Source organism: Thermobia domestica, chromosome 4, assembly GCF_964235325.1.
Source record: "Thermobia domestica chromosome 4, izTheDome1.hap1.1, whole genome shotgun sequence".
Classification (NCBI taxonomy): domain Eukaryota; kingdom Metazoa; phylum Arthropoda; class Insecta; order Zygentoma; family Lepismatidae; genus Thermobia; species Thermobia domestica.
In genome coordinates this window covers 310,322,688-310,466,866 of record NC_137457.1, presented here as the reverse complement: position 1 = coordinate 310,466,866, position 144,179 = coordinate 310,322,688, and the positions used below count along the sequence as shown (strand labels likewise).

Here is a 144,179-nt window from a genome sequence, read left to right as displayed (position 1 = left end):
GAAACATTAGAATTACGTGCTTACAAGGATTCGTGTCGGGTCCCCTCCGAAAAGAAAAGCTGGATATGTGCCTGCACTGAATGATAGACGTATGAGTCAAGGTATAGACGAGCGTGCTAGGCGATCGAGTCCGGAGCATCAGAAACAGACTAAGAGCACAACTTGCAGTTCTTCTTGCCAATTGATGCTGCTTTTTACCTGCTATATGTCGGATAATAATGTGAAATAAACGAAGGTCAAGACCATGGCGTATTGGTGTTTCATGCACCTAAACCTGTAAAATATTTGTGCCGAAAACATCTTTCACTCACTAGCTAAATTTGAGGGTATGATCGCTCATCTTGCCTTATAAAGTATAGTCTTATAAAGAATATATATAGCATAATAAAAACCTTAAGACCAAATTCAATGATTTTCTATAGTTTTAATTTTTAATAACGGGAAACTTGTTTATTTCATCACGATAAATCATGTTTGATACTAAGATGTCTGTTTCTGACTATATATATTTTTCATACTTTATTGGAGACAATTTTTTTTCAAGAAAAGAGGATGATAAAGGAAGCTATACAACACCATAAACTGAAAGCAATCGGTATTACTAATAGTACACTAATTCTAAATAAATACGTCATCAGAGGAAACAAAAAGTTATTTCCTAATTGTATTGTTTCAGTTTTATTAACATAAAAATTATACACTTTCTACAATGTTTTGTAAAGAAAAAAATTGAACAGGACCGGATGGGATTCGATCTGGTGTCAAAACAGTATAAGAATTACTAGTCCGTCACTCCCACTTGCCCACACACATTTTCTTTTGTTGTCTATCTTTTTCTTAAGAAATAAATGCTCATAGCTATAGAGCATGTCACTTCCAAACTTAAGACAACAGTTTTTCTCTTTGTTTATATTTTCCGTATAACATCTTGCTTACAGAAGCTAATTTATATTTGGCAGACAATTTACACCCTAGATTTAAGCCAATAAATGCAATATTTTGCTCCAATTTCCAGTTCCTTGATTCAGCTGTTCTCCTACTAATCTTGTTATTTCCTCTGCAATCGTGCTGTGCTACTCCAAAAATTCCCTCGAAAACATTATTGCCAGTATACACAAAACCGAACATAATTTTGTTTTTTGCATATATTTTTATTATTTTATTATATTTTTTGGAAATATCTCCTTAGATGGATTACTTTCTATTATCTCCACGTACTAATAACTGAATTTTACCAATAAACATATGGAAAATGGAATAATTGCGAAAAATTTTGAGTTACAGTATACGCGCAATATTTTTTGCGCATGGGAGTACATGCTGATGTCGATGGTTCATCAAGGTCATGATCATAATCAGAGTCTTTTGGCCATATCTCTTTCCAGTTGGTAGGGGGCTCGGGAAGTGGAAGTTCATCCCCGTGCGGAATAGGTCTAATTGCGGATTTAACTTTGGGATAACTTATTGTTATTTGCTTTTTTTAGAATGTCCCTTAACTACTGTGAGACAAAAATAACAATCATCCAGATGGTTGGTGGGTTCTCTCCACACCATTGGTACAGCAAATTTCATGAACCTCCGTTTCCCTTTGGCCCATGCAAGTAAAGTGACGTAGCACGACGCACAAATTATGTTGGGTGCCCAAGTTTTGTCCTGATCTCCCACACGACATCCGAAATATATATAATATGCTAGTTTCACCGATGGCGTAATGGATCTACACTGTCCTTTAACTACAAACTGGTCACACACATAACAAAAACTATTTGGTGAGTTAACACACGAACGCCGTCCTCTTGACGCCATTGTACTGATCACAAACTAAACTTCTGGTCTTAGTTGGGTATAATGCCGTTAAGATCAAACATGAAAGCACTCTTAGCAGCAAAGACAACTTTGAAAGTTAAGTAGTGTTAAACCACACGTCAATATAAAAATGTACAAAACTCCCTCACCAGGTGTCAAGAACACAAGGAAGAAAGAAATGCGCGAGGGGAGGGGGGAAACGATACCGTAGTGGAAAATTCAGACTGCATTAGTTCATTGTTGTCAACAATGAGTCTGTATTCCATTCTTTCTTTCTTTTGCATTCTGTTACATTTGATAACAAATATTGATAACCATTTCATGAACAAAACGAAAAAACTTGGAGAATTGTATATATATGTATTAAGATATACATATACTGTACGTTTAAAAAAATATACGTTGGAAGTACATTCTATTTTTATACACGTTTCTAATTTACAGAGAGCAATACAAGTGTGTTGTTGACTATTGTAAATATTCATTTTTATGTCTGTGTTTGTAGTAATAAAGCAAATCGTTTTTACCCCAACTCAGGAGATCTGAAAACATTACTATCAGGTGCAATAAACAGTGCACACAGTATGCATACAAATATATTTATTTCTCTAGAAAGAACAAAGCGATTTTTACGAAACTTTTAGGGTTTATTAAATATAAATCAAGGTATACTTAGGTATAATTTCTATGTTACTATATGTAAGGGGACAGGAGCTAGGGGAATAAAATATCTGAAAAAGGGAAATTTTCGAGGGAATTTCCCGAAAATCCCTCTGTTACGGGAAAACTGTACGTGATGGAGAGAAACCGAGTGCATATTCGAATTCAGCGCAAAACGTTCCTTTAAGATCAGGTGATTTTTCTCATGTAACAAACAAAAAGTTTAAATTTGTTAACTAGTGTAATTTACTTCTATCGTAGTTTTGATATGAGAATGATATGTCTGAAACTAACACAGGTCATTAATACTTTTTTTTTTGCTTTACTCAGATTTAGCAGTTTTACTTAACAGTCAGTCAATTTAGATCTGTGATATCAGAGTTTTAGAGATTTCCTTATTTTTTTCATTTCTAAAAAAGTTTGCAGCTAACACCATTAACGTATCTCTTTCGATATTTCCATATGTAATGGCTTGGTCACTCCCAGTATATTTCAAACAATAAAATATTTACGGTGTCTTACTCTATTAATCCGAGCTACATTTTATATCCAACAACTGTGTGCATTTTCCCTTAAACCTGCAAACTTTCTACTAGGTTAAAACTCAGTATTTTCTATTTTCTTCCTTTCTTGCTAAAACGAAAGTGTTCTTTAGACAACCTGGAATGATGACTCTATACTACATTATGTTGCATAGGGCATTTTATGTAGCATATCATTTGACAGTTGGACACTTTCTTTTTATATTGAAAGCAACAGCGATTAAGTCCTTCTACACTTATATGATAAGTAAACCCATTCTTTTTGATTCGTGGAATTGTGCCAATGCACTAGGTCCAGAGAGTTTTTAATTTAAGATAATAATAATAATAATAATAATAATAATAATAATATTAATAATAATAATAATAATAATAATAATAATAATAATAATAATAATAATAACTAATAATAATAATAATTATTATTATTTTATTATTGACTTAGGTTTTCCTGAATATTAAGCAATATTTCACAAAAAGCTGGTATTTTTAAACAAATGTGTTCGATATCAAGTTTTCATAAAAGTAGTCACTCTCTCCTATAAATAATTTCAGAGGGGCCGCGGTGGCTCAGTGATAAAGCGTTCACCTTTTGTGCATGGGATCCTTGGTTCGACCCCAGCTCGCATCAAGTGGATATTGTGGTGGAGAAACACCATGTGCCTGGGTTTTCTCGGGGTTCTCCCGTTTTCTCCCACTTTTTTCATTCCATCATTTCTCATCATCACCGTGTCCTTTAGCCTAGCCGGTATAACCGTGGGTCGTAAAACTTAAAGATTTGATTTCAAATAATTCCAACCCAAACAGTTGCAGGAAGTATGTCATTTCGAATAAAACAAACCACTCTATAAAATTCTGAGTATTATTATTTTTTATATATACAATTCTAGCGGACCTTATTTCTAAATCGAAGGGTAAGAAGACTAAATTCACTCTCTTATTATTATAAATTAATTTCAATTGAAGCAGTTAAAATAGTTGGGAAAAATTAGAAAGCCATACCCTATATTCTAGTGTGCCACAACCGGATAACGTGGCACACTGGCGTGCCCAGCAAAATGAACAGTGTGACGCAAACTTTTACCTATTATTTACAAGAATATTTGTCGAGTTTATTTTATTTATTATTATGAACGATTTTTCCACGGATCAGCTCTCTGTATACAATTAAACAACCAAGTATCACATTGAAAGAATGAGTGTAATTATTTACTTTAATAGTAATAGAAATGTATATTTTTTTGTATTTTCTACCGGGAATAACTGCATCCGGTCTAGAAAGCTGGGATTAACAACAAAGGAACCCGATGTGCTAAACACACACCACCTACGCACTTCAATACACCAACGAAGGTGCAGACTATTCATGAATTAAAGTCTCTCACCCAATGTATTCTCCTAACATGTCTCCCAGCGATTACAACATTTTTTGGTATCTCAATCACTTCCTAGTAGGATAGGTTTACCTAGAGACCACTGATTAATCTGGTATTGGATGTTTCACTTTCTTACCTTTGGAGTTGACGGTCATCGGTTGAACAATCTCACACGCAAATATCTAATATTAACAACGTTTCTTCTATAATTTCGTAATATGGTATTATTTCTTTGTATTATTTATTAGGTTGGTTAGGCTTGTTTCAACACTTTTCTCTTAGCACCTACTTATTACCTATACCTTAACGTTGGATAAAAATACACTAGCTCTCACCGGGAATCAAATCCAGAACCAATGGACTTGAACCATTTGGCAACAACAAGGAACATTTAAATAGAAGTTTCGATTTTGTTAGGAAAATTGTGATTATGTGTAACATTTAAAAATATATTTAAGAATGGGTACGGATGAAACGCACTGAATTTTCTCGCTCGAATTTCTTAAACTGACTCGTGTTAGGCTGCAGCTATTACTGAAACATTTGTTTGGGAAATGCAAATAAAATAATGTTTTTTTGGAAAACTTTGTTCGAAGCAAGTTATGTCCAAAAGTAAAGTACCCATTGGTCATATTTCTGTTAGAAATAACTTATGCCATATATTAGAATTATTAAGGAAATAATTGTATGTAAACTATGAGCAAAAGCGTCTGAATACTTTCTGAGAAATCGTCAAAAAAGTCATCCCCAAGAATAAAATATCCCTTGTGTATCTTTTCAGGACAAACGAGTTATGCTATTTATGGAATACGAACAAAATTGCCTGAGTCGTTCTCCACAAAATCGTAGGGTAAATCTTACTCCGAAAAGTATTATACCACTTCTAGCTTTTTAGGATGATGGAATTATGCCGTATCGTTAGGTTATTTATGTGACATTTATTTATGAAATATGAACAAAATTAGATCAGGCGCTAATGGGAAAATCGTCGAAGAGTAGGCTAAACTACCCTTCTGAATGTTTACAGGACGAACGAGTTGTGTCATATTGTTAGGTTATTAATGATATATTTATTTATAAAATGTGATTGAGAAAATTCTTCGAAAAAACGCATCCCATACATTAAATTACAACTTACGTATTTTTTCAGAGCAATGATTCAAACTATATTTGTAAAAAAAGTAAGCAAAATCTTTACAGCTATTTTTGAAACAATTTAATTATTTTAAATTTTCATCCTTCAGTAAACTACCCTTATTTTTATGTGTCGGAGAATATAGAATTCGAAACGATAAAGTGTTATAAAAACTTCATGTCTAGACTTAGGTCCAGATACGTCGAACAGTATGGCCTCTATTTGAATGCATGTAAAAGCGTGACGAACCAACAAACGAACAGATGGACAGACATGAAAATCACTTTTTCGATATTTGGGGGCGTGAAACTTGAATTCATTGAAATCTCGAATTCGATTTTTATCACTATTACTACAATTTCTTCTTTCGTCGCTTGAACCTGAAAAAGAATAGAAATACAACGATACGTAAGGTGATAATTTGTAATTCCCAAAATTTAATGAGTTACGTTTAATGTGTTGCCATGCTAGAAAAAAAAAGCTTATGCCTGTTTGTTATATCATTTTAATATCAGTTTTTCACGCTACTATATAATGTAGAAATATGGTATGATTATCGTTCATATTCATTCTATATTTGGAAATATTCGTGTTCCGTATACATAGATCTGTATAATTTAGTTACGTTCAACGAAAGCATTCTTGTACTTGTAGATATGAAAAAAAAGAGAGATAAAGTCAATATGTAACTGTACCAAAATCTGTTTAAAATATTTTTCGTATAAACGCAAATTCTGCGTTAGAGCATTATGTGACGTTTATCTGAATTCGTACACTTTGTGTGGTATATGTTTCTCGTTGATTGTGCTACCACCTGGTGGTACCGAAAGTAAGGGAGTAGAGGAAGAGGAAGAAGAAAACAGAGAGAACTGCTGACTTGTAAACCGAAGTTTGTGTAAGTGTGTGTGTGTGAAGCGTGAATCAGCAAGTTTTGCTGATCATAGTATTATCTCGACGCCAAAATTCTTCTTAATGATTTAAATTACGTTATGTTTTAGAAAAACTAGAACTGTCTTCAAAATTCCAAAAATGATCTGTGAGAATAATAATGCAGATACTAGTGTTTTTCGCAGGTGTTGTGTAAGTCATTATTAAAGTAAATTAGCCCCAAGTAGTACTTTATAACAGAGGGGCGCGCGATCGAGATTAAGAGTGAAACAAAGGACTCGGCGGGTAGTACTTGAGGACAATGGAGACATAGTAAGCGACTAACACAAAAACTGGTCGAAATAATTCTGTTCTTCAACGAAAATCACCACATAATGCTGTCACTGTGTTCGCTTGGAATGACTGTCTGTTAAATTCTCAATATCGGAAGAAAGGACGGTTTTCGTGAGAGGATTCGACGGATATACAGTTTTTCAACTTAAATTGTGATCACACCTATCGACTGGCCATGGCGGACAGAAAATATTGAAGTGAGTAGTAAAAGTATACTTACGAATTCATTACGAGAATGGGGCGATAAATGTATAGAAAAACTTGTTTATCTCAGGTACGTTTGTTCATTTCCAATAAATAGCACTGCTATACGTAATTTTGTCAGTTTTTCTTTCACAGATTGCATGACGTGACGAGAACGTGATTGTTGGATAACTTGTGTTCAATTCATGAAAGTAGGTGATGCTCTCGTCTATTTTCGTAATACGCCTTAGGTCTTCGCCCAGGTGATCCGTCCGAATCTGGACCGTAACGGTGAGGTGTGTCGCGCCTTCCTCGAACGATCGTCGCGGGAATAAACTTTCCGAGCCCACAAATAAAATGGTGCAAAGCTGTATTATTTGAGGGTGAGGAGTAGGGAGTTCTCCGCGGAGGCCGGTTGAGGATGGTGTGCACCACGCAGCACTATGCTGCTTTAACCCGGACACCGTAATAAATACTCTAAAAAGAAAAAAAACAAGCACACACACACACACACACATAAACGATCATTTAACATCAGGTCGATGTAACAAGGGGTAAGACTGGACAGACTGTCAAGGTCGCGTATGTTCTTCCTGACACACAAACCCGAAGTGAGTTGTCTGCTGTTCAAGAACGGGAAGTAACATGCAAGACTATAAACTGAAAACAATAACTGTTTCCAATAGTACACGTATTCTAATACTGAATAAATACGTCGATTAAAGGATATTACCAATAAATTATTTCCTTATTATATTGTTTCGGTTCTTATTAACATCAAAATTATACACTTCCTATAATGTTTTGTAAAAAAAATGGGATGGGATGGGATTCGATGTGGTGTCAAAATAATAAAATAACTACGACTCCGCCACTCTATCCACCTAACCACGGAGGCTACGTTGTGTTGGCTCTTTTTTTAAAGAAATAATCTTCATAACCATGGTGCGTATCGCTTCGAACCTTAAGATAAGAGTTTTTCTGTTTAATTCTATATTTTCGTACGACATTTTAGTTACAGAAGCTAATTTATATTTGGCAGGCAATCTACACACTAGGTTTTAACCAATAAATGCAACATTTTAGTCCACTATCCAGTTCCTTGATCCAACTTCACGATTCCCCTACCGAATTCCCTCCGCAATTGTGATCTGCTACTGAAAAAATCCCTAGAAATCATCGTTGCCAGTATACACAAAACCGAGCATAATTTTGTTTTTTGCTTATATTTTTATTATTTTATTATATTTTTTTGGAAATATCTCCTTAGATGAATTGCTTTCTTTTATCTCCACATACTAATAACTGAATTTTACCCATAAACGCAAGGAAAATGGAATAAATGCGAAAAATCTTGAGTTACAGTATACGCGCAATTTTTTTTGCGCATGGGAGTACATAAAGGATATTAGTGCAATTTGCATAATTCCAAATTTCTGTTATTTTGTTTTATATAAAGATCAATATAATTATGTAATTGCATTGAAAATTAACATGTATTAACAATGTATTTATATGATATTGTTACATATTACAAATTTAAATTTATATATAAAAACAACAATTAATATTATATAAACGAATATGCTAACTAACGGCTGAGGAAGATATAAGATTTGCTGTCATCTGTCTTTTCTAAATGTCTGATGAAGAGGACGTTAGGTCCTTGAAACTGTAACAAAAAAAAAACGTATAGTTAGTAATATAATTCATTTTGTTCTTATCAGAACTGTGTTTTAAATGGTGATGTTATAAGAAAAAAGGCGAGACGGAAATATCTAAAAATATTGAAATATCAAAACATCCAAAACTACGAATATCGGAAATATAAAAAATCGAAAACACTGAATATCGTAAATATCAAATACCGGAAATGTAGATTAATAAAATTTTCGGTATTTATATATCTGATTTAACTATTTTTTCGAAAATATCTGACTCAAAATTCCTGTATCCGATCTATTTATTCGAAAATATCTGATTCGTGGTGTAGCTCCTTCTCTTTTTACGTATCTATGTTATCTACAGATAATCAGAAGACAATAGTACAAGCTCGTTTAGCCGAGTACGAAATTCCTTGAACGGAGTACAGCAAGAAATATTTGATATCATAGAAATAAATTTCTTATTTGAACTGTTTATTAGTCTGAAGTAATTACTGTATATCAAGACATAGATATGATCATACATAAATTCACGTTTGATCTTTTTAGAATACTATGTTCACTCACCTTCTTTGAGATTACGCAGAGTTACATGAAATACTTCTCAGTCTAGAATTACGAGTATCGTCTACAAAAAGCAACATATGATTTTCTTTTACAACTGCTTGCATATTTACCTGTCGTAACTGTCTTTGCTTTGAGAAGAAAAAAAATACAAACATTCACAATAATACCAAGATTACAAGCTTCAAATGTTGAATACTGATAATATTAATCTTCTTTCTTTCTTTCTAGTTAAGATCAACAACGAAATAATTATCAGTACTATATCACTTCACCAAATAAAATAATGACAAAATAAAATGTTGCTAGTTAAAAGAGATTGTAAATGCTTTGTACAGTTCAAATTCTTAAAAACGAGCAGCGAGAATTCTGTTGAGCTACTCCCGAAACATCCCATTTAATAATAAAACTAAAATAACCATATATATGCAAAAATTATCGTTCCTGTACATAAGTATTCAAAAATTATGAAAGAAAAAGAAAGGAATACACTAACATGACTAAACATGACCAATGAATATAATGAAAAGGTAGTTACTAAACTATTCAAACAGTTGGCTAGGAAAAGTTCCCTTTATAGCACTACGACACTCTTTACTTCGTATGTTTTGTTTAATTAGAAAGGACTTCGATATTGCAATCAACAGATAGCTTCATAATTAACTAATATATTAAATGGGAAATACCACAAAGTAGCAACTGTTCCACTATCTCAACTTGACAGTAAATCATGCACTAGCAAACCTGTATGATGCGAAGATAATCTGCATTTAGTCCTCTTATACATAACATGCTTCACTATACTTCATCTGTGCCGGAATTCACCATTGGCAAGTAGTAGATAATATCACTACGAATCTCTGTTCAAGGGATGAAAATTTGTAGTATTCCATGTGTCAAGTTATTCTGGATAATATTCAGTATTACTTTACGTCATTCACCCTTTTCAGCTCCAGGAATTAACTCAAACTGTTCACCAACAATCTCCTTTGTTCATCGAACGTACACTGCAGCTTGTATAAACTGGTTCTGGAATGATCCCATTTGAGAATCAAAATACTTCACTTTATGCAGTACTAGCAATACATTGTACTACAGTAATTCGTACAAATTATAAATGTAACTTTTCTCAATGAGTAATAATATTCTTCCTTTATCCAAGGTATATAATGCACACGTGACCAAGTTGCGAACTATGTCCATGGAATATTTTTATAATACGTCGCAGCAATTTCAACTTTATCATTCTTTCACCACTACTACAACTCAAAAGCAAACTGTATACAACAATTCTATAATGGTCACACACAAAAAACTTTCATAATCAAAATTAAAATTTGTAATTGAACAATGACTTCCTTTTGTATTAATTTTCTTCCCATCAGTACCAGAATAACGTGCGCCAGTTACCCATTACCAAGTAGAAGACAACGAAAGCTAAATAACTAGCACCAACAGAGAATGCTGAAATGTCCTTATTTAAGGATTAATATAAGTATATAAACTTACTGTTGTTTTTGCATCATATTTACCTACGACTAAAAGTTAAATATAAAATGAATGTGACAAGTAAATAAATATATATACATGGAATAACCAAAACAGGGTTACTACAGAGTTCCCGTGTGGTCGAGAAAAAAAGTGAAGAGTCAGCGGAAGTTTTTTTTTATCTTGAATTTTCTAATAGCTCTGCCTTCTTTTCCCTAGAACAATTGAATAGCTTCAAATTAGAGACGTTTTGAGTACCTATTGGCTTACCATCTAATGTACTTAATTGGGCACTGTTTCCAAATATTCTTTCGACAAGATACGGACCAATGTAACAGTCTAAGTATTTACCGATTCGTTTATGCAAAGTAGAACTTTGATAATGAGTTTTTACCATTACCAGATCGTGTTCATGCAGTTCAGATTCCGCTAGAGATTTCTTGATTTTATTCTTTCGTTGATTTTTAGTGACATTCACCTCTACCATCAGATGTTTCTCTTCTGGCGACATCTTAAGTTCTTCAGGCCATGGATACCTAGACTTAAAATTATCAATGGCAGAGAAGTTCAGGAACAACTCAGCTGGAGCGAATCCTGTAGGGATAGATCGCGAATTATTTAACAAAGTTTGAACTTCGTGCAACTTAGTACTCCATTTCGTGTGATCCTTACTACAAAAACATCTAATAAGCTGATTCATTGATTTATGCTGTCCTTCAACTGGATTAGCCTTTGGATTGTAACTGCTAGTAGAAATGTGCTTGATACCCTTCTTGGAGCAAAACTCCTTCCACAGCCTAGAGGTAAATTGACTTCCTTGATCAGTGATGACATGTAAAGGATATGGATAATGATAAAAGTATCTTTTCTCCAATACACCTAAAATTTCATTAGTATTAGCAGTACGTAAAGGGTAAAGACATACATAGCGACTAGATATATCCGAGACTGACAGTACATAGTAATATTTGACACTCCTAGGTAGCTTACCAATTAGGTTAATACTCAACTTTTCGTGTGGCTTCGTTGCTTCTATATGTATGGTTTGCCTGGTGATTAATTTAGATGAAGGTTTAATACGAGCGCAAACAATACAATCATTTATGAACTTAGCAAAGTCCTTTTTCATGCCTTTCCAATAAAATATTTGCCTAGCAAGGGAATAACATTTTATTAGTCCAAAATGAGCTCGATTGTGAATTTTAGATACTATTTCATTCACTAAAGACTGTGGTACTACCAAACGCCACTGGACTTGTTAACTGGTTGATGATTTACTGAAAATCAAACCATTATATATCTGCAAATTCTCGTTTGAATTTACTTTACGTGCTAATGACAAACAATATGGATCTTTAGTTTGTTCTATCTTCCATATTTCATGGTCCAAAAACAACTCACTTTCCTGAAATACAAAATTCACATTGAATTCTTTTGTTTGTCCATTTTTTTTCTGGAGGATACCTTGACAAAGTGTCTGCTACAAAATTGCGCTTTCCGTCAATGTGAACGAATTTCAAATCAAAATGCTGTAATCTAAGAAGTAACTTAGTAGTACGTACATCTAAATTTCTAACAGTAAATGCATGTGTAACGGCTTTGTTATCTGTATGTACTATGGTAGGTCTACCTGTAATAAAGCAAGCAAAATATTCACATAAATAAACAACAGCAAGAAGTTCCAACTGATACATTGACAATGACAATTCGTGTGGTTTAATCCGGCGACTGGCATACGCTATTACTTTCACATCATCTTCGTCATCAGGGATTTAAGCAACATATCCGGCTAAACTCTCGGAATTTGCATCTGTAAATAGATGGAACGGTAATTCAAAATTAGGTTGAGAAAGTGCGGGAGGGGAACTTAACAACCTTCTGAGAATATAGAAAGATTCTAAAGCTTTCTCGGTCATCACAAATTTTGCTTCCTTCTTTGTGAGATCAAACAATGGATTAGCAATTGAAGTAAAGTTATTTATGAACTTTTTCCTCCACACAGCAATACCTAAGATTTTTCTTAAGTGCTTCTTAGTATGTGGTACGGGGAAGTTACGAATTGCTTCATTCAGTTTTGGGTCAACCTTAACATGTTTTCCACTGACAGCATGACCTAGAAATGCAATCTCTTTCATTAGGAATTTACACTTCTTTAGATTTAAGGAAAGATTTGCATTCAAGAGAGTTCTGAAAACTCGCTCTAAATGTTCAAAATGATTATCTAAAGTGTCTGAAAATGTCAATATATCATCAATATATATAATTACAAAGTTTCTAGTGTTCAAACTAAAGAGTTGATACATTATGTCTTGATAAATAGCACAACTAGACTTCAGTCCCATTGGTAAAACACGAAAGGAGAGCTGTCTACCTTCAAACACAAAAGAAGTACACTTATAAGAGTCAGGATGTAATGGCACTGAATAATATGCGTCCTTGGTATCACACGAAGAAAAGTAAGAAGCTCCCGCAACTCGGTTCAACAGGTCATTAATAGGTTCTACCTGAATATGAGGCGCTTCTACTTTCTCATTAAGAGCTCTTAAGTCTAATACAGGGCGTACACCACCATTTGGTTTCTTTACGCAGTGCATAGAGTTTCGGTATGGACTTGGCATCTCTACTATTATGCCCCAATCCAACCACTTCTGGATATGAGCTTCTAATTTTTTTCTCATGCTACATGGCACTGGGTAAATTTTTCCTATTACAGGTTTGTCGTCACTCAACTGGATCTTGTACGGAGAAACATTGAGAAGACGAGGTTTCTCTGAAAACAAAGTTCGATATGTTAATAACAGCTTCAATAGACGTTCTCTGACATCAGGATCCAAGTCTGACCTAGCATTTACAAAGTCATGAATTTCTGTCTCAGAAATTAAATATCTTTCATCAATATCAACTGAAGAGCTATTAATTTGCAAACCTGCAAGGCAAACATTAACCTAAGATAAATTTATTTTTACTTGACAACCATGCTTATCTTCAACTTCTAAAATATTCTCTCTTAAATTTAAAATAGCCTTATATTCCTGAAAGAAAGGCATACCTAAAAGCATGTCAGTTTTTAAATTTTTAATTACATACACAAGCATTTCAAACAATGTTCCATTAATATTTAAATTTAATATCTGCATTCCCTTTACACTATAGTTAGTAGGACCAGCAAAACCTGAAAGTGAAATATTAGTAGCAGGCAAAAGCTTTGCCGAAGGAAATTTATCTTTAATTTTTAACCACACTTCGTAGTTTAACAAATTTATCTCACTTCCTAAATCTATAGTACATTTCAGTTCCATGCCTGCAATGCAACCTCCTATAGTCGGCGACCTATAGGTAACAGAGTTTAAATAGCAGGTATTTGGCAAATCTTCTTCTACCACGAACCTTACTTGTATGGCTACCGGCCTATCAAATTGCTTGCTATTAGATCGAAATTTCAAATTCTCATTAGTGGGATTAACTGAAATAGTTTCCTTAACACCTAAAAGATTATCATCTATACTTGAACTATTCACGAAAACAGACCGACTTACTCCTGTTACTTCACTGCAGCCAATCAGCGGCCTGATTGATGACTGCGTGAGAAGTTTCCCTCATTACTAGCCATTACTGGCGCAGATTTGTAACTTCGACAATGGTTTGTAATATTACCTGAATCGTTTTCAGCATGCACTTCAACCTGATAAATTTCAACCTCTGATCGCGATTGTGCATTCCTCCCCTTAAACCTACCATGATTTGCATCATAACTCGTGCTCTTGGGTTCAGTTGGCTCAGTGTTGTTAGTCTGATTACTAATTTCTTGATTATTTTTCTCTGCATTGGTATTATAATACGGAAGACGATTTTTCTTAAAATACTAATTTTTCTTCTGATTATGGTATTCACAATTACAGTTACATTTTCCTTGCCTAGCAGTACTACTCTGACTGAAAATTTTCTTGTCAGCAACAGTATTAGCATATTTATCTGAATAATTAATCACTTGTTTGTCAATAGTACCATTATTCGTTTCATTATTGTTACCACTCCTATTCTGCTTTCTACTAGAGTCAAATTGTATATTCCTTACATTAAATTTCCTTTTATTATCTCTTTCGTAATTTACTTTATCTGTTTTACCAAAACCGTAACTCAACTCTATTCCCAACTTACTCTTTTCTTCAAGAACATTCGAATCTAATTCCATTTCAGTAATGCACTCTACTAATTTTCCTACTGTACGACAATGTAGTAATCTTAGATATTTAGCATACGAGGATGGAATAACGTCTAAACAAAGATTTACAACTTCTTCCTCGCCCGGGTTTTCTATTAAGTTGGAATATTGGTAATATAACGACCACACAAAGACTGCTATGGATGAATATTCCGTACTGTTGTACCTCAAAGACTGTAATTGCTTCAACTGAGCTCTAATGATTCGAGGATTGGTATACTGCTTGAGAAACAGGATGCGAAAATCTTGGTAGTTTTGTATCTGCAGTTTCACGCTATTAAACCAAGCTAGAGCAGACTCACGAAGCCTCTTTTCAAAAATTATTAGCTTATCTGTTTCATTTATCCTTGCTATTTCAAAATCTTGTTCTATTTCTTTCAAGAACTTTTTGGCACTATAGTTTAGAATTTGACCTGTAAATTCAGGAAAATTAGGTAAATCAGAAAGCTTCAATGCTTTACCAACATTTGTGTGGCTGAAATTGTGATTTTGCCCCAAAGGACTTTCTGTTTCTACCATTTCAAGTGGTCTGATCGAACTTTGGAATTGCGGCTGTCCATTAATTAAATTATTCAAAGAAATAGGTGATGAGTGCTTACATGCAGGCAAAAACTCATTGTGAGCGGCATCATCAAAACTAACAATAGGTTTGCTTGTGCTAGTGAACGTAAGACCTGTATTACTGGTGTTATTGACCGAAAAGTTTGAATTATGAGACAAATTACTGGGAAATGGGAAAGATATTAATTGATTGGAAACCGATGTTCCAGCTATAGTATTAACCACGCTACTAGTAACTACGGAACAACAGCTAACTGTTACCGGTACGGTTCCTAGGTAAGTATTAGCCGAAGAATTGATCAAAATTTCTCTTTTATTAGTTTCCTTAACTACCGAACTCTGTTCCCGAATGCTTTCTACGACTGAACTTAATTCGGAACGTATTGACTCAACTTCACTTACAAGAGAATTCTCTCTACTCTTACACAAGTGAATTTCATTCTCTATCTCCACGAATCGATCATTCAACCCTGACATTCTTTGTTCTACATCAGTCTCTACATTATTTATTTCTTCTCTTAAACTAACATTCACCTCATCAGTTTTATTCTCAAGTGAATCAACTTTTGATATTATTTCACTTAATGTCTGTTTAGTTGTCCCAACAACCTGTTTAACCTGATCCTTAAGTTCAGCACTTTCTTTAGTAACCTTATTAAATCTTTGATTCATATTTTGATTCAAACTATCTAAATTTCCTTGCATAGTATTCTCAAAACTAGCTAATTTCTCTAGGATCAACATTATATTAGTAGTTTCGCTTCCAGTATCTTTAATCACTGAAGGCACTGACGCCTGACGATATTCCTTACACACAAAAACAACAGAAGGTTCGGTTAGCGTAGCATAAGCACTTGCTGCTAACCCTTCACATTTTAAGTGCCTCCAAAATTTACACTTACTACACTCTACAGCTCTACCTGTAGATTTATCACAACATGAGAATTTACTATCTACTAGGTCAACGGTTTCTTCTATGTCTGACATTTCTTTTTTTTTTTTAAGCCAAACTAACAGTTATGCTGAACTAATGAAATATGGATTTTACTCCCAAATAAAATTACTCAAAACAGTGAATAGCTCAACTTTCTCACGCTCACCTTACGGATTTGAGCCGCAATGTACACATTCGATCTCTCTCTTTCTCTTTTTTTTTTACTTCCGATCAATTAATATCATACAAGACAAAATCCTGTTGGCTGGGTCGCCATTAAAATCTGTAGCTCCTTCTCTCTTTACGTATCTATGTTATCTACGCAGTTTTTGATATAACTATTATAATAAAATCAGGTAATCGATTTTACTCCATAAAGCATTGGATGAAGCAAAATATAGCAGCGTAAAGCCGTGCATATACTAGAAGGCAGCATAGGTAACACTACAGAAAGAATAAGGTATCAGCATGTAATAAGCAATCCATGGTGTCTTATGTAATTATCAACGGCACCGATTTCTCTAAGTTTGGGAGGGGGCACTCAGATGCAGACAGCATATATATGAGGATTTTAAGACGAATTGCATTCAAATTATGTAAAATATTGTATATTCAGAAACGCAATGAGGGGGCCTACATGAGCTTTGGGGGGATGCGTCCCAGGATCGGCGTCCTTGGTAATTATCATTTGCTTTCTGTGATGCTTATGAGTGCTATTCATGATTTTTTAAATCTTTATACCTTGTTGTTTAAAATGTACATTATGGATGCTACCTTTTGCTTAATATATAATTGTTACAGGAGTGCAAAAAAATATTCCCATTCTGGGAAACTGTAATTAAATTAGTGTCTGTGCACTAAAAGTTTCTTGCCTTCCCCCTACAAATAAATCACTGTAAGGGGAAAACTCGGGTAAAAGTTGGACAAGTCACTGTTTTGTGAAAATCCTTCTGTTTCTTTGAATAGCACATTGCTTGTATGTCTGCAATTCTTATACAAGTTCATTCTTTGCATTCCCATGTATGTCATACATAGAAAAAAGAAGTATCGCACTAGGAAGCAGGCAATATAATAGATATATTTTAAATGCTTAAAATCCTCTTCGCTGTAAAATTACATTTTGTGACTTGTCCACTTGTTGCCTCGAGCTCTTCCTATGCAGGATGTCTCAAAAGTCCACTGATATAGGATAACTGTTATTTCCATAGTTTTAACAAAATGTAAGGGGAAAAAGAATCAGCAAATATGATGTTTTCAATCAAAAGTGAAGGAATTTTTTAAATCGAATGAGCCGTTTAGGTTGTACAATTTTTATGCACCCAATGTTAAATGAAAATGCAACGTTGCATTCATTAAAAAAATCATTCGCTTTAGATTAAAAGCATCATATTTGTAGGTGGTTTTTCCTCTTTCATTTTGTAGTAACTATCATAAAAACAGTTACCCTATATCAAGGGCTTAGGACCACAATGGCTCAGTGGTAGAGCGTTCGCCTTTGGTACATTTGATCACTGGTTAGATCCCAGCTCGCTTCAAGTGAATTTTGTGGTGGACAAACACCGTGTGTCTGGCTTTCCTAGAGGATCTCCCGTTTCATCCCTCGGTCTTCATTCCACCGTTTCATTCATTTCTCATTATCACTATCACCGTCTCCTTTAGCCTACACGAAATAACGTGGGCGTAAAACTGAAAGATGTAATTTCATTTCTTTTCTCCATTTACTTTTATAATTTATGTATGTATTTGGTTCATTCTTCTATACTTGCACACTGTCAATTGAAGTTTTCATTAGGCTCTTTGGTCCCTAAGTTCTTCACTATGAACGTACTTCATTCGTAATTTCGCTGTCAGTAAGACATTGAATGGAGTGAATTCTGTTTCGAGAAGCAGAAATTGTACCTCGAAGGCTCTTTGCCGACCCCCTACATCTGGGCCGGTATGCATACCGGTGGCCCGACTCCTTGCCATCGACTAATTCCTCATGGGGTTCTTTTCTAATTATCAAACTAAAAGTATAAAGTTAAATTTACTAATAGGATGCTATAAAAGAAAGTAATGAAGAATTTATAATGAAAATTAGAAAAAATACATATATTTATTTTCTTAAGAGTGAATAAACATATAATAAAATATTTTAAAAATATGTTAATATTAATCTTTACAATTTGCAATCAGTAAAGAGAAAAATGAATGTTCTATATATATAGGGAATTAAAATTTGAAATGTAATGCAAAAAAAACTAGCTGTTTCATAGATTATGAGTTGAATGTATATCTTATTGGTTAGGATAAGATATTTCTTGTACTATGTGTAGGAAGGTTTTAAGACATTCAGCAATTAAAGATAAGAGTGATAATATAGTTACTGATGTAAAAAAAAAATTAAATGTTTGAGTTTTACGTCCAACGATTATGCCGGCTAGGCTAAAGGAGACAGTGAAGATGAGAAATAAATGAAATGTTGGAACAAAGTAAGTGGGAGGAAACGTGAAACTCACATTAAAACCACGCACACGGCGTTTGTCCACCACAAAGTTCACATGGCGAGTTACTGATGTAATGGATTAATGTTACTGATGATGATGAACGAGAAACCACTAAAGAATTACAGAGAAAATATTGTCATTAATGCAATAATTAGAAGTGAGTATGTAGAAATGAACAAGATCTATTATTTTTTAGCAGTTAGGTACATGTTTAAAATGAAATAGGTTTAGTAAATGTATTTGCAACTTTAATGAGTTGTACCCATTAAAATCGTGTCAGTTTGAAACTAAAAAATGAAAATGACACACACACACACACACACACACACATAGGCTATATATATATATATATATATATATATATATATATACGCAGAAAAATGTTACTGTACTAGAATTAACAAAAATATGTAAACAGAAAGGAATACAAAGGTATCCGAAATTTTAATACATGTTAATAAAGATAAAGAATTTTGCAGGTGATATAAATATTATATGTTCTATTTTTGCTAAGAATGATTTTGTTTATAATAAATAGGAGATGAGTTTAAATACTGCTGTTAAAAATGATGTAATAAAAATGAAATCAAATGAAATGAAAGTAGAAAATAAGATGATTTATAATAAGGATAGGTTAATTAATTAAAACAGCTCTGCAGAAAAAGAAGTATTAAGGGTTAGCAGTAAAAATCGGAAGTTATTTATTTATTTATTAAGAAAATGTAATATTAAATTATTTAAAGAAAGTCAAGAAATACAAAACATATCTCCATTTGGAGAAGACATGTTTGAAGATCGTAAAGTAAAAACAGAATCACTACCAGTTGTAAAGGGTGTGTGGGGGAGGAGAAATGAAAGGAAACTCCACCTACACACAGACCGTCAGAAGAACTAAAGTGGAGGATGTAGCTCGTAACATAGGTACTGGATTCGGACGGCTGTCCTTTGAAGTAAAAGATCATTGGGAATATTTGAGTAATTTACGAAGAATTTCTATAAAAGGAAGAGAGACAGAGTTTGGGATAGGAATTTCAGTTAGGAAAGGTGTACCTTCATTATTACGTCTGGGCATGCGTTGGTTCCTCACTGGTCTCCTGGTGTCTCGCTCACTCTCTATGGATCAGGTCCTGGACTACTAGCAAGATACTACGGTCATCTGCTATTTCGTAGAAGGAGTCCAAAGCAACTCCAATCGCAGTTCCGAAACTAACTTCGACTCCGAATTGCTACTCCCGGCTCCAAATCTGTACCGCTACTCCCCGAGACGGAAGTAACCGGAGCTATTTAAGGAGAGCCCCCAGGCTCGGCAACTATTCTCGTTGACATCAAAAGCGAGTCCCAGACGTCATAGGAGGTGTGGTTTTAGGTGTTGGGAGGAGTCAGGAAGGTGTCTCTCGTAACTTTGTTACAAGATAGAGAAAGCAATTACAATAAACACATATATCCCTAAAATGCTGATGCAGCAAAAGAACAATCAGTTGGCTGCAGACAGTTCTGAGCGCAAGTTCTTTACACACATATTTCTTGTTAGAAATTATACTCGTAAAATAATAGGTCTCTGTCCTTCTTAGAAATACACTGAAACTCCACTAAACAAATAAAATTAACAGAATCATGTTGCCAACATCATTGCCCGCATAAATCAATAAATCATTAATAGCAGTCTTTGTGAGCCCATGCATAAACACACTGATTCCTTTACACTCCCCCGTCTGGAACTGAACATATATAAAAATCAAGTTTATTTTATATAATCGTTTATTAAATATTTTGCACCACTAAATTGACAACCACTTGTATATATACTTATCACCGAAGAAAACAAAAATAAAATGAAAATAACACAGAAAACAACAAAAAATGTTAATAATTCAATATTTCAGAATAGAAGTTCCAGTCGGGATTCATAATAATTTTGCATAATCCACAATCGTCTTTCATGGGTAATCACATCACAAAAACGGTTCGAAGTCTCGTTTTGAATTTGGAGTACGGCGTGCTTAACAGCCAGAACCACGCCACGTACTATTTTCACTTCATGATTAAGAGCCCTCACTACTTCTCGAGCATGTCAGATTTCAGTGTTCTGGGAGCGGGGAGAAGGGTAGTGTAGGTGTGGCCATTCGCCTGTCAATCGAACTCGTCCTGTAGTGTTTCCACTTTGCATTAAATATCGTTATCGGTACATGTAAATTTCGGTTATAAGTTTTCTTTAAAACTTTTCACTGCTTGAAAACAATCATAGTGAACCTTCCTGACATCCCTACAGACACTGATCTCAGCATAAACGATGAATCCTATACTTCTGGGACAGTTTACTGCAATACTTCCGCGATGCTTGAATGGCAATGAAGTTGTATTGTAGTCGACTTTGAAACTACCCTGTGCTCTGCAACAGCGCTAGAGATATAATAAGCGACATACCACACACACACACACTCACAACGTGTGAAGACAGGTTCCTTTTAGAAACGCGCGCGCAGACTTTTGATACCTGCCGGACAGATAGTAAAATTATTCCCGCACTCCGCAGTCCATTGACACGGTTTAAAGCTGTGGAGGAGACCTTTCAGTTTGTCAAAAAGATGAAGGGACTTCGTAATGAGAATTGTTGTGTTGCGTTTCCTGAAGATTGGTTTTTTAGTCCCCCATTGTAAGAAAGCATATGCCCTATGCAATTTCAGAAACGTATATCACAATACTTCACACGCAAAAAATGCTAATACAGTGGCGTCACTAAAATATTTTGTTTGGGGGGCTGAAGACCTTTTGGGGGGCATACTCCCCAACAACCCCAAAACTCCGTTTAGTATTTTAGAATCACCTTCAATCAAGGACACAATGAAATTCGCTTTTGGGCGAGGAGGGGGAGGGGGAGGATATTGTTGCTGCTCTACGCTTTCATATTTTTGGTATCATAGTCATGTTTATTTGTTTCACTTTTATCGCTACGGAAATGCACATCTTGTACTTCATCGATTCATTCAGATACAATCACGCAAATTTTTCTTTCTTCATTTCCTTCTTTTCTTGATAGTTATTTTTCTTAAAAATACTTCATGAGAAACTTCTTTCTCAGCAATCTTATTTTTATATTCGACTTCTGACCTGCCTGAAATAGTAATACAATAAGGTAAAAATGGGCAATAAGAAATAGCATTAAAATTTCTTAAAAGTTATCCATCTAAAATTTGCCGCATGAGACCTCATCTTGCGGAAACTAAGATGTAAAGGAATGAGAAGTTCAGTTCACATAGTATTTCCAAGTGAGAAATACGATAGAAAAGCATAATTACGTCCAGTGGCGTATTTACGATTTTGTTTCGGAAGGGGCTTTCCTAACTTTCGTGTGGGCGAACTTTGCCTGAAAATTCTGCAAGATATTTCAGTTATTTTATTATAGTAAGTAAGATTTCGGAGGGGGGGCTTAAGCCCGGAAGTCGCCCTAAATACGCCACTGATTACATCATAGTTATAATAGCTATCGCTTTTCTCAGCTAAATCTAACACATCAACAAGCATCTGTAATTGCTAGCCGAAGACTGAACTTCACATTGAGAACTCTATAGAGAACGCGTTACCGTTTGTTGAAGCAAAAAGAAGGCAACCCAATATATCCTGAGTGTACTGAGGACGTGTTAGTATCTTACCTTTGAAATAAATTTCTCAGTATATAAAGTATTTTCAGTGTGAGATTTGGGAGGGGGGCTTGGATGAAATTTCCGGGCTTTAAGCCCCAAATAAGGCCTAGTGACGCCACTGTACATATAGTCGTCTTCTCAAAATCAAAACGTAATTAGGTAAGTAAATATGTATATTTTTAAATAAAGTGCTTACATACTGAACTTGAATACAATAAAAAGTCTCACATCACAGAAACAGACACTTTGTATTGGGTCCATTATTTCCCTTAAATGACTATATAGTAAAAAACAAGATGAAAAGAAAAAGACACAATGCTCAAATTGGTTATATTTACATATTATCCATACACTGAATAACTTACGTTTCGATTCCGTTTCTTTTCCCACTCCCTCTCTCTTTTGCAGGTACCGTAAAACGCGGTTATTTTGCACACGATTTAAGGAATTTTAAAGAAAATCGCATGTAACTTAGAAACGTAATGATTTAGAACACTGTATTTTAAACATATGATAGCTAGATATGTGTGGAAAACATTCGTATAAGTTCATTAGTAAACATTCAGTATGACCATAGTTACTGAAATATAAACTTTGGTGAAAAGTAACCCCATAGTTAGGGTCACCTTGCAGAACATACAAAAAAGTATGTTAACATACGAATATAACGTTTCTGTGCAATGTTTTCCCTTCAGTATTTATAATTTTACTTTTTATACAAAACTGCATACAGTTTACAAATATTGATATTAGAACGAGGGTACTGGTATCGATACTAAGTATGAATTACCAATATTTGTGAAGAAAATTATGTATTTTCTGGTACCGGCACAGGGACTACATTCTAATAAATCAGCATACGGTGTATGTCCCACACAAATGCCAACTCAGGAACAGAAAAAATCCCCGTGAGCTGATTTGCCTGGGTTATTCCTTATACCCAAGAATATCATCCCAACCGTAATTAGTGGAAGATTTACGGAGTTTGAGACTTTCAGGCTGAAGTCCACCCAAATTGCATGATTTTTTTTTTCAAAAAATCTAATGCTAATCATCGAGCCGTTGACAACCATAAACCCGGGCCGAGCAGCTATGAACGTGTTTGGCCGACGCTCTATGAGTTTTAACATTTTTGGCTCAAGCCCGAATACTTGTTCCTCCGGAACTCAAACCCAGAACCTCGTGACCGATGTCCTTGCCTCCTGAAGACTCCTCGACGACCGAGATCGACAGTCAACTAGTTTTAAGTATTTCAATCCAAACCGCCGACCTTTCATGGTTATACACACTGTTATAATAATAATAATAATAATAATAATAATAATAATAATAATAATAATAATAATAATAATAATAATAATAATAATAATAATAATAATAATAATAATAAGTAGTAGTAGTAGTAGTATAATCATCATCAGCAGCATTGATAATTATACTGTCTATGTAGGATATTTGAAGAGGGTACTTGGAACTACACAGGGTTTAGCTGAAACTGGCTCGACTCGATTCGAAACTTGACCCAAATTCGAGTCGAGTTGGAAAAAAATTTTCGAGACGAGTTTTCGAGTCGAGCTCAAAGATATCTGTTTCAAGTTGAGTCGAGTTTCAAAGAAAACTCGCTCGTGCCCATCCCTAAGTATTACAGTCTTCATTGATAAATCAGTGGCCACCCCTAGAAACCTGGAACGGTAAAACGGATGTCAAATCAGGGAGTTTCTGGGGCAAACTTCTAATCTTCATACTTTGTTATTTATTATTATACCCATTATTACAATTTTGGCCTATTATGATTTGAAGCTAATTGAACTTTCATTCTCATTTGTGAAAATTGTATTATATGGAATATGATTACTTATCATCATTAACAGGAGATGGGCAAATATAGTTTTTCAGAGAGAAATGGAAAGTTTCGCCAATAGGGACTGTTGCTGCCCTGATATTTCTGTTTTACTCTAGCAGAATTATAATCGTTGATAATATAAACAAAAAACAAAAAACAAAAAAAAGAAAGAAAGGAAAAGAAATAAATAGCTGCAGGCACGTGTAATGTTAGATGCGTGGTATTCGCAAAAAAAAAAAAGTTTTTAGTATTTGTTGCCAGGGTAACTCTATTATCACTGGCATGGTACCGTAACTACTCATTTAATATTAGCAATGTCCGTTGACTAAATACTAGCCCGGTTTTTGAAATGATGTTCGAGAAGAGAAACCGAAGTCAAATAGCAGTAATAGGTGAGACAATACCAAGACTGTATCTGCAGCACACCAACAAAATGTACCCAAAATTGTAGCCTATTTGTGAGGTCCTAGAAAGGATAATGACTCCAGCTTTCTGAATTTCTCGTAACCTTCTTTAGACCACCTGATTTTCTAGTCAGTAAAGTGTTTTTTCTTTGATTTTCCCTCAGTGATTTCGGTCGCTACTTTGCCACAGAACCGAGAATATTTATAAAACTAGAATGCCCTTCTGATAAGAATTGTGAACAGGGACGTACGCAGGGGGTGGGTCCTGGGGGTCCGGATCCTCCCCGAAATTTCGACTTTTGTATAAATCGTCGGTGAAGGGGCGCAACTTGAAAAATTACGTTTTTGAGTTATGACTACCATTCATATATGACTAACCACCTCTGTTACCTATCAAAATTTCGTGGCTCAATTCCCACTGGTTCCGGAGATAAAGCACCTAGCACTTGGCGTATTTTGAAATTTTCGATATGAAAAAATCTGCGGAGGGGCGTAAGTAAGATAAGCCCGTTCGCCAGTTTTTGTTTCTTCAGTAGCTGCTAAGAAATAAAACCGCGTACGGGCGTAAGCTTATATTGGTAAAGTCTTTGTCGGCAATGCCGCCACAGAAAGAGAAAACATATTTTTCAAGCTTTGTTGAGAATCCGCCAAGGTTTCTTTTGTTTAAAAGTGCGGAAACAATTCAAAGTAACAAGAATATTTACGTAGTGGTTTCCTTCAGTTTTCTGTACTGATGTATGATCGTATTCCGATTTTCTTAACTTAGAATATAGAATAATAGCATTGCGCAGCTGGCTTTTGTTGGAGGAAGTTGTTACCAAGATGGATGTGCTAGTAGAGTGGGATACTGGAGGACTGAATGTTGTAGCAGATAAGAAATTGGTGCGTGTTTCAGGGAAGGAAATTACTGTTGGTTGTCGTGTGAAAATGTATTGGTTACCGGATAGAAAGTGGTATTGTGGAATAGTGAAAGACACAGAGTGTTCCGACGTGTCAATGAGAAAAAATGTAACTGCAACAAGTGGTGACACTGAAAGTGAGAATTCTGAAGATGATGTTCCCCTTATACAATTAATACAAGGAAAGAAAGTAAACGAAAATTTAAGTTTAAATTCCACTGATATTCTACATTGTGATGGGGACGACTCTGACCTTGATCCAACATATAAACCGGAGTGTGAAGTACGAGGTTGTAAAAGGGAAGTGTTCAGTGCATGTCCGTTGTGCAGTATGTTGTTGTGATGGAGACATTTCGACAAACCATTGAATTGTGAAAATCAGCATGAACTCTTTGAACATTCGTGTAATGCGAAGACACAAGTGAGAGAGAAATGCGGAGGTGATGTAAATGTGGACCCAGAGCCAGAAAGTTACGAAATGGAAGGATCTCCTAGAGAAGAGGAGCATTTATTGAGTGAAGAAAGAGGTTGTCGGAAGGGAAAGAGAAGTATTGCCAAGGATTTACGAAGCAAGGGTGAATCGTATGTTAGCCCATACACAAAAAAGTCAGTTCCGGGAAGAAATATGAAACTAAGATGTGATGGAAAATGTGAAAAGTTTGGTAAAGAATGCTTTAAAATCACAGATTCGGAAAGACAAAAAATATTTCAGGACTTTTATGCGAGTGGTGACCTTCAACTTCAGCGAGAATTTATCAACAGATATGTAGATTTTTGACGTTAAGCACAAAACTACGCAAAATGAAGAATCTCGAAGATCAAAAACAAACTACTATATTACTTTTTACCAAAGAAGGAAGAAGAAGTGTCCGTGTGTAAAACCATGGTTTTAAACACAATTTCAGTATCAGAGAAACTGTGCGAACTGCTCTAGCTAAAAGAAGAGACTCAGGTATCATTGAGAAAGAGAAGAGAGGAGAAAGACGTCAGAGCCAACTGGAAAGGGATAAACTAATAGAGAAAATGATAACAGAACACATAAAGAGATTTCCAAAAGGAACTAGTATGCGAACTATTTAAATACCAATCTTTTACCATCCTCCGTTATCGGCGAAACGAGCGCGTCATTAGCACTTAAAGGAGTATCCCTATACCTGAATTTCCTTTTTACAGTTCGGTTCACCGATAATGGAGGATGGTAAAACATGTATATTTAGATAGTTTGCATACTATTTTCTTTGTAATTCCTTAAACCGCTTGGGATCGGTCCTGTAGTTTCTAAGGCAGAGCGTTTCGATATCTAAATTTTCGAATTTTCGCCGACTCATAACTCTCAAAGGAGACGTTTTTCGTCCCATGTTCATTATAACTTTTTCTTTCATTTCATATGAGAAATCAAATCCTAAAGTTTGTCGGTGGAGTTACCTACCACCCTGTATATGCTATGTATGTTAAAGTATTGTAGTAAATAATATTGATCAAAGTGTAATTGCGCTTCATTTCCTTTATATGTAGACCATCGTGATGTCGATTTATCATACTACTGTCGTGAAACTACCTTATGCATGCTGGTATATAATACGGTTAAAAAGTGAAAGTGCGCTAAACTGCGAGTTAAGTCACTCAGATTTGAGGGAGGAAAAAATAGTATTTATATAAGCAAAGATTAGCTATGATATGTATGCTATAGTTTTACGTAAAGACACTTCGGTGTGGTAATTTCCTAAAATATATAGTAAAATCTCTCGAACCATCCCCAGGTGGCTACAAAAGAAGCGGAACACAATTGAAGGAAACCGCGTGTTTCTTTGTTACATGGGAGGGATAATTCAACATGTCCTTCCAGTTGAGGGTGGCCTGCCAGTTGACCTGCTGAAAAAGAAAGCGATGTTACTATTTTCATCCTCTTGCTTACATATTTTTCAGTAGTCTTCGCACAAAGACAGATTTATCTAGCTTTTTCGTTAATTTTGTTTTCATTGCATCCTACTCCTTCCGTCTAATTTAGCTTCAAGGGCATAATTCTGGGGCGTTAAACTGAAATATTTCATTTAATTTGAATTCGTTGTAATGAAGAGAAAAAAGAAATCAATCATTAGTTTTATGATATGTGCTTATATTACTCTTGTATGCAGCATATTTTAATATTATGTAACTTCCATAAGGATAACGCTTGTACGAACCAAACATGTTAGTAGTTCGCCCCTGTCCTCCCCCCCGCAAGGCAGAGGCGCAAAAGCCTGATGAGAAAAAAATACAATCTTTCTTTGCCGCGCCCCTGTCCATACTATTATACTGAGTTTCTTTAGTGATTGTTGTGTTTTATTATTATTATTATTATTATATAATGTATCCATCGATAATAAAGGTTTAACGATGGCAACAACGTATTACTTCGACACCGAACACGTGCCGTTTATGACTTATTTGGAGTGTTATTTATGAAGGCGGTTAGGGTAAATTTTCTGCTTGAGTACAAAGGAAGCCGGTTGGGGAGCAACAGAACGTCTCGACTTTACTTATATATTTTTGTACTACAAAGTTTAAAAGGTAAAAGTGTGCTAGAAGTGATATGCTTTATCTACTGCCCCTTAATCAAAGTAGTGATTGAAATGTAGCCCAAGGTAGTCAGTAAGTATATTCCTTAATCAATCTGAAACGTTTCAGCCACTTTCGTCTGATGCGATCAAAGTAAAAGACAACATTGTTTCAATACAGACAAAATTAGATATTGATTCTTTCCTTTCGAGAGGAATTTTTGAAACAGTTTTACACGCGTCCACTTATTTTTAATGATGAATTTTATAATAAGTTTTATCTCCGAAACTTCATTGATTTACGTAATACTCTATTCTGGGTAAAACATTTACATCAATGCTCCATCGTTAAATTTCGTGTTTGCTTTCTTCTTAGTTAACAGTTTACGTGAAGAATTCTACACTTCCAACTCAAGTGAGTTCCTGAATTAAAGATTTCCTGAATAATTAATATGAAATCTTAATCTTAATGAAAAATGAAATGAAATCTTTGAGGTTTGCGTCCCACGATTATGCCGGTTAAGCTAAAGGGAACAGTGATGATGAGAAATAAATGAAATGGAATGAGAAAAGTGGGAAGAAACGAGAGAACCCCGAGGAAACCCACGCACACTGTATTTGTCCACCACAAAGTTCAATTGGCAGGGACAGGGATCGAACCCGCGACCCCAAGCGCCAGAGGTAAACGCTCTACCACTGAGCCACCGCGACCCCTTTAATTTTAAAGAAATTGGTCCATTACCCTTATTAGATGCGAAATTTTTGTAGGTGCTGAAATAATTATTTAGTTTTTAATTATAAATTTATATATCAATTTTCACATTTCATACTTAAGCTAAGGCTTACAATGGACATTTTGTCGATAATGAAAGAAGATTTCAAGTGTTATAGAATCGATGTGACACCAGTTTCAGGAACAGAATTTTCGAAAACACTGAAACGTGTTTTAATTTAGTTTTACATGACTTTATGTACCGAATATCATACCTTCAACTTATACGAACCATCACATTGGAAACGTTCCAAAAATAAAAGGAATTGGATCTTATAAAATCTACTCTTTGGAATGATATTTTCGAAATCGCAGAAACATCTGTTATCTTAGTTACATATAAGAGTTTACAAACCGATATTTTCATCACCTGCTTAAGGAAAATTCTACATTCAGCATTTTGGACATAAATAAGGAGGAGTTTCAATATCAGAGAAATTGGACCTTCCCACTTCAAGAGCAGAGTTTTCGATATAGTACCTCAGTTTCATGAGTAATGTGAGGAGCTGATACTTATAATATCTAGTCCTTGACCCGACTTCTCATCGAAATGTGCATTTCAGAATTAGTTCTTAATGGTTATGCATGTTTATACTTTAAGAAATCTACCAGAAACTGCATCAAATGTAAATTTATTTATTGCTAGCGTTTATTTTTCTCTTGTAGTGCCGAGGGCTTATGAAAAGAAAAGAGGGAGTCCCACAGCGAATACCTGTCAATTATAAATTAAGTATCAAATAAAGTATCAAATAATAAAAAATAATGTTTAATGTGAAACCCTTAAATTGGCTTTGTCTCCAACAGAAATATTTTTACTAGGATTCAAATGTGGCCATATACGCAGAGAAATTTCTCGCATTGGCCAGTAAGTAATTAAGATTTTCACACGAAATTGTTGTTTCATGTGGAATCTGAACAGCATGTATTCTCACAAAGATTTAAACCCTTGATTTCCATGTCATATGCGAGGAAACTTAGTGTTCGACTAACTATCCACTGAAGTTCTCTTCCGAGATGATATGTCGCCATGAAATAGCCCCTGTCGATTCTGTCTAGAATTTTATTAACAAGCAAAGATTAAAAATGATAAATCAGAGATAGTCCATATCAGATTCCTTGAGTATAAATTTACTTGTAGTCTATGAAATCTGTAACTCCTTCCATTCCGTACCAAGTTTTCGATGCTTTGATTAAGCTATTTAGAAGTAGAAAATGGTTGGATCCTTGATCAGAGATAAGCGATACTTGCAAGGGAGGCTATGTGAAACGTGGTCCTAATGCGTAATGTGGAATCCAAACTACATGAACTCCCGTCGGAATCCCAGCCGTGGCTTCCAAGACAAAGAACAGCACGCTAAGAGTTTAGCCACAAGGGAGTTAACATTTCATTGCATAAATAAATAAAAAATATAATACATTTATACCTGAAAATGGCGAAGATGACGTGGCGAATGTTATAAACAATTTTGTAATAAAGTTTGCAACAGTTTATAGTAAAATAATTTCTAATGGCGTGAGCAGCAGTGAAAGGTAGCAAAAATATTCCTCTTTATATGCTGAAACACAAAGTTCTTGAATAAAAACATAAAGTTTCATCTTGAATTCCTTTCTTGAGAGAATCCGAAATATGTTAAGAACATTAAGCCTTAAGTTTAAGCAACTTACTGAAATTTAACGTTCTGTGATGATAACGTTATCTTCAAAATTAACTAAACTAGCGATAAATCCTGAGAGTGACTCACAGAACTACCACCTGTTTCTCGATTTGTTTATACATCAAGATTGTTACTTTACCCTTTTTTGGCACCTTTTTTGTTTCCTTGTTAGCAAATAGTACGTGGGCACTACATGTGGCAAACTTTATTTGAAGAAGTACGAATTTTTTTTGAACCGCACTATGCATTGCACAAATAAACTAATTTGGGGAAGAGAGGATTGTAAACCTTAATTATTATAAATAGTTTGAATAAGGATCGATTACACTGTTCAACAACGAAAGTGTAAATTGAACAAAATCAGCTAATTCTTATTGATTTGGTGGTGCTGATCACGAATTTGAAAGTTATTTTCGAATATTAGCTTTACTTTTCGTTTTACAAGCATGTCTAATAATAAAGTTTTAAAAATATATGTATTCGCCTCGTTTGGGGTAAAATGTTACACTGATCTGGCAACACTGGAGAAACTATATGAACGCTTGGTTTCATTGTGTTCTTTATCTCAGTAGCAGTGATGCCAATTGAAGGGAAATTTCCCTTGGTGCAGGGAAATTTTGAGTAAATTTTGGTGAAAAGGGAAATTGCTTGTAATCTCTCAATATTGCAGGGAAATTTGAACCTCTCTTCAATCATTTACAGATTGAATGTATTTACGTATCTGATTAATCTCAAAATTCAGTATAAATTCAACATCCTATATGTTCCAAACATAATTTGTTGCACATATTTCACATAAATTCTCACAAGTTATCTTGCTTTGCATTCGTTAATATTTATCAACATTACACATCGATCAACGTATTCAGTTAAATTCGAAACATTACAACAATGCTTATTTAAAATCTTTTATCAAAATTAATCTTTCCATTGTTGAATTAAATGCAATGCAATAAGATGAAATATTTCTCAATTAAATTATCACTCCAACTATTATAACAGTTTGGTTTTCTCAATCAGAAGATGTTTTTCTCAACCAGAAAATTGATTGTGAAGAGAATTAATCGATGTAAAAGTAGAAAATCTGCGTGTCGTGAATATAAATACATGGGCGAATAATGGGTCATTAGTGTATGTGTGTTTTTGTAAGTTTACAAATTTTCTGGTGACTGTGCGCACTGAATTATAAATTCTTAAGAATTCCACATCTCTAAACTTTGTATTGTGCTTACGAACATTCCTCGTGTACAGCCAAAGACAGTAGCAACTAGAGTTTTCTTTGTACTGTTCGTATTCGTTTCAGTAAATATGGGAGTGCTGTTCTTAAGTAAGTACATACCAAATATATACTTTATATTTTCTTTGTATCTTAGGTTACATTAATATTAAAATCTATCCTGATATCTAGGATAAAAATTAAGGTTATACTTAAGGAGCCGCGCTTCCCATTTAGGAAAGCACGAGAAACGCCATACCTTTAGGAATTATTCATTAAGTATCTAGCATGTTAAAAAGTAGGTGACAGAGTGAGTTCTAATTAGTTAATGAGTGATTCGAAATAAAAGATGTGTGTGTATTCCGCTCTCGTTGTGTTTTGAAGTTTGTTTTGCCCTTGTACTTAATGTATGAGTATGTGTGGGGGCAATTGAACGCATATCGCATGTTCCGTGCACGTGAATACTTCTTACTGTTGCACTAGCTACAAAATTGATTGTATTTGATGTACAAGTGGTAATACAACACATAAGAAACCCAGATCACGCTGTATTCTCAGTCCATATTGGAGTGTGAATTCAACATGATCCGGGTTTCTTATGTGTTGTATTACCACTTGTGCATCAAATAGAATCAATTTTGTAGCTAGTGCAACAGTAAGAAGTATCCTCGTGCACCGGAGATGAGAAGTAGCTGTTCTTAAGAATTACCAAAATTATATTTACATAATATTTATTTTATATTTTTATGACTTATTTAGATTGTCCATCCTGACCGAGGTATTTATAGGGTTTTTCCTCAGTCACACCAGGCAAATGCAGAGATTGCACCTTTAACATAGGTCCTCCAAATCCCTTCCCCTTCTCTATCGCGACGTCTTAGATACCTAAACAATAAATCAAGCTCAAATTCTGCGTAAGCTCAAAGGAAGGGTGTCAGGTATCTGCTTGTATGTGGTTATAAGATTGGGGTGAGGGGGTGGAAGCGAAAACTATTAAAAATACGTTTACTAAATACAGTACTTGAACAGTTTGGATGAAGGGAAAATTTGTCCGGGAAAGGGAAATTATGAAGTTTGTGAAGGGAAAACGGATCTGAAGTAATTGGCATCACTGCTCAGTAGTGTTCTGCTATTGTTAGAAAATACAGGTTTAGTGCAGTTATCAGCGTTTTGGGTGTGACGTTTGTGTAGTGCAGGACATAAAAATACAACTACAAATACGCAAAAATACTGGTATTTCGAATGTATATTTTTAAATAGTTGTCGGAACTATTTCGTGTGACATTTTGAGGATTTCAATGAACAAAAATGCCGCGAAATTGTATAAACAGTGCGGATAGCTTCTGCTACGTGTGTGGGGAAGTGACATTTTCCTCACAAAAGCAGACTATAACACCACTAATAAGAAAAGCCTATCAATATTACTTTGGTTGTAAAATTGGAGACCAAGATAAATCTTGGGCACCCCACATTGTTTGTAACACTTGTGCCAGCAATCTAAGAAATTGGATTAATGGGAAGGGGCGCTCAATGCCTTTTGCAGTGCCCATGATTTGGAGGGGGCCAAGCGACCACATCAGAGACTGTTATTTTTGTATGGTTCCTTCCGTCAAGAAGGGAATTTCCACGAAGAAGAAGCGGGCCTTGATCTATCCTAACATTTCTTCTGCAATGCGCCCTGTTCCACATGGAGAAGGACTACCTGTTCCTGACCCACCTAAAGAATACGATCTTTTTTCTGATGATGATCAGAAAGTTGAAGCTCCTGAATCAAGTACTTCGAAGGACTCTACGCTTGTTGTAGAAGAACCTCCATGTGAACCACATAGACTTACTCAAGAGGAACTAAGTGATCTAATCAGAGACTTGAACCTCTCGAAAAGCAAAGCCGAAATTTTACCGTCATGCTTAAAGCAATGGAATTTATTGCAGGAAAAATAAATATTTCAGTGTATCGGAATAGGGAGATGATGTTCACTTCATTTTTTACTATGGAAGACACACTTGTGGCATGTACAGATGTAAATGGTCTCATGAGGGCACTTAAAATTAATTACGAACCTACGGAGTGGAGGCTCTTTATAGATTCGTCCAAGGTGAGTTTAAAGGCAGTCCTTTTACATATTGGAAATGAACTTCCTTCAATTCCTGTAGGTTACGCAGTTCATATGAAGGAATCTTATGAAAACTCAAAACTTTTACTTCAAGCCATTAAATATTACGATTTTCAGTGGCTCATTTGTGGTGACCTTAAAGTAATAGCACTGTTGCTAGGTATGCAGTTAGGGTATACAAAGTATTGTTGCTTTATGTGAATGGGACAGTAGAGATCGTGGATCTCATTACCGCAAAAGTGATTGGAGTACCAGAGAAACTCTTCAGCCGTTCAGCCGGGAGTGAAAAATGTGCAGAATGAACCACTGGTAGATCGTAACCGAATTTTGCTTCCCCCTCTACATATTAAATTAGGTCTTATGAAAAGTTTTGTTAAGAGCATGAACCAAGAGGATGAGGCCTATAAGTACCTGCGAGGACAATTCCTTCGATTAAGTGATGCCAAAGTTAAAGAGGTTGTTTTCATAGGGCCACAGATTAGGCAACTATTCAAAGATCACAAGTTCGACGAAATTCTCCAAGGTGAGGAGAAAGCTGCGTCGGAAAGCTTGAAGAGTGTTTGTTCACAGTTCTTGGGAAGACACCGAGCAACAAATTACAAACAACTGGTAGCGAAGTTGTTATTGTGCTACGAAAATCTTGGTTTTAATATGTCTCTGAAACTTCATTTTCTTCATTCACATCTAGACTTCTTTCCCGAAGATTGTTGAGCAGCAAGTGACGAACATGGTGAGCGTTTCCATCAAGATATTGCAGCCATGGAGAATAGATATGAGGGAAAGTGGAGTTCTAACATATTGGCCGACTACTGTTGGACTATTGCAAGGGATGCTCCAGATGCAACCTACAAAAGGCAAGCCAAGTGAAGAAGCTCAAAATAAAATAAACATAATCCTGTACAAGGGATCACTTGAAACTTTTGTCTACATTGCGGTGTAGTTCTTGCACAAAAAGTTATTTGTACATATTTTTCATGTTTTGATGTTAATACTGATTTTTATTACGGAATTGTTAATGTTTAACTTGACCACGGTTACTTTATTTTCTGTATCGCTGTGTAACTGGTATTTGCGCAATTTTGAAAAAGGAAGTACAAGCGTATAGAAAGCTATAGGTTAGGGTACTTCTTAACTCCCCACCTTATCACATCACAGTGAATTAGATTAAAAAAAGTGAAATGTAGGTTTTTACAAGGATTTTGCTTAAATGTTCTATAAATATTAATACATTTGTATATATACAGCTACTGTTGTACAAGGGCGTTTTTTTCACAACCTGAGCTAAGAAAATTTTTCTTTTATCATTTCCTTTCACATTATGCTTAAATGAATGTAAAAATCGCAATTTCAAAGAATTTACATACTTTCGATCAAAATTTGTTGAACAGTGTTATTTGGGAATAGTTGAAGAAATGGTTATTTGGTAATGGTGGTTAAGTTTTAATAATGATTACTTATTTATTACCATTTTTGATAGTGACCAAATTAAGCGTAAATAAATTTTGATATTTTTATATATTTTTATTTTATTTCAGTTATTTATTAATTTTTTTTAGTTTCCCGGTTAGGAACTGGACGAAATACTTTGGAAGGAATTTTTCTTAAGTAATTTATTTGTACTAAATAACTTTATTATATTTTAGGATTTATGTTAATGAGTCACACACACACACACACACACACACACATATATATATATATATATATATATATATATATATATATATATATATTCTTAACACATTAGTATGTTATAGATATTTAAATTCAAATAATCACCTAAATAGGAACGATACGTTTAATTTAAGAGGTTAATTTCGTTATTTATTTTCAGAAAATTAATTATTGGAATTATTTTAAATAACAGAAACAAAAGCAAGAAGAAAGAAATGAAAATTAAAGAAATATCTCAAGATTTATCATATATGTATTAATGAAGAAACATAAAACTAACGAATGGTACAAGCAAATATTACTACGTAAGCTTATTTGAGTTTAGATTTTTAATTTAATTTATTGAAACGATGATATGGAAATGCAAGATTTACTGCACTAATTGTTTTTAAGTTTTTTTTTTAAATTTTACTAATTGGGGTAAGATGAGGTCACACTTGTTTTTTAAATAATCACTAGAGTGAATACTATATGGGAAGAATGTAGAAAACACCATTACGAACGGTGTGGGCGTCACTAGTAACGTTCATAACGAACTGATATCCAGTTTAAAATATGCTATTTATATTGAAATTCCAGACTAAAACGACAATTTACCACGGTTGTAGACTTTTTAGTTAGAAGCAAGGTGAATTGAAGTTTATAATTCACGTTTATAGGACTTTTATTTAGAGAAACACAACTGGCTACTCACCAAGTCATCATTTTTATATCGTACGATAATTCACAAATTCAGTATGGAATCATAGCTCGATCCTGACACATGTGTTTGAGGCACTAAACAAAACACCTTATTTGGTATATATATAATAGATAACAGTGGCGGCTAGTGTTAGTGTTGCAGCGTTGCGCAACGACCAAAGTATTTCAAGAAAAAAATATTATCATCAATAGTAGTGAAGAACAGAAAAAATACTTTTTAATACTTGCATATATACACTTTAAATAACATATTTTTTACTTTTGTAACTTTGCGTTTCGTTAATCCGTTTTAAAAAGAGAAAAATAATCCGTCACCTAGTCTCTAATTTATATTGTGTTGCAGCGAGCATACAACAACCAGATTCCTTCAGCGCGGCAATTGGAGCGAATATTAAGTCTTCTTTCCCCTATCTCAGAAGTTAAAGGGACTGGTCGTTGCAGTGCTTCTGCAACACAGCACGATTTCCAGTGAACGAGGTTTTTCACGCTAAATACAATTTCTGAATTTTTTCACTAACAATTAACAAATGGAATTTGTTTTTATACATTCATATTTTAAAATTACGGGACCATACTGAAGCAAATCAATATAGTGACAATTAAAAGATGTGATTGCAGAATTACAAAATAAATAACAAATAAAATATCTAGTAGAGGAGACATCAAATGAAAGAAGACCCACATTACAAGTTAATTCTTAGCTTATATTGATAATGAAGGCTTCTTCTAGAGTAATTAGTGAATCAAATATTAATAAGTCTGTATGTAAAATCGCTTTACCCTCTGTGGATAGTATTTTAGTATAAACGTATTTCTTTTATAAAATAAGTATATTCTATACTCTTCATAATTTCCACATAAAACTGTATGATGGGGAACCCCACATTGAATTTGGGACTAGTTAGCAATGCTCAAGGGCCTTGCCACGAGGGGGGTCCACCGGGTCCGGACCTCCCAAAAATTTCGACACTTGACTAACATTTGTAGATTTTCTTAACGAACTATATTTGTTTAACAGAGTAACGATTGATGTAGGCTAAATATTTCAGTTAACGCCTCATCATGTATTCTTTTCTTACAAAAATAATCGTTCTATCATTTTTTCTAAAAATATAGATAACAGTAAGTAAGAATTACTTATCGTCTTTTCGGGTGCAGTATAAGGCAGGTTCCATATTACATAGACGTATTGGACCACCCTCAAATACTTTGAACCCCTCCCAGTTAACATTTCTGGGTGTAGAACTGGCAGTGCTGTTTGTTTTGATGTTCTTTGATTTTTGGATTGTTACATGCTGATCCTTCATCTGGCGGGTTCTGAGGTTACCTTTCCAGAAAACATCAAATTGGTAAGCATTGTTTTGCCTCATGGTGAAGTATATTGTGTTCATCGTGCATTGCGTAACAACTAAGACGAATGATTTGGAATGTAGTTTTTTCTTTTACGCACATGTGTATGTGTTGATGTATGAGTATGTGACATTCGGAATTCATATGCCAGTACCTATATTGTATCAGCTGTTTTGTTTTTTAATTATTAGGTTTAATTTTATTGTGTGTGCTTTAATTCTGTAAATAACCTACAAATTCTGAATGAATTGTATACAATGACATCTGAAAATAACTTACAAAAACATTGACCAGCTTTCAATTGAGGAAAAATTTGCAATTAAGGCTTAGACAAAACAAGCAAAGGGCAATTCAGGAAAGTGTTCGAAGAAAAATCCAGTTTAAATTTACAGGATATCTTATGGCAGTAGTGTTGTTTGCACCAGATACATTTCCTCAATCTATTTTAAAATTTCCTGGATAAACTGTGAATAAAGTGTGTTCAATGTACATGTTTTAATAACACTAATATCTGTTACGAACTCTCTTTAGTCAACGTTGAAGAGGAATTCGGATCACTGTTGTGGACTGAGTTTGCTAGAACGAATCGTTCGCAATAATCTAGAAAAAATATTTAATGAATCTACGAAGCTTCTAAAATTAATATTAACTGTAACCAAAGACGAAGTTTTTTTTTTCACATGAGAAAGAATTGACACTTTCAAGGAATTGAATGTCCCAAGATATGATATCACCATCGGTTATGCTTTCCATCGAAAGAGACCTGACAATAAGCATACCAGAGTTCAACCAGCATGTATTAGACAGATTTGCTCCAATCAAAGAGAGGAGAATGAACTTACTAATTAATTAAGGTGTTTAATCGGATAAAATGTTCTGCATTTTTTTGATAACAGAATTTTATTTAATTTAACATGTCACATAGCATTTGCATCTAAAATTATGCTGATTAGTCAATGAGTCCACTTTATATCTTCTCTCTCTTATCGTTCGTAATGCAAAACCCGAAACCACAATCCACCGGCCGCCACTGATAGAGAATATTTAGTGAATGAACACTCAACTTAGCTGTAATGTGATGTAGTAAGTAAATTTACGATGGACTTTTAAAACTGTTATACATACGTGAATTAACTTTGAATTGCCACAAACAATATTTAATAACATCGACTAAATATATAAACTAGGAGTAATTGATAAACGTTTTTACATTCGCTGGATTATGCGTATTAGAATACGAACATGATACATTGTAGGTGAAGGCATTAGCAGAATTAACTAGTCACTCAACTTACCAACGAAATGACTATTTATGAATAGTACTTAAAATAATTAACTATGTAGGTTACAAACTACGTATTTCGTTTGTCAAGATATAGCACAACACGTTTATTTAAATAATCGTTGGATAACACATAAGAGAAGCAGTAGAAACCATAAAATATTTTCAGCTAACGGATATAAGTACAAAGTACGATATTATTTATTTTATTGCTTAACACTTTAAAACTCTAGCTTAGGTATAACACTAAATTTTATAGAAGTAAGTATAATAAACATTATATAAAAAAAGAATTCTCCACTGTTTCCAAAAGGTTTTGAACTTGCAAGCCTGGGGGTGGTGTTATATAATAAAAACTAGTTATCTCTATTTAAAGAGAAAGAAAGGATTTTATTTATTTATAATCTAGCAAATGAAACTTTTTGTCTGTGGATTTATAATTTGAGTAGGAAAACCAGAAAAGACTTTATTACGTAGGCAGATGACAAGACTTAAAACTCCGCTTGCCGTCGAAAGTCTTACGACAATGTTCAAAAATACCTCAGAGAAAAGGAAAAAAAACTGTCATTTATACCGAATTGACTAAACGTGTTACTAGTTAGTAGAAAAGCTTACAATTATTCATTTAACTAATGCTGTACTGACCCAGACGACCAATAAGCGAATTTTCGAGCCAATTAAGCAAAACGTGCCATTTTCCGATGTATTTTCGTTAATTATTTTTAGAGAGTTTGTTCATTTAAATTAATGTTATAACCATCTCCACAATAGCAGTTTGCAGGGCTTAATATCAATTAAATGCTGCCTTACATTATGAAAAGGCAATGTCGTACATTATAGGAAAACTTAGCTCCATAAACGCATAAAACTATTCAATACACAAATATACTCGTCGACGAATAAATACTCGGAATAATTCTCACTTCAATATCATTACCAGCATCACACATTACAAAGATATATTTATCCTAAGAAACTTAAGTCTTTAACATCAAAGGTATATTGTAAAAGTTTGCCTCATATAGGTTGTAGGTAAAGCATTTAATAAAACGAGCGTCCGGAATCGACTCCCACCACCAATTTCATTATAAAATTTCCAATCGAATTTGGAATATAAAACTTTAAAACAGAAAAGAAATCATACTAAAAATGAATAGAAAATGATTTCCGTTGTGTTTTGGAAAATATTTTATTTTTAGTGAACAACATTTACTGATATATTATAGATACATATTTACATTGTTTTCAGAATATATTCTTCCGTTACTGGAGAAAACATATTCCTTGTTTTATCTGAGAAGTATCCCAAATATTTACCGGAAATATTTTTCAAAAAGTGTTTGGAAAACATTTAATGAAGTACAGGAACCAGTGGCGTATTTAGGGGGCTTCCGGGCTTAAGACCTCCCCCAGAAATTTTATTTACTATATTAAAGTAAAATGAAATACCCTGCACAATTTTCACAATTCCAGGAATAAAGTTAGCAAAGCCCCCCACAACAAATCGTAAATACCTTACTGACAGGAAGTGCATTTTAGAACGTTAGCAGGAAAATAATGTAAGGAAAATTTTCACAAATTGTACTCGAGATATTGTGTTGAACAAGGGTAAAAGTGAGCGGGAACGCGGGAGGACGCCGTACCCCTACCTCGAAAAAATACAATGGACGCCTGTACGCGTCTCCCTAGTTCCTAAAAAAATACAATGGGCAAAGATAGGCAGGGGGAAGGTCGTGGTATCATACCGCTAGCTACCGGCCTCCCACCTTTGTAGATCCATTTTTACCCCTCGTGTTGAATGTAATGTAATATGTTTTGAATGTTGAGAGATAAAATGTGTTCGAAGTAATACTAAAAATGTTTTACATTCATGATAATGAAAAGAGAATATGAAATGTATTTCATATATTTTACAAATATTTTCCAACATGTTATTTGCAATCTTTTCTATTGTTACGAGAAAACATATAAAATATATTTTTAAAAAGTCAATCGTATTAATAATTAAACCTTATGTTCATTCATCAGTATATTATTCCGATTTGTTCAAAGTATTATATGAAGTTCAAGGAGTACGTATATTATATTACTAGCAGATGTTTTAGTGTACTACTTTTTGATGCTTCTAGATCTTTCCCCATTTCATTCGAAACATTCTTTATCAAATCTTTTTTAACAGACATCAACATAAATGATTTCAAATAATCGTGAGGCATGGTATTACTTAACCTATTTTTAATGTATTTCAGTTTTGAGAAACTTCTTTCATATGTTATCTGAGTTACAGGCAAAGTCAGTAGAAATTCGTATGCTAGTAGCAAGCCTGGATAAGCATTACAGTACAATTTACATCTCTGCAAAAAAAAAAAAAAAAAAAAAAAAAAAAAAAAAAAAAAAAAAAAACAGTTGACAATTTTTGCAACGCGTTTTACACTCGCCTTCCTTCTGAAGAAACGTGTTTTCTTGTAATTCTGAATCACTTGTGTCATCGGCACAATCTGTCGTTTCTTGTCGGCGGTACTCGTTCGTCAAAACTGACTTTCAAGAATTCTCACCACCTTGGGAATTCGAAGAGAAGATTTTCATAGAATCCTTGGAAACTTCTTTACTGAACATTTTCATAAGGTAAGTAAGTTTATCAGAAGCTGGAAGTTCTCTTACTTGGTTGAACTTCCTACCGTATTAAATATTGTATTGAGTGCTTGAGTGCAGTTCCTTGGCATCTGATCAGAAAACAGTTTCGTCTTCACACTCATAGGGAAATATTTTTTTCCACCTCCTAAGGCAAATTGTCGAAAGGTCAGTAGACATAAAGAAATCACGTTCTAATTCTTCAAATTTATAATTGGCCAGTTCTGCATTGTTGACAGATTCAAAATCAGGTCTCTGTTCTTTCAGTTGGGACAGACTAGTCTGATCATTGAATACAACTACAGTACACAAGCACCCTGTGTTTGGCGATAGTTTAATAGAAGGGTCGTCACTGAAATATTCTGAGGATCATCTGTGCTGTCAGAATTGTTTTGAACTTGAGAACATTTTTATATATCCTTTTGCTTTATACTTAGCTTCTGGTTTGATATTTGCAGAAGCAATTGGTTACATTGTTATGATCAACTCTATATACAAAGCACTTTCTGGGTTTGAAAAATGGCCAAAATTTTTCTCCAAAGTAGAATGCTTTCTACCATCTTGTTTGCGCAATAACTGTAAGACGACTTTGGTGACATTCGATCTTCCAAATGTCCATTCGCAAATAATATACACGAATAAATATAGCACAGTCATTTAGCAAAATAAACAATGACAGAATCAATACAGCTTTTTGCCAGATCACATATTACAAGATTGAGTATATGATTTTGCACGACACGTGTAACTGATCATAGATGTTTTGAAAAATCCGAATATTGTCCTTGCATGTTACTTGCGCATTCGGTTCAATTTTCAATACACTTCTTAATATCAAGGTTCAACTTCTGCAGAATTTCCAACAGTAAACAGCAAAGATACTAGATATACATTTTACAATGCCAACAATTCTTTCTTTAAGAACGGTTTTAACAACATACCGTATAACAAAAGAGCACTGGCCTGTTGACTAGTATCGAATAGAACAGAAAACATTCCAGCTGAGAGACTTCTTTCGAAGTATCTTCTTTGATAAGTGTGTTGATAGCATCGGAAACATATTCACCATGTTTTTTGAAAATTACGTGACCATCATCCTGCGTACTTCCTCGCACACGACTCAGTTTACTCTTCTCTATGACCTTCTATAAATTACTTTTAAGCGGAAGATAAAATTTGCTCAGCGAAAGAACAATATCCAGAAAGTTTCCGTGATATGTAGCTGTATCTTCCAGTCTATAGGCTGCTTCATTTACTTTTCCTCTGTAAGTGAGCTCTCTTTTACCAATGAGTTTCAGCACTTCGACAACTTGATGCATTATCTGACTGTTCTTCTCAACCTAATACTGCCTCTGTTTTATCTACCCATGAGGAAGTAGTTTCTTAAAACTATTTTCCCGTTTGTTAGAAAGTAAGCATCCACGATGGTCTGATGTATCTTGGAAGACTCATGCTCTCTTACTCTCTGACGTACAGAATCTCTAAGAAACGTGTTTGTTCGATCTGCAGAATAAGCTGTGCACACGCAGTAAAAAACGCATTTTGGGTAGAACAATATGACATCCAAGCTATGTTGGTGAAAAAATGAAATCTTTGAGTTTTACGTCCCACGATTATGCCGGTTAGGCTAAAGAAGACGGTGATGATGAGTAATGAATAAAATGGAGGAATAAAGAAAGTGGGAGGAAACGGCAGAACCCCGAGGAGACCCACGCACAAGGTTTGTCCACCAGAAAGTTCACTTGGCGAAGCAGGGTCTGAACCCGGGACTTCGAAATCGCCATTGCTAGAACTAGAGCTTTTCTGTTCATTTTCTTTGATAGTAACAATCGTAGCTGATGTTTGAAGCACACTAATTTCAAGACTCATGGAAGTGGAATCTTCTTGCTCATTTTCCACTCTGACAGTGGCATAAGTAGCAGGTGAGGTAGGATCGGTAACTTCTACTCAATATTCAGTCTTTTGGCAGTCAGTAGCTGACAGTCTTGCAGATTTGGAGGCACTAAATAGATAGGTATATGATCATTTTGCAGGCATCAGCATCTGCATCTAATAACTTTGCCTTGTTTCCACGACGCCGCATCGAGTTTTACGATTTAGAGCTTGGTCCATTCAGTCCAAAATATTCTTTTATGTATTGCATAACGGGAGGTGATAAGTTGAGTGGGCGCACGGGGCACCGCTCCGGCAGCCTGGTAGGCCTATCCGCCGCTGTTCGTAATATAAGGAATATTTGGGATAATTTTGGAACTGGGGGTTCAAAACAAGGTAAAATCACCATGTTTACAGGAGAAATGAGTTCATGGTACGTAAATGTAGTTACTAACATAACCTAACTTAAAGTAACCTAACCTACCCTAATCTAACCTAAACTAGCCTAAACCATCAAAAACCTAAAATATAAGAAGAAAGTACGAATTATAAGGGAAGAACTCTGGTCTCAAAATTCAGATATCCTAACCTAACCTAACCCAACCCAAACTAACCTATCCTACCTAAACCATCCAAGAATACAGAAAATATAGCAACAAAGCACGAAATTGAAGCAAAATATTCTGGCCCCCAGTTCCAAAAATATGCCAAATATTTTTAAAACGCCTATTAACTTTGTATGGAAATGTTTTTGTTACCTTGTTCTGTAAATTAAAGGAAATATTTTGATACAATATTTTACAATTATTTCCAGATTATTTTATAGAACGTTGAATTAATTCTCTCACGAGAGTATCGTAGTAGCATTGTTACCAATCATTGTACTAATTATAGCAGCATCAAACAAATATATTTGTTAAAAAGTTGAAAATTAAGACATCCTGTATGACATCGCATAAACATCTGTGTGATTGCAAATTAGCATCGCTACATCAACCGTCATTTGTTTATCAAAAGAAAATGTAGATTAAATAATAGAAGCAGGTTTAAATATGCATTTGACGCAAACGGAAGGAGAAGTAAACAAAAGTGGGCAACTTTTATACTCACTAGTAGAGGATTTTAATTTAGAAATAATGAACATAAGACAAATATCAGATAAGAAGACATAATTGAAAAGAGAGATAGCTACTGCTATTGATTATTTTCTTGTTAGTGAAAAAAAGCAGGTAAATTATTTCAGAATTTGATGTTGATGAAGACGGAATTTATAGTTTAGGAAGTGATCATAGATTAGTAAATATGGAGCTATTTGATCAGCAGGACAGGAGAAAATACTCAAAAATAAATAAATAAATAAATAAAATAAAATAAATAATAAAATAAATAAATAAATAAAAGAAATCAAAACAAACCTACTATTAAAAGACTGGAAAAAGAAGAAGATATAAAGAAATATAAAGAGAAGTTAGAAAAAGAATACATAAATAATAAAGCTATGAATCTCTGGTAAAAACATCAATAGTGTTGCAGCTGAAGTCACAAATGCGAAGGAATTCAAGAAAGGTTATAGAGAAAGTAGTAAGTTAAAATTGGACCAAAGATACAGAAATAAAAATTAATACAAGAAAAAAGCCGAACCCATAGATTAATACTAATGAAATTCAAGAAAGGAGAAAGGGAAAGAGGATTTAATTCAAGCATGGAACAAATATATAAATAGCAAGAAAGATGCACACATAGATGAAATGAAAGAAATAAGAAATTTCAATGATGAAATAGCAGAGGAAAAAAATTCAGGAGGGAGGGAAAAGATTTTGGAGATATGTCAGAAAAAACAAAACAAAAAAAAAAAGAAAACGTTCTTAGAAATGAAAAGGGACAAATGCTGAAAGACAGGACGAAAATTGTGGTGTACTTAACAGATTGGGCAATGAAGCAAAATTATGAAGAACGGATAATGAAACCAATAAATTAGGAAAAATAAGTAATAAGAGTGCAGAAGAAAGTCAGGAATTAACATATGATATTGAAAATATGGAAATAGAGGAGGCTAAGAAAAAGCTAAAAAGAAAAGCAACAGGAACATATGAGATGTCAAATAAAATGTTAATAAACCTAGATAATAAATCTTTGGAAAGTTTAAGAATATTGTGAGTAATATACTTGAATCAAGAACCATTCCTCGAAGTTGAAAGCAAACAAAGATTAAGTTAATATATAAAGGAAAAGGAAGAGGTAAACATGACATAAAAATTATTGGGCAAATCTATTACGAGCTGCGTATATAAGTTCTTTGCAATTATTCTAAGAGACAGATTAATGAACTGGCTAGAGAAAAACGAAATATTAGGTAAGTTACAAAATTGATTCAGAACAGATAGAAAACAACATTAGAACACTACTCATCAAAATATGCAGAGAAAGAAAAGATTTCATAGTAGCATTTATTGATATTGAAAAGGCGTATGATACAGTGAAGAGATAGATATTATGGCAAGTAATGGAAAACTTAGGAATATCAAATAAATTAATTATGCTTCTTAATAAAGTATATAAGGATAACAAATACAGATATAAAATGGGAAACATAAAATCAAAATGGATAGACAGTAACAAAGGTTTGAAACAAGGGTGTCCTCTATCACCAGTTCTATTCCTGATATACATACACGAAGTGGAAGAAGCATTATTCAAAACAAACTGAGGATTAGAATTAAGATATCAGGGAAAACAAAAAGGAAGAAAAATCCCTGGCACTCTATTTGCAGACGATGTAGCATTGATGAGTACTAATATTGAAGACATTAAGGAAATGCTAGAAACAGTAGTTAGGAAAAGAAAAGAAATTGGTTTAAAAATAAATGAAGAAGAAAGCAAGATCATGGTTTTTAGTGGAGACATAAAGGATCAAAATATACAAGCAAGGAACATAGTAGTAAGGAGGGCTGGAAAAATAGTAGAATTTTTAGGAATTAAACTTGAAGTAGAATATTTATTTGAACAGGAGAAAAAACTGAAAAATAAACTACAAAAATATACAGCAATTATAAAATATAAAGCAATGTGGTCATACAACAGATATGAGGTGTCAAGAATATTAGGACGCAAGTAGCAGTACCGGCGATAGCACATGGAAATGAAGTGATAACTTTAATGAAAAAAAAAAAAAAAACAGGAGTATTTTACAAGAAGCACAAAGTCAAATAGAAGATTTGCCCTAGGAACAAATAAATTACGTTCAAATGTAATAATAACAGGAGAGAAGAGATTTTATGGTTTTGTAAAAAGAGAAGTTATAAGTAAAATACAATATCTTGGGAGATTAAAATTTATGGAAGAAGCAAGATTAGTTAAAGTTGTGCATGAGGCCACTAAACATACGAGAAAAGGAGAGAACACCAAATTGTTGGAAAGAGTTAGGAAATTAGAAAGAAAATATGGTCAAACTACCCTCTGGCACAGAGAAAATTATAAAAATTGGATAAAAATCACCGAAAAAACAATTAAACAAACAGCGCAGGAAAAGTGGTATGAAGAAGTTGTCAAGGAGAGCAGTTTGAAAGGAATATACACATATAAAAAAGAGTTACGAGAAAACAAATTATATGGACAATGATTTGGGAAGCATTTTACTTTTCAAAGCCAGGTCAGGGAGCCATGAAACAGGAATAAGATTGAAAAAAAATAAAGAAATGAAGGAAAAATGTCAACTACGTTTTAAAGAATCCGAAACACTAGAACACTTATTGTTAAAATGTGAAGAAACCATAAAAATTAAGGAAACATGGATATTAAGCGGTGACATGTAAAAGGAAGAGAATTTGGTTAAATTAGCTTGGAGGCTAGGCTTTAGTGTAGATGGAAAATAACTAAGTGAGAAAGAAATGAAAAAGTACTTCTTGAATTTTGGTGGAAAAAGAAAATGGAAAACGTCAAGTGAAAAAAGAGCAGTACATTATTTATTCCTATTTTTTAATTTTTTTTTGAGGAACCAATATTCTGAAGAGAAAGAAGGAAAATAGCTTGAACCTAAATCTGAAGCGGCATTCCCTGTGCGCTATGTTGAATTTGAGGTAAGCTGCATTTACGTAATAATCATGACGGAGCCGAAAATTTATGTTTATATAATAATAAAGGCATGTGGGAGGCTAAAGTGGGCTAGTTGACCATTAATTTTACGGTTAAGATGAGCGTATGCATGTTTTATCCATGGAGGAATAGGGAAAAGTTCTAGAACACAGGTCTTCCTATATAGATTAGTAGCTAGGTTGGTTCTTTTCTGATCCCTGACTTAACACCATGCGATTTCTAGTTATGCGGAAGATAAACGTGCGCATTTACAGCACGAAGTTTCTGGACATTAACGATCTAAATGACCTATAATGGATGTGATATCATTTATTCCCCGTGAAATGTGTGCAGCTACTTCACATGAAACCGTCATTGGTATTTATGTCTTGGACTTAGTGGTGGACAGGTTATGACGACTTCAGTGAGCTCGCAAGTATTTAGTACCTATAGTAAGTATATTATATCTCTGACATTCTTCCGGTATAGATGTATGTACAGATTAAATATTTTTTTCGTCTCATTCAGTGATATGAATTTGACTAACTTGCATAATTTTAAGATGCAGATTTGAATATATGAAATATTGATACCCAGGCCTGAAAACAACATATCACTTATTAAAATTTAAAACGAAATATTACCAGTATTGTATATACACATCCTAGTATTCAATTACTAATATATGACAAGCTAGAGACACAGAATCACTTGATACACGACGCGCATTACGAAACATGAAATTGGAAGACATCTCATTTCGCACTCTTTTGCAAGTGACCTGTTTCATTTGCGTGTATCAAGCAGTTAGAACAAACTGACGTTTTTCGTAACTCCCCTTCCACGTGTGTGACAAAATATGCATTTCCAATTGTGTTTTTTTAGCATATCTTCTACCACAAACTTTGCATGTTTGATTCTTTTCAGAGTGTGTTAACACGTGCCTTTCCAAAAGAGAGGTTCCAGGAAATCTCTTTTTTCACACTTGGCATGTGTGCGACATTTCATCTGTGTGTGCTGACACGTGGGTTTCCAAGCAATACTTTTGCGTAAACCTCTTATCACACAATTGGCTAGTGTGACGCCCTACACTTGTGTGTGTTAACATGTGCCTGTTCAAGTACTTTTTTTTAGTAAATCCTCTATTACATGCTTGGCATGTGAAAGGTCTGTCACCAGTGTGTATTAATATGTGTGATGTTAATTGTGATTTCCTTGTAAATCCTTTTGAACATACTGCACACTCATGGGGGTATTCACCTGCATGTATCAACATGTGTCTGGCCAAATCAAATTGAAAAATATAACCCTTACCACAATCTCCACATGTGTGAGGTTTTTCAGTACTGTGAATAAACACGTGTCTTGCTAAATATGAACGCAGCCTAAATTTCTGCCCGCAAACATTGCACGTGTAAGGTGTTTCACCTGTATGTATTAGCACGTGTGATGCTAAACGTGATTTCCGTGTAAATCCCTTTGAACAGTCTTTACACTTGTAAGGTTTTTCACCAGTGTGTAATAACATGTGTATTTTCAAATAAGACCGTTCGCTGAATCCCTTTCCACAGACCGTGCAATTATGAGGTTTTTCACCTGTATGTGTTATCGTGTGTCTTGCCAGCTCCCACTTTTTAATAAAACCCTTTCCACAGACTTTGCACGTATTAGATTTTTCACCCATATGTGTTTGAGAGTGTCTTGCCAAATTCGACTTTCTAGTGAATTTCTTTGCACAAAATTGACACTGGTAAGGTAATACCTTTTTAGTGCTCTTGCAAGTATGAGGATTCTCATCTGGAATTGTTTTCTCATCACTGACAACTTCTTTTCGTTTAATGGCGGCTCTGGCTTTTCTGGAAAGAATATGTTTATGAAACGGTGAGGAATTGAGTAAACAAGAAAAAGAAATCAACGCAGATAATAAGGAGCAAGAAAGAAATGGAAAATGCTTCCACGTAAGATACAGCAATAATGGGTAGATACTTGTATTGTATACGATTTTAAATTGCATCATAAATATGAGGAACTGCCAGGTACTCATAAGTAATTCGTCACAAGATGAAGTATGGTACTAATATGCTATTTTCTGAATTCTAGTAGAAATATGGGAGACAAAACTATATTCTATTTTCCAGAATTCCCTTCCTTTTTCTATCTCAAATTTTACATATAAGTACATATACGATACCAGACTTAAGTTAATTCCAAAGTACCATCGTCAGCTAAAAAAAGGAGTTCGTATATATTGTAAATTTCACATTTTTATTACAAACTCGGTTTTCTTCTTATATTTACACTTTCTTTGGGATTTATTAATAAAGCAATGAAATGTTATTTTCAGTTTTTAAATCAAATATAGAAAAATAAGAAAATCATAAGCAAAAAGCTTTTATTGTTATGAAAGTGTAGTATGTTAGATAATTACTTGAATATGCTGGGGGAAATTTGAGGGAAAATGACTCTCCACAGGTATTAGGAAAACTAACAAATACGTAAAATTTAAATTGGAGAAAATTACATATATTTTGGGATGAACATACAATTCGCATATCAACGACACTTCTAATATCCGAAATCAATCAACATTTTTTATTGAAATTACACAAACCGAGAACAATTCCATTAGCAAAATCACAGCGATTTTCGTAAAAGATTCCTCTGTGGTCAAACGTGTTTTTTAGTGCTTTCCAACAACCAGAAATAAAGAGCGGCAGTTTGAGCTTGAGTATAGTAAGTTGTTTTATTTATTTTCTTTGAATATATAGACGTGTATTTTAAAATCATAAATGTCCAATTTAAATGCTTGAAGAAAGAAATATTAGTTGAAGAGTAACGTTTCTAAACTCAGTCACATTTATTCACCAAGTCCATCAAATATATACGGGAAGTTAACATTCTTATAATGAGAACAGGTTCCGATTCCCTGCAGGAGCTCTTGTAGTTTGAATCCATGTTAATCAGTACGTACAGGTCTCATATAGACAGGTTTCTAAAATAGACAAACTGTATATCCACTCAACTTATTAACAAATTTTTGAGTTAAATAGCAATTTGAAAGCACGCTTAAAGGAAAATTTTTCATGTTTTTGATATATGCTCCAATATACAAGTATACATATATATATATAGAGAGAGAGAGAGAGAGAGAGAGACACAGAGAGAGAGAGGAGAGAGAGAATAAACATTGTATTTTTATAAGGCCACGGTGGCTTAGTGATAGAGCGATCAAATCTGAAGCATGGGCCCTTGGTTCGATCCAAGCTTTCACCAAGTGAGCTTTGTAGTAGACAAACACCGTGAGCGTAGGCTTTCTGGGAGTTCTCCCCTTTCCTCCCATTTTGTTTATTCTATCATTTTCATTCATTCTTCATCATCACCGTATCCTTTAGCGTAGCCGACAGAATCGTCGGACGTAAAATTTGTAATTCATGTTTTGCACTTTTATAAAGAGAATTGAACAATCATATTGAAGTTTCTAAAATTGACCATACTTCCTAAAATTGAACTAAATCTTAATTACAGTAATCTGTAATATCTTAGGTTTCTCATTTATTTACAATGATTGTTTATTTGTTTTCTTTGTTTTTGTAAATGTCTATACATTGCATATAATTAGGAAATCAGTTTTGTTACAAAAGGTAATTTATGAACATGAAATGAATAATAATCGTTATATATGAAAGAGAGTTTGCTCCACCAGTCTTGCCATAGAGAGCAGTTGAAACCTTCAATCTCATCATTCTACTTATTTCACTTCAATGTTCATATTCATGTAGTAAATTGGTGCCCGAAATACGCTGATATATGATACGAAAACAACCAAATGGAAGAAGCTCATACAGTAAAGTCATGGACTGCTAAAGACGGGGCTCGTGTTCGAATGGTGCTGCGACAATTTACTATAATTTTTGATGGTACTCGGGATTCAATTGCTAAGTAGCTTATTTTCACTTCTTGTAAAGCATCTGCATCCCTTCTATTCCTCTCAGCATATGCAGTTCCTTGCTCCAACAGTTTATAAAATAGTACTGGTTTTCGTCAACAGCCAGGAAACACTCCTTATTTAGATATATGTTGTTTAACTTAAAGCGAGAATTTCACAAGTATTTACCGAGCGGCAAGATCTAATGTGGTATACTGTTCAACTTGACATCAAACAATTTTAAACGTACCAAACAATATTTCTACGGACCCTGTAAGTGCCTCTACAGACAAGACAAAATCTATCGAAATGGTTTTAACAAAACACACTGTTCAGTGTTTTCTGGCTTAGGAACGGTTTCAATTTATCTTTATTTCGTATCTTTTTCTCCCATGTTTGCTCTCATTAGAAATGAGATTTTTGGCGCAAATAAACAAATTAATTTGTTCCATTGTCAATTTTGCAAATTTCCATGTTTTTAATAAAAATAACACTTTCCAGTAAAGCTAAAGAATCATGTAGATCACAGGAAGATCAACGTGCAAATTCTAGTTTTTAGAATTAAATATCCGTTTCGAGTGCTATATGTGCTTCACAGCGATTAATTTGTAGATGGGAAGAGGAAACTATGTAATAACTTCGTTCTCAGAGTTCCAAGAGTAGTTTCCAACCCTTTATGAACCTAGAAATTCTCATGGGCATTCTCAGGCAATATTGCTTCCAGAAATACAACCACTATCGTTTGCATTTCAAGTAATGTATGAAAAAAAAATAATATTTCAGTATCAAACCTTAACGAACTTTTATATGATATATGTATTCATGAAAATAGTCACTACTTCTTACGTACTCAGTCGCTCTTCTCCCTCTACAAAATTTCCAGTAAAACATCTTCGTCTAGAATAAACCATATACGGTTTCATATTCAAAAACCGGATTTGCTTTCAGATTCAAACTTAAATGTCTCGCACCAAAGACGCGAGAGAAAATGATTTTTTAAAAAATAATCATTGGACATATTTTCTCCTTGACGTGATATTTGTTATAAAATCTCTACTTTCTGTTACTTTACATATTAGAAAAATATACTTTTAAATACCCACTCCCAAAGACCGAATCAAACCAATGACAGAGACAGCGTGAGTTCTTTAATGTGAAATCTTGTATTGATATGATTATATCAGAACACTGCTAATAGGTGAATATTCCTAATAAATGAACCGATTTGCTAAACTGATTATTATTTTTGCAAGTATCCCGATTTTAATACCTACTGGAGAGAAAGTAGGAATTTTGTATTTGGAAACGTAATTTGATTAGGATTTGAACACATTTTATAAAATTCTACAATTATGAATTACACTTGCAACTTTTATTATAAAGCACAACCTTTACATATGCAGTGTTAAAGAGACGCGAACGCGGAGCTAATGGGGTAGAGGCTAAAATCCCTATACAATGTAGGAACCGTTCATGTAAGTTTATCTCGAATATAGACGGTTGGTTTCAGGTTGCTGTTCATCTCGGAAATTCATCCTCACTCTAATAGTGCTAGCGTTCCTCATGGCACCATCCCTATACACTTATTCCTTTGAATGCAGATGAAATATTTATTTGTACCACTACGCAAACACAACCAACAGTTTCATACACCTCTTTTGATCGCAAGATCAATACAGTTATTTCCTAATGAAATTGAATTTATAGATAATAGTAGTACTTTACGCATCAGATAATATACGTGGTATGCATATGTAAATATTCTAAAAAAGAAATAAATAGTTATTACAACTTTTTAGGATTTCGATTTAATTTCATATTAAACAGTATTTTTATGATTGCTCGTATTGTTTTATTAAAAAAAACTATTATGAATTACAATAGCTATTGTTAATCCGAAACAAAATAATAACTATACATATAAAGTAGAAACTTCAATCCTTATTTTGTACGTGTGGTTTCAATTTGATATTAACTTAGAAATCTGTTTCCTCTTTAGGACAGCTAGTATTTCCCACACTATCATCCCCAATATACACGAAAATGGTGGATAAAAGTGACAAGAGATTTGGAAAGCTCAGTTTATCTGATTTTGTTTTTATAACTACTTCACATGTTCAGAATATAACATTATCCTTATATTCAAATAAATTCCTGAGCGGGCACCAAACCGTCGCACACTACGTTATAGTAAAACTTGGTTTTAATAGTTCTATGAAAAATGCTTGAGACATAGTTATGCACTGGCAATACAGTTAGTGATTTATTCGAGAGATACAAAGCACTTTACATCGAACCATTTTTCTTGTTTCCTTTTTTTTTTTTCCTACAATGCATGAAAAATTAAATTAATTTTTCTCGGTGGTATTCCGAAATACTGTTTCAACTGACCGCAAAACAGGAACCTCTTTTTGGTGTGATATGCGATAATGTGTGGTAATTTATTTTCATACTATTACTATTAGCAAAGAGCAGACGATACTATCCTGCGAGAATCAAGCATTTATTTCTTTGTCACATATTACAAAGTATAGGATAATTTGCGACATTAATTACAAAACATTGCCGAAAAGAAGCTTTATGAACATTAAGTTTAATAAACATAATATTCAATTATGTAGGGCCTGGTACTTGTCTTTCTTCTTTAATTTTTGGAGCATGGTCCATTAGTGGTAAAGCTCTTACCTCCGATGCGCAAGAGTCTGTGAGTCTATCCCGGTCAAGTAAGCTTGTGATGGACAATATTGTGTCCGTAGGTTTTCTTGGAGTATTCCTGTTTCTGTCAACTTCCTCTTTCCGCCAATTCTTCCATCATTGTTCTTGCTTAAATCACCATCTCCTTTAGCCCAAAGGAGCAGGGTTCTAGAACATTGGTGCGCATACTATTTGAATCGTGATAGAGAAAGCAATGGATCAAGCTATCAATCCGCCTTCACTTAATGTCCCTCGCTTGGCATTACTATATGAATATTTTAATGAGCTTTAATAGAAAAAAACAACCTACGGACTAACACATCTTCAGACATACGTTCGGAGTATTGTTCTAAAATCTTACCGCTTAATGAGAATGAGCACGGTAGTGGGACGTTAAAATGAAATATTTATTTCTTTATTTATTATAGCTTTTGACTGTAAAATTGTTAATAAAATAAAACATTATCAAGAGCTCGCAATATACGCAACGGTATTGCAAAGAGTTCCTTAATCCTTCTATAAAAAAAATTCATATTAAAAGAAAACCTTCTTTACTGAATTCAGGAATTTTCTTCATACCCTTCAAATCTACTTCCTCTCAAGGGTTACGAAAATAAGAAATTAGTGTAGTAATTTAAGTATCAAACTTATAAGTGAATGTTCGCAAGGTCAAATCTGGAAAGTGAACAATTTTTTTTATAATTCACAGCCTTATTTAAATATTTCATCCATAATAATGCGAGAATAAAATAGTTTTTGACTTCGTAGGAAAGTAAGGACTTCCGTCACTTTAAGAGTGAAGTTGGAGCAAGCGAGCTACTCATGGTAAACGAAGATTGGGTTAATTATAAAGCACGCCATTAGCATATAGTCAAGAATCTGTGTCACTATTATGGTTAGAATATTATTATTGTCACCATGTTATCTATCTATGTTTTTCTGATACGTATAACTATCCTTTCTGAACAAAACTCCATTAGAAATAGGGTCTAGCAACGGTTTCACTGGGTGAACGCTGTATCGAAAGTATATAATTTTCAGCCACTTGACACAGTCAATCGTACTCGGTTTGTTTGTCACTATATCCTTCTCTCTCTGTCGCTGTTTTTACTGCTTACTACCCTTTTGTTTAATTTGTTTCTCCTTATATCCTATCCTCTTTCCAGTTCGTTACAATGCACCACATCATTTACTTTGATATATTCTGTTCGATGAAACACAAATTCCACAATCTCTCATAACATGTCCAAACTACCCAGGAAGCTCTCTTACTTCATCTTTAATAAAGATGTGAGAGTTTTCAACATAGTAAGTTCTATATATATCTATATATATATATATATATATAGATAGATAGATATGATAGTGCTTTCCATAAAGGATGGAATATTTCAGTTGGAGATAGTGAGCTTTTACATGTTAATCATAATAAGTATTTAAGTCAAAATTTAACGTAATGGCATTATAAAAACATCAACTGGATATCAAAGCAGTTCAAGACATTATTATTACTTCAGTCTGTATCATAGATTACAATCATCATGAGAAGAAATCGGATATTCGTACAAGCAAAAGCTTTATTGAGGAAGATTTGACATGAAGAGACAAAATAAACGAATTTAACAATAAAATATATTATTCGCTGTTTTTTCTACATGGGATTACGAAAATATTAAATGTTACAAAAATTAACAGTTTCAAAGACGATGTGAAGAATCGAAATTGGGATCTTCAATTCCTAAATCGTGGGAAAAAAATTGCCAAACTGATAGTAAGTTCAGAGGTTAACGTTGCTGAGTATTGAGACTATATGAGAAGTTGATTTACATTCAAAAGAGAATTCCAGACATTCCGTAATGCGTTCAAAGCTGTTCCGTCGGTAAGTGAGTTCGGAATCTCGTGATTCACAGTCACGACTTTCAACGTAATAAAGGATGGGTACAAGTCAAGTGCAAGATAATTTTCTTGAGTCGAGTTCCGCACCAATCCTGTTTTTGAGGTCGAGTTTGACAAATGGCTCGCTAGTTAAACTCAACTCGTTTTGAGATGATGGCCTGATTGTACTGGAAAGTGAAGGCCGTAAGAAATATACTCAGCAATGTCCACTACTTTTGTGTTGCTCACGAGAGGGGACACTACTCCAGTGCTCACAATTCGTCTCGTTTCGATAACGATATGACAATAGACTTTTATAACAAGGCAGCGTCTAATACCGTGAGTACGAATATTAGTATATAGTGACGTTGTCACCATCAAGGCTGAAACCTGCGAATTCGAATTTTGGGTCCAAACAGAAGACTAATCCTTGTAGTGATATCAATTTTTTCGGCTCAATTCAATCGTGCGAACAGCTCGAGCCGGTTCGGTTGGAAGGTAGATGTAGAGAGATATTTTGTGTGCGCCAACAACGTGGTCTATTTGCATCCGTCTGTTGACGTAACTTAATCATTAAACAAACCAAAAACGAAAGACAATAATAATAAAACTACACTAACATCCACACATGGGTTAGAATTAAATTGCATGCAAATCCTAAAGCTCGCCTAAAAATAGCAGCATTCTATGGAGGAAACAATTTAAAGTATTTCTTCTCAACGAGATTGTTGGAAACTAAAGGCCCAGACTCCTAATTGTGGTTTGATGGCATGCAATTTGCTGTTATGGGCGAGATCCCATTCCGACTGCCATTAGTGTAAAAGAGAGAGGTGAACAACGGGTAAAAGTCGGTGCTAGGGAGCTGCGTCGCGAGTGCACCTTGGAGAGCTGCATCTTTTGCCACACAGTCCGCCTGCTCATCATCAGGAATGTTAACACGGATAGGAATCCAACGAAAGTGGACGACTGAGCCGGCACGAAGTGAAGAATGACATTTTAACAAAATAGATTCAATCAGAGGATGCCTATTATAAACATTACTAAGGCTAGTAAGAGTACTCTTTGTGTCAGACACGATCAGAATACAGGCACTCTTATGAGACATAGCATAGTCTGAGGCTTCAAGAGCCAGTAGTTCATTCTGGAACTGAAGATGGATATACATGAAGGGAGTCGGTAACCATACTGGACAGGGCCAAATACAAACCCACAGACGAAAGTCTTGAAGTATCGAATCATCTATACAAAGCTTTGAGAAAGTGTTCTAAGATAAGAGAGCGAAACTCCTGACGATATGGGTGATCAGTCGTGATAGACTTACTAAACCACACCAACGGAAATGATGTAGGAGGACAATGAAGCTGCAAGAGTGGAACGGGAAGAAACAGATTAGTATCCGCCACAGCATGAGCTAATTCATCTAACAGTTGTAAAGCACGAATCGCAAAAGGCCGGCCGACAAGAGGCCATGTCGTATAGAAACGATAGCGATCACCCGTTTCAAGAAGGAAAGAAGGGTGACCAGGAAGTGCTTTAAGGCATGGTGGAAATGGTGACCAGGAAGGCTTAAAATAACAGAGGATCAAACATCTCCTGCGATGATGAAGAGAAGATTAATCTGCTTCAACATTCAGGCTAGGTATATAGAGGTTGTTCAGTCTACATTTTTCCAATTTCGATTTACCTAAAAATTTAAAAGAATCCTTCGCGCCAGGTCCGTAAGTGCTCCATGTGTCTGGCTTGGTTCCTAACAATAGCCCGACAGCGTAATTTCCACTGTAATAGACTTCTCTAAAGAACTGAGAGGGGATCCTTGTGCTATTCCCTTTGTACAACTTTCCAAAGTCCTTCCACAGTTGTCTCACGCCATTTTCCCAAAGTCCGCTTTAGCAATTCATATCCACAATAGTCCATAGGACTTGCATCTGGAGATTTAACAGTATCATGTTCCTACGAACATGAGGAATGAAAAACAATTAATTAAATACTCACGTGAATTTTGAGATGTTTTATCTCTTAACACACTTTTAAAATTGACCCAAGAACAAAAGCAAGAAACTAATCCAAAAACATAAAACAAGTCCTATGACCAACACGTAAATGGAATTTCCAATAACAATCAAAATATGATATATAAACAATTCCAAGGTGATTATTTTAACGGAAAAAGGAAAACATTTTCCTCTTTATTGAAAACGTGTGTAGAACAGGAACTTTCCAAAAAGCAAAATAATCTCCGCAACAGTATAAAACTAGCATTTCGAATGATAAATCATCATTTTATCATATTTCATCAATAGTGCGATTTGTGAATATCCGATCCACCTCATTTGGTAACTACCGTCTTCCATTGCCTACAGGATGTCTCAGCTGAAGCCGTCGACCATTAAGGGACTCTTCAGCTTGTGAGTATGCTCAGTGCTTATAATAATTACATGACCAATCTATAGTGTAAAAGGGACTGCATAAACGCATGAGAACGCACGAGAGTTATCAAGGACAGACTACTTGATAATGACCCCGACCATTGTACTACTCGATTTAATGTTGTAAATTTGTAAATATCATTTACATTTTCTCTATTGTTCAATTTTAAATAATGGATATATTCATTTAATAAACGCTATATTTCTATAGTTGCTGCTTTGTTTCATGAAAGATGATGTATCTTCTGTAATACTTTATTTCTCACACAATATTACGTGACAAATAACCAACTTTCAGTAACAGTTTAACAGGTACCTCATTAAAAGGTATGACCTGTATACCACTTGCCTCCTCCATCCCCTTGTAGAATACGAGGGACGATCGTGAGGTATGTGATGAGGCCCTGTCCATGTGAATGCGCACCAGATTGGAGTCATTTTCGTACATTGCTGGAATCTCATTTTCGTAGATCGGCCACATGATCTGCTCCTGAAAACACTAAGAATTCATTTTGCAGTTCTTTGTCACCTTCCGAATCTTCAGTTTGTCTCGGTAACAGTAGCCTGTAACGACCACGAACCCTTTTGGGAAGTATTCTATACAGACACGGATCCACCTTCTAAAGCTCTTGGTGCCTTTCTCTTAGTACATGATGTCTAGCGGTTTGGCGCAGTCGGAAATGTAAATCTATGCTTCATCGAGCGTTACGACGTACATCAACCTTTGTTTTGCCAGATGCCGTTCGTTTAGCTTCTGGGCGTTACACTTTCGTTCCTTTTGGTGGGCATCTGTCAGAAGATGGCCGCGAGCTTTCTTGACCTTTTCCAGCGTGAGTTGATGGTGTAGGGTCCGGCTCAGAGTCCCCAAAGACACGTCAAGACGATTAGCTATACACCTTTGTGTTGGCGGATTTTCTTGCACTGCCAGTTTGCAAAGTTTCCTTTGCATTGTGGTCGCCTTGGTGCATTCCCGCTTCCTAGGCAACTTCGTTGGTGATATAAATGGTGGAGCTTCATTGTGCTTGTACTTTTTAATAACACTTTTTATTCCACTTAAACTGATGTTGCAACCATTGTTCTTGCACCGTTTTCTAATGACAGAATCACTAAGTGGGCGTCATAAAGAGCCGCAACATAGCCTTCCCAAAACCGGCTTAGTTTGGGCGACATTTTGGTCACAGAGCGGAAACCCACACACTTGGAAACAAATTTAACACAACATTTACAACCATGGTCCTGTTTTGTGCGTTATTGTCGTCCGCACGGAAAAATAACTCCGTTCCCAGGAAGCCACTAAACAACACTGCAGGACGCCACGAACCAGGTCGGGTGAGTCTATGCTGCCCGGGAGGGGAAGGAACGAAATCGGCCAAACGTTGGCTGAACAACCTCTGTAGGGTTAGTACGGAAAGCTTCTATACACAAGCGAATATCAAGATGGTGGACTATCTAGCTGGAGAACAGATTACCCAGCGAAGGGATTAACCATGTGACCATAATTCATTTTAGAACGCATCAGGTTACTGTAGGAAGAGCTCCCCAAGAACGACGGGAGACGACTCAAAAAATGTTGATCGCTCGCAAACAACTAAATATTAGATCACGCACATATTCACAGCAAGTTAGTTCACGGTAGAATCGTACGCCAAGAAATGGAACACTATTAGTAAACGAAAGGCGTGTTCCACGAAAATAAAAATAAGGATCTAAAACAGGTACGTACCCGACCAAAATGAACACACTTGGTTTTGCTAACAGAGAAACGAAACCCGGTCTACCTTGTCCAGGTGTATAAACAATTCAGCGTAAGTTGGAGCAGTCCTATACATGCACGGTCACCGGAGCGACAATAAATGGTAAGGTCATAAACATAAGGAAGGCCACGAACAGGTGTAGTAATATGAGACATACTTGATGGCCACCGCGAATAAAGGCACAGTCAGGACACTCCCTGAGGGACACCATTTTCTTGGACGAAGCGATCAGAGTGAGTGAGACCAAACGTGTACCCTGAAATATCACTCGCTTAAAGACTGTTGTTAAAAAAAAGGCCATAGAACCGCACAGCACCCAGGAGTGAACCTGTTGCTAAATTCCGAAGAACCAGTAGTGTCATACCCTTTTTCGACATTAAAAATACAGCCACTAAATGCTCTCCATGAAGAAAAGCATCTTGAGCAGCGGGTTCTAGATGGGCAAGATGGCCGGTAGTCTAACGAAATTGACGGAATCCACATTGAAGGTTTGAGAGGAAGAAATTCTGCTTCAAGAAATACACCAACCAAAGATTTACAATCCTTACCCAAAGGAATGGGTAAGGGCAATAAGCTGTTAGCTGGAACTGCAAGTTGATGTTTCATCTGGATTTGATCACCTAAGGATACGAGCTTCTCGCGAAACTACCGAAAACTAAGCAGCAACCCATATATGATTAAATAAAATCAGTAAAGAAGCCAACGCATGCGCAGGTAGATGGCATAACATAGCACTATGAATGCTATCAGAACCTGGAGCAGTATCACTAGTGATGCTTAGCCACAGTCGAATTCTGCAGTAGTAAAACGGGAATTATAAAGTTCCACGTGATAAACGATAAACGTGTACACTCAACTTGTTGTTTATGGTGATTGAAGTCCAAAAGTAGTGAGTAGGGATAGAGACGGAGGCAAACTAACTACCGAATTCATTCGCTTTTTCCGGCTGTGTTGGGACGAGAAATGGAGTCGGCTCAATTGAGCCGATCGTTCGAGCCGACTCGGTTGGGAAGAGCCATCAGCTCGGTTCGAATCGGTGAGCCAGTAACTCGAGCCGCCTCAATTGGGTGAACTATTGGGTCGGCTCAATTCTCAGTTCAGCTCGACAGTGAATAAGCTGTAAGCCGGGCCGGTAGAGCCATTGTCAATCCTAAACCCGGACCCAGCAATTTCGAATGTTTGTCCGGTGCCCTATAAATTTTAAAAATTCTTTCTCTCATGTTCATACAAGATGTAATAATAATAATAATAATAATAATAATAATAATAATAATAATAATAATAATAGAAGTTGTTGTAATAATAGATGATAATTATATTGTTTATGTAAGATACTTGAAAAGAGCATTTCAAACTCCTACACAGGATTTGGCTTAACTTGGCTCGAAACTCTATCTGAATTCCAGTCGAGTTGGAGGAAATTTTTCGACTCCAGATCTCGAGTAGAGACCAAAGATATCTATTTCGAGTCGAATTTTAAAGAAATCTCACAGGAACTTGCTCTTACCCATTCCTGGATGAAATCTTACAAAATGTTACATTAAATTCTCATTAGTGCTAGATCAGTTATTGCATGTTCCGAATTTTATACTAAATTCCATTAACATTGAAGCGAAATAAGTAAAATAATAAGGCTGACTATTTGAACTGTCCACTATTGAAAAGGTTGCAGGGGAAATAATTACACTATTACGCAAAATCTACTTCCAATCCAACCTCGAATTTGAAATACACTTAATTTCCATTTCACACACTTAATTTTTAAAACGTTGTTTTTATAACAACTATACCTTCTTTCTAATTAAACTCAATGTTTACTGGCTAGATAATTTCGTCTTACATAGCAGCTAGTACTCATACTATAAAGTATAAAGCTAGTAAACGATCCCGACGAACTGCCATGCATTTAGTTTTCTCTGCATTTACTTTTAAATCCATGTCCCTACAAGCGTTTAATAAGAACTCTGCATTTCTTTGGTACTCCTATCATCCCCTAATAAACTTACATCACTAGCATACCTCATAACATGGTAAATATCATTCAACTCTAGGCCCTGATTGCTATCTTTGATTTTCCTAATAGCACATTCTAGGACAAATTTGAATAATAATGGTGACAACGCATCTCCTAGTTTTACGCCATTCTTCAAGTAAAACCTCGTGGAACATATTTTCCTAACTAGACTTTACTTTGGGATTCAATTAAACATAACTTAGTTAATCTAATTAGCTTTCAAATTCTGTAAGAATGATGTACAATGGTTCTCTTCTAACCGGGTCGTAAGACTTTCTAAAATTAGTAAATAATTGGTATACCGGGATATTGTATACCCACTTCTTTTCGAGTATTTGTCGAATGGTAAATATTTGGACGATAGTTGATAGATTTCGTCTAAATTTGTACTGATAATCTCCAATAATTTTATTTGCATATGGGGTCCATCTTCCGAAAGTATGAAGCACGGCCGAAAAAGTTAATATTTCATTTGAAATTTTGATAATAATTTACGATGTGTAATGTTACCATGATTAATAAAAACTGAAGAAATTAGAATATATCCTTCAGGTTGGACATCAGTAGAGATTCGGTTATATACGAAACTGATTCAATTTGTGATTAACGGAACCTGAAGGCTCATTGCCTTGGGAATAACACTTCTCTACTGGATATCGTTCTGGAGTAATCCGAGCCATCGTAGATTCCTATCAAACATTTTAATAACATCCTGCTATATAATATTTTCTTACGGTTTTTTAACCTAATCAACCGATCATAAAGATCTTTCTTCAACCAGAATTTTACGATATCCATGCATGCTACAGAAGCAAGCGACATGACTTCTTATTATAAACATTTCGATTACATTATTTGTGTAAAAATGTGATTTGTTCCTATTGCAAAGATACCTATAGTAATGTATATTCTCTTTAGTTCACCTCACGAGCGGTAATAGATTTTGATTTCATAATTCATCAGGCTTCTTTCTTGTCTGTTAGTGTCAAATCCATAAAATACGACATCCTGGACCTGTTGCAATGTTTCGTTATCCAGCGTGATTGAAAGCAACATTGGTGGGGAAATCATTCTTTTCTCAACGTGGTCTTGAAAGTTGAGATTATATCTTATGTATCTTTTCAAGAAGCAGTTACTCCTTCATATTGGATTGCAAGTAATGTTACCAAGTCATACTTTAGAAGATACGACTATAGCTGTGTGATAGGCCTATTCCAATATCTAAATTTATTCAAATGATTACAGCAACAACTATCTTTCACATATATTATTATACATCCACAGTAATTCTCTCCCACAATGTGACGTCGTTGGTATTAAGCTCTAGAATAATACAAACCAGTAAACTCTGGTGACACACACAAGAATAAAAGACCCTTGTACGGGACAAAAGTTAATTGATACAATAATCCATGCACTAAGCAATATATCATTACATATCAAAAAGTACGACAAAAATGGAAATCGAACCGAAACGACCTTGAGCTTGAAAGCCAGGCGGTTAGCTACAGAGTAAATATTTTTAGCTTGGTTTATTAGCTATTTAGCATGGAAATAGAAGCGGACAATGTTTTGCATACGTATGGAAATAAGGAAATAGCAAAGTGTTTAAAAACACATTACCGACACATTTTCTTTACAGAAGGACAACTAGAAATATATGAGTTAAAAAATATTTGTGTTTATGAACAAGTGAAAGAATGTTAGCGGAATGTGTGTCATACGCAACATAATGTCGGAATAGTAACAATGTGTCGTGGTTAAACATAGATCTTTGTCTGAATGACAAACCAAATAACATTTGCTTTAGAACTAGGAAACCAATTAAAATTAGAATAAAGAATTAAAATGGTTGCACTGAATGACAAAGGGTGAAGATATTTGGGTTAACGACTCACATTATTTCTGCCAAATATCCGTTACATTGCTACAATTTTCTAAACTATGACTAAAAGTATCAACCTGGTGGCATGACTTACACGAGTTATTAGTATCAATATCCATGTTAAACAAGCGACTATCGTTTCACGATGTGAGACTAAGATTTTTAAACCAAGCTAATTCAATATTCGAATGTCAAGTAGTAAATACGTAACTACTGGTTAGAATAAAGTAACAAGATCAACGATATAACCTGTTCCTTGTACACAAAATCCATGTCAAAAAACATTATTGGCTATGCCTTATTCTCTTCTATGGATTATAAAACTTGAAAAAGGATCGTTAATATGAAGCATTTCTAATCTGTAGATATTAAGGCAGGAGACAGAACCTGCCTTCGGACGCTCAATTGATGGCAAAAAACTTCCCGAGATCTACTACAGGTTTTCTGTAAGAAAACCACATGCCAGAAGTTCTAACTAACTAACTAACTCTATGGCCTATGGAACCCGGAGGTTCAGTGTCGCGTTCACAAAAGCTCTCCACTGACTTCTATCCTTAGCTAATTGGATCCAGTTTCTACTTTGTATTCCTATCTCTGCGAGATCCATCTTAATATTATCCTCTCATCTGCGCCTAGGTCTTCCTAATGGTCGTTTTCCTATGGGTCTACCAGTCAAGACTTTGAAAACGTTTCTACTTTCTTCCATTCTAGCTACATGACCTGCCCACCTAAGCCTCCTAGACTTGACGACCCTAACAATGTTGGGTAAACCGTATAAACTATGTAGTTCCTCGTTATGAAGCTTCCGCCATTCCCCATTCTCGTTCCTCTTGGGTCCGAATATTCTTCTCAGGATCTTGTTCTCAAATACTTTCAGTCTATGTTCTTCCCTCAGAGTAAGCGACCATGTTTCGCAACCATACAGAACAACAGGCATGATTATCGTTTTATATATTTTAAGCTTCAAATTCCTCGACAGAATTCGCGACGACAAGAGATTTTGAACCGAATAGTAACACGAATTCCCTGCTTTTAGTCGACATTTAATTTCTTCGTGAATATGATTTTCGTCTGTTAATATTGATCCTAAATATTTGAAAGTATCCACTTTATCAAAAGTATTATTTAATAGTTTAACGCCTCCACAATTTGCCGTATTACGGTCCCGACGCACTTCCATGTATTTAGTTTTCTCTGCATTTAGCCAGAAGTTCTAACCAATAGAATAACTTCCGGTTTCGATACAGTGATGCAGGTTGCAATTATATATATATATATATATATATATATATATATATATAAATAAACTAATGTCCCACGTGATATTGTGTGCAAATAACTCTTGACGCTTATGTTTATAAACATCACCAGATCGTTTTAGGAGAGGATTCTACACACGATGTGGATCCACTACGACCTGCAGACGACGGACTTCTGGCTCCTCCCAAGAAGCAGATGACGACAACAGAGCAGCAGCGCAACCGCCGTTTGAGTACCCTATAAGTTTGATGTCCGACAGCGGACTTGTACCAGTTCTCTGGTGTTTTTCTACTGTTTGCTTCGGAACATTAGGAGTAACCTAACCCTAGGCCTCTAGTCTGCTTCGGGATTTTTGGCTTTTTCTTTCTCGTGGCTTAGCCTGCTTCGTGGCTCTGTTGGTAATCCTAACGTCAATCATTATCCTGCTTCGGGGCTTTGTGGTCACCTAACTAGCCCACTGCTTACATGTAGCATTGGGATCCCTATCGCCACTGTGCCTAGCCTGCTTCTGGGCTTTGTGGTGGTCCTGTCTGCGTCCTCACGGTCGAAAACTACGTATTTCTAACCTTACAAACTTAGTGCAATTTTCTTTGTAGTATTTTTGTAAAACACGGTTATAGTAGAATTTTATAATAAAAGCCGGTAGTGGGAGTCGATTCCGGACACACTTTTTATTTAACACTCTACCTACAACCTATACGGGATAGTTTTACATGGTCGAGGCTTTGACCGGCTCAGCTTTGATCTGAATACTCCCTTAGAGGACGATATTTTTATTATTAACCGGAAGTGAACTTTTTTCATAGGTATGTGGTTTTCTAATCTGTGAACTCAGTGACTCAGACGTGACTCTATTTTAGTGTATGCCCAATACAAGATCAGATGAAAACGCTTTTCCAGAGTATAGTGCAAACACCAAACAGAATTCCCGACGTTGTTTTAATATGCCCCACCTTACTAAATACTCTGAAGACGTTACTGAAGACCCTGATAGTTTTTTATGCCATTTGACCACCTTACGCTATGGCATTCTTCGTTAGCTGAGAAAGAGAAGGAACTATTACCTAGGTATTTTCAGGTGTCCCTTGATTTAGTGTTGCAATTAAAAGCACAAAATCAGTTGGACTCACTCAATTATGAACAATTAAAGACCAAAGTAATAGATTTAAGCAGATAAATATTACAAGGATATAAGGCGGAATTTGAAACTTTTCAGATTCAACGAGGACAAAACAAACCAACTGGAGCATATTTTTATATAAAATTAAGAGTTGTTTGACAAGTTGTGCATCAGGCTAACGAGGAACAGAAAATAAATTATTTATATTTAGGTTTGAAGGTTTTTTTTTTTTTTTACAAAAGTTACATTGGAATCATTTACTGCGGCTCAGACATTGCAGTCATACTTACATAATTTGGAGAAGGCACGCGATCTTATGAAGAAGCGTGATTATGTAGAAGTACAACAAGCATCCTATTCACTTGGTGACCAAAATCAAACAGATAGTAGTTAATTTCTTCGGCAGTCGCTACCGCCCTTTCCCACACATCACCAACAACCAACTCATCCGTTATGCAATCAGAGACCTAACTGACATCGCTACCAACAACCTCCTCCAGTATTTCCTGTACCTTCAGCACCACAACTACAGGGTGCCTCCTAAACTCAATTACCTTCAAACCCTCCCTCTCAAGTTAGTACTACGCACCCACCATCCAACCCCCCAGCGCCTAGCGCATCTAACCCTACGAACGCCAATAGTTCATTAGAATTTAGTAAACTTGCTAATCCCATGGCCGAATTCTATCTTTTAGTAACTCAGAATGTTATGAGTAATTCTCAGTTTGGACGGGGCGGCCGTAATAATTACAAGTTACGAAAAATAATGGTAACAATAGCCAGCATAGAAATGGGAAGAAAAGCAATTCTAAATATAATAATAAAAATAATAATATACCCAAACCAAAAACCGTTACAGTTTGCGGTATGTGTTATAAGCAAGGATATTCTTCTAACACGTTATAGAGACAAAAATAGAGAAATGCATAGGGGGCCCCAGGACAATTTTTCTCAAGAACATGTTCTGAGGGCCGTAACACACGAAGTAAATGAACAAGAAGTCGCAAGTACTGACATACATACATTAACATCACTTTACACTGTGGCTCCAATGACTGACCAGAGAGATAACATAAAATTATTAGATCAGGAGCATAAGTAGCTAATTAATGTAATAATTCATAAAGAAAAACATACTGTAATAATTGATACAGGAAGCTCGTTGAGTCTGTGGCCGAAATCTATGATTCCTCCAAACACGCAATTAATTCCTTTTAACACCCAACTTAAAGGAATTGGGAATTCCATCGTAAATTTGCACTATATTGCAGTAATTAAATTTACTTCCGAATTTTAGAACATGGAGAATTCTTACCTTTATTCGGGGATTGGAAACAGCAATTATCGGATTTGGAATTACTCTTCAATAGACTAAGAAAACATCATTTTAGAGCTAGCCCAAGCAAGACCTACCTGTTACAGTCAGAATCAGAGGTACTAAGATTTACAGTTATTGACAAAGTAATCGGAATTTCTCCCAAAATAGTCAATAAAATACGGAATTTTAAGAAGCCAACTCCTAAGCGGGCTTTAATAGGTTTTTCAGACTCTGCTCTTATTTAAGAGCACACATCAAAAATTTTACGGGGAAAGTGGAGCGATTTCAAGTTCTTTCGGAAAAAGATACAAAATTCAAATGGACAACTCAACATGACGAGCTATTTGAGAAACTAAAAACATATATTCAGGCCCCATCCTTATTTCATTTCGATCCATCGTTGGTAATTCGTTTATATTCAGAAACGTCATCACTTTCAGCCGGGGGATTTTTGGCATGTTATAACCACAAAACTAACGAGGAACGTGTTGCTTTCTATTGCAGTAGGCGTTTTACCAAGAGCGAATGGAAGGTCTCAACATGGCGGAAAGAATTATATGCCTTAACATTCGTCCTTAGAAAATCTCGACATTTTCTACAAAATAGAAAATTCAAGTTATTCATTGACGCTACGTGCTGATTTCTTTAAACACTCAGCCCGACAAAGTACGAAAATTTACTCGTTATAAGATATTGTTAGCAAGCTATAATTTTAAAATACTCTACATTAAACGTTTACAACATAAAGCAGACGTACCAATCGGCATTGAGAAATTATTATTTCCCTAATACGAAAGCATATATAGCAAAGAAAATAAGGGCGTGCACTGTCGAAAACTTAAAAAGATACAAAGCAAGTCACCTGGTCATTTATGCCATCATCCACCTTTCCTTATTGCTACTGCATGGCAATATGACTCAATTGGGAATGTGCCGGTCGGACAAGGAACTTTTAAACACATAATGGTAGCAACTGAGATGTCTACTTGTTTCTGTGTGGCAAATGTCGTAGATAACGTTACAGCCAAAGAAATTGAACAATTTTTTATGTATGAAATCATTCTTAAATATGGAGCTTTTTCGTACCTGTATTTAGACACACACCCTGTGCTAACGCAAAAACTACAAAACCTAGCAAGGTTCTACAACTTTGAATTTAAATGTTGTCCACTATACGATCATAAAACATTAAGTGCAGTGGAAAGATTCCACGGAATTATACAGAATGCTATTAATTTTTTTGGGCAGGAAAACCGAAACCAATGGCCCAAGCTTATTCCATATATAACTTTTGTGATGTCCTTTAGCCTATCCGGCATAATTGTGGGACGTAAACCTTAAAGATTTCATTTAAAGATCTTATAACTTTTGCGATTAACACATTCATCCAGGCTGGAACAAATTATTCAAGTTTTTTCTTACTGTACTTTTACGAACCTAAGACCATTTCTGTTATCGCGCTTGCATCAACGTCAACATCATGTATCGATAGGGTACACTTGAACAAGATAGAAGAATAGTGAAGGGCAATTTGGCTGCAAGCTATAAGAAGCAGATGTAATATTATGAGAAAAAGCAGAAACAAATTAGCTTTGAGAACGGAGAGAAAGTACTTGTATTCTATCCGAACCGTCAGAATGTTTTGTCAGAAGTATTCTCCTTTAAATTTGTCGGTCTAGTCACGATACTTGAAAGAATGAATCCTAACCTTTATAGTTTCGAATTTCCTTATTCATATCAACAATCCATACGGAAAATTTCTGTAGACAGAATTAAGGCGTATTATGAAAAGAGGCGAAACACAGCAAGGGGATAATTAGCTATTTTTTAATATACGAGCGAAGAAATGCAAAAAATACTGACGGAAGAACGCAAGAAATATATGCGAAATGATCTGGCATATACAGTCCATTTTTTTAAATATTTTTCTCCTTCCAATTTGCAGCACGAAAAGAACAGGATAGAAAAGAAACCAATACAAATTATTTAACTCAATTGGCTAGGAACATTGTACAGCATAAAACATTCTAATCATTCTCACTTCTTGCTTAGGGAAAAGAAACAATACTCACCATTCGAAAGAAGGAACACGAAGATTAGCATTCAGGTGCACAGTAACTTCTCCTTTCTATACAAACATTTCTTATTCTCTGATTTTACGAAAAGCTGATTCATTATTCTTTTCTGAATGAAAGAATGCTGAGTTTGCATTTCCGTATTTAAAAGGCAAATGATCCATAGAAGGATGGCTAACCTATAATTCATATCCTCGATATTTTTTCTTTCTTCACTGTGGACTACATATTGCCACCGGCACTATACAACATAATACAGGATGTTCCAACAATCATGGTCACTTATTTCATACAGGATCACCACGAATTCAAGTTCATCATTATTATTATCATTTGCATTCCAATATTGGATTATTTTATTTAAATATTTATGTTTAGTGGAAATATTTTAGCACTATATACCTTTTAGAGGGTGATAAAGAAATCACGCCGTTCGCATCGCGAACTTTGCAATATAAATTGTCTTTTTATTCCTGTGCCTTTATATTCCTTTTTAGTATTCGCAACTCATCCTATACCTACTTTATCGCAGTCTTCGCTCGGAACCAAAAACTTCCAAACGACCCCGTCTAGATATACCTCCAGCAATTCCATTCGACTCATTTAATAGTATTCATACACACAACGGACAAACCATTTCACAGGCTTCAACACCTCTCACCGTGAGCCAATATACACATATTAAGAATGCAACGCAAAGCTTAAAACAGCCCTTCCTCGAAGAAAATGAAGTAACATGTAATATGCACCGATCCTGCTTGTGTTTAGGGAATAACAGTTTAATGCTTTCTTCCACTACCTTAATAGTGCTTCGAAAAGGGAACTCTTAAATTCTATCAGTGCTTTCAGTGATTTTTTGTGTCGTCCCTTATTTTTTGCTACCCCCACAAGAAAAATAACCCTTCCGATTATTTTTTAAACAAGCCATGGGTGTAATGGCCCTCGTGATACTGTGTAGAAACAACTCTTCACGCTTATGTTTATAAACATCACGATATCGTTTTACGAGAGGATACTACACAGCTCGTGGGCCCACTACGATCTACAGACGAGGACTTCTGGCTCCACTCACGAAGCAGACGACGACAACGGAGCAGCAGCGCAACCGTTGTCTGGGGACCCTATAAATTTGATGGCCGACAACGAACGTGTACCAGTTCTTTGCTGGCTCTCCTACTGTTTGCTTCGGAGCCTAACCCAAGCCTCTAGTCTGCTTCGCGACTCTTGGCTTTTCCTTTTTCCGTGCTTAGCCTATTTCGGTGCTCTGTGGTCACTTTAACCAACTCACTGCTTGCCACGGAGCATTTGGATCCCTACCGCCACTCTGCCTAGCCTGCTTCGGTGCTTTGTGGTGATCCTGTCTGCGGTCTCAAGGTCAAAGATTATGTATATCTAACATTACAAATTTAGAGAAACTATCTTTGTAGTATTTTTGTAAAATACTGTTATAGTGGAATTTTATAATAAAAGGCGTAGTGAGAGTCGATTCCGGACACTATTTTGTAACGCCCTACCTACAATCCTCAACCTATATCGGAGGGTTTTACAATATATATATATATATATATATATATATATTGTAAAACTGTCCCATATAGGTTGTACGATTGTAGGTAGAGCGTTACAAAATAGTGTCCGGAATTGAGAAGTTGTATCGATTCCGAGTATCATCTGCCGCTATGTTATTTTTGTTCTCAATTAAAAAACGCATTTCGGTATCTTTTACAGTTACTGCACTACAGAAGTAAATATTAAAACTGAGAATGCATATAATATTTCCTCTTTTGGTAGAGTATTGTCGATAGTCATGCTATCTTGTCTTGAGACGCTGAACCGTTTGTACAAAAAGATCCCCTTACTCTTTGTTACTATTTCCTTCTATGTTAATAAACGGTGAAACCGCAAACGTGTAGTTTAACTACTTCTGGCTTGAATAGAGCTCCAATGGGGAAGACAGGAGTTTCTTGCCAATCTGACTCAATTGCAGAAGATCTCATGCTTATACATCTTGCCAATTTCGCACTACGGAAATCAGTACTGAAACCTGAATAGTAAACTACTTCGGGTTTTCGTATAGTCGTCTGAATAGTCACGATATGTTGTTATGAGACGCTGCGTTTGGAGAAAACCCTTCTTTCTATCAACTACCGTGTTTCTTCTGTGGTGATAAACGTTGAAATAAGAAATGTTTTATTCTAGCTTTCAGTTTGAATTGAATTTCAAGGTACAAGAAGGGCATTTTCTTCGGATGCCGAATCGATTGCAAGAAACCGTACATTGATAGTTTTAGCTGTTTTCCTCTAGGAAGATCAGTATTGAAGTAGGACTTAATAAAAAATTTGAACTATTTCCGATTTTGAGAAAGTGTTGTGGATATTTATTATATATTGAATTATGACGCTGAATTGTTTCCAGAAAACTACTTTTCGTTATATGTTACCGTTTTTCTACTATGGCAATAAAAGTTTAGGAATATATTGAAACCGGAAATAATAGTAAATTTGAAACATGTCCGGTTCTAGTAGAATGTTGTGGATCATCAGGATATGATGTATTTAAAGTCTGATTTGTTTGCAGAAACTCGCTCTTTTCTATTTATTACCGTTTCCGTTTCGTAATGACAAATGTTAAAACCGGAAATTGATTACTTCGAAACCTTATGGTTTCAATAGGAGTTAACCGGAGGAGATGGAATCTATTCTTAGGATGTTGAATCAAGTGTAGAAACCGCAACTCGAAATTTCTTACTATCCTTACTCCATGGAAATGAGCATTGAAACCGGCTGTAATAGCATATTCCAACATCTCCTGAATTTGGTAAAATGATATGGGTTGTGATATATTATTTTAGACCCTCAGTCGATTGCTGGAAAATGTCGCAAACTGTTGGTATTTCCGTTCCGGATATGGTGACTACCATCAAAACCCTAAATGGCTAATTTCACTCGCTCTGGTTTGAATTAAGACTAGCGGAAAATGTGCAATCTTTTCTTAGAACACTGAGTTGATTAGGAAAACTGCACCACGCTTTAATCGTTCTTGACTTATAGAAATAAGTATTGAAACCGGAAATAATATATCATTTGAACCGCTTTCTTTTTAGTAAAATGTTGCGAATAGACTCTTTGACAATGAATCGTTTGCTAAAAAAAAAAAAAAAAAAAAAAAACACCATCTTGCTATCTGTTTCCATTCTATTGACATAGAACTTAAAACTGGAAATGGCTAGCTTGAGTCACTTCTGGTTGGAATAAAATTTAAATGCAGAAGATGGAACCTATGGTTTAAATTCTTCATCGACTGCAAAAAAACCGCTTCCTGATATGTTTTGATGTTTTTGTTCTGCAGAATATTCAAACCTGAACTATTAGTAAATTTAAAACATTTCCGGCATCAACAGATTACTGTGGATACTATCGGTATGTTTTTTAGAGACGCTTAACTATCGGCAACAAACCGCTTCTCGCTATGTGATACTGTTTTTATTCTACAGCGATAAACGTTGAAACCGGCATTGAAAGGGGCAGTAATAATATTTGATAAAAACCCGGGTGTAGCAGTGTTGTACATAGTTATGATTTGTTGTCTATAGACACTGAGTCATTTGCAAACAATAGCTTTTCTTAAACTGTTATCGTTTAGTTCTATATGAAGGAAGGTAGAAACAAAAATGACTACTTTGAACAAATTCCGCCTTAGTACACGGTTAACGGAGGAAATGGACTATTTCTTAGGACGCTGAAATAATTATCAGAGACCGCATCTTGAAATCATTTATATACATCCGCTACGGAAATCAGTTTTGAAACAACATAATAGTAAATTTGAACTACTTTGATAGAATATTCTTGATAGTCGTGAATGTTGCCTTAAGACGCTGATTCATTTGCAAAGCACAGCTTCTCACTATAGTATCGTTTCCACTCTATGGCCATAAACGTTGAAATTAGAAATGGAAAATTTGGACCATATGAGGTTTGAATAGAGAGGACGTACAGCCTCTTTGCATGATGTGCTAATTACAAAAAGCAATTTTCGATATTTTTAACCATTTTCTTCTTATATCTGTTGGTAGAAGAACAAAGCCGTTCTACAAGACTTCCGCACTTATGCACAGGTTAGCTTAAGAATCTAGAACATTTTCTTTGGTCTTATGCACATTGTCAACAATAACATACAGAAACTTCTACGTGTAGCTCAAAAATCAACCATGTTATTATGCCAGACTCGAAACGAGTTGCGGTATGCCCGCACAAACGTTACACGCAAAGATTTGCAGGTGTTTTGTTAAAACCAATACACATTTCTTTTAAATCGGAATACTAATCATAGGACATTTCAAACATAGCATATGATACACTATGAGTGGCTGAACACGTGAATTGACAATGTTTACAAGAAAGCTGATGCTTCTAGCACTAGGAGTGGGTAAAATTTATAGGGTGTGGCAAGCACTCGCAGTAACATTCTGCGCTAAAGAAATAACTGCGTATTGCTGTGTAAATAACGTGTTATGTCGTTGTTCTATTTGTTGTGCAAACCTTATCTAGCTACAAATAATCCATAGGAACTAAAAGTGCAAGAAATAAATTATTATTAATAAATTCAACATATAAAAAAATATTCTGAATAAAAGAAAATGTTTAAGCAATCATAACCGGACGTGACTTCACGTAGCATAGTCTAACATATCCGAAAACTGCTAGGAAGCAATTAAAATAACGTATGTAAACAAACAGAAATATGTTTTGAAAGTAACAAAATTTGCTCCTGTCGTAACTCAATCCCATGTACCTTTATATAAGACGCCAACGCGTCAACTATTAGGCCACCGAGTCAACCGTGCCGATATTCTATTTGAGGAGGCCATTATATTTACAGTGCAAAAGCTCGAAATTGGAGCAAAATAAGGTCAGAGCCAGTCAATTAGTTCCCAAAAGAAACTGTATGCTATACACAGCATAATACCCTCAGGACCACTTAATGGTCGAAGGAATAATCCGCACTGTCCAAACAAAGAAGCAAAAGCGTCAAGATACATGACCACACTTAGTCTCCACTAAACCATGATCAATACTTTTGGGTTAACCTACCACAAATGCAAGAAAGCAATTATAATAACAAATATGAACATATATATATTAAAAAAGGTAACACGTCCCAGATTACATTTGAACCCGGATTGTTTCATTCAACAGGCCAACATCTTACTGACTTTTCCACGTCTGAGCTTTCAAATGGTATTTTGGAAGTTTATACTGTACGTGTATTACGTAGCAACTTTACTAGAACTCATTCGCTCATGGACTGCTGGTACAAGCAGCTTCTTCAAAAGCTAGGATTTGTTTCGAACGTTTACGAAATCACTCCTAATCCTCGAATTATCCGAGATATATCTTTAAGAAAGAGTAAGTTCTCAAGTTACTGATCTTGAACTACAGATCAAATGCTTTTCCTGAAACCGGAGAGGATTTCTCACATGCGGTTAAGACCGTAATTAAAACTGAAACTTCAAATGGAACCGAGGGAAAACTTGCTGACAGTTGAGAGAGTAATGACCGATTCAATAAACGGCTGTTATAATCTGTGTAGATAAGTGTACATTGTGTGAGTCTCTCATTCTAAAGGTTGTGGGATCATTCCTTTGCCTGAAGTTCTTTTTAAGGAATTAAGCATTGAAATTTCTGTTCATGTATGCTCCTGAAAGAGACTTATCAGCTAAAAAAGAAAAACCCAAGATAAAGAGAGGGCAAAGAGGGTTAAGACGGACTCTTTTTCCTTAAAAGCGTTAAAATTTCATTTATTCCCATGTCTTCTGCTTTCTTCTTTCCCTCTGTCTTTTTTTCTTCATTCATTTCGCTTTTTCCACGATTTCTCTGTCTGCACGATGCATATTATCATTTTCCTTTTCTTTGTATTAACTCTTGTTTCTTTGAATCAAGATGAATGGAATTTTATATCGTGGTTGTCTAAGAGCTGCTGAACTATTCATTCTTTCTTGCTGCAAATGCAGGAATATTCGGGCATGTCTACGCTGTGATGATGGATGCCCAAGTATCAGGCATACATTGAAATCATTTTAGTGGACGAAAGAGCTATTATTTGTGAAACATTAATCTAAAGAAACTTAAGTCGTTAGCTATATTAAATCAGGTAACTAAAAATTGGATAAGAAACAATAATTAGAAAATGTTGAAGCATAATTGGAAAAATTTCGATGAATAAAGTGCAGTTGGACGCAGGCAAATAGAATGGGATAATTCAACGAAAGTATTTAAGATGAAATAATACTATTACAATAACGAGAGACGTAACAGAATTAAACAAAGGAAGAAACGAAGTTGTTACAGGTCATATCGCCGTCGTTTTGAATGCTATAGGAGATTAAATATAGAATACAATCAAACATGTTACTCCTTGCTAGAACAAACGTCGGAAAAAACGAGAACATTATTGATACTACTGTAGAAATACGCTGAAACTTGAGGCAATCGATATCAGAATCGAAAATATAAAATTAAATACCAAAATATGTCAAGAAGAATAAAACAAAAAGGGGAAAGGTGTCCAACATAACTTTAGCACGAACTATAAAACATTATAGATGAAGACGTGGAAATCCGTTATGAACAAAATAAAATTTCCTGGAAATAATATGTAACACTTAAGTCTCAAATTATTTCCGTGCTACTACTCGTTATAAGATACGTGTGTGATCACATATATGCTCGTGTTTAGTGTGGCAACAAATCAAACGAATAAGAGGACAATACATAACTAAATGTTGTTTTAAAGAACAAACACACAAAAACAACGAATAACATCTTACAAGATATTCCAGTTGATATCCAGCATTATCTTTTTCTTTTAATTCTATTTCACTCGCATTGTATCTTATTAATTTTAAGACAATACGGACCGGAACGAATCGCGAAGGATTCTTACAAACATTATTACTTTAACTGAAGAGAAAGAAAAAAGAAATTAACTCTTTATATTCACTCCGGAATATTTTAGACTTTTCATGTTTGTGATATATATTCCTTTGAACTATTATTTTAAATTCAATAAATAACCTAAAATGAGAATAAAATGGCGGAAAAAAGTCACGAATTTAAGTTTAATACCATGCAAAGCCTAAAATGCATAACCTTAATCTGCTGAGTTTAACTAAGCGAGAAAACGAGATAATAGCATTAAAGAAATATTAGAGAGAAGGAAAACGGCATGAGACAAGTTGACAGAGGTAAGACCGTAAGAAATCGATCAAAAGATAGTTAAAAATGAAATGAAATTTTTGAGTTTTACGTCCCACGATTATGCCGGTTAGGCTAAAGGAGACGGTGATTATGAGAAACGAATGAAATGGTGGAATAAGGAAAGTGGAAGGAAACGGGAGAACCCCGAGAAAACCGACGCACACGGTGCTTGTCCAGCACAAAGATCACTTGGTGGAAGAAGGGTTGGACCTGGGACCCCATGTACCAGAGGTGAACACTCTACCCTGGAGTCACCGCGGCTTATCAAAAGAGAGGTAATTGCAAGTTGTAATCTAAAAAGGAAAGGATTGAGAACCAAAAAAAAAAGTAAATAAAATAAAATAAAAAATAGGTTTAGCATTGTTTCGCGATAGGTTATACTGCGGCGCAAACAAGAGGCTGAAACTCGAACATTTCAAATTCAACAACTGGAACCTTCTTCTTGGCTTGTGGCTAGGGGGAATGTTACACTTTTCTAAGCTCTAGAAAGCTATAAACTGAAATCTGTTACACTTATCTGATAAAAATGGAAAGAGAGAGGAGTAATTCCTGAATCACTTTAATTTTGGCTCATTCTTCACTTAAGGTAAACCAAAATATTATTTAGAGCCTACGATTTTTCCAAAGTATGACATCTTAAATAATATTATGAAATGCACAAATACACAAACTATACGGTGTGAATTTTTATACCAGAATAACCAACATGCAGACATTCGCTGGTACAAATATATATTGTAAAATATACATAAAAACTATAATAATATTTTAATAGCCCACTTAGTAAATATTCTAAATCTTATTTTCTTGCCTGTACGATGCCCAACTACGTAAAAATAAAATAATGTAGGTGGCCACTGTCGCCACTTTTACGTTCGGATTGGGACACAGTGTAGCAAATAACCATTAGAAATAGGAATTCACCATAAAAATAAGTGTAGTATCGGAAGTAAATATGCCAATTCATGACCCTGAACTATTGTAATATCAGGGAGTTACATCTTTTACGTTAGTAATGTGCTATTTTGGAAAGCAAATATTCAAAAAATGAAAGCATATGGAAATGTTGCCTATTACGTTTTTGGTAGCGTACAAAAAAAGAAAGAAAAAAAAGAATGAAAGAGGTAGATATAATAATTGTATAGTACTGTATTACTATACAGTGTCTAGTGCTACTTTCGTCAATATGTTTATTCACCTTCTCTGACGCGGTTATTCCCAAGAGGTGCATCCCCTCGCTTTCCCATGGGAAAACATGCAGTGATCCTGCCCTAACTCGGTTAGAAAGAATTTGTGCTTTTGTGTCTACAAAACACAAATTGGATAGTGTACCTTGGACAGTAGTTCTTACCGTATACGAAGACTGGAAGCCTTCTAGAGTAAGTATATACGGAGGAAGGCCGCCCCTTAAAAATGAATGTTGAAAATATAAAAAGCTAACTTCCTTAGAAAGTAGTAAATCTACAATCAGCTTAAGTATGGATCCTTGCAATAAATCTGCACCCTGTTTTGCATAGTTGTCTCGTGTTCTGTGAATGTTTTTGGAAGCCATCCGGCAAAAATGTGGCTGGGAGCATTGAATACAAATCGTGGATAAAATCGCAAACGTAGGCTCTACATACTTTTTTCCTCCAGAATAACATAGTTCAGTCTTGAAATTTGGAAATTTTCAGATACGCTCCAGATACGTTACCTGTTCTTTTACGGAAGAGAAGAATTGGTAAGGAATGCGTAATCATTCTTAATCGAAATAAGCTACATAAGATTTGTACGTGTGATGTCGATTACTTGAGTTTTAGTGTTCAACTAGTCTATGTGTGCCTGCCACTTGCAAACTATAGGCTACTAATGTACGTTCGGGTTATCTTCCATATCTAACTATTTCTCGCAAAATATTGCATTTTATCTCTAAAATATCCGAATGCATGTAACCATATTGTCAATCTAAACCAATTACTACATAAACAAAATTAACATTACCTTGCTGGCTCAACTGAGTTAAAACTTTCTGGTGTTAATTGTTTGTATTCATTAAAGTACGACGGGTAAACTTGTTCAACCTCTATTTTTCTTAGCGTTTTAATATTGCTTTTAAATGCAGGATCTTCTGCAAATTCGGATTTCACCGTGTCAACGTTTAATTTCACATCGGAAGAATACATAGCTGTATCCTTCCCCATTGTTTGCTCTTCTTCGTTTCTTAGGTTTTCTATATTACTTTTAAATGAAGGTTCTTCTGAAAATCCTGATTTTACTGTATGAATGTTTAACTTGACATCCGTAGAATACATAGCTTCATCCTTTTTCACTGTTTGCTGTCCTTCCGTTGTAGATAACATTAACTCCTTGTTAGTAATCAGTTCGTATGTCCACCCTTTCCCTTCGAGTGGATCCTCTTGAGGAAACCTATACTCGATTTCTTTTTTGCATATCAATTCCAACTTAACAGACGGCTCATCAGCCATTTTGACTTCACATTTTGAACGAGTTTTCAACTGTGCTTGATACTTCCTTTTTATTTTATGCTGCCAGTGTTAATGAAATGACTTATCATAACGTTCATAGAAGCTACATTTTACTTACAATCAAACATATGAGCAGATTTTACACAAATACAGAAAAATTGCTGTTTGGAAACAAGACGTCTATACTCTTTCGTTGGTTATTCTAGTCTTGTCTTCAGTGATGCCAATTCCTTCAGAACCGTTTTCCCTTCACAAGCTTCAGAATTTCCCTTTCCTGGACAAAATTTCCCTTCATCCAAACCGTTCAAGTACTGTATTTAGTAAACGTATTTTTAATCGTTTTCGCTTCCACCCGCTCACTCCAACCTTATAATCACGTACAAGCAGATACCTGACAGCCTTCCTTTGACCTTACGCAGAATTTGAACTTGATTTGTTATTTAGGTATCTATGGCGTCACGATAGAGGAGGAAAGGATATGGAAAGGTGTAGGCCAGGATCAGTGGTGTATTTAGGGGGGGATTCCGGGCTTAAACCCTACCGAATTGTTAATTACTATAGTAAACTATATGAGATATCGTGCAGAATTTTCACATTTTCAGGCAAAGCTTCTCCGAAAGTTAGCAAAGCCCCCCGAAACAAAATTGTAAATACGGCACTGGCCAGGAACTATGCTAAAGGTGCAATCTCTGTATTTGCCTCTTGTGACTGAGGAAAAACCCTATAAATACCTCAGTCAGGACGGACAACCTAAATAAATCATAAAAAATTATAAAATATAAAATAAATATTATGTAAATTTAATTTTTATCCTAGATTTCATGATAGATTTTAATATTAATGTAATCTAAGGTACAAAGAAAACATTAAGTATACATTTGATAGGCCTATGTACTTACTTAAGAACAGCACTCCCATATTTACTGAAACGAATACGAACAGTTACAAAGAAAACTCTAGCTGCTACTGTCTTTGGCTGTACACGAGGAATGTTCGTAAGCACAATACAAAGTTTAGAGATGCGGAATTCTTAAGAATTTATATTTCTGTGCGCACAGTCACCGGAAAATTTGTAAACTTACACAAACATACATAGGCCTACACTAATGACCCAGTATTCGCCCATATATACATATTTACATTCACGACAAGCAGATTTTCTTCTCTTACATCGATTAGTCCTCTTCACAATCATATTTTTGGTTGGGAGAAACATCTGATTGCGAAAACTAAACTGTTATAATAGTTGGAGTGATAATTTAAATGAGAAATATTTCATCTTATTGTATTGCATTTAATTCAACATGAGAAGATTAATTTTGATATAAGATTTTACATAAGCATTGTTGTAATGTTTCGAAATTAACTGAATATGTTGATCGATGTGTAATGTTGATAAATATTAACGAATGCAAAGACAGATAACTTGTGAGAATTTATGTGAAATATGTGCAACGGATTATGTTTGGAACAAATAGGATGTTGAATTTATACTGAATTTTAATGAGATTAATCAGATACGTAAATACATTCAATCTATAAATGATTGGAGATAGGTTCAAATTTCCCTGCAATATTGAGAGATTACAAGCAATTTCCCTTTTTTCCAAAATTTACTCAAAATTTACCTGCGCCAAGGGAAATTTCCCTTCAATTGGCATCACTGTTTGTCTTGTCTTGTCTTGAGTATTATCGGTCAAATAGGTAGGTGCACCAGCATTAATGTGTGTGTGCTACAATTGCAGAATATTCTTAAGTGTACATCACCCAGAGTATTTATGATTCAGGAACAAAATTGAATAAAATACAGGACACAACTGTTAAGAAAGGACAGAATCGGGTAAAAGGTCAAAATCACGAGAAGTTCAAAATCGGAAAGGAAATTCAGACAGTGAAAGAGAGCTGAAAGCCAAGTTGAACAGGGCAAAAACTTGAAGAGACGTGCGAAGTGTAAAATTAAAAATGTCTGATTATAAAAGGAAAAAGGAAGGATGTACGTGTAAATGTAAAAGAAGGTGTAAGTGTAGTGTAGGTGAAAAAGGAAATCCCACTCCTCTCTTCATTACAGTGCACCACAACACATGAGGCATTCGCCGTAACGGACATTGTCGAACTCTGTTCTTTATACACCCTTGTGAACCTGGCCACCCACCTCTCGGTACAAACGATTTCCGCATATCAATAAAAAGTACTTCGTTTGTACCGGTTTGTACCGCAAATATTTTTGTTTGTACTGTACTGCAGTAGGAGAAATTAAGAAAACAAAGTGGGAGGGGAAACTTCACCCAGCCCCCCACATTGTCCTAGGATCGATTTAATTGGCTCATTTGAAAGATTTTCGTTTGTACCGGATTGTACCGTAGTTTGTTTCGTTTGTACCGTTCTGAATTATGAAAAATTAACGAAACAAAATGGGGGCCCAGATCAAACAGGCCACCAAATCACGACTTAATGCACCGGGTACACATGATTTTTGTACGTCACATAAAAGTACTTGGTTAGTACAGGATTCTATCACAAAGAGCTTTATTTTATCCAAAATAGATTATGAAAAATTAAGAAAACAAAATTGGGGGCCTGTTTGAACCTGCCCCCCCCCCACCACGTTGTACAAACGATTTAGTTGACTTATTTGAAAGATTTTCGTCAGTACCGGATTGTACCGTAGTTTGTTTCGTTTGTACCGTTCTGGATTATGAAAAATTAACGAAACAAAATGGGGGCCCAGATCAAACAGGCCCCCAAATCACGACTTAATACACCAGGTACACATGATTTTTGTATGTCACATAAAAGTACTTGGTTAGTACAGGATTGTACCAAAAAGACTTTTATTTTATCCAAAATAGATTATGAAAAATTAAGAAAAAAAATTGGGGGGCTGTGTGAACCTGCCCCCCACCACGTTGTACAAACGATTTAGTTGGCTCATTTGAAAGATTTTCGTTTGTACCGGATTGTACCGTACTTTGTTTCGTTTGTACCGTAGATTATGTTAAATTAACGGAACAAACTGCGGTCCGAATTCAAGCAAACATTCTAATCAAGTTTTAAAAGACAGGATACAAATGACTTTCGAGAAACTTGAATTTGTCATGGCAGGTCAACCTGGCCCGCACATGTTTGTTTTCTTTCAATTCGAATCAAAGCGTCACCAAAAAATTTGTACCAGTATGTATCAATTTATAGCATCAAAGTGAGAATTTGTACCGCCATCAATTTCGAGAAATTTGAATTTTTGATGGCAGGTCAAACTAATCCACAAATCATTTATTATTGTTTCAATTCGAATGAAAGCGGTACCAAAAATTTGTACCCAATATATGCCAATTTGTACCAGCAAAATAAGAATTTGAACTATTACCAGGTTGTAGACGTTTGAATATTTGTTGGTGGGTCAAGCTGCAACGTACTTCATTTTCTTTCTAATTCGAACCAAAAATTTGTACCCAATATATATCAATTTTTACCACCAAAATTAAAATTTCTACTCCCACAAATTCCGAGAAGTATGAATTTTTAATGACGCGTCAGGCTGGGCTGGAGAACTTATTTTCCTTTTCAATTCGAAGCAAAAAACTACCAAAACTTGTATGCAATATGCACCAATCTGTACCACAAAAATTAGAAATTGTACCCCGAATATTTTTTGAGAAAATTGAATTTTGTTGGGAAGTCAATCTGGACAGCACAAGTCATTTTTCGTCTCAATTCCAACTAAACCGATACTAAAATTTGTACCCAATATATACCAATTTGTAGCACCAAAATTAGAATCTGTACTACCACCAATTTCGACAAACATGCATTTTTATTGGCGGACCAAACTGGCCCGCACAACCTTTTTCCTTCGAATTTGAATCGAAACGGCACCAAAAATTTGTAACCAATATGTACTAATTTGTATTACGAAAATTACAATATGATCCCTCATGAATTTCGAGAAATTTTAATTTTTGATGACGAGTCAAACAGGCCCACACAACAAATTTTTCTGTTCAATTCGAATGAAAACAATATCAAAAATTTGTAAGAATTTTTACTCCCACCAATTTCTACAAATTTAAATTTTTGATGTGTCACGCTGGCCCGCATAACTTGTTTTTCTTTTCAATTCCAATCAAAGCGTTACCAAAAATTGTACGCAATTTCTACCATAAAATTTAGATTTGTACTTCCACCAATTTCGAGAATTGTGAATTTTGGATGGCGGATCGAAGTTACCCTCATAACTTATTTTTCTTTACAATTCGAATCAAAACGGGACCATAAATTTGTAGCAGATCTGTACCAATTCTTACCACTAAAATTAGAATTAGCACCCGCATCAATATCTAGATGTTTGAATTTTTGTTGGAGGGTCATGCTGGCTTGGGCAACTTATTTTTTTTTTCAATTTCGAATCAACACGGTATCAAAAAATTGTAGCCAATATTTACGAATTTGCAGTATCAAAATTAGAATATATATCCCCACCAATTTCGAGAAATACGAATTTAAATATGCGGGTTAGATTGATCCGCACAACTTATTTTTCTTTAAAATTCGAATCAAAACTGTACCAAACACCTGTACCCTATATGTACCGATTTGTACCGCCAAACTTAAAATCTGTACCCTCACTATTTTCGAAAAAAATTAAATTTTCACATATAACAGGTGAAGCAGAGCCGAAGAACTCTTTTCCATTCCAATTCAAATCAAAATGGCACCAAATGTTGGTACCCAATATGTACCAATTTGTACGACTAAAATTAGAGTTATACTCCAATTTCGAGAAATTTGAATTTTTGTGGTGGTAAAAGTTCTCCACTGGTTTGTTCATTCTAGTTCGAATCAAAACGGTACCAAAAATTTGTACCCTATATGTAGAAATTTGTATCAACAAAATTAGAATTTCTACCCCCACTAATTTCGAGAAATTAGAATTTTTGATGGCGGGCCAGGTTGATGACAAGCTGGCCCGGACAACACATTTTCATTACAATTAGAATTAAACGGTACCAAATATTTGTACCCAATGTGTACCAATTTGTACCACCAAAATTAGAATTTGTACCTCCACCAATATCGAGAAATTTGAATTTATGTTGGCGGTTCAAGCTGGCCTGCACAACTTGTTTATCTTTCCAATTCGAATCAGTACAGTATCAAAAATTTGTACTCAATATGTACCAATTTGTACCACCAAAATTAAATTCGTATCCCCAGTTATTTCGAGAAATTTTAATTTTTGGTGGCAACATCAAGCTGGCCCCCACAATTTATTTTCTTTCCAATTCGGATCGAAATGGTATCGAAAATATGTACCTAATATGTACCAATTTGTACCACAAAAATTAGAATTTGTGCAACTATGAATTTTGAGAAATTTGAATTCTCAATGCTCGATCCAACTTGACGTCGAAACCTGGCTCGCCCAACACATTTCTTCTATTAATTCGAATTAAAATGTTACCAAAAATTTGTGCCAAATAGATATCAGTTTGCGCCATCTATAAACACCGAAGACAAAATTATTTTAATATTTTTCTACGGTGTACCAAATGTTAGAAAGAATAAAGGAAAGCATTATCACAAAACAAGTTGTTGGGTAGGCGGCAGATTAAATGGATAGCATTGACATTTGTACAACTTGGTTTGGGGAGAGAGAGTCAAACATCTACATATGTTGAGGACTCCAAAATATTTATGAGTGGGTGATTGTTTTCCCCAACCATTTGTGAATATGGACAATATTAATTTTTATTATAGAACTCATTCAGAAGATCAGTTCTGTGAAGTCATCTCTATCTACTCATATCTCCGTTTCGAAAACAGAGTCTAAGTTCTAATTTTGCTTATACAAAATTTTACAAATTCATTTAGCATCAATAATACACTCCAGAGTTAAAATGTTTAATGGAAATAGTAACAAATTCATTTGCGAAGTAGTGATGTCGAATTAAAAAAAAATGCGTTCCTCTGGTTTACCTTGAGATCAAATAGATACACATATTTGAGTAAGCATTTCAAATTTATTGAATTGGTGCAGGTACAATGTAATATTTTTTTGTTACAAATTGTCTAAAAAAATTTGGACAATTTTCATATGGATTCTGAATAAGCCTTTGGCCTGGAAGAGTTGACTTGGTGATAAATTGGCCGTTCGTTGAATAACAATTTCTAATCTTTATTCGTACATAATTTTGCTCATGCAAATCATAAGCAAATTTTCCTTCCGCTTTTATGAATTGCGGGGAAATTTGGTTGCACGTTCTCGTTCGAATCGAATACTATTTTGACTGAATACAAAAAAAAAAAAAAAGGATTGCAATGCCCAGGAAGACTGCAATGAAAATTTAAATTTCTAGAAATTGGTAAGGTTGGAAATTCTAATTTTGAGAGTACAAACTGGTACTTACTTGGCACAAACTTTTGGTAACATTTTAATCCGAATTCGTAAACCAAATGTGTTGCGCGAGCCAAGTTTCGACGTTAATTTGGCTCCAGCATTGAAAATTCAAATTTCTCCAAATCGGTGAGGGTACAAACTCTAATTTTATTGGTAGAAATTGATACATATCGAGTACACATTATTGGTACTGTTTTCATTCGAATTGCAAAGCAAATAAGTTATGCGGGCCAGTTTCACTCGCCACCAAAAATTATAATTTCTCGAAATTAGTGGGGGTACAAATTCTAATTGCGGCGGTACAAATTGGTACATATTTTGTTCAAATTTTGGTGAGGTTTTGATTCGAATTTGAAACAAAAATAAGTTGGCCGGCCAGTTTGACCTGCAATTAAATTCATATTTCTTGAAATTGGTTGCTGTACAAATTCTAGTTTTGGTGATATCAAGTTGTTACATATTGGATACAAGCTTTTGGTACAGTAATGATTCGAATTGGGAAGAAAAAAGTTTTGTGCTCGCCAGCTTGACTTCCTAACAAAAATTCAAATTTCTCGAAATTGGTGAAGGTACAAATTCTTATTTTGGTAGTTCAAATTGGTACATAATGGGTAAAAATTTTTGTAAGGTTTTTGATTTAAATTGGAAAGAAAATGTTTGTGGGTCAATTTGAACCGCCATCAAGAATTCAAGTTCCTCGAAATTGGTGGGACTAGAAATTCTAATTTTTGTTGAAAAAGTTGTACATATTGGGTACAAATTTTTGAACAATTTTGATTAAAAATGGAAAGAAAAATTAGTTGTGTGGGCAAGTTTGACCTGCCAACAAAATTCTGTCTGACCTGACCTGCCACGCTCCACGAAATTTCTTGGAATATTCTAATTTTGGTGTTACAAATTGGTACACATTGGGTACAGAATTCTGGTACCGTTTTGATTTGAAATGGGGAGGAAAAGAGTGCAAGCCTACTTAACTCACCATTAAAAATTCAATTCTCGCGAAGTTGGTGAGGGTGCAAATCAGTTTTGGAGGTACAAATTGGTACGTATTGTTTACAAGGTTTTAGTACCGTTTTCATTCGAATTGAAATAAAATGTGTTGTGTAGGCCAGTTGACGTCATACTGATCCTCCATTACATCCCCATTTTGTCGAAATAGGTAGTGTGTACAAATTCCAATTTTCGTGGTACAAGTGAGCGCATAGTAGGTACAATTTTCTGGTACCATTGAGATTCGAATTTGAAAGAAAAATATGTTGTGCAATCCAGTTTGATCCGCCATCAAAACTTAAAATTTCTCGAAACTTTCTCGAAATTGGTGGAAGTACAAGTTCTAATTTGGTGGTACAAATTGGTAAGTATGGGGTACCAGTTTATGGTGCCATTTTGATTCGAATTGGAAAGAAAAAGAGTTGTGCGGCTCTGCTCCACGCGTTATCAAAAATCAAATCTCTTCCGAAATTGATGAGGGTACAAACTTTAATTGTGAAGTTGAAGTGTCCAAGATTCATATATCAATGATTGACTTTTATATCAAGCTTTTCTATGTTAGTGCTTGACTTTTATATCAAGCTTTTCTATGTTAGTGCTTGACTTTTATATCAAGCTTTTGTAGGTTAGTTCTCTACCTTTATATCAAGCTTTTGGATGTCTATAGGCGCTTGCCTTCGTAGCAAGTAATTTAGCCTGTTTTGCAGCACTTTATATATGGATACATCGCATATTGTTTATTTATGTCCGTTTTACTGTGGAAGATTGCTCTCAAGTGTCCACGACTTACGTTAATATATCCTGAAATCGATATCAAACTTTTATGTGTTTACATGTTGATGGCTTAATGTCAAGCAGGTCGACCGTATAGGTGCTATACTATGAATCACAAATTGAGTATTATGTGCTCGTGTCTTTTTTCACCCTGGAGACGTGTTCTGAACTGTCTACGATTTATTACGAGTCTGTTTAAACGTCATACCAAGCCTTCTATTTCTACAGGTCTGCACACGCAGCCTAGGTAGTGGTATGTTACCTATATTTTTGGGCTTGGTTTTCAATTCCAAAAGTTACGTATTGCTTCAATCTGAGTTGTTTTTCTTTCAGATCTATATCAGAAGAGTATTTGTAATTGCCTAAAGATGGAATATTTCACCGCTATTGAGTAATTTCTAACTATGAACTTTGTAACAAATACGGTAATAGAAAGTATGTACCCATTAATCATGTCTTAGATAAATCCTGTGTACACATAAGAGCGCTTGTACAATATTATTTTACTATCATTCATCTCTTGCTATATATATATATATATATATATATAATTGCTTTTGATGATCTTGATTGTTTACATTTATGCTGTGTTATCTTTTTTTGTTTTGTATTTGTTTATCCACGAATAAGTTTCCAAAGCTAAAATCAGTTATCGTTATATCAGTAGTAAATAGTATATAGGTGAAGTAACTTACCGTATATCTTGTGTGGTACAACAGTTGAATAATTGAATAATGCAGTGAATAATTAGCATATGTATTATTCTTATTTCGGTGAATCCCGATATATTTGTGTCAGTTTTACCCGTAAAAGTGGATGAAACACTTACAAACAAAGTTATCATAGCATTTAATAGTTTCACTTTTATTTGTTTCGTATTGCCATGAGCAATTATATTCTTGCTCGTGTTAAGTATTTGTCTAAAACCAAAAATAATACGCTTCATCATCAGATAATAAGAAGTCAAACAAATGTCATATGTTCAGGTTTTATTCGTATATCTTTGTTCCAGGTTACCTTAGGTTAATTCAAGACATAACCTTGTGCATTCATTAGAGCGTGACGCTGGGTCCAAAAGATGGTTACCTTGCTCTTTATTAAAATGAACTGAAAAGGTTATTTTGGATTAATAGACATTTTTCTTCCCTTGGTTTGTCACAGCTAGCAACAAAGAAAGGAAATACGCAAAACTACTGAAGGCAACTGACGTTGCTTTTAATGTGCAATTTTCGTAGGAAGTTTACTTGATGAAGGTTATACCAAGGTGACCAGAACTTTTACTTTCAAAAACCGGATGCATATGAATCGGCGACGGGGGGTGGGTGGGGTGACTTCTACATTGCATTTTGGGACTCAGCAGTGTTTTCAATTTACAAAATACACAAGTAAGAATGATAACACAGCGTTTCTAACTTAAGTACTACCCAAAAATACTTTTAACTACTTCAACACTCAGAATTACCACTCGATTCCCACTTGAACCACAGAACACTCAATTCTCATTTGAATATTCAGAAGTTCTAGACACTGCTGAACCTTCCCAATGAGTGTTAGTACGGAAGAGTGTAGAATTAACATTGACCATTTATATTTTGAATAATAATTACGGGACACCTGGGTCATGATTGCTTAAAAACGGGACATTTAAGCGTCCCGTTTGAGAATCAGAAAAAAACTGGACAACGGTTGAAAATAAGGGACTGTCCCGGCTAAAACGGGACGCCTGGTCACCTTGGGTTATACATAATCACCATACAGAATACAAAATGCTTAATCACGATTTTGACAACGCATTAATGTGCGGAAATTGGTCAAATAGTTAAGGATCCATGGAAAATTCTAGAATTCATGACATTGAATTCATCCGGCTATGACTGTATACGCTGTCCACGTGTGTACATTTGTGTGTCATGTCATGTATCCTGGGTGTGGTAGGTGGACAACCAGAATGCAAAAGAGCAATAGGTTTCCATATTTAGGGATCTGACGCAAAAGGATGAGCTGATTCTTACAAGCTTGGTTGTGTCCTCGAAAATAATAAAAAAAGGACCTCAAGGTCTCAATCAGAGATTCGAGACTCGGCTTTCATCAACGGAATGTCGGTTGCGAGTTATCAGAAGCGTCGTCGAAGTTTCTCAGAGTTACGAGACTACAAGAAGGTATGTATGAGCAATTATTGCATCATTGATTTCATGAGTAGAGATGTCATGCAGTTCCTTAAAATGTTTTGTCTACCCACAGTAAAACTTTCAAGATTAAGATCTGTTGTCGCATACGTTCATTTTATCATTCATCTCCAGTAAAGTAATTACCTGAAAATACTATCTGTCAGGTCAATTTGTTAAACTATAAAATAAACTATCAATAATTTGCATTGTATGCTACCAGACTAAGCATGTAATAAAACTCAAATATTTTAAGAAGTTTATTTTGTTATTCTCCTAGACTAATCCACTTTTCCCATGAAAATCATGGTGTAATTTAGTTATAATTCTTTTATGACAACCGCTAAGATATATTGTGAGCAGTTCTCTAAATGATGTAGAATTTAACGAGCAAGGTAATGAGAGAGATCTGCCGCATCGTCACAAGAGTAATTGCGAGAAAAGGGTTTCTTCTTACTTCTTCGTATGATTAAGCGAGAGGCGGCCTCGCCTAAGTCTGTTGTTATCCGTTCGCTTCCGTAATAGGTCGAATTCAAAGCTTTTGCTTTTACAGTTTAATTTCTCACCTGAGTTTTCCTGTACTCATCAATATTAACAGGATGGCGATCCTGCTTAATCTCCGTGTTTCCACACTCAGTGGTGCTAGTGTCTTGGAACATTTGGGCAGTACGGGACGCTACAGCCTGTTGTAAACATTCTTCAGTTGAAGTCTTAGTTACTAATTTCATGAAATTTATGTTCGTCACTGATTATCAATTTTATAGATATTATCTTCAAATTATATAGTGAAGCAAAAGCTAAGTCATTACAAGCCCCTTTCATTGGTTTCAAATCATCATGGACGCTGATTTTCTGAAGGATGCCTAAATTATCAGCAAGTCTTTTCTGAATTTCTTTAATGAGTTTTTATATCTTTTATACAAACTTACACTTCTTCCCGAGGATTTTTTCAATTTTTACTGGTAACTTGGAGGTTTGGAGGATCTTTACTGTGTACCCAAGACATAGGGAGGGATCGATATGACCATCAATGATATCTTTTAAAGGGTCAATTCTAGTAGTAGAAGCCAGTTGGAGAACGAATCAAACTTCAGAAAATAGAAATTGATATACAGAATATATCCTAAAGGATTCACTATGAAAATGGCAGGTTTGTTTTTAGAACGGAGAAAGTGGCAGGCTGAAGAAATTGTAGGCGGAAAAATGGTAGGAAGGAAAAACAATATGTAAACACGCAACATACACACGTATGAAAACATTTTCAAATATATTACTCAAACTTACCTCTTGTATTAGTTGAAGAATTTCTAACTTTCTAGACAAATTATTAGTACTAGAACATTCGAGACACAAATTTATTACATTACATGACTTGTCAAAAAATATTCTGGTACTTCTTTAATTTCATTTTCTATTATTCTTGGATCGATGTTTACTGTATACAGGACATTATTTACGTGAAACAACAGAACACAGTATGTTATTATTTTTATAATGCAAATCACGTTGTCAAATTCGCAATACTATATACAGAATGATATATATGCAACAACAGCTGCACTATTATATAATTTTGTATTGCCTAATTTTGTATAATGCAAATCTACAATTACCTTTGTTAGACTTTAGCCGTATAAATTACTCGTATATACAACCACAATAACCATCTTTTATTCTGTCATGTTTAAAATCTCAAATTTTGAGCGACTGTACGCAAGAAGTCTTCAAGTCAATGTAGTCTAAATACAAATTCCTCAGCCTGTTCTGCAAATCAACATATACTCGCTTTGGCTTCTTTTTCGGAACTTGCCCATTTTCATACTGTAGGATCCGTGTATCCACTTCCGCGCAAACATGTGGTAGGCACTCAACCAACTTCCATATTGTTGGATGGTTGTAGCCAGTAAATTGGGAAAACTTAAAATAGTGCCAGTGCAGTAAAAGTTTCTTGCCTTCCCCCTACAAATAAATCACTGTAAGGGGGAAAACTCGGGTAAAAGTTGGACAAGTCACTGTTTTGTGAAAATCAATCTGTTTCTTTGAATAGCATATTGCTTGTATGTCTGCAATTCTTGCACAAATTCATTCTTTGTGTTCCCATGTATGTCATACATAGAAAGAAGAAGTATCGCACTAGGAAGCAGGCAATATAATACATATATTTTAAATGCTTAAAAACCTCTTCGCTGTAAAATTACATTTTGTGACTTGTCCACTTGTTGCCTCGAGCTCTTCCTATACAGGATGTCTCAAAATCCCACTGATATAGGATAACTGTTATTTCCGTAGTTTTAACAAAATGTAAGGGGAAAAAGAATCAACAAATATGATGTTTTCAATCAAAAGTGAAGGATCTTTTTAAATCGAATGAACCGTTTAGGTTTTACACTCTTTAGGCACCCAATGTTAAATGAAAATGCAACGTTGCCATTTACCTGGACCCACAACATAAGTGAATGAAATTACGTTTGAAATGGGGGATGGCCATCGATATGTTAGCGTAAAAGAAAATAACTTCATTCATTTATGTTGTGGGTCCATGTAAATGGCCACGTTGCATTTTCATTTAACGTTGCATTCATTTAAAGGAAATAATTCGCTTTAGATTAAAAACATCATATTTGTAGGTGTTTTTTCCTCTTACATTTTGTAGTAACTCTGATAAAAACAGTTACCCTATATCAAGGGCTTAGGACCACAATTGTTCAGTGGTAGAGCGTTCACCTTTGGTACATTTGATCACTGGTTCGATCCCAGCTCGCTCCAAGTGAATTTTGTGGTGGACAAACACCGTGTGTCTGGCTTTCCTAGAGGATCTTCCGTTTACTCCCTCGGTCTTCATTCCGCCGTTTCATTCATTTCTCATTATCACTATCACCGTCTCCTTTAGCCTACACGAAATAACGTGGGCGTAAAACTGAAAGATGTAATTTCTTACTTTTCTCCATTTACTTTAAGAATTTATGTATGCATTTGGTTCATTCTTCTATACTTGCACACTGTCAGTTGAAGTTTCTATTAGGCTCTTTGGTCCCTAAGTTCTTCACTATGAACGTACTTCATTCGTAATTTCGCTGTCAGTAACACATTGAATGGAGTGAGGGAGACGGCTTTTAAAGGATAGGATTTTACTATTTCCCTGGTATTTTAGTCTTATGCATTCATATGTATGTTTTGATTATTTCCAGTATGCATACTTTTAGCGTTTCTAACTTGAGGCATGCCAATGTATGTAGGTACGTGTGTCTGAGTATGTATTTCTTCGTGCAGGTACTTTCTCTTCCATGTGGTACGTCGATAGGTAACAAATTACGCTGTTCTTTTTACTTGCAGCTGCCACTCTTGCCAGGTTATCGTTCAATTCGACAGCCTCTGACTCAGAGATGACACTCAGGGATATTTTTCATACCCAAACCCAACAGATCAACAGGAGGGAAAGGATGAAGTGGACGGCGAAGAAGGAGCACATGAAAGTAGTGAGGAAACTTCATACGAAATGTCACGGAGAACGGTTTTCATGACATTTCTTCGTAAAAGTGAGTTTTACTTAATGAACATTAAACAAGTCAATTGTTTGCAGAAGTTACACCTGTGATTTCAGTGACAAGGAAACACAGCAACAAACGTTTTTATTTTGGTAGAAATAATATTTTGTTATATGTTCTTTTTTATATTGCTTTCATGTTTTGTATGTTTGATAACGTCTTTAGTTGAAGAAGAGTTCTTACAAACTTCTTACATAGATAGTGAAGTGGAATTATATAAAGTGTGGAAATATAACGTTCACTTTTAGTGATATATATGTGTCCTTCGTAGTGCTGTATGTGAAAAGTAATTGCCTGCACTCACCAAAATAAACCACAAAATATGGTGAACATATCAAAGTTAGCATGCACTTCCTTTCGTGTTTCTTATTTTTCTAGTCTCTTATTGGTGCAAAATGTTAAATTGTATAGTGTTCATGCTTTATCTAGTTCACTCTTTTTCTCTGTTGCTGGGACTGTTCTAAAATCAACGAAGTAATTAAGCACCGTAATTACTTGACGCAATTTTTCAACATTTCCTGCATGAAATTCAATAAAGCAGTGCCCTACAATAAATTTCTAATTTGCATCATTTTACTTTCACGTGCATTGTAACATGTACCTAGTAACTATAATGCATTCAGTAAAGCAGCGCCTTCCGCTTTCATGTGATAGTTTTATATGTTATAAAAAAAGTTTATTTGCATATTGTTAATTTCACGTGTACTCTAACATATGTACTTCAGTAACTATAATATTTTCAATATTTTTTTGTTTAAATTTTCTTTTCCATCTTTTAAATTTCGTAATCGTGTTACAGATAGACAGGGGACAGGAACGTCTTACTACTTGTATTTTTATGTAAATATGTGAATATTTTATTTTGTACATTCGTATTTCATGTTTGCGTTATTTTGCATTGGTATTTTTTCATACTTTTTGCACTAAAAGTAAGAAAGGTTTGCAAAAAAGATGAACTGTATTTTCCTTTCTTTATACTTGTACATTTGATTCTTATTCAAAATTCTTTTCCTTTGCATACAGGAACGCAGAAAGACATTCTCATTCATTTGTATGTACAGTCATGTTCAAAAGTGTAATCATTATCTTATAATCACACATTCAGATCGTGGTGACTTTAATTTAATATGGCACTGTTTCATTTGTACTTTGCAATATTATTCATGGATTTTGCCACACACTTTTGAACACGATTGTACGTATTTATGTGTCTTTTGTCTCATACGCAGCTTTTGTTTCCGTCTTGCCTTTTCTTTGTCAACCCAAAAAGGCTGTAAATAGTAGCCTTCCCGACTCCTAATGTATCCTTGGCAAGTAGTCCATTCAACTTCTTGGCCTCGTTCATCTAATAGGTAGGCCACATGATCTCCCTTCCTCTCTCTCAGAGAAAGAAGGGGAGATCAAGTGGCCTACCTATAAGGTAAACGGGGGCAAGGAGTTGAAAGAACTACTATCGAAGGATATATTTGGAGTCGGGAAGGCTAGTATTTACAGCCTTTTTAGGGTTGGCAAGCAGAAGGGACGACGACGACATGCGGCGACAATACCAGTGAATCGAGAGTGATCCAACGGTTAGTTTCAGCTGTCAGACCGTAGGGACGACGTCGACAAGCGGCGGCAATACCAGTAAATCGAGAGTGATCCAACAGTGGGTTTGAGGTGGCAGACTGTAGGGAGGACGGCGGCAAGCAGCAGTGAAATCAGTGGATCAAGGGTGATCTAACGGTGGTTTTGAGGTCGCAGACGGTAGGGACGACAGCGGCAAGTGGCGGCGAAGTCAGTGAATGGAGGGTAATCCAACTGTAGTTTTAAAGTGGCAGACGGTAGGGAAGACTGCGGCACGCGGTGGCGTCATCATCGGGTATCGGTAGTTTCGACTGTAGTTTTCCAGTTGAGATACCCGTTGGAAGACCGCTGGGAAGGAGCCTTACTTTTTCGATGGCAAAGGGTTGGGGAATCGTTGGGAAAGGGGAGGCCCCGCCGCTAATTGATGCCTTTTTGCCGAGTCGGTTTCGAGAAGCAGAAATTGTACCTCGAAGGCTCTCTGCCGACCCCCTACCTCTGAGCCGGTATGCATACCGGTGGCCCGACTGTTTGCCATCGACTAATTCCTCATGGGGTTCTTTCCTAATTATCAAACTAAAAGTATAAACTTAAATTTACTAATAGGATGTTATAATAGAAAGTAATGAAGAGTTTATAATGAAAATTAGAAAAAAATAGATATATTTAGTTTCTTAAGAGTGAATAAACATATAATTAAATCTTTTAAAAATATGAAATGTTAATATTAAGCGATTTCCAATCAGTAAAGAGAAAAATGAATGTCCGATATATAAGGAATCAAAATTTGATATGTACTGTAGAAAAAACTAGCTGTTTCATAGATTATGAGTTGAATGTATATCTTATTGGTTAGCATAAAACATTTCTTGTACTATGTGTAGGAAGGTTTTAAGAGATTCAGCAATTAAAGATAAGAGTGATAATGTAGTTTGATATGTAAAAAAAAATAAATGAAATTTTTGAGTTTTACGTCCAACGATTATGCCGGCTAGGCTAAAGGAGACAGTGAAGATGAGAAATGAATGAAATGTTGGAACGAAGTAAGTGGGAGGAAACGGGAAACTCACATTAAAACCACGCACACGGTGTTTGTCCACCACAAAGTTTACATGGAGAGTTACTGATGTAATGGAGTAATGTTACTGGTGATGATGAACGAGAAACCACTAAAGAATTACAGAGAAAATATTATGATGATGTCATTGATGCAATAATTAGAAGTGAGTATGTAGAAATGAACAAGATCTATTAATTTTTAGCAGTTAGGTACATGTTTAAAATGAAATAGGTTTAGTAAATGTATTTGCAACTTTAATGAGGTGTACCCATTAAAACCCTATAAGTTTTAAACTAAAAAATGAAAATGACATATATATAAGAATAATAATCTCACTGCACTAGAATTAACAAAAATATGTAAATAGAAAGGAATATAAAGGTATCCGAATTTTTAATAAAACATGTGAATAAAGGTAAAGAATTTTGCAGGTGATATAAATATTATATGTTGTATTTTTGCTAAGAGTGATTTTCTTTATAATAAATAGGAAAAAATGAAATGAAATCTTTGAGTTTTACGTCCCACGGTTATGCCGGTGAGGCTGAAGGAGACGGTGATGATGAGAAATGAATAAAATGGTGGAATGAAGAAAGTGGGAGGAAACGGGAGAACCCCGAGAAAACCCACGCACACGGTGTTTATCCCCACAAAGTTCACTTGGCGAGGGCTGGGATCATAATAAATAGGAGATGAATTTAAATAGTACTGTTAAAAGTGATGTAATAAAAATGAAATCAAATGAAATGAAAGTAGAAAATAAGATGATTTATAATAAGGATAGGTTAATTAATTAAACAGCTCTGCAGAAGAAGAAGTATTAAGGGTTAGCAGTAAAAATCGGAAGTTATTTATTTATTAAGAAAAGGTAATATTAAATTATTTAAAGAAAGTCAAGAAATACAAAACATATCTTCATTTGAAGAAGACATGTTTGAAGATCGAAAAGTAAAAACTGAATCACTACGAACTGATGTAAAGCTCTAAAATTCAGCATTTATACCAAGGTTAGAAACAGGGAGATGTAAAACACTTTATAAGGCGCATGAGCTTCTAGAATAATATATTTAAACATCAAAGGTTTTTATAGTCTAAATATCAGCTTGAAGAAACATGGTTCGTAAAAGTTAATCTTTGGAAAAGCTATCAATTTCAAAAGGAAAAGAAACTCAAAACATACTTTAACACAATAAGAGAAATACACTAATCAACCAGTGTTCAAAAAGTAGAACTACTCCTAAAGAAGTATTAAGAACAAGAATGGATGTGTTTCGAGCTAGAGGTTCTGGTTGCGCTCTTAAGGATATTAACTTTTTAGAATTAGCACTTAGTAAATATGCACCATATAGAAGATCATCATTCGTAGAAATGCCAAACGAAATTAAAAAGGAAAAAACTGTTATGATTGTAAAAAACTAAAATATTTTATATGCAATGTCTTCTGCATTACATTCTGTTGAGAAAGGTCCACGACCATCAAAATACAAGCATGTTTTTGTTGGCTTCCAACTTAAATTAAGATATTCATTTTGTACTAAAACTAAGCGACATTTTAATAATTGAAAGAAGACTCAATATATCTATTAACGTACACACATACAATGAAAAGTATATGGTGTACATTTTATATGCCACTCAAGATAAAAACGAATACATATGAATTTATTATACACAAAAGAAGAGAAAACACATTACTGATGAATTAAAGACTTGAGTAGATTTGTAATGGAATAACTAAAAGGAGAGATCGATCATATTTATGTTATATATGTTTGTTATACTTTGACTCACAAAATTCATTAGATAAACATGAGTAATATTGATCTACTCATGAAGCTGTTAAAAAAGAAATGCAAAAGGAAAATATATAGGGGGGATATTAAATTCAAAAACTACGAACATAAGATTAAAATGCGTTTGCGATTTATGATGATTTTGAATGCTTACTGCATAAAATTATAGGTTGGAAAGAGTGTTATCCAGAAAACGAATCACATACGAAAAACATCAGCAATATAAGCCAACTGGATTGGTATTACATTGTAAAAATGATGGAACTGAAACAGATTCAGTTGTGCATAGAGGTAAAGATGCAGTTCAAAAATTTATAAGAATGTTAAAGAAAGAAGCCAAACAAATATAAACATATTAAATCAATATTGCGAACTAGGTTTAACATGTAAACAGAGAAAGAATTTAACAAATCTGAACGCTGCTCTTCCTGAAAAGTGCCATACACTGTAAAAATCATAAATTTAAGCATCAGATCATATAACAAAAGAGTTCGTAACTGCATTATAAAATAAGTGAAATTTAAAAGTTTCTAACGTTTGAAAGTATCTAAGTATGTACCAGTGATTGTAAATAACCTAACAGAATAGGATTCCCTGTTATTTATTAAAGTGCTAGGAAGTAATCAAGAAAAAATAATTCATTATCTAATAACGAAAAACGATATATAATATTCAGGAAAAAATTGGCATTACGAAATTAAAATTTATAGATTATTTAGTTTTATGTCATTTAGGTTAGACAAATTATCATCAAACCAAACAGGAGAACAAATGGCTGACAAAAGCACTTCTATTCTGATGAAGGAAAAATTTAATTTGTATTAACAAAGGTGTTTATTCATATAATTATGTTAATAATTGGAATGAGTTTAGAAATAGAAAATTACCACCAAAAGAAGGATTCTTCAATTACAGAATAACACAAATATTTGTCATGAGATCTATGAGCTTGCAAAGAAAGTGTGGAAAGCATTTAAAATTAATAATATCCTGATTTATATCTTTAAACTGATGTGTTGTTATTAGCAAGTGTATTTTACAATTTTAGAAAAACATATTTTCTTAATCCAGCTTTGTATATGACAGCACCAGGTTTAGCTTGTGATACAATGTTAAAAATGACAAATATGAAATTAGAGTTGTTACCAGATTACGATATGGTCGTAATGAAAAATCTATAAATTGTGGAGTTAGTCAATGCTCGTAAAGATACACAAAAGTAAACAATAAGTATATGGAAGATTATGATGAGAACAAAGAAGACTCTTACATAATGTATTAAAATGCAAACAATCTGTGTGGGTGGGCTGAGTCAATATTCACCGGAGAAAGGATTTAGATGGTAAAGCAAGAAAAAAGTAATAGAAACAACTTTTACAAAGAGACCTGATAATTGCAATACTGGTTTTAGATTTTAGAAGCAGATCTTAATTATCCAGAACAATTACATACCTGTTATAAAGACTATATATTAGCTCCTTAAAATATCTGTCTACCTCGCTCCAAGCAATCAAAGCTATTAACGTCTTTTACATTAAAGAAAAATTTGTCACTCAATATTGAAACTTAAAACAATGCTTATCAATTAGTTTAAAATTTAAAAAAATGCTCGAGTAGTATAGTTTGAACAAGCATATTGGTTAAAGAACTATATTGATTTAAGCGCATAAATGAAAATTAAGTAACAAATAATTTGGTAAACGACTTTTCTAAACTGATGAATAACAGTGTATTCGGGAATACAATAGAAAAATATTAGAAAATATGTAAGCCTCTAAAAGTAGAATCGTATGCAGGAAGAGTAGAAAAACTATTCAACCAAATTTTAAAAACAGATTTTTTATACAGAGAATCTATGTGCAATAATATTGGGCAAATGTTCTTGCGCTGTATATATACAGGGTGCTAGGTAACTCCACCGACAAACTTTGGGAGGTAATTCCTTATATGAAATGAAAGAAAATGTTCTTATAAACATAGGTCGAAAAACGTCCCATTTCAGAGTTATGAACCGCCGAAAATTCGAAAAATCATGTTTCGAAACGCCCTGCCTTAGAAACTATAAAACCTGTAAGAAGCGGTTTAAGGAATTAAATAGGAACTAGTATGCGAACTATTTAAATATCCATCTTTTACCATCCTCCATTATCGGCGAAACGAGCGCGTTATTAGCACTTAAAGGAGTATCCCTATACCTGAGTTTCCTTTTTACAGTTCGTTTCAGCGATAATGGAGGATGGTAAAACATGGATATTTAGATAGTTCGCATCCTAGTTCCTTTGTAATACCTTAAGCCGCTTGGGATCGGTCCTGTAGTTTCTAAGGCAGAGCGTTTCGATATGTGAATTCTCGAATTTTCGGTGGCTCATAACTCTCAAAGGAGACGTTTTTCGTCCCATGTTCATTATAACTTTTTTCTTTCATTTCATATAGAAATTAAATCCTAAAGTTTGTCGGTGGAGTTACCTACCACCCTCTATATGCTAAAGTATTGTAGTAAATAGTATTGATCGAAGTGTAATTGCGCTTCAATTCCTTATATGTAGACCATCGTGATATCGATTTATCATACTACTGTCGTAAAACTACCTTATGCATGCTGGTATATAATACAGTTAAAAAGTGAAAGTGCGCTAAACTGCGAGTCAAGTCACTGAGATGTGAGGGAGGAAAAAATAGTATTTATATAAGCAAAGATTGGCTATGATATGTACGCTATAGTTTTATGGAAAGACACTTCGGTGTAGTAATTTCCTAAAATATATAGTAAAATCGCTCGAACCATTCCCAGGTGGCTACAAAGGAAGCGGAACACAATTGAAGGAAACCGCGTGTTTCTTTGTTACATGGGAGGGATAATTCAACATGTCCTTCCAGTTGAGGATGGCCTGCCAGTTGACCTGCTGAAAAAGAAAGCGATGTTGCTATATTCACTCTCTTGCTTACAGATTCGCCAGTAGTCTTCGCAGAAAGACAGATTTATCTAGCTTTTTCGTTACTTTTGTTTTAATTGCATCCTCCTCTTTCCGTCTCCTTTAGCTTGAAGGATATAATTCTGGGGCGTTAAACTGAAATATTTCATTTAATTTGAATTCGTTGTGATGGAGAGAAAAAAATAAATCAATCATTAGATTCATGATATGTGCTTATATTACTCTTATATACAGCATATTTTTAATATTATGTAACTTCCATAACGATAACGCTTGTACGAACCAAACATGTTAAGTAGTTCGCCCCTGTCCTCCCCCCGCAAGGCAGTGCCGCAAAAGCCTGATGAGAAAAAATACAATCTTTCTTTGCCGCTCCCAGAAATCCGTCCTTGATCGCCCCTGTCCATACTGTTATACTGAATTCCTTTAATGATTGTTGTGTTTTATCATAAAAGTTTAACGATGGCAACAACGTATTACTTCGACACCGAACACGTGCCGTTTATGGCTTATTTGGAGTGTTATTTATGAGGGCGGTTAGGGTAGATTTTCTGCTTGGGTACAAAGGAAGCCGGTTGGGGACTAATAGAACGTCTCGATTTTACTTATATATTTTTATACTAAAAAGTTTAAAAAGTTACAGTGTGCTAGAAGTAATATGCTTTATCTACTGCCCCTTAATCAAAGTAGTGATTGAAATATAGCTCAACGTAGTCAGTAAGTATATTCCTTAATCAATCTGAAACGTTTCAGCCACTTTCCTCTGATGCGATCAAAATAAAAGACAACATTGTTTCAATACAGACAAAATTAGATATTGATTCTTTTCTTTCGAGAGGAATTTTTGAAACAGTTTTGCACGCGTCCACTTATTTTTAATGAAGAATTCTATAATAAGTTTTATCTCCGAAACTTCATAGATTTATGTATTACTCTATTCTGGGTAAAACATTTAAATGAATGTTCCAACGTTAAATTTCATGTTTGCTTTCTTCTTAGTTAAAGTTTACGTGAAGAATTCTACACTTCCAACTCAAGTGAGTTCCTGAATTAAAGATTTCCTGAATAATTAATATGAAATCTTAATCTTAATGAAAAATGAAATGAAATCTTTGAGGTTTGCGTCCCATGGTTATGCCGGTTAGGCTAAAGGAGACAGTGATGATGAGAAATGAATGAAATAGAACGAGAAAAGAGGGAAGAAACGGGATAACCCCGAGGTAGCGCACGCACACTGTATTTGTCCACCACAAAGTTCAAATGGCAGGGGCGGGGATCGAACCCGCGATTCCACGCACCAGAGGTGAACGATCTACCACTGAGCCACCGTGACCTCTTTAATTTTAAAGAAATTGGTCCATTACTCTTATTAGATGCGAAATTTTCGTAGATGCTGAAATAATTATTTAGTTTTTTAATTAGAAATTTATATATCGATTTTCACATTTCATACTTAAGCTAAGGCTTACAATGGACATTTTATCGATAATGAAAGAAGATTTCAAGTGTTATAGAATCGATGTGACACCAGCCTCAGGAACAGAATTTTCGAAAACGCTGAAACGTGTTTTAATTTAGTTTTGCATGACTTTAATTACCGAATATCACGCCTTCAACTTATACGAACCATCCCATTGGAAACGTTCCAAAAATAAAAGGAATTGGATCTTATTAAATCTACTCTTTGAAATGAAATTTTCGAAATCCCAGAAACATGTGTTATCTCAGTTACATATAAGAGTTTACAAACCGATATTTTCATCACCTACTTAAGGAAATTCCTACATTCAGCGTTTTGGAAATAAATAAGGAGGAGTTTCAATATCAGAGAAATTGGACCTTCTCACCTCAAGAGCAGAATTTTCGATATTGTACCTCAGTTTCATAAGTAATGTGATGAGCTGATACTTATAATATCTAGTCCTTGACCCGACTTCTCATCGAAATGTGCATTTCAGAATTAGATCTTAATGGTTATGTATGTTTTTACTTTAAGAAATCTACCAGAAACTGCATCAAATGTAAATTTATTTATTGCTAGCGTTTATTTTTCTCTTGTACTGCCGAGGGTTTATGAAAGGAAAAGAGGGACTCACACAGCGAATACCTGTCAATTATAAATTAAGTATCAAATAAAGAATTAAATAATAAAAAAATGTTTAATGTGAAACCCTTAAATTGGCTTTGTATCCAACAGAAATATTTTTACTAGGATTCAAATGTGGGCATACACGCGGAGAAATTTCTCGCATTGGCCAGTAACTAATTAAGATTTTCACACGAAATTGTTGTTTCATGTGGAATCTGAACAACATGTATTCCCACAAAGATTTAAACCTTTGATTTCCATGCCATATGCGAGGAAACTTAGTGTTCGACTAACTATCCACTGAAGTTCCCTTCCGAGATGATATGTCCCCATGAAATAGCCTCTGTCGATTCTGTCTGGAATTTTATTAATAAGCAAAGATTAAAAATGACAAATCAGAGATAGTCTATATCAGATTCCTTGAGTATAAATTTACTTGTACTCTATGAAATCTGTAAATCCTTCCATTCCATTCCGTTCCAAGTTTTCGATGCTTTGATTAAGCTATTTCGAAGTAGAAAATGGTTGGATCCTTGATCAGAGATAAGCGATACTTGCAAGGGAGGCTATGTGATACGTGGTCAGACAGCGTAATGTGGAATCCAAACTACATGAACTCCCGTCGGAATCCCAGCCATGGCTTCCACGACAAAGAACAGCACGCTAAGAGTTTAGCCACAAGGGAGTTAACATTTCATTGCATAAATAAATAAAAAATAGAATACATTTATACCTGAAAATGGCGAAGATGAAGTGGCAATATGATAAACAATTTTGTAATAAAGTTTGCAACAGTTTATAGTAAAATAATTTTTAATGGCGTGAGCAGCAGTGAAAGGTAGCAAAAGTATTCCTTTTTATATGCTGAAACACAAATTTCTTGAATAAAAACATAAAGTTTCATCTTGAATTCCTTTCTTGAGAGAATGCGAAATATGTTAAGAACATTAAGCCTTAAGTTTAAGCAACTTACTGAAATTTAACGTTCTGTGGCGATAACGTTATCTTCAAAATTAACATAATTAGCGATAAATCTTGAGAGTGACTGACAGAACTACCACCTGTTTCTCGATTTGTTTATACATCAAGATTGTTACTTTACCCTTTTTTGTTTCCTTGTTAGCAAATAGTAGGTGGGAACTACATGTGGCAAACTTTATTGGAAGAAGTACGAAGTTTATTTGAACGGCACTATGCATTGCACAAAGAAACTAATTTGGGAAAGAGAGGATTGTAAACCTTAATTAGTATAAATAGTTTGAATAAGGATCGATTATTTGGGAATAGTTAAAGAAATGGTCATTTGGTAATGGTGGTTAAGTTTTTATAATGATTACTTATTTATTACCATTTTTGATAGTGACCGAATTAAGGGTAATTAAATTTTGATATTTTTATATATTTTTATTTTATTTGTTATTTATTTTATTTTACCTGGTTAGGAAGTGGACGAAATACTTTGGAAGGAATTTTTCTTAAGTAATTTATTTGTACTAAATAACTTTATTATAATTTAGGATTTTTGTGAATGAGTCACACACACACACACACACACACACACACACACACACACACACACATATATATATATATATATATATATATATATATATATATATATATAGGGAAGGTAGTACACAGTGGATCAATTTTTAAAACTTTCAGCATAAATCCGTTTAATGTAAGTATTACTGGAATTTGTTTAGTGTAGAACATGGGCACATGTCTCCACTACATTCGTAAGTAATTTATTAATTTGTAGCGCTGCTCTGTATCTTACAGTTACAGTTAACGCTAATGTTTGTAAAGTGATTCACTGTGTACCACCATCGTACACAGTGGATCATATATTCGTACACAGTGGATCAAAGGAACAATGTATTGAAAGTAATGAATAGAAACGTATGATAAAGGGGTCCATCATATAAAAATCTCCAAATCTACATAAAATTGTAAGCATTATTGTCAAAATCTGTACTATTACTCACAATACAAAATAAATTTTAAAATTCTATATAAAAGTTAGAATTGAAGTATTACAAGATCTTAGTAACATACTATTAATTTCAGGAATTGATTACCAAAATAAATAATACAAACGACAGTTATAAAACAAACGTTTTAGACTATTAAATTGATATCTTGTGCAGAGAATCATTGGTTCCGGATTAGTAAATTTAGAAGTTTAAGTAATTATGCACAATAGCATAAGCAATTTGTTATAAGAATGGAGAATTTAACTTTCTGTATTGGATTCAATTTGCCTGATTATGCAAATTATTAGTCAAGAGGTTTTGGAAGCCCTCTTACTATTCAAATATTGTGTATGGGTGAAATATCTGGATTATTTGGTTGGATGAAACTTTCAGGTATCTTCTCGCTTCGTAGAAACGAAATTTAAAGTCATTTTCATTGTTTTTCCTAGTCGTGATTTGACCAATGTAATGTGTCCATGAAAGAAATCTTACAAAAACGTAAGCACCAGGTTGAACTTCTCTTTGACTCTGTTTCAAATCATCATAAGTAGTAGTTTCTGTCTCGAAAGTAACATGTGACAAACTAAAAGATTTCGTTTTCTAAAGTATCATCATCTGAAAAATCTTATAATACAATTGCCTGAAAATCGTCATTCTCCGTTAAACTACCATTTTCTTTCACTTTCTTCGGGACGGAACGTTTTTCTTTTATCCTTCTTGTTTCAGATTGCTGCTGAAATTTGACTCCCTTTATTTACTGGCTTTGCCTTCAAAACGTTTGGCTCTTTCCGGAAACAGCCTCTGCCTTTCTTTCTACGATTTTCTTGAGGTGACACAAAAACACTGTTTAAGTTCTTCTTTCTGGAAAGCATTTTCTTTCGAATCTGCATCTACATTCTCTACTTCCTGATTTAAAGGATTGTTGCCTGAGGAAGGTACATTGATTTGGTCTTCTATCTGTTTTTGCATACATACAGCGTAGAAAAGAACCACTCTTTGTAAATATATTTTGATCGTAAGGAGACATTCCTGTCTTTCTAAAACCTCTTTGGTGTTGATTGGAATTACTGCTCGTGCAAATACAAACCCCAAGATTGAGCTGCTTCGTATATTAACATGGGCACTCTTGGGTTTTGTAACAATCAAGTATCCACAGCTGCATTTTAATGTGCTTTCAATGGTACGAAAACACGCACATCCAACTGATTGTATTTTATTGCTAGAATGTAGTAACAATTTTTCATTCATCCATCCTGATGGAGTTCTCAAACTAAGTGGGTTAGGCGATGCCTCATTGATCATATGCTGTTCAAAATATTTCCTACTATAAACCATAGCTGGTGCCAAAAATATACCGGATGCTCACAGTCACACACGTCATAACGAGGACGTCATTTTCGCCACTCATGCATAGATGTAATTGCTTGGTTTCTTTCTCTGCTATTACTTTCTTGGATGTCTGAACTGCTCTAGTTCATATCTAAGTTGGAAATACGTGAAAGTCTACAGAATTTGAAAAAAAAAAGAAATCTTTGAGTTTTACGTCCTACTGTTATGCCGGTGAGGCTAAAGGAGACGGTGATAATGAGAGATGAGTGAAATGGTGGAATGAAGAAAGTGGGAGGAAACGGCAGTACCCCGAGAAAACCCACGAGCACGGTGTTTGTCCACCACAAAGTTCACTTGGCGGGGACTGGGATCGAACCCGGGACCCCAAGCACCAGAACGCTCTACCACTGAGCCACCGTGCCCCCTTACAAAATTTGGAATATTTCGTAGATAAGTTACATAAATTACTAAAGAATGCCTAAACATTGTGTTTGTTGAATGACAACAATCTTGATAGTCCAAGATTGACGCTTTCCAACGCATCTTCGGGATTTCTAATACTAAGATATTTATAACGATTCCCTCTAGACCTGAAATTTTGCTTTTTCCCGACGAAGAAGGTATCGATATATTGTTGTTCTTGTCAATTTCATATGCCAAATGCCTCACGGCTACGGTAGACTAACACATTTTGTTGCACATTTTTATATATTTCGGAAATAAATGCTCCAATTCTGAAAAGAAAATTTGTCGTACAGAATAATTTTGCTTCATTTTAACATTGTCACCTGGTACTTTCTTATTTTTTGACATGTCTGTTCAAAGTTCTGTAATCAATGTTCTTCAATTTACCAACACGTCTAATAGAATATCGCTGCTCTACCACTAATTGCTTCTATCATCGAAATCTTTCATGTTGCCTTGCGTGTATTTCCTCGTGGTCAAGCCATTCATCTGTAACATGTAACATGATAGTAAAAGTTCCGTAAGATTCCAATATTATGATGTGTATCTAAATGAGTATGCCAAATACTTGAACTTCTATAAACACAATGATGTACAGAGTGGATCAGTCCACTGTGTACCACACCGATGTGATCCACTGTGTACTTGTTGCAGTCAACCCAAACAATTTCCCACGACAAGGAACTATGAAAGTAGAAGAACAAAATAAACAATGCTATATTACAAATACATTCTTACCTACTTCCCATGTGCACTATATTCTAAATTACAAGACAAATCACAAAGTCAGAGCATTCACTTCTGTTACTTAACTTTCTACTTTAGCATGAGGAAAACAGATTTTTCACTTCACCACAAGTGAGAAGCATCCATTGTTGTTGACATTTCATTAATAAGTGTGTAATGTGAAAACAGAATAACTGACATGCGCTAGTTGAATTTGTGCAATAAATAAATGAATAACGCCTTCTGATCCACTGTGTACTACTTTCCCCTATATATATATATATATATATATATATATATATATATATATATATATATATATATATATAGAGAGAGAGAGAGAGAGAGAGAGAGTATTAACACATTATTATATGTTATAGATATTTAAATTAAAAATTAAAATAATCACCTAAATAGAAACGATAAGTGTCATTTAAGAGGTTTATTTCGGTATTTGTTTACAGAACATTAATTATTGGAATTATTTTAAATAACAGAAACAAAAGCAAGAAGAAAGAAATGAAAATTAAATAAATATCTCAAGATTTATCATAATTGTATTAATGAAGAAATATAAAACTAACGAATGGCACAAGCAAATATTAGTACGTAAGCTTGTTTGAGTTTAGATTTTTACTTTAATTTATTGAAACGATGATATGGAAATGCAAGATTTACTGCACTAATTGTTTTTAAGTTTTTTAATTTTACTAATTGGGGTAAGATGAGGACACACTTTTTTTTAAAATAATCACTAGAGTGAATACTATATGGGAAGAATGTAGAAAACACCAATACGAACGGTGTGGGCGTCACTACTATCCATTTCATAAAGATAGGCCCCTGACTTCGCGGTGCTGCCGTGACGTCCAGTCAAAACTTATATTTCATTGTCATACCTCGTTGGAATTGTTGGAATGTTGTCTTTTCAGTACTTAAGATATAAAAATTTTCTTTGTACTATGTAGTGAGAAAAAAATAAAAATTAATGAAAAAGTGAGTATTTTTTCGTACTTTTTTGGTAGATCAATGTTTATAGAGCTATATCTCAGAAAAGAGATCACGTGAAATAATTTCCTGTGTACAGTATGTAGATGCATCCATTAACTGTAAGATGTGAAAAGTTCACTTTTCATCACTTGATATTTTTTGTGTAATTAAAACAAATGTACGACGCTCTGATCTCCTTTACCATGGTAGGTAGAGAAACGTACAAAACACTGTTCGAAAATTTGGAAGTCTAGTGTTCCAAATATTTGGAACTATAAACAAAAAAGAGTTTAGTTGGTAGAGTATTTATTTTTTTTAAAAAAAATGTTTACTTCAACATATTCTCTGCGTTAAGCGGTGAGCCATGTTGCAACCCAATCTTTAAATTCCCCGCGCTTATATGAAGAAACAGCATACAGTAAATGGAAGTGTGGCAACGCTGTCGTGCACTGTTGTCGCGTTCAGGAAGCTTGTAGCGTGAAGCCTACTTCATACGAATGTAATAGGAAAAGAATTTATTATAACCTTTCACAACATCATAAAAATATTAATGCATGCACACTTATGTCCAAAATTATTGTCGCATGTCTATAAATATGTTATTGTAGGAATATAATTTGATAACGAATTCGCCTGGTATTTCTTATAATGTTAGTATGTGTATAATCGGCAAAGACATGTATGTGGCAAATTTCACGTCAAAAGAGCAGTAAATAAGAACAATAAAACGAAACTAAAATTTTCTTATCCATTTAGGAACATTTTGTTTTACTCATGCTAATTTTGGTATTCTTTTCCTATGAAATTTATTACAAATATACATTTCCCGACTCTACATATAGTATCAGTATTAAAAGTACCCTGCAAAATCATTATCAAATTATATTCTTACAAGAAGACAGTTATAGATATGCGACAATAATTTTGGACATGAGTGTACACATCTCAATGTAATCGAAATAAAACGTTGAAGAAACACATCCAAAAACTCATCTCTTAATCTACTTACTTCATTCACTTTCGTCATGGCTTTGTTGACTCATCGCTGCTCCTGCTATCTTCCCTAATATTTATAAACAATGGCTCCATTTCTACCTCAAGATTTATCAGCATACACACTCTACAGCTTACGAACATGTTAAAGGTTAAAAAGAAATGTTGGCAATCATGTGTTCACCCAAGTTCTGCGATCAATTCCCCTGCCGAATGTAACATAGAATGAGTCCTTTGTTTTCTTTCAACGAAAGTAAACAATGCAATGAGTAGGTGACGAGGGCTGTATTTGCGTCTAATCACGTCGCACTGATTAAATCTTAAACACTTCCCTTCGGTTCGTAGGCGTCAAAAACTTCCACACACACTCACATCATATGGGTTCATTGCAATGAAACGGACGAATGGGCATTTATATTTTTGTGAGTATATCTTGTGCTTTTTGATTGAAAAAAAAAATGGATATTCCTTCACGAGCGGCGATGTTACAAAAAGAAGAGGCAAAATGTTTAGCGATAATGAAATTGCAGAACTGATGAATGACTCCGACTCAGACGGTTATGAGTTAGTAATTAATAGTAAGGACATTGATTATTCTGTGCTCAGTGGCGTATCCGGGAGTGAACAAGATAGTAACTCTGTTTCAAGTAAACCTGAAGCTGTGCCGAAAAAAAAAAAAAAACGCGTCATTCCTATTCAAAGGCAGATTCTAATGTAGCTTGGAGCTCTTAGATCTGAAAACAGATTTTCTGTGAAGTGTAAACTCAATATTACATATCAACTAAGGTTGTATCATATAATAAACTTTGTGCATGTTCTTGTTTCTGTGCAAGTGTATTTTGTACTGCGTGCAATAAGTGAAAAACTGACAAAAAGCAACAAATTTTCGAGGACCATCACATGCAAATCCAAACAAGGTAAGAGTTTGCTTTTCTAATTTTGAACACTTGGTACATTTACTGTATATCCTGTTAATTTCTAAGAAATTGGTTTAAAATCTGTGGAGACATTACATTTTAAAAATATCTCTAAAAAGTGCCGGACAGTGTGCGTGACAAGTTTAAATACCCGTCCGGCTGAGAGTCTATACGCGCCAGGAAAATGTGGCAACGTAGCACTCCGTATAAACTGCGATAGCGAAGGGCGCAAAGCAGAAATAATCATAATGTCATATTTGTGATTGTTTATCTTTTAAAACAAGTCAAAACAGTTTGGTTGAAAAAGCTATTTTAAGATCTTTCTAAAAGTTTTTTCAGATTGTTAATACACCGCAGCAATTCAGAGATAATGATGTCTCACTTTTTACTGAATAACAAGAAAATTACTACGTGTTGAGTAATGAAATTTTCAGAACTTACAGGTAATAGATGCACCTACATATCGTGCACAGGAAATTATTTCATGTTATCTCATTTCCGAGATATAGTCCTATAAACATTGATTTACCAAAAAAGTACGAAAAAATACGCACTTTTTCATTATTTCTATTTTTTTCTCACTACACAGTACAAAGAAAATTTGTATGTCTTAAGTATTGAAAAGACAACATTCCAACAATTCCAACGAGGTACGACAATGCAGTATAAGTTTTGACTGGACGTCACGGCAGCACCGCGAAGTCAGGGGCCTATCTTTATGAAATGGATAGTAGTAACGTTCATAATGGACTAATACCTAGTTTAAAATATGCTATTTTTATTGAGGTTCCAGAGTAAAGCGACAATTTACCACGGTTGTAGACTTTTTTGTTAGAAGCAAGCTGTATTGAAGTTTATAATTCACGTTTATGGGATTTTTATTAAGAGAAACACAACTGGCTATACATAAAGTCATCATTTTTATATCGTACGATAATTCACAAATTCAGTATGGAATCATAGCTCGATCCTGACACGTGTTTGAGGCACAAAACGTAACACCTTATTTGATATATATATAATAGATAACAGTGACAGCTAGTGTTAGTGTTGCAGCGTTGCGCAACGACCAAAGTATTTCAAGAAAAAATATTATCATCAATAGTAGTAAAGAACAGAAAAAAATACTTTTTAATACTTGCATATATACACTTTCAATAACATATTTTTTTTTACTTCTGTAACTGTTCGTTCCGTTAATCCGTTTTAAAAAGCGAAAAATAATCCGTCACAGAGTCTCTAATTTATATTGTGTTGCAGCGAGCATACAACGACCAGATTCCTTCAGCGCGGCAATTGGAGCAAATGTTAAGTCTTCTTTCCCCTATCTCAGAAGTTAAAGGGACTGGTCGTTGCAGTGCTTCTGCAACACAGCACGATCTCTAGTGAACGAGATTTTCACGCTAAATACGATTACTGAATTTTTTCACTAACAATTAACAAATGGAATTTGTTTTTATACATTCATATTTTTAAATTACGGGACCATACTGAAGCAAATCAATAAAGTGACAATTAAAAGAACTGATTGCAGAATTACAAAACAACAAATACAATATCTAGTAGAGGAGACAACAAATGAAAGTGGACCCGCATTTACAAGTTAATTCTTAGCTTATATTGATAATGAAGGCTTCTTCTAAAGTAACTTGTGAATCAAATATTAATAAGTCAGTATGTAAAAGCGCTTCCCCGTCTGTGGATAGTATTTTAGTATAAACGTATTTCATTTATAAAATAAGTATATTTTATACTCTTGATAATCTCCACATAAAACTGTATGATGGGGAATGCCACATTGAATTTGGGACTAGTTAGCAATGCTCAGGGGCGTAGCCACGAGAGGGTCCACTGGGTCCGGACCTCCCAAAAATTTCGACACTTGACTAATTTTTGTAGATTTTCATAACGAACTATATTTGTTTAACAGAGAAACGATTGATGTAGGCTAAATATTTTATTTAACGCCTCATCATATATTCTTTTCTTATAAAATTAATTGTTCTATCATTTTTTTAAACTATAAATGACAGTAATTAAGAATTTCTTATCGTCTTTTCGGGTGCAGTATAGGGTAGGTTCCGTACTACGTAGAAGTATTGGACCTCCCTCAAATACTTTGGACCCCTACCAGTTAACATCTCTGGGTGTAGAACAGGCAGTGCTGTTTGTTTTGATGCTCTTTGATTTTTGGCTTGTTACATGCTGATCCTTCATCTGGCGGGTTTCGAGGTTTCCTTTTCATAACATATCACATTGGTAAGCATTGTTTTGCCTCATGTGGAAGTATATTGTGTTCATCGTGCATTGCGTAACAACCAAGATGGATGGTTTGGAATGTAGTTTTTTTTTTCTTTTACGCACATGTGTGTGTGTTGATGTATGGGTATGTGACATTCGGAATTCATATACCAGTACCTATTTTGTATCAGCTGTTTCGGTTTCTAATTATTAGGTTTAATTTTATTGCGTGTGCTTTAATTCTGTAAATAACCTACAAATTCTGAATGAATTGTATACCGTGACTTCTGTAAATAACTTACAAAAAACATTGATGAACTTTAAAGTGAGGAAAAATTTGCATTTAAGGCTTAGACAAAACAAGCGAAGGGAAATTCAAGAGAAAAAAAATCCAGTTTAAATTTACAGGATATATTAGGGCAGTAGTGTTGTTTGCACCAGATACATCTCAATTTATTTTAAATTTTCCTGAATAAACTGTGTTCAATGTACATTTTTTAATAACACTAATGTCTGCTACAAACTCTCTTCAGTCAACGTTGAAGAAGAATTCGGATCAGTGTCACGACTGAGTTTGCTAGAATGAATCGCCGGCAATAACCTAGAAAAAATATTTAATGAATCTACAAAGCTTCTGAAATTAATATTAACTGTATCTATGGCGCCAGCAAAACGAAGTTTTTTTTTACACATGAGAAAGAATTGACACTTTCAAGGAATTGAATGTCCCAAGAAAGGTTATCACCATTGGTTATGCTTTCCATCGAAAGAGTCCTGACAATAAGAATACCAGTGTTCAACCAGCATGTATTAGACAGATTTGCTCCAATCAAAGAGAGGATAATGAAGTTACTAATTAATTAAGATGATTAATCGGATAACATGAACTGCATTTTTTATTTTTTAAAAACAAAATTTTATTTAATTTAACATGTCACATAACATTTGCATCTAAAATTATGCTGACTAGTCAAGGAGTCCACCTTATATCTTCTGTCTCTTATCGTTCGTACTGAAAAACCCGAAACCACAATTCACCGGCCACCACTGATAGATAATATTTAGTGAATGAACATTGAACTTAGCTGTAATGTAATATAGTAAGTAAATTCACGATGGACTTTTAAAACTGTTATTCATACGCGAATTAACTTAGAATTGCCACAAACAATATTTAATGACATCGATTTTTATATATATATATATATATATATATATATATATATATATATATATATATATATATATATATATATATATATATATATATATAGATATATATATATATATATAAACTAGGAGTAAACGTTTTTATATTCGCTGGATTATGCATATTAGAATACGAACATGATACACTGTAATTAAAGGCATTAGCAGAATTAACTATTCACTCAATTTACCAACGAAATGACTATTTCTGAATAATACTTAAAATAATTGATTATGTAGGTTACAAACTACGTATTTCGTTTGTCAAGAAATAGCACAACACGTTTATTTAAATAATCGTTGGATACATAAGAGAAGCAGTATAGACCATAAACTATTTTCTGCTAACGGATATAGGTACAAAGTACGATATTATTTATTTTATTGCTTAATACTTTAAAACTCTAGCTTTGGTATGATACTAAATTTTATAGAGGTAAGTATAATAAACATTATAAACAAAGAATTGTCTACTGTTTCCAAAAGGTTTCGAGCTTGCAAGCCTGGTGGTGGTGTTATATAATAAAAACATGGTGCCGCTATTTAAAGAGGAAGAAAGGATTTTATTTATTTATAATGTAGCAAATGGAACTTTTTTTCTGTGGATTTATAATTTGAGTAGGAAAACCAGAAAAGACTTTATTACGTAGGCAGATGACAAGACTTAAAACTCCGCTTGATGTCGAAAGTCTTAGGACAATGTTCGAAGATACCTCAGAGAAAAGAAAGAAAAAAACTGTCATTTATACCGAATTGACTAAACGTGTTACTAGTTAGTAGAAAAGCTTACAATTATTCATTTAACTAATGCTGTACTGACCCAGACGACCAATAAGCGAATTTTCGAGCCAACGTAAGCAAAACGTGCCATTTTCCGATGTATTTTTGTTAATTATCTTTTAAGAGTTTCTTTATTTAAATTAATGTTATAACAATCTTCCACAATAGCAGTTTGCAGTGCTTAATATCAATTAAGTGCTGCCTTACATTATGAATAGGCAATGTCGTACATTATAGGAAAACTTAGCTCCATAAACACATCAAACTATTCAATATAAAAATATACTATTCTACGAATAAATACTCGGAATAATTCTAACTTCAATATCATTACCAGCAGCACACATTACAAAGATATATTTATCCTAAGAAACTTAAGCCTTTAACATCAAAAGTATATTGTAAAACCTTGTCTCATATAGGTTGTAGGTAGAGCATTTAATAAAAAGAGCGTCCGGAATCGACTCCCACTACCAATTTCATTATAAAATTTTGAATCGAATTCGGAATATAAAACTTTAAAACAGAGAAAAGAAATCATACTATAAATGAATAGAAAATGTTTTCCGTTGTGTTTTGGAAAATATTTTATTTTTAGGGAACATTTTCTGATATATTAGATACATATTTACATTGTTTTCAGAATATACTTTTCCGTTACTGGAGAAAACATATTCTTTGTTATATCTGAGATGTATCCCAAATGTTTACCGGAAATATTTTTCAAAAAGTGTTTGGAAAACATTTAATGAAGTACAGGAACCAGTGGCGTATTTAGGGTGCTTCCGGGCTTAAAACCCCCCAGAAATTTTATTTACTATATTAAAGTAAATGCAATACCCTGCACAATTTTCACATTTCCAGCAATAAAGTTAGTCAAATCCCCCTACAAAACAAAATCGTAAATACGCCATTGGCAGGAAGAGCATTTTAGAACGTTAGCAGGAAAATAATGCAAGGAAAATTTTCACAAATTATACTAGAAATATTGTGTTGAACAAGGGTAAAATGAAGGATTACGCGGGAGGACGCCGTGCCCCCACCTCAAAAAAATATGTACGCGTCCCCCTAGTCCCTAAAAAAATACTCTGGGCAAAGATAGGCAGGAGGAACGGCGTGGTATCATGCCGCTAGCTACCGGCCCCAACTTTGCAGATCCATTTTTACCCTTGGTGTTGAATGTAATGTAATATGTTTTGAATGTTGAGAGAGAAAATGTGTTCGAAGTAATACTAAAAATGTTTTACATTCATGATAATGAAAAGAGAATATGAAATGTATTTCATATATTTTACAAATATTTTCCAACATGTTATTTGCAATGTTTTCTATTGTTACGAGAAAACATATAAAATATATTTTTAAACAGTCAATAGTATTAATAATTAAACCTTATGTTCATTCATCAGTATATTATTCCGATTTGTTCAAAGTATTATATGAAGTTCAAGGAGTACGTATGACGACTTTTTGATGCTTTTAGATCTTTCCCCTTTCCATTCGAAACATTCCTTATCAAGTGTTTTTTAATAGACATCAACATAAATGATTCCAAATATTCGTGAGGCATGGTACTACTTAACCTATTTTTAATGTAGTTCAGTTTTGAGAAACTTCTTTCATATGTTATCTGAGTTACAGGCAAAGTCAGTAGAAATTCGTATGCTAGTAGCAAATCTGGATAAGCATTACAGTACAAATTACATCTCTGCAAAATTAAAAAAAAAGCACAGTGGACAATTTTTGCAACACTCGCCTTCCTTCTGAAGAAATGTGTGTTCTTGTAATTCTGAATCACTTGTGTCATCGGCACACTCTGTCGTTTCTTCTCGGCTGTACTCGTTCGTCAAAACTGACTTTCAAGAATTCTCACCACCTTGGAAAGTCGAAGAGAAGATTTTCACAGAATCTTTGGAAACTTCTTTACTGAACATTTTCATAAGGTAAGTAAGTTTATCGGAAGCTGGAAGTTCTTACTTGGTTGAACTTCCTACCGTATTCAATATTGTATTGAACGCTTCAATGCAGTTCCTTGTCATCGGATCAGAAAACAGTTTCCTCTTCACATTCATACTAAAATATTCTCTTCCACCTCCTAAAGGCAAATTCTCGACAGGTCTGTAGACACAAAGGAATCACGTTGTAATACTTCAAATTTATTATTGGCCAGTTATGCATTCTTATCATTCAAAAGCAGCTCTCTGCTCTTCCAGTTGGGACAGAGTAGTCTGATCATTCAACACAACTCCAGTGCACAAGCACCCTGTGTTTGGAGATACTTTAATGGAATGGTCACTTAAAATATTCTGAGGAACATCTGTGCTGTCAGAATTGTTTTGAACTTGAGAACATCTTTTATGTATCTTTTTGCCTTATACCTAGCTTCTGGTTTGATATTTGCAGAAGCAATTGGCTTCATTGTTATGGTCAACTCTATATACAAAGCACTCTCTTGGTTTGAAAAATGGCCAAAATTTTTCTCCAAAGTAGAATGATATCCAAAATCTTGTTTGCGCAATAACTGTAAGACGACTTTGGTGACATTCGATCTTCGAAATGTCCATTCGTAGATAATATTCATGAATAAATGTCGCACAGTCATTCAGCAAAATAAACAATGACACAGAATTATTACAGCTTTTTGCCAGATCACATATAACAAGATTGGGTATACGAGCTTGACACGACACGTGTAACTGATCATAGATGTTTTGAAAAATCCGAATATTGTCCGAAATATCCGAATTTGCATGTTACTTGCACCATTGGTTGAATTTCAAATACACTTCTTAACATCAAGTTTTAACTTCTGCAGAATTTTCAATAGTAAATTGCAAAGATGGTGAATATGCATTTTAAATTGCCAACAATTCTTTCTTTAAGAACGGTTTTAACAACATACCGTAAAACAATATAGCACTGGCCTGGTGAGTAGTATCCAATAGAACAAAAAACATTCCAGCTGAGAGACTTCTTTCGAAGTATCTTCTTTGATAAGTGTGTTAGTAGCATCGAAAACATATTCAGCGTGTTTTTTGAAACTTACGTGACCACCATCCTGCGTACTTCCTCGCACATGACTCGGTTTACTCTTCTCGATGACCTTCTGTACATTACTTTTAAGCGGAAGATCAAATTTGCTCAGCGAAAGAACAATATCCAGAAATTTTCCGTGATGTGTAGCTGTATCTTCCAGTCTATAGGCTGCTTCATTTACTTTTCCTCTGCAAGTGAGTTCTCTTTTACCAATGAGTTTCAGCACTTCGACAACTTGATGCATTATCTGACTATTCTTCCCAACCTAATACTGCCGCTGTTTTATCTATCCATGAGGAAGTAGTTTCTTAAAACTATGTTCCCTTTTCTCAGGTAGTAAGCATCCACGATGATCTGATGTATCTTGGAAGACTTATGCTCTCTTACTCGCTGACGTATAAAATCTCTAAGAAAGTGTTTGTTCGATCTGCAGAATATGCTGTGCACACGCCGTAAAAAACGCATTTTGGGTAGAACGATATGACATCCAAGCCATGTTGGTGAAAAAATGAAATCTTTGAGTTTTACGTTTTACGTTTATGCCGGTTAGGCCAGAGGAGACGGTGATGATGAGTAATGAGCAAAATGGTGGAATGAAGAAAGTGGGAGCAAACGGCAGAACCCCGAGGAAACCCACGCACAAGGTTTGTCCACCAGAAAGTTCACTTGGCGAACCCGGGAACGCATGCACCAGAGGTGAACGCTCTACCACTGAGCCTCCGCGGCCCCTTCCTGTTGTTGCCATCTGCTCGTTTAAGCCTATAAGTAAACACAAGATTAAAGGGTATGTTCTATTTTGGTTGACGGAGATGGAACTCAAAATCTTGAGGATATCATTCATTTGATGACCTATGAAGGAGTTCGTGGCTGTGTTCCCTACTGCATCATGCGTTTCAATGTTTTCACTGACTTCAAATTCGTCATCGCTAAAACTAGAGCTTTTCTGTTCATTTTCTTCTTCGATAGTAACAATCGTAGCTGATGTTTGAAGCACACTAATTTCAAGACTCATATAAGTGGAATCTTCTTGCTCATTTTCCACTCTGACAGTGCCATTCGTAGCAGGTGAGGTAGGATCGGTAACTTCAACACAATATTCAGTCTTTTGGCAGTCAGTAGATATTAGTTTAGCAGGTTTGGAGGCACTAAATAGATAGGTATATGATCATTTTGCAGGCATCATCATCTGCATCTAATAACTTTGCCTTGTTTCCACGACGCCGCATCGAGTTTTACGATTTAAAGCTTGGTCCGTTCAGTCCAAAATATTCTTTTATGTGTTGCATAACGGATTCGTTGACGTGGCTCACCGGGCACCGCTCCGGCAGCGCGGTGGGCCTATCCGCCGCTGTTCGTAATATAAGGGATATTTGGGATAGTTTTGGAACTGGGGGTTCTAAATAAGGTAAAGTCACCATGTTTATAGGAAAAATGAGTTGATGAGTAAATGAAGTTACTAAGTACTAACCTAACCTAACCTATCCTAATCTAACCTAAACTAGACTAAACCACCAAAAACAGAAAAATATAGGAAGAAAGTACGAATTCGAAGAGAAGAACTCTGGTCTCTCAAATCCAAATATCCTAACCTAATCTAACCCAACCCAAACAAACCTATCCTAAATAAAACCATCCAAAAATACAGAAAATATAGCAACAAAGCACGAAATTTAAGCAAAATATTCTGGCCCCACAGTTCCAAAAATATGCCTAATATTTTTAAAACGCCTATTAATTTTGTATGGAAATGTTTTTGTTACCCTGTTCTGAAATTTAAATGAAATATTTTGATACAATATTTTACAATTATTTCCAAAATATTTTATAGAACGTTGAATTAATTCTCTCACGAGAGTATCGTAGTAGCATTATTACCAATCATTGTACTAATTATAGCAGCATCAAACAAATATCTTTGTTAAAAATTTGAAAATTAAGAGATCCTGTATGACATCGCATAAACATCTATGTGTGATTGCAAATTAGCATCGCTACATCAACCGTCATTTGTTTATGAAAAGAAAATGTAGATTATATAATAGGAGCAGGTTTAAATGCGCATTTGATGGAAACGGAAGGAGAAGTAAACAAAAATGGGCAACTTTTAAACTCATTAGTAGAGGATTTTAATTTAGAAATAATGAACATAAAACAAACACCAGATAAGAAGACATACTTCAAAAGAGAGATAGCTACTACTATTGATTATTTTCTTGTTAGTGAAAAAAGCAGGAAAATTGTTAAAGAATTTGATGTTGATGAAGAAGGAATCTATAGTTCAGGAAGTGATCATAGATTAGTAAAAATGGAGCTATTTGATCAGGAGGACAAGATAAATTTTTCACCAAAAATAAATAAATAAAATAAAATAGAATTAAAAAATAAATAAATAAATAAAAGAGATCAAAACAAATTTACTATTAAAAGACTTGAAAAAGAAGATATAAAGAAATATAAAGAGAAGTTAGAAAAAGAATACATAAATGAATAAATCTATGAATCTGACAAAAAATTAATAGTGCTGCAGCTGAAGTCACAAATGCGAATTAAGGCAAGAATGGTTATACAGAAAGTAGTAAGTTCAATTGGACCAAAGATACAGAAATAAAAATTAATACAAGAAAAGAAAAAAGCCGAACTCATAGATTAATACTAAAGAAATTCACGAAAGGAGAAATTGGGAAAGAGGATTTAATTCAAGCATGGAACAAATATATAAATAGCAAGAAAGATGCACACATAGCTAAAATAAAAGAAATAAATTTCAATGGTGAAATAGCAGAGGAAATGAAGCCAGGAGGGAGAGAAGAAGGGAAAAGATTTTGGAGATATGTGAGAAAAAACAAAACAAAAAAAGAAAACATTCTTAGAAATGAAAAGGTACAAATGCTGAAAGACAGGACGAAAATTGTGGTGTACTTAACAGATTGGGCGATGAAGCAAAATTATGAAGAACGGAAAAATGAAACCAATAAATTATCAAAAAAAAGTAATAAAAGTGCAGAAGAAGAAAGTCAGGAATTAACATATGATATTGCAAATATGGAAATAGAGAAGGTTAGAAAAAATCTAAGAGGAAAAGCAACAGGAACAGATGAGGTGTCAAACGGGACGTTAATAAACCTAGGTAATAAATCTTTGGAAAGTTTAAAGAATATTATGAGTAATATATTTGAATCAAGAACCATTCCCCAAGTTGGAAACAAACAAAGATTAGGTTAATATATAAAGGAAAAGGAAGAGATAAACACGACTTAAAATTATAGGCCAATAGCTATAGAACTGTGTATATAAGTTCTTTGCAATTATTCTAAGAGACAGATTAATGAATTGGCTAGAGAAAAACAATATATTAAGTAAGTTACAAAATGGATTCAGAACAGATGGAAGAACAACATTACAACACTACTCATCGAAATATGCAGAGAAAGAAAAGGAGATTTCATAGTAGCATTTTTTGATATTGAAAAGGCGTATGATACAGTCAAGAGAGAGATATTATGGGAAGTAATGGAAAACTTAGGAATATCAAAGAAATTAATTATGCTTCTTAAGGAAGTATATAAGGATAACAAATACAGATATGAAATGGGAAACATAAAATCAAAATAGATAGACAGTAAAAAGGTTTGAAACAAGGATGTGCTCTATCACGAGTTCTATTCCTGATATACATACACGAAGTGGGAGAAGCATTGTTCAAAACAAACAGAGGATTAGAATTAAGATTGAAAGGAAAAGAAAAAGTAAGAAAAATCCCTGGCACTCTATTTATAGACGATGTAGCGTAGATGATTACTAACATTGAAGACATTAAGGAAATGTTAGAAACAGTAGTTAGGAAAAAAGAAGAAATTGGTTTAAAAATAAATGAAAAAAATGCAAGTTCATGGTTTTTAGTGGAGACATAAAGGATCAAAATATAAAAGCAGGAAACATAGTAATAGGCAGGGCTGGAAAAATAGTAGAATTTTTAGGAATTAAACTTGAAAAAGTAGAATACTTACTTGAACAGAAGAAAAAACTGAAAAATATACTACAAAAATATACAGCAATTATAAAAAATAAAGTAATGTGGTCATACAACAGATTTGTGGTGTCAAGAACACTAGGACGCAAGTAGCAGTACCGGCACTAACATTCGCAGCTGAAGTGATAACTTTAACGAAAAAAAACAGGAATATTTTACAAGAAGCACAAAATCAAATACGTTTGCACTTGGAACAAATAAATTACGTTCAAATGTAACAATAACAGGAAAGACGAGATTTAGTGGTTTTGTAAAAAGAGAAGTTATGAGTAAAATAAAATATCTCGGAAGATTAAAATTTACGGACGAAACAAAAATAGTTAAAGTTGTGCATGAGGCAACTAAACATACGAGAAAAGGGAAGAACACAAAATTTTTTAGGAGAGTTAGGAAATTAGAAAGAAAATATGGTCAAACTACCCGCTGGCACAGAGAAGAAAATTATAAAAATTGGGTAAGAATCACCGAAAACGCAATTAAACAAAAAGAGCAGGAAAAGTAGTATGAGGAAGTTGTCGAGAAGAGAAGTTTGAAAGGAATATAGACTTTTAAAATGCGTTACGACAAAATAAATTATATGGACAATGATATACGAAGCATTTTACTTTTCAAAGCCAGGTCAGGGAGCCTTGAGACAGCGATAAAATTGAAAAAAATAAAGAAGTAAAGGAAAAATGTCAACTTCGCTTTAAAGAATCTGAAACACTACAACACTTATTGTTAAAATGTGAAGAAACCGTAAAAATAAAGGAAATATGGAAATGGAACGGTGACTTGCGAAAGGAAGGAAATTTGGTTAAATTAGGTTGGAGGCTATGCTTGAATATAAATGGAAAATAACTGAGAAAAAATGAAAAAAAAAATACTAAGAAATTCTTGAATTTTGGTGGAAAAAGAAAACGGAAAACGTTAAGTGAAAAAAGAGCAGTACATTATTTTTCCTATTTTTTAATTTTTTTTCTGGAACCAAACTTCCGAAAAGAAGGAAGGAAAATACCTTGATACTAAATCTGAACCGGCATTCCCTGCGCGCTACCTTAAATTTGAGGTAAACTGTATTTACGTAATAATCATAACGGAGCCGAAAATTCAAAACCAGTTTTTACTCTTTTCGATTTAAATTATTTTATTTAAATCAAGAAGTGATATAAGGTCTATGCAATCTCAGCACACGAGGACTTTGAAGTCTGGTGCATCTATCAACTACTCTAAAAAGTGAAAAAGACAAGACAAAGCAAGAACAGTGAACAACGTACCAGAAAAGTCAGGATATATAAGGATTACATAAAATAACTTAGTTTAAATGCAGAAGTTAATGAAATTTATGCTTATATAATAATAATCGCATGTGGGAGGCTAGAATGGGCTAGTCGACCACTAATTTTACGGCTAAAATGAGCATGTGCATGTTTTATCCATGGAGGAATAGGGAAAGATTCTAGAACGCAGGTCTTTCTTAATAAATTAGTAGTTAGGTTGGTTCCTTTCTGATCCCTGATTTAACACCATGCGATTTCTAGTTATGGGGAAGATAAACGTGCGTATTTACAGTACGAAGTTTCGGGATATTAACGACCTAAATGACCTATACTGGATGTGGTATCATTTATTCCCCGTATAATGTGTGCAGGTACTTCACATAAAACCGTCGTTGGTATTTATGTCTTGAACTTAGCAATGAAGAGGTTAAGACGACTTCAGTGACCTCGCAATTATTTAGTACTTATAGTAAGTATATCATATCACTGACATTCTTCCCTGTATAGATGTTCCGATTAAATATTTTTTTTCGTCTCATTCAGTGATATGGTTTTGACCAACTTGCATCATTTTGAGATGCTGTTTTGAATATATGAAATAATGATACCCAGGCCTGAAAACATCATATTACTTATCAACATTTAATACGAAATATTACCAGTATTGTATATACACGTACTAATATTCAATTTCTAATATATGACAAGTTAGAGACACAGAGTCACTTTGACAAGACGCGCATTACGAAACATGAAATTCGAAGACATCACATTTCGCACTCTTTTTTACATGTGACGTGTTTCATTTGCGTGTATCAAGCAGTTCGAAAAACCTGACGTTTTTCGTAGCTCCCTTTCCACGTTTGTGACAAAATATGCATTTCCAATTGTGTTTGTTTAGCATATCTTTTACTACAAAATTTACGTTTGATTTGTTTAGTGTGTTAACACGTGCCTTCCCAAAGAAGAGGTTCTAGGAAATCTCTTTTTACACAATTGGCATGTGTGAGACTTTTCCTCTGTGTGTGTTAACACGTGCCTTTTCAAGTAGGTCTTTTGCGTAAATTACTTATCACACAATTGGCAAATGTGAAGCTTTACACCTGTGTGTGTTAGACGTCTCATCTGTGTGTGTTAACACGTGCCTTTCCAAGGAAGACTTTTGCGTAAATCCCTTATCACACAATTGGCAAGTGTGAAGCTTTACATCTATGTGTGTTAACATGTGCCTGTTCAAGTAATTTTTTGTAGTAAACCCTCTACTACATGCTTGGCATGTGAAAGGTCTGTCATCAGTGTGTATTAAGATATGTGATGCCAACTGTGATTTGCTTCTAAATCCCTTTGAACATACTGCACACTCATGGGGGTATTCACCTGTATGTATCAACATGTGTCTGGCCAATTCAGAGTTAAATATATAACCCTTACCACAAACTCGGCATGCGTGAGGTTTTTGGGTTTCGTGAATAAACACGTGTCTTGCCAAACATGAACGCAGCCTAAAGTTCTCTCCGCAAACATTGCACTTGTAAGGTGTTTCACCTGTATGTATTCGCACGTGTAATGCTAAACGTGATTTCTCTGTAAATCCCTTCGAACAGTCCTTACACTTGTAAGGTTTTTCACCTGTGTGCATTAACGTGTGTATTTTCAAAGAAGAACGATGGTTGTAACCCTTTCCACAGACCATGCACTTATGAGGTTTTTCACCTGTATGAGCTATTGTGTGTTTTGCCACCTCCCACTTTCTAATAAATCTCTTTCCACAAACCTCGCACTTATGAGGCTTTTCACCCGTATGTGTTTTCGTGTGTGTTGCCAAATGCGACTCTCTAGTGAATCCCTTTCCACAAAGTTGACACTGGTGACGTAATCCCTTTTTAAAGGTCTTGCAAGTATGAGACGTGTCATCTGGAATTGTTTTCTCATCACTGATAGCTTCTCTTCGTTTAATAGCGGCTCTGGCTTTTCTGGAAAGAATATGTTTATGGAACTTGTGAGGAATTGAGTAAACAAGAAATAGAAATCAACGCAGATAATAAAGAACAAAGGAATGGAAAATGCTTTCATGTAAGATACAGCAGTAATGGGAAAATACTTGTATTCAATTTTAAATTGCGTCATAAATATGAGGAACTGCCAGGTAGTCATAAGTAATTCGTCATAAGATGAGGTATTGTACTAATATGCTATTTTGTGATTTTTTGTAGAAATATGGAAGACAGAACTATATTCTATTTTTCAGAACACCTTTCCTTTTTGTATCTAAAATAGTACATATAAGTACATATACGATCCCAGAGTCAAGTACCGTCGTTAGCTAAAAAAAAAGTTCGTATATATTGTATATTTCACATTTTTATTACAAACTCGTTTTTCTTCTTATATTTACTTTTCTTTGGGATTTATTAGTAAAGTTGTGTAGTAACGAAATGTTATTTTAAGTTTTTAAATAAAATAAAGCGAAATAAGAAAATCATAAGCAAAAAGCTTTTACTGTTATGAAAATGTAGTATGTTAGATAATTACTTCAAGAATATCCTGGGGGAAATTTTAGGGAAAATCACTCGCCACAGGTATTAGCAAAGCTCACAAATTCGTAAAATTGAAAGTGTAGAAAATGATATATTTTGGGATGAACATACAATCGCACTTTAACGACACTTCTAATATCCGAAATCATTCAACATTTTGTATTGAAATTACAGAAGGCTGAGAACGATTCTATTAGCAACATCACAACGGTTTTCGTACAAGTTGCCTCTGTGGTTAAACGTGTTTAGTAATGCTTTTCAACAACTAGAAACAAAGGGCGGCAGTTTGAGCCTGAGTATAGTAAGTTGTTTTATTTATTTTCTTTCAATATATAGACGTGTATTTTAAAATCATAAATGTCTAATTTAAATGCTAAAAGAAAGAAATGTTAGTTGAAGAGTAACGTTTCAAAACTCAGTCATATTTTTCCGCTAAGTTCATCAAATGTATACGAAGAAGTTAATATACGGAAAGTTAATATTCTTATAATGAGAACAGGTTTCGATTCCCGGCAGAAGCTCATGTAGTTTGAATCTATGTTAATCAGTACGTACAGGTCTCAAATAGACAGGTTTCTCAGAGATAAACTGTAAATCAACTCAACTTATTAACAATTTTCTGAGTTGAATACCAATTTGAAAGCACACTTAAATGAAAATTTTTCATGTTTTTGATATCTGTTCCAATATACAAGTATATATATATATATATATATGTATGTAGAGAATAAACATTGTTTTTTATAAGGTCGCGGTGGCTTAGTGATAGAGCGATCGCATCTGGAGCATGGGCCCTTGGTTCGATTCCAGCTTCCACCAAGTGACCTTTGTAGTAGACAAACACTGTCAGCGTAGGCTTTCTAGGAGTTCTTCCCTTTCCTCCCATTTTCTTCATTCTACCATTTTCATTCATTCTTCTTTATCACCGTTTCCTTTAGCGTAGCCGACAGAATCGTCGGACGTAAAACTTCGTAATTCATGTTCTGCATTTGTATAAAGAGAATTGAACAATCATATTGAAGATGTGTACTTCATAAAATTGAACTAAATCTTAATTACAGTATCTTGTAATATTTTAGGTTTCTCGTTTATTTACATTGAGTGTTTATTTGTTTTCTTTGTTTTTGTAAACGTCTACACATTGCATTTAATTTGGAAATCAGTTTTGTTACTTAAGGTAATTTATGCACATGAAATTTATAATAATGGTTATGTATGAAAGAGAGTTTGCTCCACCAGTCTTGCAATAGAGACCAGTTGAAACCTTCAATCCCATTATTCTACTTATTTCACTTAAATTTTCATGTTCATGTACTAAATTGGTGCCCGAAATACGTTGATATATGGTACGAAAACAAGCTAATGGAAGCAGCTCATACAGTAAAATCATAGACTAGTAAAGACGGGGCTCGTGTTCGAATGCTGTTGCGGCAATTTACTATAATTTTTGATGGTACTCGGGATCAATTGCTACGTAGCATATTTACACTTCTTGTAAAGCATTGGAATCTCTTCTATTTCTCTCAGTATATGCAGTTCGTTGTTCCAACAGTTTATAAAATAGTACTGGTTTTAGTCAACAGCCAGGAAACACTCCTTATTTAGATATATGCCGCCTTATGCAGAGTCACTTTGAAGTATGATTTGCGTCATACTAAAGACCTTACTACTGCAGGAAACATATGTTAGTTGAACGCTTTAGTATGGCACTAATCAGCGTCAGAATGAGTTTGCATAAGGCCCATGTTGTTTAACTTAAAGCGAGTATTTCACAACTATTTACTGAGCGGCAAGATCTAATGTGGTATACTGTTCAACTTGACTTCAGACAATTTTAAACGTACCGAAAAATATTTCCACGGACCTTGTATGTGTTTCTACAGACAAAACAAAATCAATCGAAATGGCTTTTACAAAACATACTGTTTTGTGTCTTCTGGCTTAGGACCGGTTTCAATTTATCTTTATTTCGTATCGTTTTCTCCCATGTCTGCTGTCATTAGAAATGAGATTTTTGGCGCGAGTAAACAAATTAATTCGTTCCATTGTCATTTTTGCAAATTTCCATGTTTTTAATAAAAATAACACCTTCCAGTAAAGCTAAAGAATCATGTAGATCACAGGAAGATCAACGTGCATATTCTAGTTTTCGGTTTAGAATTAAATATTCGTTTCGAGTGCTATATGTGCTATATTAACTTGTAGATGAGAAGAAGAAACTATGTAATAACTTCTTTCTCAGAGTTGCAAGAGTATTTTCCAACCCTTTATGAACCTAGAAATTCTCATGGGAATTTTCAGGCAATGTTACTTCCAGAAATACAACCACTATCGTTTGCATCTCAAGTAATAATTGAAAAAAAATATATGATCATATTTCAGTATCAAACCTTTACGAACTTTTATATGACATATGTATTCATGAAAATAGTGACTACTTCTTACGTACTCAGTTGCTCTTCCCCCTCTACAAAATTTCCAGTAAAACACCTTCCTTTAGAATAAACAATATACGCTTTCATATTCAAAAACCGGATTTGCTTTCAGATTTAAACTTAGATGTCTCGCACCAAAGACGCGAGAGAAAATGATATTGTTTAAATAATCATTGGACATATTTTCTCCTTGAGGTGATATTTGTTTTGAAACCTCTACTTTCTGTTACTTTACATATTAGAGAAACATACTTTTAAAGACCTACTCCGAAAGACCGAATCAAACCAATGACAGAGATAGCGTGAGTTCTTTTATCTGAAATCTTGTATTGGTATGGTTATATCAGGATACTGCTAATAGGTGAATATCCCTAATAAATGAACCGATTAGCTAAACTGTTTATTATTAATTGTAAGTATCCCGATTTAAGTCTTTACTGGAAAGAAAGTAGGAATTTTGTATTTGGAAACGGAATTTGATTAGGATTTGAATATATTTAATAAAATTCTACAATTATGAATTACACTTGCAACTTTTATTCTAAAGCACAACCGTTACATATGGAGTGGTAAAGAGACCCGAACGCGGAGCTAATGCGGTAGAGGCTAAAACCCCTACACAATGGTGGAACCGCCCATGTAAGTTTATCTGGAATATAGACGGTTGGTTTCAGGTTGCTGTTCATCTCGGAAATTCATCTTCACTCTAGTAGTGCTAGCGTTCCTCATGGCACCATACCTATACACTTATTCCTTTGAAAGCAGATGAAATATTTTTCTACCACTACGGAAACACAACCAACAGTTTCATACACTTCTTTTCATCGCAAGATCAATAGAGTTATTTCCTAATGAAATTGAAATTATAGATAATAGTAGTACTTTAAGCATCAGATAATACACATGGTATGTATATGTGAATATTCTAAAAAAGAAATAAAATAAATAGTTATTAATCCTTTTTAGGATTTGGATTTAATTTCATATTAAACACTATTTTTATATGATTGCTCGTATTGTTTTATAAGAAAAACTATATTATGAATTACAATAGCTATTGTTAATCCGAAACAAAATAATAACTATACACATAAAGCAGAAACTTCAATCCTTATTTTGTACGTTTGGTTTCAATTTGATATTAACTTAGAAATCTGTTTTCTCTTTATGACTGCTAGTATTCCCCAGATTATCATCCCCAATATACACAAAAATGGTGAATAAAAGTGACAGAGATTTGAAAAGCTCAGTTTATCTGATTTTGTTTTTATAACTATTTCACGTGTTCATAATATAACTTTATACTTATATTCAAATAAATTCCGGAGCGGGCACCGAACCGTCGCACACTACGTTATAGCGAAACCTCGTTTTAATAGTTCTACGAAAAATGCTCGAGGCATAGTTATGCACTGGCAATACAGTTAGTGATTTATTCGAGAGATACAAAGCATTTTACATCGAACCATTTTCCTTGTTTCTTTTTTCATTTTTTCCTACAATGCATGAAAAAAGAAATTAATTTTTCTCTATGGTATTCAGAAATACTGTTTCAAGTGATCGCAAAACAGGAATCTCCCTTTGGTGTGATATGCGATAATGTGTGGTAATTTATTTTCATACTATTACTATTAGCAAAGAGCAGACGATACCACCCTGCGAGAAACAAGCATTTATTTCTTTGACACATATTACAAGTATCGGATAATTAGCGACATTAATTACAAAACATTAACGAAAAGAAGCTTTATGAACATTAAGTTTAATAAACATAATATTCAATTATGTAGGGCCTGCTACTTGTCATTCTTCTTTAATTTTTGTAGCATGGTCCATTAGTGGTAAAGCTCTTACCTCTGATGCGCGAGAGTCTGAGTCTATTCCGGTCAAGTAAGCTTGTGCTGGACAATATTTTCTGTAGGTTTTCTCGGAGTATTCCTGTTTCTCTCAACTTCCTGTTTCCGCTAATTCTTCCATCATCGTTCTTGCTTAGATCACCTTATTGTTTACCCTAAAGGAGCAGGGTTTTAAAACATTGGTCCGCATACTAATTGAATCGTGATAAAGAAAGCAATGGATCAAGCAATCAATCCGCCTTCACTCAATGTCGCTTTCTTGGCATTACTATATGAATATTCTATTGAGCTTTAATAGAAAAAAACAACCTACGAACTAACACATCTTCAGACATAAGTTCGGAATATTGTAGAACAGGATCGCCGCGTAAAAGATATACATACTTCAAATGAATGTGTCCAATACGCAGTCGAATTTAAAGTATTTCTTCTCAACGAGATTGTTGGAAACTAAAGGTCCAGACTCCTAATCGTAGTTTAATGGCATGCAATTTGCTGTAATGTGCGAGATCCCATTCCGACTGTCTTTAGTGTAAAAGAAAGAGGTGAACAATGGGTAAAAGTCTGTGCTACGCAGCTGCGTCGCCAGTGCACCTTGAAGAGCTGCATCTTTTGCCCCACAGTCCGCCTGCTCATTACCAGGAATGTTAACACGGCTAGGAATCCAACGAAAGTGGACGACTGAGCCGGCACAAAGTAAAGAATGACATTTTAACAAAATAGGTTCAATCAGAGGATTCCTAAGGCTGGCAAGAGCACTCTTTTTGTCAAACACGATCAGAATACAGGCACTGTTATGGGACATAGCATAGTCTGAAGCTTCAATATCCAGTAGTTCATTCTGGAACTGAAGATGGATAGAAACGAAGGGAGTCGGTAACCATAGTGGGCAGGGCCAAATACAAACCCACCGACAATCGTCTTCAAGTATCGAATCATCAAGCACAAAACTTTGAGAAATCAGCATAGTGTTGTAAGAAAGCGTAACTCCTGACGATATTGGTGATCAGTCGTGATAGACTTACTAAACCACACCAACGGAAATATATAGGAGGACAATTAACTTTCCAGGGTGGAACGGGAAGAAAGGGATAAGTATCCGGCACAGTATGAGGTAAGTCATCTAACAGTTATAATGCACGAATTGCAAATGGCCAGCCGACACGAGGCCATGCCGTATAGAAACGAAGTGATCACGCGCTTCAAGAGCGAAAGAAGAAGGGTGACCAGGAAGTGCTTTAAGGCGTGGTGGAAGTGGTGACCCGGAAGGCTTAAAATAACAGAGGATCAAACATCTGCGATGATGAAGAGAAGATTAATCCGCATCAACATTCAGGCTAGGTATAGAGGTAGTTCAGTCCACATTTTGCCAATTTCGATTTAGCTAAAAATTTAGAACAATCCATGGCGCCAGGTCCGTAAGTGCTTCATGTGTTTCCCTTGGATCCTAAAAATAGCCCGACAGCGTAATTTTCACTGTAATATGTTTCTCTGAAGAACTGAGATGAGAACCTTGTGCCATTCCCTTTGCACAGCTTTTAAAAGGCCTTCCACAGTTCTCACACCGTTTTCCAAAAGCCCGTTTCAGCAATGCATACTCACAATAGTTTATACGACTTGCATCTGGAGATTTAACAGTATCATGTTCCTATGAACATGAGGAATGAAAAAAAAATATACGTGAATTTTGAGACGGTTCATCTCTGAACACATTTTTAAAACTGACCCAAGAACAAAAACAAGAAACTAATCCAAAAACAAAAACAATTGCTATGACCAACACGCAAATGGAATTTCTAATAACAATCAAAATATATAAATAATTTCAAGGTGATTATTTTATCGGAAAAACGAAAACATTTTCGTGGCAATTAAAATGCAATTTCTGTAGCTGGCTTAACTCCACGGGAAGAGAACCAATACGTACTCAAGCAAAATCAAATATTATATGGTACCATTTTCCTATGAATCACTAATAAATACAAAAACTTTATATTTGCAAATGAAACTCTTATACATTAATGGGTCATTTCAAAAAAGTGGGGGGGCAACTGCGTTCCTTTGCCCCCCCTAATCGCCGCCCATGCATACACATTTGGAAACAAATTTAACACAACATTCACAACTATGGTCCTGTTTTATGCGTTATTGTCATCCGCACGAAAAAAACAACTCCGTTCCCAGGAAGCCACTACAGAACACTGCAGGACGTTACGAGCCAGGTCGGGTGAGTCTAATCTGCCCGGGAGGGGAAGAAACGAAATCGGCCAAACGTAGGCTGAACAACCTCTGTAGGGCTAGTACGGAAAGCTTCTATACACAAGCTAATATCAAGATGGTGAACTGTCCAGCTGACGAAGAACAGATTACCTAGCGAAGGGACTAACCGTGTGAACATAATTCATTTTAGAACGCATCAGGGTACTGTAGAGACGTAGAAGTACTGTAGGAACAGTTCCCCAAGTACGACGGGAGACGACTCAAGAAATGTTGATCGCTTGCAAGCAAGTATATCTTAGATCACACACATGTTCACACAAAGTTAGTTCACGGTCCAATCGTACGCCAAGAAATGGAACAGTGTTAGCAAACGAAAGGCGTGTTCCACGAAAATAAAAATAAGGATGTCAAAAACAGATACGTAACCGACCGAAATGAACGCACTTGGTTTTCCCAAGGGAGAAACGAAACCCTATCTACGTTGTACATGTGTAAAACAATTCAGCGTAAGTTGGAACAGTCCTATACGTGCACGGTCACGGGAGCGACAATAAATGGTAGTCATAAACAAAAGGAAGGCCACGAACAGGTGTAGTAATATGAGACATAATTGATGGCCACAGCGAATAACGTCACAGTCAGAACACGCTGCGAGGGACACCATTTTCTTGGATGAAGCGATCGGAGAGAGTGAAGCCAAACGCGTACCCTGAAATATTACTCGCCTAGACTGTTCTTAAAAAAAGAGCATAGAGCCGCACAGAACCCAGGAGTGAACCTGTTGCAGAATTCCGAAGCGCCAGTAACATCATTGCCTTTTTTGACTTCAAAAAGACAGCAACTAAATATTCTCCATGAAGAAAAGCATCTTGAGCAGCGGTTTCTGAATGGGCAAGATGGTCGGTCGTCTAACGATATTGACAGAATCCACATTGAAAGTTTGAGAGGAAGAAATTCTGCTTCAAGAAATACACTAACGAAAGATTTACCAGTAAGGGCAATAGGCTATTAGCTGGAACTGCAAGTTGATGTTTCATCTGGTTTTGATCACCAAAGGATACGAGCTTCTTGCGAAACTACCGGAAAGTAAGCAGCAACCAAGATATGATTAAATAAAATAGTAAAGAAGCCAATGCATGCGCAAGTAGATGGCAGAACATAGCACTATGAATGTTAGCAGAACCTGGAGCAGTATCATTGGTGATGTTTCCACACTCGAGTTTTGCAGTCGTAAAATAGGAATTATAAAGTTCCACGTGATAAACGATAAACGTGTACGCTCAACGTGTTGTTTAAGGTGATTGAAGTCCACAAGTAGTGAGTAGGGCTAGCGATGGAGGCAAACTTTCTATCGAATTCATTCGCTCTTTCCGGTTCGGTTGGAATGAGAAATGGAGTCGGCTCGATTGAGCCGATGGTTCGAGCCGACTCGTTGGGAAGAGCCATCAGTTCGGTTCGATTCGACTCGGTGAGCCATCAGCTCGAGCCGCCTCAGTTGGGTGAACTATTGGGTCGGCTTACTTCTCAGTTTAGCTCGATAGTGAATAAGCTGAGAGCCAGGCCGTTTGAGCCATTGTCAATCCTAAAACAGGACCCAGCAATTTCGAATGTTTGTCCGGTGTCCTATAAATTTTAAAAATTCTTTCTTTCATGTTCACACATGATGTTATAATAATAATAACAAGTTGTAGTAATAGTAGTACCATAGATGATAATAATATTGTTTACGTAGGATACTTGAACTGAGCATTAGAAACTACACACAAGATTTGTCTTAAATTGGCTCGAAACTCTATCTGAATTCCAGTCGAGTTGGAGAAAATTTTTCGACTCCAGATCTCGAGTAGAGATCAAAGATATCTATTTCGAGTCGAATTTCAAACAAATCTCGCATGAACTTGCTCCTACCCATTCCTAAATGAAATCTTACAAAATGTTAACATTGAATTCTCATTAGTGCTAGATCAGTTTTTGCACGTTCCGAATTTTCTACTAAATTCCATTAACATTGAAGCGAAATGAGTAAAATGATGAGCCTGACTGTTTGAACTGTCCACTATTGAAGAGCTTGCAGGGGAAATAATTACATTATTACGCAAAATCTACTTCCAATCCAACCTCGAATTTGAAATACACTTAAATTTTCCTTCACACATTTAATTTTCAAAACCTTGTTTTTACAACAACTATTCCTTCTTTCTAATTAAACTCAATGTTTACTGGCTAGATAATTATGTCTTACATAGCAGCTAATACTCATACTATAAAGTATAAATCTAGTAAACATTTAGTGTAAATGAATAAAAAGTATTACAGATTACTGGCGTAGTGATATAATTGGATTTTGTTCACGCAGGTCCCGTCTCATATAGCTCGCTGCCGAAAGGAACGTTAAACTCAAAATGAACTCGAGTAGTATAAATGTTTTATATGATTGTTCAAACCACTTTATATAAATGTAGATTATGAATTACATAACATTTTAAATATAAAATACAAGCATATATATTTCTGTATATATAACTAATTAACTAACTCTATGGCCTATGGAAACCGGAGATTCCACGTTCTCAGAAGCTCTCCGCTGACTTCTATCCTTAGTCAACCGTATCGGTTTTTACCTTTTATTAATATTTCTCCGAGATCTATCTTAATATTTTCCTGCAATATGCATCTAAACATTCCTAATGATTGTTTTCCGATTGGTCTCTAGGTAAGGCTTTGAAAAGCTTCCTACTTTCTACCATCCAGGCTATACCACTTACGCAGCTGAGCCTCCTAGCATTGATGACCCAAACAATGTTCGGTAAACTGTATAGATTATGTAGTTCCTCGTTATGAAGTTTCCACCACTCCCCATTCCCGTTCGTCTTGGGTCCGAATATTCATCAGAGGACCTTGTTCTCAAATACTTTCCGTGTACGTTCTTTCTTTAGAGTAAGAGTCCATGATTCGCAACTTTACAGAACAACAGCCATCATTATGGTTTTATATATTTTATACTTCAAATTCCTCAACAGAATTCCGGACAACAAATTTTAAACGGGATAATCAAATGAATTTCCTACTTTTAGCCAAGATTTCATTTTTTCGTGAATATGGTGTCCGTCTCTTAGTATTGATCCTAGATATTTGAAAGTATTATTGGAAGTACTACTTGATATTTCAACGGATCAATAATTTGACGTACTGCGATTCCGACGAACTGTCATGCATTTAGTTTTCTCTGCATTTACTTCTAAACTCATGTCCCTGCAAGCGATTAATAAGATCTCTGCATTTCTTTGGTACTCTTATCATCCCCTATTAAATTTACATCATCAGCATACCTCATAACATGGTGAATATCATTCTACTCTAGGCTCTGATTGCTATCTTTGATTTTCCTTATTGTACATTCCAGGACAAATTTCAATAATAATCGTGACAACTCATCTCCTAGTTTTACGTCATTCTCGACGTAAAACTTCGTGGAAAATATTTTCGTACCTGGACTTTACTTTGGGATTCAATTAAACATAACTTAATTAATATAATTAGCTTTCAAATTCTGTAAGAATGATGTACAATGGTTCTCTTCTAATCGAGTCGTAAGACTTTCTAAAATGAGTAAATAATTGGTGTACCGGGATATTGTATTGCCACTTCTTTTCGAGTATTTGTCGAATGGTAAATATTTGGTCGATAGTTGATAGATTTTGTCTAAATTTGTGCTGATAATCTCAAATAACTTCATTTGTATATGGGGTCAATCTTCCGAAAGTATGAAGCACGACCGAAAAGAGTTAATATTTCATTTGAAATTTTGATAATAATTTACGATGTGTAAAAATATTACCATGATTAATAAACATTGAAGAAAATAGAATATATTCTTGAAGTTAATCATTAGTTGAGGTTCGGTTATATACGAAACTGATTCAATTTGTGAATAACGGAACCTGAAGGCTCATAGCCATGGGAATAAAGCTTCTCTACTGGATATCGTTCTGGACTAATCCAAGCCATCCTGGATTTCTATCAAACATTTTAATAACATCCTGTTTTATAATATTATCTTACGGTTTTTCGACCCACGAAACCGATCATAAAGATTTTTCTTCAACCAGAATTTTACGATATCCATGCGTACTACAGAAGCAAGCGACATAACTCCCAATCTTAAACATTTCGATTACATTATCTGTGTAGAAATGTGATGTGTTCCTATTGTAAAGATACCTATAGTGACGTATATTCTCTTTAGTTCACCTCACGCTCGGTAACAGATTTTAATTTCAAAATTCATCACTCTTCTTTCTTGTCTGTTACTGTTAAATCTATAAAATACATCCTGGACCTGTTGCAATGTTTCGTTATCCAGCTTGATTGAAAGCAACATAGGGGGGGGGGGGGAGGGGGAATCATTCTTTTCTCAACGTGGTCTCGAAAGTTGAGATTATATTTCATGAATCTTTTGAACAAGCACTTACTTTTTCGTACTGGATTGCAAGTAATGTTACCAAGTCATACGTTAGAAGATACAACTGTAGTTGTGTGATAGGCCCATTCCAATATCTATATTTATTCAAATGATTACAGCAACAACTATTACTTACATATATTATTATACACCACAGTAATTCTCTCCCGCAATATGACATCGTTGGTACTGAGCTCTAGAATAATACAAACCAGTAAACTCTGGTGACACACATAGGAATAAAAGAGCTTTGAACGGGACAAAAGTTAATTGATACAATAATCCATGCACTAAGCAATATATCATTACATATCAAAAAGTATGACAAAAATGAGAATCGACCCGAAACGACCCTGAGCTTGAAAGGCAGGCGGTTTACCACAGAGTAAATATTTTTAGCTTCTTTTATGAGCTAGTTAGCACAGAAATAGAAGAGGACAATGTTTTGCTTACGTATGGAAATAAGGAAATAGCAAAGTGTTTAAAAATACATCACCGACACATTTTCTTTACAGTAGGAAAACTAAAAAGATGAGTTAAAAAAATAGTTGCGTTTATGAACAAGTAAAAGGATGTTAGCGGAATGTGTGTGATACGCAAGGTAATGTCGGAATAGTAACAATGTGTCGTGGTTAAACATAGATCATTGTCTGAATGACAAACCAAATAGCATTTGCTTTAGAACTACGAAACCAATTAAAATTAGAACAAAGAATTATAATAGTTGCACTGAATGACAAAGGGTGAAGATATTTGGCTTAACGACTCACATTATTTCTGCCAAATATCTGTTACATTGTTACAATTTTCTAATCTATGACTAAAAGTATCAACCTCGTGGCATGACTTACACGAGGTATTAGTATCAATATCCAAGTTAAAAAAGCGAATATCGTTTCACGATATGGAACGAAGATTTTTAAACCATGCTTATTCAACATTCAAGTAGTAAATATGTAATTACTGGTTGGAATAAAGTAAGAAGATCAACGATACAACCTGTTCCTTTGGCACAAAATTCATGTCAAAAAACATTATTGGCTATGCCTTATTCTTTTCTTCTATGGATTAAAAAACTTGAAAAAGCATCGTTAATATGAAGTATTTCCAATCTGAATAGATATTAAGGCAGGAGACAGAACCCGTCTTCGGACGCTCAATTGAAGGCAAAAAACTTCCCGAGATCTACTAGTTTTTCTCTAAAAAAAAAAATCCCATGCCAGAAATTCTAATAAATATATATTTATTTACATATATATATAGTAATGTCCCACGTGATATTGTGTACAAACAACTTTTCACATTTCTGTATATAAACATCGTCAGATCGTATTAGGAGAGGATTCTACACACGATGTGGATCCACTACGACCTTCAGATGCCGACAACGGAGCAGCAGCGCAACCGCCGTCTGTGGACCCTATAAATTTGAAGTCCGACAGCGGACGTGTACCAGTTCTGTGGTGTCTCTTCTACTGTTTGCTTCGAAACATTAGGAGTAACTTAATCGTAGGCCTCTAGTCTGCTTCGGGATTCTTGGCTTCTCCTTTCTCCTGGCTTAGCCTGCTTCGGGGCTCTGCTGGCAATTCTAACGTCAATCGTTTAGCCTACTTCGGGGCTTTGTGGTCACCTTACTAACCCACTGCTTACACGTAGCATTGGGATCCCTATCGCCACTGTCCGTAGTCTGTTTCTGGGCTTTGTGGTGATCCAGTCTGCGTCCTCACGATCAAAGACTACCTATATCTAACCTTACAAACTTAATGAAATTATCTTTGTAGTAGTTTTGTAGAACACTGTTATAGGGGAATTTTATAATAATCTAAATACTCCCTTACCGGACGGTATTTTTATTATTAACCGGATGTGAACTTTTGTCATAGGTATGTGGTTTAGAGCATAAATGTAAATTATCCTTCATAATATTACTAATGGAACAAATTTTTAAGTGTTGTATCTCAGTTACATAAGTTATTCGCCAGGCGAAATTGTAGGCCGCGAGATTTTGATCCAGATGTTTCACCCGCAAATCTTCATCAGATCAATTATTACCTCTCTTCTAATGGATGGTCAACTACAAAATTGAAGTAGGCCTATGCTCGAATGTGGATATATGGACTAATATACCTTTCTGAGGATATACTTTTATTGATTCAGTGCGACTTGTGATCACTCCAATTTGCGACAAGGTTCATGTATCGGAAAAATTTGATTGAAAATTTGATATTCCTCAGCTGAAAATAATAATTGTAGTTTGCGACCAACCGGTAATTGGTTATATAAATGAATCAGGAGAGTAGAAATAATACACTGTCCAGATATTTTTCCATAAAATTATGAAGTGTTATGAATTACATAGGAGAAACAATAAACATCTCTTTGTTCAAAAGTGACGTAATTGTAGATTCATAAGGTGTACCGTAACTTTGATCAGAAAACTGAGTCCAAATATAACACAACACACACACATATTATATATATATATATATATATATAAAATTCTGTAAATCAAGTTTTCAGTCAAAATCAAGTGAAAAATATTTCACTTGCTTATCTTTGGAATACCACTATCGGATCCAAATGATCTAGACTCTCAGAAATATTGTAATATTTATTTATTTATTTTCTATATGCCTATTACTGTTATGCACACGCATGAAATGCCATGATTTGTTCTTTCATCTTCCCAGATATTTCTTTTAAAGTTATATTCCTTATTTTGGAAAGCAAAATATTGATGATAATACTTTTAGTTTTGCGATTCCTCTGACGTGTCTCCTTTCTTCACCACACAAGAATCAAGATTTAGGATCAAAAATACTTGAAATAGAAAAATAGGGAAAGCGCACGCTGTTAGACAAGAAGGCTTGTTACAAAATACAACTAAAAAGATATGTAGATAGATAAGATTGTCTCGTTTCTGACAGCAGCTAGTCTTGTCTCCCGCAACCTTTTGTTCTTCCGACCATATGATCAGGTTGTCAACTTCGAACATAATTTTGAAGATATGCACTCTCCGCATTTTTAGATAAACGATCTTATCTCATTTCGTAACTTGTTTCCCTACCCTACCAACTTATTGAAGATCCCTGTGGAACAATGGTGTGAATTGATCAGGTATCTGCACCTCACGAACAGGAAAAGAAATCCTCCTTATATGCTTTCCAACGCTGCCATATTTATTTGTAAAAAGTAATATTAATGAACTATAAGAGCTAGATTAGAAATAAAAAAGTGAACATGTAGTATTTGGGTAGGCTAACATCTGGATCAATTTTGAATTGCATAAGCCAAATAGTTTTCATAATATTTTGGAAAGAAGTTCACCATGTTATTATATAGGGATTGATTATCTCAGCTGAAAACGTTAGACACGGCCTTAAGAATGCAACGCAAAGCTTAAAACAGCCCTTCCTCAAAGGAAATGAAGTAACATGTAATATGCACCGATCCTGCTTTTCTTTGGGGAATAAAAGTGTAATGCTTGTTCCACTACCTTAATAGTGCTTCGAAAAGTGAATTTTTTAATGTTATCAGTGCTTTTAGTGATTTTTGTGTGGTTCCTTATTTATTGCTACCCCCACAAGAAAAATAACCCTTCCGATTATTTTTTAAACAAGCCAGGGGTAATGTCCCACGTGGTATTGTGTACAAATAACTCTTCAAGCTTATGTTTATAAACATCACGATATCGTATTACGAGAGGATAGTACACACCACGTAGATCCACTACGATCTACAGACGAGGACTTCAGGCTCCTCTCACGAACTATTGAATGCTCTTGAATTGTATTGTTTAGAACGGGACCGAAACGAAATTTCTTGAACGAAACTACTGAATTCAAGAAAAAAATGAGGTCAGTGCTGACCTTTTTTTTTATCAAATAGTCTTAAGTGGTCTTGAACAAGAGTCTTGTTCAAGCTTTCTTGGATCGTCTACAAGCAGTATAAGCTCTAGAAAGCTAAAAACTGAAATCTGTTACACTTTTCTGATAAAAATGGAGAGAGAGAGAGAGAGAGAGAGAAAGAGACAGGAGTAAACTGTGAACCACTTCAATTTTGGCTGCTTCTTTTCCCCACTTAAGGTAAATTAAAATATTATTTACAGCCTATGATTTTTCCAAAGTATGACATCTTAAATAATACTACTATGAAATGCACAAATACACAAACTATACGGTGTGAATTTTTATACCAGAATAGCCAACATGCAGACATTCGCTGGTGCAAATGTATATTGTAAAATATACATAAAAACCATAATAATATTTTAATAGCCCACATAGTAAATATTCTAAATATCTTATTTTCTTATCTGTACGATGCCCAACTACGTAAAAATAAAAAAATGGAGGTGGCCACTGTCGCCACTTTTACGCTCGGATTGGGACACAGTGTAGGAAATTGGCAAATTTTAACTTTGACTCCAACTGTGACTTCAACCGATTCATGTGATCCGGTTCCCGGAGCAGTTTAGGAATCATTCCTAAACTGCTCCCGGAACCGGATCACATGAATCCATTACAATTACTAACACAGTGAAAGTAATGTACGATGTTAAGAATTATACTATAAGTACAAGGGCCACAATGTTACTATACGAAGTTAAGAATTATACTATAAGTACAAGGGCCACAATGTTACTAAACATCAATTCAGGTGAAGCGGTGACTATGAATTTTCAGATCTAAATGGGTGGCTACCGCCCCCCAAACCCCGCTCAAGTACCATAAAAACATCCAAAATAATAATAAATAATCACACCACTACTATAAAGCTAAGATAAGAAGGAAAAAAAAAACACTCGTCTCTAATCATAAGTCAGTGCATGACAAAGAAAAAGAAATACATCTCAACAAGACAATAGGACAAGCAGCAGCAAACCAAATACTTTGCCTAATACTCAAATGCAAAACAAATCAAGAATAAAAATAATATGAATTAAAAAAAGAAAACACTTACCATTTCGCCATACAACAACACTCATGAATAATGAACTCATAACTGCTGATTCCACACACGAAAAAATAAGATACCAAGAACACATGCACAATACTCAACATTACTGAAAAATGTTCCTTTCCGCACACACGTCGTTTTATTAAACCGAGCACATTTGCTATTATTACAAACAAGAAAAACCAATAAACGTCCACTTTTACCATACGTCGAAAATATCTTCAGCTTTAGACCACAACCATGATAGGTTTTCTCTAACTCAATTCAACCAATTCAATTACGCGCTTCCCGCATGCCACAAACAGCAGTACACACATACATGCACACAGAACGTGACATCACACCAACAAACTACCATATGACTACACAGACACCTAGTGGGTAAAATATGAACTAAGACGTCACACCAAAGGCACGAACAGTTCCAACAAGTGACTCACGCACAAGTACTTGCAGAAAGTGACTGAACCTATAAGAACCGATTAAAGTCACAGTTGGAGTCAAAGTAAAGACTTGCCAGGAAATTACCATTAGTAATAAAATTAAGTGAAGTATTGAAAGTAAATATGCCAATTCATAGCCCTGAACTATTGTATTATCAGGGAGTTACATCTTTTACGTTAGTAATGTGCTATTTTTGAACGCAAATATTCAAAAATTGAAAGCATATGGAAATGTTGCCTATTACGTTTTCGGTAACGTACAAAAAAAAAAAAAAAAAAAAAAACCGTAGAATTACTAATTGTATTGTACTTTATTACTGTACAGTGTCTAGTGCTATTTTCGTTAATATGTTTACTCTTCTTCTCTGACGCGCTTGTTCCCAAGAGGTGCATCCATTCGCTTTCCCATGGGAAAACATGCTGTGATCCTGCCCTAACTCGGTTAGAAAGAATTTGTGCTCTTGTGTCCACAAAACACAAATTGGATAGTGTACCTTGGACAGTATTTCTTACCGTATACGAAGACTGGAAGCCGTCTAGGGTAAGTATATACGGAAAAAGGCCGCCCCTTAAAAACGAGTGTTGAAAATATAAAAAGTTAACTTCCTTATAAAGTAGTACATTTACAATCAGCTTAAATATGGATCCTTGCAATAAATCTTCATCCTGTTTTGCATAGATATCTCGTTTTCTCCGAATGCCTTTGGAAGCCATTCGGAAAAAATGTGGCTTGAAGCATTGAAGACAAATCGTGGGAAAATCGCAAACGTAGGCCCTACACAATTTTTTTTCTCCAGAATAACAGAGTTCAGTTTCGAAATTTGAAAATTTTCAGATGCGCTCGAGACACGTTACCTGTTCTTTTACGGAAGAGAATAATTGGTAAAAAATGTGTAATGATTCTTAATCGAAATAAGCTGCATAATATTTGTACGTGTGGTGTCGATTACTTGTGTTATAGTGTTCAACTACTCTATGTGTGCCTGCCACTTGCAAACTATAGACTACTAGTGTACGTTCGAGTTATCTGCCATATCTAACTATTTCTCGCCAAGTATTGCATTTTATCTCTGAAATGTCCGAACGCATGTAACCATATTGTCAATCTGAACCAATTACTACAAAAAAAAAAAAAAAATAAATAAATAAATAAATAAAATAACATTACCTTTCTGGCTCAACTGAGTTAAAACTTTCTAGTGTTAATTGTTTGTAGTCGTTAAAGTACGACGCGTAAACTTGTTCAACCTCTATTTTTCTTAGGGTTTCAATATTGCTTTCAAAAGCAGGATCTTCTGCAAATTCTGATTTCACCGTGTCAACGTTTAATTTCACATCGGAAGAATACGTAGCTATATTCTTCCTCATTGTTTGCTCTTCGTCGTTTCTTAGCATTTCTATATTACTTTTAAATGAAGGTTCTTCTGAAAATCCTGATTTTACCGTATCAATGTTTAACTTCACATCCGTAGAATACATAATTTCATCCGTCTTCACTGTTTGCTGTCCTTCCATTGTAGATAATATTAACTCCTTGTTGCTAGTCATCAATTCGTATGTCCACCCTTTCCCTTCGAGTGGATCCTCTTGAGGAAACCCATACTCGATTTCTTCTTTGCATATCAATTCCAACTTAACACACGCCTCATCAGCCATTATGACTTCAGATTTTGAACGAGTTTTCAACTGTGCTTGATACTTCCATTTTATTTTATGCTGCCAGTGTTAATGAATTGACTTATCATAACGTTCATAGAAACTACATTTTACTTACAATCAAACATATGAGCAGATTTTATACAAATACAGAAAAATTGCTGTTTGGAAACAAGACGTCTATACTCTTTCGTTGGTTATTCTAGTCTTGTCTTGTCTTGTCTTGAGACCATTATCGGTCAAATAGGTAGGTGCACCAGCATTAAAGTCTGTGTGCTACAATTGGAGAATTATCTTATGTGCTCATCACCCAGAGTATTTATGATTCAGGAACAAAATTGAATAAAATACAGGACATAACTGTTAAGAAAGGACACAATCGGGTAAAAGGTCAAAATTAGGAAAAGTTCAAAATCGAAAAGGAAATTCAGACAGTAAAAGAGAGGTGCAAGACAAGTTGAACAGGGCAAAAACTTGAAGAGACATGAGAAGAATAAAATGAAAAAGGAAAGATTATAAAAGAGAAGGAGAAGGATGTAGGTGTAAGTGTAAATGAAAGTGTAGGTGTAGTGTAGGTGAAAAAGGAAATCCCACTCCTCTCTTCATTAAAGTGCACCACTACACTCCTCTCTTCATTAAAGTGCACTCGGCGTAACGGACACTGTCGAACTCCGTTGTTTATACTGCGAACCACGGATACATTAGTTTTGCCAATACTCAAGGAGAAAAAGTGACTAAAATCATAGCTATAAATAGTTAAAAAAAAAGCAAGCTTTCAA

At 34.8% G+C, this 144,179-nt stretch overlaps 3 protein-coding genes across 3 annotated transcripts; 1 reads left to right on the top strand and 2 right to left on the bottom strand.

The window, feature by feature from the left end:
* Positions 1 to 41,318: 41,318 nt before the first annotated feature.
* On the bottom strand, positions 41,319 to 79,814 carry LOC145684303 (uncharacterized). Its single transcript, XM_081756478.1, has 2 exons — positions 79,091 to 79,814; positions 41,319 to 49,361 (listed from the first exon to the last, which is right to left on the bottom strand). The coding sequence occupies exons 1-2, from the start codon at positions 79,573 to 79,575 to the stop codon at positions 48,485 to 48,487; spliced, it is 1,362 nt and encodes a 453-aa protein (XP_081612604.1). The 5' UTR covers positions 79,576 to 79,814; the 3' UTR covers positions 41,319 to 48,484.
* A 2,829-nt stretch (positions 79,815 to 82,643) lies between these two features.
* On the top strand, positions 82,644 to 94,728 carry LOC145683198 (uncharacterized). Its single transcript, XM_081754560.1, has 3 exons — positions 82,644 to 82,696; positions 87,202 to 87,323; positions 93,232 to 94,728. Exons 1-3 carry the CDS (start codon positions 82,644 to 82,646, stop codon positions 93,417 to 93,419), a joined length of 363 nt encoding a protein of 120 aa, XP_081610686.1. The 3' UTR covers positions 93,420 to 94,728.
* A 19,098-nt stretch (positions 94,729 to 113,826) lies between these two features.
* Positions 113,827 to 143,612, bottom strand: LOC145684302 (uncharacterized). Its single transcript, XM_081756477.1, has 2 exons — positions 142,913 to 143,612; positions 113,827 to 124,805 (listed from the first exon to the last, which is right to left on the bottom strand). The coding sequence occupies exons 1-2, from the start codon at positions 143,398 to 143,400 to the stop codon at positions 123,905 to 123,907; spliced, it is 1,389 nt and encodes a 462-aa protein (XP_081612603.1). The 5' UTR covers positions 143,401 to 143,612; the 3' UTR covers positions 113,827 to 123,904.
* Positions 143,613 to 144,179: the final 567 nt, after the last annotated feature.

Excerpts from the sequence above, each read along its gene's own strand:
- LOC145684303 (XM_081756478.1), bottom strand. The coding sequence starts at position 79,575 with ATGGCTGATGAGCCGTCTGTTAAGTTGGAATTGATATGCAAAAAAGAA. Across the intron at positions 49,362-79,090 it reads AACTCAGTTGAGCCAGCAAG|AAAAGCCAGAGCCGCCATTA; the intron begins GTAATGTTAATT and ends TATTCTTTCCAG.
- LOC145683198 (XM_081754560.1), top strand. The coding sequence starts at position 82,644 with ATGACTTTCGAGAAACTTGAATTTGTCATGGCAGGTCAACCTGGCCCG. Across the intron at positions 82,697-87,201 it reads GGTCAACCTGGCCCGCACAT|ATTCGAATTTGAAAGAAAAA; the intron begins GTTTGTTTTCTT and ends GGTACCATTGAG. Across the intron at positions 87,324-93,231 it reads TAATTTGGTGGTACAAATTG|CTGCCACTCTTGCCAGGTTA; the intron begins GTAAGTATGGGG and ends TTTTACTTGCAG.
- LOC145684302 (XM_081756477.1), bottom strand. The coding sequence starts at position 143,400 with ATGGCTGATGAGGCGTGTGTTAAGTTGGAATTGATATGCAAAGAAGAA. Across the intron at positions 124,806-142,912 it reads AACTCAGTTGAGCCAGAAAG|AAAAGCCAGAGCCGCTATTA; the intron begins GTAATGTTATTT and ends TATTCTTTCCAG.